The sequence below is a fragment of the Podarcis muralis genome, chromosome 2 (genome assembly GCF_964188315.1).
Source record: "Podarcis muralis chromosome 2, rPodMur119.hap1.1, whole genome shotgun sequence".
In the NCBI taxonomy this organism is placed as follows: domain Eukaryota; kingdom Metazoa; phylum Chordata; class Lepidosauria; order Squamata; family Lacertidae; genus Podarcis; species Podarcis muralis.
The window spans coordinates 86,504,450-86,647,713 of NC_135656.1; the positions used below are offsets into that span (position 1 = coordinate 86,504,450).

General features: G+C 44.1%; 5 protein-coding genes across 6 annotated transcripts; 3 read left to right on the forward strand and 2 right to left on the reverse strand.

Moving 5' to 3' along the window:
* The first annotated feature begins 1,534 nt into the window (after window positions 1-1,534).
* LOC114591761 (netrin-4-like) lies at window positions 1,535-61,380 on the forward strand. Its single transcript, XM_028719236.2, has 10 exons — window positions 1,535-2,305; window positions 12,568-13,109; window positions 22,710-22,973; window positions 42,156-42,282; window positions 43,736-43,924; window positions 50,241-50,454; window positions 50,759-50,895; window positions 51,609-51,677; window positions 53,102-53,272; window positions 58,048-61,380. Exons 1-10 carry the CDS (start codon window positions 2,218-2,220, stop codon window positions 58,182-58,184), a joined length of 1,938 nt encoding a protein of 645 aa, XP_028575069.2. The 5' UTR covers window positions 1,535-2,217; the 3' UTR covers window positions 58,185-61,380.
* A 2,409-nt stretch (window positions 61,381-63,789) lies between these two features.
* CHCHD4 (coiled-coil-helix-coiled-coil-helix domain containing 4) lies at window positions 63,790-75,207 on the reverse strand. Its single transcript, XM_028719239.2, has 3 exons — window positions 75,039-75,207; window positions 70,599-70,697; window positions 63,790-64,969 (listed from the first exon to the last, which is right to left on the reverse strand). Exons 1-3 carry the CDS (start codon window positions 75,058-75,060, stop codon window positions 64,671-64,673), a joined length of 420 nt encoding a protein of 139 aa, XP_028575072.1. The 5' UTR covers window positions 75,061-75,207; the 3' UTR covers window positions 63,790-64,670.
* Window positions 75,208-75,508: 301 nt separating this feature from the next.
* TMEM43 (transmembrane protein 43) lies at window positions 75,509-90,856 on the forward strand. Its single transcript, XM_028719237.2, has 12 exons — window positions 75,509-75,848; window positions 78,474-78,623; window positions 79,911-80,045; window positions 82,180-82,274; window positions 83,105-83,154; window positions 83,984-84,053; window positions 84,418-84,488; window positions 84,721-84,842; window positions 85,453-85,527; window positions 85,649-85,750; window positions 87,785-87,902; window positions 89,223-90,856. Exons 1-12 carry the CDS (start codon window positions 75,837-75,839, stop codon window positions 89,423-89,425), a joined length of 1,203 nt encoding a protein of 400 aa, XP_028575070.2. The 5' UTR covers window positions 75,509-75,836; the 3' UTR covers window positions 89,426-90,856.
* Window positions 90,857-92,056: 1,200 nt separating this feature from the next.
* On the reverse strand, window positions 92,057-114,704 carry XPC (XPC complex subunit, DNA damage recognition and repair factor). Of its 2 annotated transcripts, XM_028719241.2 has the most exons (16): window positions 114,320-114,704; window positions 112,398-112,602; window positions 111,067-111,200; window positions 110,667-110,781; window positions 109,478-109,562; window positions 105,703-105,860; window positions 104,444-104,561; window positions 103,510-103,599; window positions 101,227-102,180; window positions 99,976-100,136; window positions 99,308-99,389; window positions 98,257-98,391; window positions 97,451-97,620; window positions 96,139-96,232; window positions 95,224-95,313; window positions 92,057-93,647 (listed from the first exon to the last, which is right to left on the reverse strand). In XM_028719241.2, exons 1-16 carry the CDS (start codon window positions 114,438-114,440, stop codon window positions 93,423-93,425), a joined length of 2,937 nt encoding a protein of 978 aa, XP_028575074.2. In that variant the 5' UTR covers window positions 114,441-114,704; the 3' UTR covers window positions 92,057-93,422. The 2 variants fall into 2 exon arrangements, with proteins under 2 accessions (XP_028575074.2, XP_077781104.1); XM_077924978.1 differs by lacking the exon at window positions 101,227-102,180 and having other exon boundaries at window positions 114,320-114,702.
* A 3,125-nt stretch (window positions 114,705-117,829) lies between these two features.
* Window positions 117,830-121,237, forward strand: LSM3 (LSM3 homolog, U6 small nuclear RNA and mRNA degradation associated). The gene is made up of 4 exons (XM_028719242.2): window positions 117,830-117,931; window positions 118,987-119,097; window positions 120,455-120,550; window positions 120,872-121,237. Exons 1-4 carry the CDS (start codon window positions 117,911-117,913, stop codon window positions 120,950-120,952), a joined length of 309 nt encoding a protein of 102 aa, XP_028575075.1. The 5' UTR covers window positions 117,830-117,910; the 3' UTR covers window positions 120,953-121,237.
* Window positions 121,238-143,264: the final 22,027 nt, after the last annotated feature.

Here is a 143,264-nt window from a genome sequence, read left to right on the forward strand (position 1 = left end):
ACAGCAGTCACGAAATTAAAAGACGCCTGCTTCTTGGGAGGAAAGCAATGACAAGCCTAGACAGCATCTTAAAAAGCAGTGGAAGACAGGAGTGCCTGGCGTGCTCTGGTCCATGGGGTCACGAAGAGTTGGACACGACTAAACGACTAAACAACAACACCATGATGTGGGTATTTGGCAATGCCCACAACAGTTTCTTACATTTCCAAATCTGTCTCCATACGCAAAAGTGAGAACTGAAAACACGGAGGACTGAATAAAAAGTTCTAAAGGGCTGGGCTGAGTTTCAGTACCATGAAAGGGCAGCTAATGGTTATGTATTTCACTTGCAAAGACACTTGTGGGATATTCTGTCTCAGATGCATACAAACGAACAAAAAACCCCACCTTGGCTGGCCTTGGGAAGGACACGCCTTGACTTGGAGCAGGGAAGTGAGATACTGTTTTGCCTCTTGCAGCAAAATAGCTTTGCAGGAGCCTGTAAACCCCAGGGGGATGGAGAAACCCCAGCCTGCACTGCAACCAGTCCGCCAAAGCATTGCTTCGTTTCCAACCAGCTGCAAAAATTCAATCTTACTTTTCCCTGCTTAAATCCAACTTCTGCTTCTCCTCCCAGACAGGCTCTGGCAGGTTATTAACGCTGCTCGTTAATCAGCATCCATCCTTAGTGGTCGAAGCCACTAAGCAGGACAGCACATGCCCGATCACAGCAGCAATTTGTTAAACCCTCCTCCTCCTGGACCACTTTGCCTCTGTCGCGTGCCCGCCTCGGTGCTATGCGCAGACGGCGCCTGCTGCTGTTGGCCGTTATACCTGACGGGGGCGCTGCGGAGACACGAATCGACCCCGAGCCTGGCCGGTGCGAAGGGGGGAGCGACGGAGGAAGGAGCGCTTTCCCCGCCGGGCATTTGGTTTTAAAGGCCCAGGACAGGAGCAGCGTCGGAGCTGGAGGCTTGACGGGCTCTTGCGAAGTGGGGGAAAGGAGAGGCTCTGCGAGCAAACGCGGACACGTGCGTCTGGAAAGCGGCGCAAGCAGCCGAAGGAGTGCGCAAGTGAGATGCAAAACACAGACACGCACACGTATCAAAGGACAGGAAGAGGATCACATGTCAGAATAATCCCTTTTGCAGCCAGACGGGGCTAGAGGGGACCGAGGTGGCCGGCAGAGGCGATCGCCGCGGGGTTGGAGAGACGCGAGCAGCTCGGCGCAAAGAAGCCTCGCCTCCCAAAAAATTTTAGCTCATCGTCATTTTTTATTTTATTTTATAGAAGGCACTGATCCAAGGCACCTGAAAGTGAAGGAAGGGGCTATTCACCAATCCCCACAAAAGCCACCCAAGCCCTGAGCTGCCCTGAATACTACTACTACTAGTAGTAGTAGTAGTAGTAGTAGTAGTAGTAATAATAATAATAATAATAATACATTTTCTTTTAAAGCCGGTGGAATACATAGGATCGCCTCTGAGACACCGGCGATAGTCCCAAGGGGGTGGGGGAGAAGGCCGGGCTTGGGCGACCGAGGAGGGGGTGGTTGGGGGGTGAGAGGGTGGCAAAACAAAGGCGGTTGCTTTGCCCTCGATTGCACTCGCGTTAGAGGAGCGCCAAAGCGCGAGTCAGTCCGGCGCGAGGAGGAAGAGAGCCGAGTGGAAACATTCGGGCGGCCAAGGGAAGGTCCGAAGTGAAATCGAAAGTTGAGCGAACTCCGAGGGAACTTTCGCCCTCCGAGGCGCGTCGCCGCCTTGACCCTGCGAAAGGTCGACGGGCGAGGAGGAGGAGGAGGACTAGGCTTGCTCCGCTCGGCTTGCTGTGCCAGACGTGTGAACTTCACCTCGTCTCCGGGGGGGCGAAGCGGGGAGGGGGCGAAGGGGCTCTATCTCGAAGCAGCCAGCCAGCGCTCTGCCTGAATCCACTGGGAGGCGATGGGCGGCTGAGGTGGACGCGCCGGGGGAGGCGAAGCGGGCGCGGAGCTGGGAAGCACGCCTTAGATCCGAAGGGGAGAGAGAGAGAGGAAAGATACACAGAGACACGCGCGGCGGGTTCCCACCCACCCCTTCAGGGAAAGGGAAGCGCGAGGAGCCCGCAGTCATCGCTGCCCTGAAGGAAAGTGTTTTTGTTTTGTCTGCTCTGCCCCCGCCCCGAAAAGAAAGGTCATGTGGGCACCAAGCTTGTAGAAATATCATCATCATTATTATTATTACCCTCGCGCCTCCGGAGAAGATGGATTTCCTAGGCGGAGTCATGCAGCATAAAAGCATAACGCTGATCGTATTCCTGGAGTATATTATTTCTGGCCATCCTGGAGCAGGTAAGCGGAATTACGCCTAGGTTCCCAATCAATGATGGGGAAGAGCTTTAAAGCCTCTTCCGAGTGTTTATTTGTAGGAAGAGGAGAAGCCGTCCGTTTTTTCTTTAGATGTATAGCCCACTCTGTCACCGAGTCCAGAGGCTGGCAATACCTGTGTCTCATCCCCGCCTAGGTCCCGGTTGTTCCCATTTCAAAGCCAGGAAACTGAGGCACAGAGAAAGGTAATTCTCCCAGAACCATGCTGCACTGGGATTCAGACCAGGTTGAAATGGGATTACTGGGAATGGTTTTTTCAACAGTGAAATCTTATGCATGAATTTTTTGGTTCTGCTATAAGGAGAGCCACACAAGATTGAGAGTTATGATTCAATATTCAGCACGCTGTCTGCCTGCAAGTACTTGAGATGGGCTGTGACTTTGGGTGCATAATGTATGTGCATATCAGTGCTTGGAGTTTGGACTTAGCGCATAGGATAGTGTTGGGAATAAACATATCCTAATAAGAGCAACTTTCAACTCATGCCATAAAACGTGTCTCGCTCACCAATATGCACTGTTTCTCAGGAAGAGCATATCTATGTTTCTGACCCTCTCTGGTGAGGACTGAGATGCATTATTGACATAGAGCATGAACCATCCCCTCCCATCTGCATGTAGAACCACTCTAGTGTGCTCCTGTCTGTAAGCAGGAGGCTGTGCCCTTGATGGGTCTACCTCAGTGCTATCTTACACTGACTGGCAGCAGTCCTCCAGGATGTCAGACAGGAGTTCTTGCTCAACCTGACAAGGGTGTGCTAGAAACCGAACACAGGACTAATGGCATGTGCTGAGTTATGGGTGGTGTCGCTCCTCAAAGATCTAAGGAGGTATAACGATGGTCCTTCACAATTTGTGAATGCAGTCATGTCTTTGGCATTACAAGTTGTTCAGGAACATAGGAAGTTGCCTTCTACAGAGTCAGACCATAGCTAGTCCATGTTGCACAGGGATGTCTGCTTGACGCTGACCACCAGTGGCTCTCCAGCCAGGAATAACAATAACAATAATTTATTTATACCCTGCTCATCTGGCTGGGTTTCCCCAGCCACTCTGGGCAGCTCCCAACAGAATAATAATAATAATAATAATAATAATAATAATAAAGCGATAAAACATCAAACATTAAAAACTTCCCTAAAGAGGGCTGCCTTCAGATGTCTTCTAAAAGTCAGATAGTTGTTTCTTTCTTTCTCAAACCCACCTGGAGATGCAGGGGACTGAACCTGAGTTCTTCTGCATACAAAGCAAGAGCTCGGCCACTGAGCGAGAGCAGTGTTTCTCAATCTTTTCCCCCAACCATGACCCCCTTTCGACCTTGTTTCCTTCATGTGGCCTCCCCTGCTCTACTGGTAGAAAGGTAGCTATTTTGTTTGTAAATAGAGCATCTTCTATTTATATTTTTTATAATTATATAATTGCACCTGGGGGCACCCTTGGAATATCCTTGGAATATGGCCCCCAGCTGAGAAACACTGAGCTAGAGCCCCACCACCTCCACCTGCAAGGGGATATGTTTCCACTATGGTGTGTGTACCGTAATGCACTTAGCCATTCCCAAGAACACAAGGCCCTCCCCCATTTTTCATTGGCTGGTACCACTTCTGTGGGAGTGGTCAGCACTCTAGGAGCCTAAAGAGATGAGTAGACTGCTGGATAGAGCCTATTGTCATAAAGAGTAGGTGGGCATATTGGCTGGACGGTTGGCGCAGCAGTAGCGAGAGCTCAGTGGCTGTGGGGATCCTCTCCTCATACACAGAGCTGCATTGGGTGAGGCCCAATTGTGGCTTAGCTTTCAGACAGTATGGCTCTTGATCAAGGAAAACCGCATGGTGGTAGTGAGTCTGTTGTAAACATTGAGTAAGAAAGGAAAGGAACTCCAATTTGATGCTCTTTAACACCTGTAAAAGGGACGCGGGTGGCGCTGTGGGTAAAAGCCTCAGCGCCTAGGGCTTGCCGATCGAAAGGTCGGCGGTTCGAATCCCCGCGGCAGGGTGCGCTCCCGTTGCTCGGTCCCAGTGCCTGCCAACCTAGCAGTTCGAAAGCACCCCTGGGTGCAAGTAGATAAATAGGGACCGCTTACTGGCGGGAAGGTAAACGGCGTTTCCGTGTGCTGCGCTGGCTCGCCAGATGCAGCTTTGTCACACTGGCCACGTGACCCGGAAGTGTCTCCGGACAGCGCTGGCCCCTGGCCTCTTAAGTGAGATGGGCGCACAACCCCAGAGTCTGTCAAGACTGGCCCGTACGGGCAGGGGTACCTTTACCTTTACCTAACACCTGTAAAGCAAGGAGTCCATTTACTCTACCAAACAGTAGGGCAGGCTATGTTAGTTTTGACCATGATACTCAAATTGTAGAGGAAATTGTTGAGAGGCAATCAAGGGGAATTCCTGGTTCTCAAATACAGTATGCTTGTGAAAACCTAGATATCAAGGTGCATGTATAAAGTTTCAAATATATCCAAATTCCATTCAGCTGCATTTTTTCAACTCCCGATCTCTGTACAGCTTTCTATCCGCTGCACCACACCAGGCTGCCTCTTCTGTCTATATACAGCTTCATAGCCCATGCTTGCTATTTTGGTTCTGTTGAAACAACAGATAGGATGCAACCCCCCACCCCTTCTTGCCAATGATTACATTGGGTGACGGATTATACCCCTTAGCTTGGCTGTTCCTTCTTCTTTCCCATTTGTTCAACAGCTCTACGATCCGGTAAAACTGGTGTGAGTGTTTTGCTTTTTAACTCAGCGATGGCAAGCAAAGGGAAGCGTTTAGTAGTTTGGTTTTGTGTTAGTGAAAAGCATAAAATAATCTTGTGATGTACAATAGACGACAGATTATGAAACAGATGAATGCATCAGACAGTGGCTTCTCCCATTATCTATTCTCATCAGAATTGTTGTCACTTTCCATCAATCATACACGGCAACGATAAAATTACCCCGATCCACTTTGTTTTCAGCCATTTCCCCTTTATCCTGTGACCAGTGTAAAATGTGTTACCATATTAACATTTAGCAGCTATATAAAGTTAGAAACTGCCCAGTCTTCATACATTAGGAGTAGCATGCCTTGCAAGGTTTGTGTTACTCTGTCCTGGACTGTCAGATGTTATTGAAGATGTGCCACTGTGGGACTGCATTGTGTTGAGAGCTAAAACCTCTTCACTGACCCTAGTGACTCGGATGACCTCAGCCACTGAGAATCAAGCCCAGCCTTATTTGCATAGCCCCACCCTTTCGTGATCTTATGGCCAACAAATTTCAAAGGGGATTAGACAAATTCAGGGAGGATGAGGCTACCAGTGGTTACTAAACCCGATGGCTATGTCCTGCTTCCATGGTTGGAGGCAGCATGCTTCTGAATTCCAGTCGCTGGGAATTGCAGCAGGGGAAGAGTGCTGTTGTGCTCAGGTCCTGCTAGTGGGCTTCCTCTGGGCATCTTGTTGGCTCCTGTGAGAATAGGATGCTGGACTAGATGGACCATTGGCCTGATTCAGCAGGCTCTTCTTATGTTTTTATGACCAAACCCTGGCTCTCCCTGCTTGATCCCACTGGATGGAAAGCTTTTGTACAATAATGATATAGTATTGCTGAAAGACTGACAATCAGAAATTGAGGGATGAAGTTAAATCCAAATGGTTGATATCATTGGGACCATGCTACAGCAGTTGGTTACTAGACTAAGTAGCACGGCTGTTTCCACACAGTTAAATATGTTTGGCTGCAGTAATTCCTCCCTCACTTCCCTCAAACAAAGCAGAAGCAGAGGAGGTGACCAGTGGAAAGTGGGAAACCATTTCAGATCCATTTTGATATTTCTTTAAGGGTGAAAGGGAAAATCAGGCAATAGGAGAGAGGTGATTAGATCAGAGGGCTATGAACTAAGAAATAAGCTAGCATTCTGGTTATATGCCTCCTTCAGAGGTTAGATAGTAGGCTTATATTTCAGCAGTTTGTGGTGAAGCTTTAAACAACCTCACTTTCCCATTCTACATTTAAATACCCTACAGTCTCCACTGGGAAGAATAGCTCTCAAGATAAGTTTAGTTTATGCTACTTCATATCATAAGCTTTCTATTTTAAGTGATACCACAGATCCATCCATTCATTTGTTCGTTGGTTTTGTATGCTGCTTTTTCTACACACACCAAAAATGTGTGGCATCACTGTATGGCTGATTCTGACCATATTTAGCCAAATATTCAAAGGTGACCTCTTCGGACCTTCTTCTTCAGCATGCAAAGGCCTTAGACTAAAGCAGGCATGGACTGGGATACTGGGAGAGAGGGCTGAACACCTGGACAGAGCTTAGGTGTTATATCACTAGTAAAGGGACCCCTGACCATTAGGCCCAGTCATGGCCGACTCTGGGGTTGTGGCGCTCATCTTGCTTTATTGGCCGAGGGAGCCGGCGTACAGCTTCCGGGTCATGTGGCCAGCATGACTAAGCTGCTTCTGGCGAACCAGAGCAGCGCACAGAAACGCCGTTTACCTTCCCGCCGGAGCGTTACCTATTTATCTACTTGCACTATGACTTGCTTTCGAACTGCTAGGTGGGCAGGAGCTGGGACTGAACAATGGGAGCTCACCCCATCGCAGGGATTCGAACTGCCAACCTTCTGATTGGCAAGTCCTAGGCTCTGTGGTTTAACCCACAGCACCACCTGCGTCCCTCACTATAGAGTAGTAAATCCCATCTTCTGCTCTTACCTCTCTTACCAATATTAGCTAGATCAGCCTTCACAAATCTGATGCCCTCCAGATGTTGTTGGACTACAACTCTCATGACTGATGGGCGTTGAAGTCCCAAGAACATCTGGAGGACACCAGCTTGGTAAAGGCTGAGCGATTCCCCCCCCCAGAAGCTTCTTTACACAGTAGCACATAAACTATGAAATTTGTTACCACAAGATGTGTTGATGGCCACCCATTTAAATGCCTTCAAAAGGCAATTAGAATTTTTACGGGACACATGGTGCATTGCATAATTATATCAGCAAACAAGAAAGATTACCATTTCAAAGAGCCTATGCATTTCAGCAGTTATAAAGGAAAGGGAGAAAGGGAAGAGGCAGACTGCTTTAAGGAGTTAGGCTTCATGGAACAGATTAGCCTACTAAAATGTATATATAAAGAGGAAGGGACATATATAAAGAGCTTTTCCATTGCACCGTTTAGAATTAAAACTAGCAGCAGCAACTCTTTTCTCAAAGAGTTGGTTGTAGAAAGACTCCCCTGGTTTTCCATTGCTCTCAAACGGAACATGAAGCATCCTCACCATGGGTGTGGTGTGACAACAGGAGCCTATGTACCATGGGTGTAGCCAGGATTTATTTGGCGGCGGGGGGCAGGCTTTATGTTGGGGAGAGGAAGAACCAAGATATCTGCAATGCAATTGGTCAGTTAGTTAAGTATTTCTATTTGCAGTATATACTTTATCTTGGAGGGCAGCAGCACTCCTGCACCCCCCAACTACACCCATGCTATATAGCAAATGTGCTTGATCTCAGCAGTTCTTCAGAAGCAGTGGTGGCCCTGGCAGTACTCCTGGAGAACATACCATTATCAACATCCTATCCAAGAGGATGAAGGAGAAGCCGACTGATCGCGATGAGCCATAGTTTGGATCTGCCCAATTCTTTGCATATAAGATTTTTTAGGAATGGGAGCAGTAAGGTCATGGATGCCTACTTCCAGTGAACATACATACTTGGAAGAGATTCTTCTGACAGCACAGAGGAAGATTGGCAGAAAGTAGACTATGATTCACTCCACTGGTATGTTGCTAGCCAATTTCCAATGCTTCACCTAACATCTGCTGGTTACTGGGACCACCAGATGTCAAAGAGAACAACACCTACCAGACTTTTAGAAGACATCTGAAGGCAGCCCTGTTTAGGGAAGCTTTTAATGTTTGATGTATTACAGTATTTTAATGTTTTTTGGAAGCCACCCAGAGTGGCTGGGGAAGCCCAGCCAGATGGGTGGCATATAAATAAATAATAATGATAATCATCATCATCATCATCATTGCAGGGCTAGGTTGACCTTAACTATGGTAATTCAGCAATACAGTACATTTCTTCTGTGGTGTAGTGGTTAAGAGCGGTGGACTCGTAATCTGGGGAACCGGGTTCGCGTCTCCGCTCCTCCACATGCAGCTGCTGGGTGACCTTGGGCCAGTCACACTTCTCTGAAGTCTCTCAGCCCCACTCACCTCACAGAGTGTTTGTTGTGGGGGAGGAAGGGAAAGGAGAATGTTAGCCGCTTTGAGACTCCTTAAAGGGAGTGAAAGGCAGGGTATCAAATCCAAACTCTTCTTCTTCTTCTGTCCTTAAGCAAGAGTGCCTAGTCAGGATCCCTTAACACAGAATAGTTATGCCACATGTGTATGTATTTTTGTGTAAAATACACTTTACTAAATTCTAGTAAAGAATTTAAAGTGCTTTCCAGTGGCATTCCACTCTTTCAGTGGAGCAAGAAACCTGCCCAGTCTACCCTATATACTGGTTTATTTATTTTTCCATACTGCCTGTGGTTTGGTTTGGTTTTTTCTTATTTCATAACATGGCATCAATGGGTGAGAGGCGCTCAATAGCAAGGGCAGACCCACTAACTTGAAACATCGAAAAAGGATGGGTTTGCATAACTACTAGCTTGGAACATGTGGCACTTTGAGTATATCATGCAAAGGTTGCTGCAGACCCACTTTTCAACCCACATGCAGCCAGCTGAACTCGGTAAGGCTATGCGCACACACTATTGACTTAAAATGCAGCTGGGTCATTCTTTTTCTCAGTGTGGTTTGAAGCTGGTTTGGGGGCAAGCATATCAAAACACAGTATTTTCCTAGATCTGGATTGTGGCTAATGCCATGTGTATAAAGGTAAAGGTAAAGGGACCCCTGACCAATAGGTCCAGTCGTGGCCGACTCTGGGGTTGCGGCACTCATCTCGCTTTATTGGCCGAAGGAGCCGGCGTACAGCTTCCGGGTCATGTGGCCAGCATGACTAAGCCGCTTCTGGCGAACCAGAACAGTGCACGGAAATGCCGTTTACCTTCCCGCCAGAGCGGTACCTATTTATCTACTTGCACTTTGATGTGCTTTTGAACTGCTAGGTTGGCAGGAGCAGGGACCGAGCAACGGGAGCTCACCCCATTGCAGGGATTCGAACCGGCAGCCTTTTGATTGGCAAGTCCTAGGCTCTGTGGTTTAACCCACAGCGCCACCAATGCCATGTGTATACCACATCCCAAACCAGCTAATCTGCTCTCAGCCATCAGCCATCTGAAAGGTTTGCCCAGCTTTTCGATGACTATGTCACTTGCCAGATGCTCCAAACATTTGCCAGAAGCCCTCCGACAAACAGCCACCTTGCTGAGCGACTCCCCTGGGATAGCAGGGTAAATGCATAAATAGCTGAGTGGCATTGATTATTGCGCAACGCCATCTATCAAGAGCCAGGCACCATCCACCTCGGTGACATACAGCCCCCTGGGAGCGAGAGGAGGAGGGCACACTGCAGCCTTGATTGTTTAGCCTTGCATGAATTATTCAAGGAGTCCCTTTTGGCGTTCAGGGTAAGTCCCTGGTTGCCGGAATGCTCTGCCCCTTTGCCCGCCGTGCCCCACTTCTATGACCTCGCGTTTCAGAGAAATAAACCAAGTGATGGATGGGCTGCCTTATTGGCACATTAATTGCTTCCAATGCAAGACTCTTAATCAACTGCAGATTTTGATCCGGCTCTTCCCACCCACCCCCCTCTCCACTCATTTGTCACATGTGCTCTCCTACTCTGCCGTTCCTAATGACACAGCAGTTCAGACAGGAACCATTTATTGATGTTGCTGCATTAGCAGGCACAGCAGATAAGCCTCCTTGTCATCACCACTGATTAGAAAGCCAACTGTGCTCTTCCCCACTCTGCCTGCTCCATAAAATGCATTTAGAAAATTGGTGGTGGGGGGAGTGGAGGAGAGAGAGACAGGCAGTGGGATGCTTTCCGATTCCATCTCTAGGAATGAAAAGAAGCAGATTTCCATTTTAATTTTGAGCCACGGGGCGAGCGTCATCTGCATTCATCTCCTGTCATTCTTGCATTCTGAGGATTCATTGGAAACCAGGGCAAGTCTACTTTTGAAGCAGAGCCATGCAAACAGAGCAATTCCATAGTTCTTGGGTTAGACCCAAAGGTTCCCTTCTGCACGGGGGAAAGGCGTAGCTGATCACCCAAGACCTGTTTTACAGCTCATGCTGGAGCAGAAGAAGGCGGGAAGTAGATCGGGATCCATTGGTGATTTGCAGCACAGCAGCAAGGGTTTCTGACTCGCAGTGGTTGGACAATAGCAACAGCACAATGACTCCCACCACTGCAAGTTGGACTGCTGAAATGGGAAAGAAAAAAAAGCTTGGAGGAACCAGACTTGGATTTTAGTGTGCAGAACTCGGTTCAGTTCTGATACTTAGAACAAATCCCTGATCACACTGCAAGTTCAGAGCACTCATGTTCTTCAGTTCTAAGTTCTTCAGTTCCTTTTGCACCTGGCTCTGGTTGTTAGATCTCTAGTGAAACACAGAGTAGATCCCACAAGGCTGAAGTCTGCCTTCCCCTGGGCTAGAGGACCGTGCAAGAAAAGTGAACCTAAATGCAAAGAGGTGCTGCCATTTCCACAAGCAGACATTTGAGAACCACTATGGGATTCTTCCACTAGTTCAGCCGTCCCCAGCCTGTTGCTGGACTACAGCTCCCATCATCCCTGAACATGGTTCTTGCTGGCTGGGGCTGATGGGAGCTGGAGTCCCAACCATCTGGAGAGCACCAGGGTGAGAAGAGGGTGCTCCAGTGCTTGCACCATCAACCGCAGAAGACAATTAGCTGTTCTCCCTCTCCCCAATTCCAAAAACCTTAAATCCAACCCACAAATTTTAGTCGATACACTTTAGACATAAATAGTGTGTTCTGCCTTTTAAAAAAACTTTCTGTAGGTATGAAAAGAATAAAGCCATAGAACTGTGAAAGACCCTAGTTCAGCATGATATTCTGCAGCAGAAGCATCCTGTGAAATTGTGATGGAGGTAATGGAAATGAGCATGGAAATGGATTTGGAACAGGAACAGAAGATATGTAGCCTCTGGGTAGAAAAACTGGAAGTGAATTCTGATTTTGACTACCTTTAGAACAGAGCTATCAACTACTGCTTTGCTACTTCCCACTTGTATTTATTAATGGAACTCATTATTTCATGCACTTAGGGCCATTTGATGCAATATTTCTTCTGATGGCTTTATGGCACTGTCGAGGCGGGCTTGGTCATTTTCTCTCAGGGCGAGTTCAAGCATTCAGGTCTTGTTTTCAGCTGCTACATGAAGTACCACTGGGCTGCCACTGTCCTAGGACTGTTGCCCTACGTGTGGCCATGTGGGGGCCTCTCTAGTTTGCTCCTCCTGCTGGCAGCTGCTTCTAATAGCAAGTTTTTGTGTGTGTGCTGTGTGACTCATGGTACAAGCGCTCCAATTTTCTTCTTTTTCTGTCGCCCTGCCCTGTTTTCAGGAGGTCTCACAGCCACAGTAAATTATGCATGTTCTTCTCCATAGCAAAGGGTTTCAATCAATGCATGCATCATTTTTTTTAAACAATGATTTGAGACGCAGAAGGTAGATCTGTACGAAGACATTTTTAAAAATATTTATCCTGTTGTATTTTATCCTTTGTATTTGTTTTTAAATGACTGGCAAGCTTGACTTGCATTATGATCATATTGTGCACCAATTAATTTGCCAATTAATTTCTCATTTCACAACTGTTCCTTGCAAATATCTGATCTTATCAGCCAAATTGATGCTTGGTTAAGCAAAATCTCTTTTTGGCTTTTCCACACATTTGATAATACCCGATTTAGTGGGTAGGATCGGATTTTCACAAGGCACAGCTGTGGAACGGGAATATGTCTCAGACCCAGGAAAATCAATTGTTACACAATGCCATCAAATTTGGGTTAAGTGAAACTGATGGGTGGGCCATAAGTCTCTTTGAGACTTTTTTTGTTTTTGTTTTGCAGAAAGCAAGCAATAAATACAAATAATAATAATAATAATTAATGATGGTATTAACTGCTTGGTAGGGAATCCAGGGCTGGGGAGGGACTGGGTGATCCACAATGGTGCAGAATATTGATTTTATGCAGTTTTGTATCGTTTTGTTCCCTGCTGCTTGCACTGCAGATTCAGCGAAGCTACGAGCCTTCCGATGCGATGGGCACTCCTGCAATCCTGCCGTGGGGAACCTTGCGACTGGAAGAACGCCAGTCACGCTTACCACCTGCGGTCAGAACAGCACAGAACTTTACTGCTTTTACCCAGACCACCATCTTCTCCACCACGGCCCCCAAGGGTGTGGACAGCCCAGGTGCACCAAGTGTAACGCCAACCAGCCTGATAACTCTCACCTTCCTTCCGCTATGACGGACGACTTCTTCCTAAACCCCGCCTCCTGGTGGCAGTCTGCGCAAGGGGTGCACAGGGAGGAGATCCGGCTGGATTTGGAGACGGAGTTCTACCTGACCCACGTCATAGTGGTGTTCAAGTCGCCTCGCCCAGCGGCCATGGTGCTGGAGAGGTCGCAGGACTATGGGAAGACGTGGAGGCCGTACAAATATTTCTCTGCCAACTGCACGGCCACTTTTGGGCTCCCAGACGATACCACCGAGGAAGGGTCTCTCTGTACCTCTAGGTATTCTGACGTGATGCCTTGCACTAGAGGAGAGGTAGGTGACGGTGACTGAAATATGCTTCACCTTTCTGTGGTCACTGAGAGATTATGCTAAAAACAAATGTTAGAAGCTGCTGCGGAAGAGAGCAGCCCTGTTGTAGTCGTGGGCAACACGTTTCATGTAACCTTTGACAGCCCCGGATAGGGTCCTATCCATCCTATTTGCATCATCCAGCCAGTTTAGCAGAGTTTGGGTGAGCATTGCTTCAGAGAGATGGAAATGAGCATCAAAATGTTTTGGTTTTTTGTTTTGTTTTTTAAAAAGGCCTAATCATATAATTTGTTTTCCAAAGAAAGAGAGATTTTAAAAATACACACTCAGAGAAACTGTTCTATTTTCAGCTGACAGCTTTTCTGTATAAAGCAAAGTCATTTGTCATGTTGTCGGTGCACACAGAGTACTAAGAACATTGCCAGTGCCTCATTTTCAGAAGCCTGGATCTTGTACTTCTACACATGTGTGTGTGTGTGTGTGTGTGTGTGTGTGTATGCCAGTGACTATTTTATGCATGTCTGATTGACGCACGATCATGCACACACTTGTTGCTGCTGACCCGGAAATGGCTAGAAAATGGGGCAGAATGGAACTGGGCGGGGCTTATGCATGCTCCGCCAACATGCCGGGAGGTCATGGATGGAACCCCTGCGTAAAATGGTTGCCATATCTATCTATCTATCTATCTATCTATCTATCTATCTATCTATCTATCATCTATCTATCATCTATCTATCTATCTATCTATCTATCATCTATCTATCTATCTATCTATCTATCTATCTATCATCTATCTATCTATCTATCATCTATCTATCTATCTATCTATCTATCTATCATCTATCTATCTATCTATCTATCATCTATCTATCTATCTATCTATCTATCTATCTATCTATCTATCATCTAATCTATCATCTATCTGTCTATCTATCTATCATCTATCTATCTATCTATCTATCTATCTATCTATCTCTACCTACCTACCTACCTACCTACCTACCTACCTACCTCTATCATCTATCTATCATTATCTATCTATCTATCATCTATCTATCATTATCTATCTATCTATCAATCTATCTATATCTATCTATCTATCTATCTATCTATCTATCTATCTATCTATCATCTATCATCTATCTATCTATCTATCTATCTATCTATCTATCTATCTATCTATCTATCTATCTATCATCTATCTATCATCTATCTATCTATCATCTATCTATCTATCTATCATCTATCTATATCATCTATCTATCTATCTATCTATCTATCACCTCTCATCTCTCTATCTTAATGTTTTATTTTTTTTGTAAGTTTTTAAATCTATGTTTTTAGCTGTACTTATTTTATCTGTAAGCTGCGTTGAGTCCCAGCCAGGGAAAAAAGGTGGGACATAAAAAAATATAATAATAAATCTCTGCAGCAGAATCCTGTGCAAGGCAAGTGTGTGATTCATCTAGTGGTACCGACTGACAATTCTGGAATTCTCTTATAATTGCTTAGCATAGTTTATCAGGCACTTGTGGCTATGTTGACATATCCCGCTCTATGGCATCCAAGTGATTTTTGATGCCGCATGAACCATGTTCAGGTTTTCTCACTTGTGGAGCCTCTATTCAGGTGGCATCATGCCTTATGAGCACCCAATTTAGATGTCCATAGAGGGAAAGGCAAAGGACTGGAGGCCACCGCTACCAACGTAGCCTATCCCCTACAGTTTCACATCTGGCACCACTCCCTTCCGCATCCTGATCAGAGCGATAGGGGAGAAACCCGGTAATTCACCTTGCCTGAAACTGTATGGGAACTGAAATGCAGCCAGGCTTCAAAATCCGCACTTCTCTGGATTTTACGATGAAGCTCTCTAACTAAAAGAAGTGTGAAATAATTGTGCATATCAGGAGGGCGCATTCTTAAAGATGCATATATTAGTCAAAAGATGCACATATTTGTCAAAAGATGCATATATTAGTCAAAATAGCATAGAAAAATGCACTATATCAGTGGAAAATTCTTGCAAAAATGTGCAAATTAGCATTTAGGATAAATGCTCACCGAAATGCTGGTGAATTTTCATGAAGAATTTTAAATTAATTAATAAATGGCAAACTGATGCAGAAATGTGGTAAACTGGATCTGAAAAATGAGAAACTGAATTCAAACAATTGTTAGAGCTGAGAGTTCTTTGGAGATCCCCTATTTGCTCCTAGAGCTACGAGCCTAGAGTGCCCTGGGAAGTAGGATTGATCATTAAGACACTCTGGAAACTGTCTCTCTCAGCAACTCTCAGCCCCCATTAACAAACTACAGTCCCCAGGATTCTTTGGGGGAAAGCCCTGACTGTTTAAGGTGGTATGATGCTGCTTTAAATCTACAGTGCAGACAGGCCCCAAGTATGTTTAATGGGGCTTAAACATATGCCCACGTAACTGCATAGGATAATTTATTTTATCCATTCATGAAATTCATATACTGCTGATTGTAAAAACAAATCAACCTCAAAGCAGTTTCCGAAAAGATTTCAGCCTTGAAAGTAGAGTTATCTTGATGATCCAAACTGGTTGTCCAAATGAGTCGCGTGACTCTCAGCTTACCTTTCCAAGGTGTAGGATACAGCAGTGTACACAGTCTAAGTACTTGTCTTATTTTTCACCTTCTGAATGCCTTCCTAAGACATGGAGATAGTTACAGAAAGTTGCGCCGTATTGCTATTTTACAGAAAACAAGAGAGGCAAATAAATTCAGTGGTGGAGCAAGTTCTGCTGGTGAAAGAGGATGCAGGCATAGATATATGCCTACTGAACTTCAAAAGCTTGCATTTTTCATTTCTTTGTTTTGCTACCCATAGAAGTTGATCTAATAAAAAGCCTTCATCTGGCCTGCTTTAAGAAGATCTTCAGTCGCATGTGCCCCAGTTTTTAGTTTTACATTCACCTGCATTGTGCCAGATAAACAGAAGGTGTGATCAAAAGCAGACGCTTAGGTTAAAATGCTGGTGCAGATTTGTACCAAGGCTAAGGTCTCAGATCAGATAGAAATTGGAATGGATGTGTACAATTTTTCGAATTTGATTTTTGTATCGTCCTTATCCTGTGCTGGAGGGATTTGGGAAATTAGAAGCATGTTTTTAATAAAGCAGAGCAGCCGGAAATGAAAATAAGTCTGCAGGAGGAAGAGTTTGGAGCAGTGGAAGGGTGGCAACTGCAATGCTCCCCTTTGCCGTCGCAGGAACTGTAGGTCAGAAAAGTCTGATCCACCAAGAATTTATTGACTTGCTTCTCTATTTGTGTTCCTCTATTTGAGGCCAAACTACCAAAAGTCCTTTCGTTCCATGTGAGCGTCTCTTGTGACAGATGACACCAAGGGAGTGTGCTAGAATGATTACTGGAATGGACTGGGGGAAGAGGAATTGTGTATGCCTGAACAAGGCAACCCGTTGCTGTGGCAACAGGTTAGATGTGCCCTGCTTGACAGACCTGTTTAATAATAATAATAATAATAATAATAATAATAATAATAATTTATACCCCACCCATCTGGCTGGGTTTCCCCAGCCGCTCTGGGCAGCTCCCAACAGAATATTAAAAACATGATAAAACATCAAACTTCCCTAAACAGGGCTACCTTCAGATGTCTTCTAAAAGTCAGATAGCTGTTTATTTCTTTGACATCTGATGGGAGGGCGTTCCACAGGGCAGGCGCCACTACTGAGAAGGCCTTTTGCCTGGTTCCCTGTAACCTCACTTCTCGTAGTGAGGGAACTGCTAGAAGGCCCTCAGAGCTGGATCTCAGTGTCTGAGCTGAATGATAGGGGTGGAGACGCTCCTTCAAGCTTTGCTAGCCAACCTGTGTGGATTGGTACCATTCTCTCTTTTCAAACCACACCAGTGGATCAAACGTTGGATTTTTCTAATGCTTTCCTTCCATGAGACTCAAATTCAGATCTGGTTCAATCATAACTGCCTCAGGATTCACAAACATGAGCGTGAGGAAAATAAACCAGCAAAAGAACCTTTTTCTGGTTCCAAATCTGCTGTGAAGCCACTGCTAGTTGAGTGGAAGGACAAGAGCTCTCACACTTAGGGCCGGTCCTGCCATTAGGCAGTGGAGGCAACTGCCTCAGGCAGCATATGATGGGAGGTGGTGGTACCCCTCAGCTCTTCCTCTTGAGCTTCCTGACAACCCATTCACAATATTAAGTCCCTGTCTGGAAGCCCCCATTGCTGCGATTAAGAGGGCGGGGATTCCCATAATCGCAGCTGCATATATTTAAGCTGTTGTGATGATAGTCGTCATGATTTGGGAAAATGCAAGAGGTTAAGCCAGGACACACACACACACACACACCCCGCCCCCCAAAAAGATGGCAAACTCCAGGGCCACCTATTGAGTCTAACATGGTCCTGGAGTCAGCAGATCTGCTTTGGCCACCATGACAAAGAAAGCTCATCATTCATGACTCTTTAGTTATTCCAACTTCCAGCTGGAAGAGATCGGGGAAGGGATTAGTTGCTCATAGAGGCAAGTGCCCAAATGTTATGACTAGGGCTGTCTGTTCAGCATTTCGTTGAACTTGAGCTGCAGAGGAGATAAAATGCAGAGGCAGGGGAGGAGGGGAAGCAGTTAACTCCAGCAGAATAAACATGCAGATAGCACCGCCAGGTTCTGCTTCACGACAGGAAAGGGCCGTAATGCAGTGTGAGTGTGTTGGGGGAGTGCGCAGTACCAGGCAAATATGGTTTTGCAGGGGGGAAAGCAGAATGGAGAACAACTCAGAGGCAGCTACGATGGAAGAGGAATCCTCTTCTAACCTGCATTTTAATGAGCAACATCTGCAGGCTTGCATTCTCTTTTTCTTCTTCCTTCTGGTTTCCCCCCCCCCCCCCCCCAACTTGTAAGCTAGCCAGGAAAAGGCGCTGTTTTTCTAGCATTATTTCTGCACTTCCTGACATGCTGGACAGCAGATACTGAATAGATTTATCATCCTCTCGTCATTATATAAACGCCCAGTGAAGCTCTTGCTTCATTGGTCAGACCTAAACGGGAAGGGACCTGGGGAGCTGTTCCTATCAGAAATTGTTGACTTTTTTTTTTTAAAAAAGTTGCTTCTTTTTTATGTATAGAATTGACATTTATTAGGCTACTACCCCACCCTTCTTTTAGAAAGTAGGAGGATCAGAGGGGTTCGAGTGATCCTGGGTCCAGGCACTAGTTAGCATCAGGTGCTCCCAACTCCATTCAAGGCACTCAGAAGAAACACTTTTCTGAATGGTCCTCTCTGTAAGGACAATGGCTGATAAGCTTTCTTCTTTTCTCATCTGAGTTCATTCTAGGAAACTGGTTCAAATCTAACTGAGATTGGCAGGCACCGAAAGCAACTACTATCTGATGGCAGGGTGTGAGCACTGAGCTTGATGGTTCACAATCCCAAGGCCCAGACATCCATACCGCATTATCATCGCCATGACTTTGGCAAGATAAATTGGCTACTTTGTGACAAACTCAGTGTATTCATACCTAGGACTCAGCTACACTCAAGTGAGTTATATTGCTGTAACTCCATTGTAAAGATGCAACACCAGATGGCGCTCTAGAGCACAAAATTTGTCTACGCAATTTTACATAGGGGTTTTTTCTTTCTTTTGTTATAACGATCTAATTTATGACTTATTTATAGTGGTTTTCTTCCTGTGTGTAGATCCAGCCATAGAGTTCATTCACAAGTTCTGTTGGGCGCTTCTGAGGTGGGGAGAACTAATGGTGTGATCCCAACCCCTCCTCTGCATTCACTGTGTGCACCTGTTATCAACTGCTGATGGTGCTGAAAGGAGCCAATCTCTTTTGCTGTCTCTTCTGCTATCTCTTTGCTGTGTCAGAAGGAGGGGACAAGACCATCCCTCCAGTTGTCCTTCCAGCAGTAGCCTCTCCATGTCACCAGTTGACAGCAGGCGATAGAGGGGTTCGCTCTAAATTTTATTTCAGCTTATTATTAATCATCATCATCACCACAAGGTTCTGGTCTTCGATTAGTTTTATTTTGCATTGATGCAGGCTAATTGCTTTATGCAACTTTGTATTAGTTGTTTCATTGCCTAGAGATCCTGCTGATTAGGATAGGCAGGACATAAATTTAATATGGTAAATGAATAATTGTGCCTGGAATCTTCTACCTTATAGAAGGCGCAATGTGCCTTCATTGTTTTAATTTTCTTCTGACATCTTAAGGAGGATCTTAAGATCTTTTCTTGGGTATCCTGCCATAGGAGGTCATGCGTAAGAAGTGCCCTGACTCCATGACTCACTCATCCTTCTTGACTCTGGGCATGAATTCTCGATAAGAGGAGCTTTTGTTGTGGCCGCATCGTTTCACGTCAATTCCAGTCTGGGAGATCAGGCTGTAATAACAGAATTATCTGCATTGGGGAATGGAGAATCAAAACATGGACCCCACGAATGGCAGGAAATCAAAAATCTGAGACATTGTCTCTGGAATGAAGATGACCCTCTTGGCCGGAGATAAAATATCAATGAGATGAAGAACTGCCAGCTGCTACTGAATAGGGTGGCGGAAATACATCCCCTTCATGATGGTTGTCAGCTTGCATTTTCTGTTGCTCTAAGGCACTCCTAAATTCCTTGCTGCTAAAAAAAAAAAAAAGATAAAGGGGGTCAGGGCAGGCAGGGATAATAATATTCCATTTATGATGAGTTGCAGCTGAGCGACTGAAAACAATAGCATGTGAGAGGTGAGAGTGAAAGGAATTCTCGCAAAGCACAGAGCTCCAGCATCAATTGGGATTATGCAAGAAAGACAGAGTTTAGCTCTCTTTTCTGTGGGAGCATTCAAAATAATTCAGAGGACACTTCCATTCTGTAAGTTCTTGAAAGTTAGCAGCCGAGCTCTGAAATCCTAAGAAGAACTGAAATGCGGCTGGAGCTAGGATGGTGTCTTGGGGTAGTATACATCAGGTTGAAGCCAGAGATGTCCACGGTTCGACTCTCTGCTTGCCCCACTTGTTGTGGGGAAGACTCTCACTTTGTACAGCAGACAGGCAGAAAAGGGGGGAAGGTGAGGGAACCACGACAACTTGGCAAATCTAGCTGGGCTAGATCTCATAGGAGGGTCCAATCAAGCAACGCCACATAAAAAGAACAAAAGGTAGTCAATCAGAGGGAGAATTGATTATTGGGCCGGCATGGTGGGCAGGAAGCAATAGGTTAGGCGCAAATGAGATAAACTGCAGCAAAGCGAGCTGGTGAGGTTAGAGCAAGTTGTCTAAGCAGGCAGAGTTTTACTGGCCTGCCTAGAATTGTCTCCTCTTGGCCAGTTGCCAAAATGAATGTATTTGTTATGAGCAGCTAACATCTCTGCCTTCCTTTCCCAACAAATTCATTTTCACAGTGGTCTGTTGCCCCCTTCTAGTCAGCAGCATTCTACATCTTTGATAATTCAAGAGAGCTGAGGAAACTGCTCATCCCAGAGCTTCATTTCTCAAGCAGAAAGAGGCCGTGAATTAATCATAGAATTGCACTTTGATGTGGGAAGCGGAAGTTCCATATAAGGATATTCAGAACCTGTTGGGACAAGCCTATCATACAATAAGCTTTGTTGCTGATGGATTGATATCCAACAGCTCGTGGGGACCAAGAGATGGCAAAATAATATGAAATATGAAAGGCAAGGCCAGAAATACATATTTGCAAAAGAATGGAAAGTACTGGAAACCTTTGCTATCTGTCTTCTTCTTTCTATAAACTAGAGTCAAATCAACTATTTACTCAGCTTAAAACAGATCTTAGGAACACTTATAACAGGGCAGAACAATGAAGGAACAAAATTCCCAGTTTTTAAATGTTGCATTTTCTTTGTTGTTGATTTAATTTGCAAGGAACCATATAGCACAAAAATTATTGTTATTGTATTGAGGAATGCTCTAAGCAGCTGGCATCCTGTTCTAAGAATATTCCTCAAATGATAACACCTCAGTAGAGTTTCAAGGCCTTGATTGCAGCTTTCACAACTGGGAGGACTTCAGAAATATTTCTGTCTCCAAACAAGTAGCTTGGTTCCAAGAGGGCAATGCCACTGGAATGGTCCATAATAATGTGCTATATGGTTCTTTGTAAGCCTTGCTGAGATGTACACTTTTCAACTATAATGTTGTTTTGTCTACCTTATTATAAACACCTACTTTCACTGCAATGATTGACTATGCTTTTGGGTTTGGCTGTGATCTTTCCAAAGCCTTCTCTGACATTGATTTCTCAGGTGATGGCTAAGAGGAAGATGTGTGTCGATACCCAAAGACACTTCTTTCTTCTGTTAAGAGACACCAGAGACTGTAAACCACCTTGTGATCCTTGGATGTAGGGCAATCACCATCATCATAAGGCGAATATAGAAATCAGGGGTTGTGTTGGTTTCAGTGGGTGTCCTTAGGTATTTCATGCCATCAGCAAAGCACCAGACATTAAAAGCAAGCTAAACATGTAAAGAAATGCTAGTCCACATACACATCTCAGACTTTGCTTGATGGCACCTAGAACTGCAAAAAACTGTTACCTCTAGGTACAACAGTGAATAGGAAAAACAATTTTTTTGTGCATGCGCTCCTGATACCCAGCTTCAGGTGTTGATTTCAGGATCATGTGACTATTTGGGGCTCTTGGATTTTGAACTTCAGAAGAGGAAATCTCAGTTCCAGATATATTCTCTCAGTGGCTTTTGAATTCATATTGAATTTCAGTGCTTCTCTACCAACAATGGAATGGTGCTATCTGAGCTAAATAAGCTTGTCGGTTAGCCTTTGTTTCCATTAACCAAGCTCAGGCAGGCACGTGGATTGAGTAAACTTGGTCACTGGGCTTTAATTCTGTCCATCGAAAGAATGCTGGGCACCTGTGCTAAACAGAATGGGCTGTTTGCACATGGTTCCATTCCTCGGGGGAATGTGGACAGCTGGCCGGAAGGGGCCCCTGTTGTTTCTCGTGCTTCCATTGATCAAGGAATGTGTGAACACCTGCACTGGGCGACCTAGGCTGGGCACATTGCCCATTGCTCCCAGGAGCAAGGGACATCTCCAGTTTGAACCCTGGGCCACTTGCAAATTGGTGTCCTCTAAAGAGATGGGAAGACGATGGGGAAAAGAACAATGAGGTGATGTCAATGGAAGCCCTAATAGAGCTCCAGACAGAGTGTGTTGTTGCCCAAAACCCAGGATGAGAGAACTCAAAGTACTTTTTGCTGGCAGGACTCAAGACAAAGCAAAAATAAAGGTTTCTGAATCTGCAAAGTATTATCCATGAATAGTAGCTTTGAAACTAATGTAAACAGTGGTTTTTAGCGTTCTGCCTTGAGGGAACAATTGTCCCATTGACTTTTAAGCTGTCGTGAAATTCTTCTGTTCTAACAGGGAATTCTCAGCATCCTCCCTAAATCACAATTCCTAGGATCCTTTGGGGGAAGCCATGTGAGTTAAATTGCTAGAAAAACACTGTAAATGGGCCGCATAGCTAAATAAAACCTCTGTTGATCACATGTGGAGAACTCGACTTCATGTTAGATTGTTCTCTCTCTCTCTCTGCTTCCAGGTGATCTTTCGTGCCTTAACTCCTGCTAACAAGATTGAAGACCCATACGGTCCTGAAGCACAAGACCTCATGAAACTCACCAATCTGCGGCTCCTCTTATTAAAGAGACAAGAGTGTCCTTGCCAAGGCTCAGGGCTGCTGGAGAAGCCCCACAGATTCTCCCATTATGCCATCTATGACCTAATTGTCCGAGGCAGCTGCTTTTGCAATGGCCATGCGGAAGAATGCCAACTTGCCAATGGGACAGTTGTTGTGGACAACATGGTAAGTGTTCAAGTTATGCCTTCTTAATAACAACATAAAACAACCCTGCATATCTAGTGCATTAGATTTATCCTTTTGCATGGCTAATAGACCACAGGTTGTTGAATGTGGCCACAGTGTGTATCTCCAAACAATTAAAATACCTGTTTCAGGCTTCTCTGATCAGAACTTAGGCCCGGCTCAAATGTTGCTGTGGCGACAGGCCTGCTGCAGAACTTTCACACAACCAAGCGCTATGCCACTGTGGTAACATTAATTTTATTATAGCTTTTGACACTGAATTCTTTTCAGCGTTGAGCACAAATGAAGTCAAATCAGATATTAATGAAATCACAATAAAAATAATATAGCCAAGGCAGTAGGCCCTCTGGTTGTTGGTGGGGTCAGTCTAGCTAGAGTAATCTGAACAATTCATCTACTGCTGATACCTTTCTGTAGAACAGGCTTCCCTAACCGGGTATTCTCTAGATGTTTTGAACCACAACTTCCATCACTTTATCCAAATTTCCTTTAGCATGGGATAGGATGGGATTGTTTTGCACATGCAAGTTCCATAAGAGTTACCAGGTTGATATACTTTGGTACTTGTTACTTGTGCAGAAAAGGACAATCATCACAGGATGGCAACTCTGTTCTAACATAATGTCTCAATCCCACGGAATATCTGGTGAAATTAAGTTGGAGAGATGTCTGCTTCTGAAGCGGTATGCCCATGTGACTTTAAAGTTGCAGTTCTGCAATTATGAATGAAGAGCTAAACATCTAAGACATGTGCTTTCATTATTCCTGGCCATACTCAATGGATGTGAAGTGTTAAACTATTAATATTTAAACACTGATGAAATACTAACAATGCACGGGGCACTGGATATTTCAAATAATTCCCTTTTTTGAAATGAAGGAAGGAAAGAAAGACCTGGAGGGAATGTTAAATCCTCTTCTGATTAACAGCGGCTCTCAATTCCAACCTTATTTTGGCCTCTAGAGAAATGCCAGATTTGCAAGGAGTCTGGGAATTAGTCGTTTTTTGGATAAGCTGGGAACAAGTTTATAATTACATCTAAAACAAAATGACAGAATGAGGGCAAATTTGCAAAGCTCATTTGGGTTTTGTGACTTACATTTACCTACATGTTCAAAAATAAATAAATTGTAAGAACCCTTTTCTCAGTGTTTATCTTTCCCAGCAGTTTAAAATGAAGTTGATTAAAATGGGTTTGGCAGGTGATGATGAAACTAGCGAAAGGCCTATTGCTGTGTCAGGTGGGATGCTTGGAGAGAGAAGCAGCGCTACTGCTAAGGCCTTCTAAGCCAGGGGTTGAGAAGAACCTCATGCCCACCAAGCCCCTTTGGCCTATCCACGCCCACCTGCCAGTCCCCTGACACCATACAGGGAAGACTGTTTAAAAACTCAACAGAAATTAACTGGACAAAATAAATTCAAAAATAAGAAGTGACATAACAATAACTAGGAGGGAGCCAGATAGATCTTTTTGGGCAGGTACAGCCTAGGCACATCCATGGACTAATGCCAAGAGTATCCACCATGGACCTGTTCAGATGTTGTTGGACTACAACTCCCATCAACCATGACTGTTGGCTGGGGCTGATGGGAACTGCACTCCAGCAACTTCTGAAAGGCACCACATTGGCTACCCCTGGGCTAGGTCCTCCTTATAGATCTTGCAGTCCAGTCGCAGCCTCCCTCCACACACATCCTTACTCAAATGGGGAATTGTGCACACAGCACCAAAGAGTGATTTTTGCCGGTCTCTCCTATTGGGCTCTAGGACCTTTCCCTATACCTGCTGCTCACCTCCCTGCTTTTCCCAAGGTGAGTTTACTTGTCCTTGAGAGAAGAAAGGAAGGCAGAAGAGAGGGGGGGGGTTTCCCTCCTCAAGCGTTACAGCTGAACACTTGGAGAACCCCTCAGGGGTTTCCGAGCTCCCAACTTTAATGTTTCTGGGGTACAATTAATTTTGGGGGTAAACACAATTTTGCTTCCCCATCCCTCCTGCTGATAAGGTTTGCAGCCCCCAGAACCTATATGAGTAAATCTGTTAGGCCTCAGATTGCCAGAGGCCAAAGGAGAACTTCCCTAGAACCAAACATGGAACAGTGCCCAAAGAGCTTTTGTCATGCACACACAATTATTATACAGACATGACCTTCTGCCATTCCTACTATAAATACAAACCAGGTAGCAAGAAATATCAGGAGTTTAAACAAAAGGAACTAGAATGAGGCAAATAGGTGTCTTACTTTATAGAGGAAAGGCCTCTATCTTGAAGGCCTGTCAGAGGACAGTCTTATATTTGGAATTGTCTTCTGCTTGAATGGTGAAATGCATTGTATTTCTATTTCAATAACAATAATTATCATGTGCAAATTTCCTGCAAAATTTTTACTCTCTTTTTTTGTGAAGGAAATCCCCCCCCCCCCAATTTCTCTCAGCAGTGCATGAACTGGTCACTCTAGACACCAGCATACCCTCCAATATTTCTCCAATGAAAATAGTGATCTCCTATTCCATAATGGGGACGCCGGTGGCGCTGTGGGTTAAGCCACAGAGCCTAGGGCTTGCTGATCAGAAGGTCAGTGGTTCGAATCCCCATGACGGGGTGAGCTCCTGTTGCTCGGTCCCTGCTCCTGCCAACCTAGCAGTTTGAAAGCACGTCAAAGTGCAAGTAGATAAATAGGTACCGCTCCGGCGGGAAGGTAAACGGTGTTTCTGTGCGCTGCTCTGGTTTGCCAGAAGCGGCTTAGTCATGCTGGCCACATGACCCAGAAGCTGTACGCCGGATCCCTCGGCCAATAAAGCGAGATGAGCGCCGCAACCCCAGAGTCGGCCACGATTGGACCTAATGGTCAGGGGTCCCCTTCACCCCCTTTACTATTCCATAATGATGAGGATGCCCCAGTCACTCTGGGCAGCTTCCAACATGTATAAAAACAATAATGAAACATGAAACATTAAAAAAAAACCTTCCATATACAGGGCTGCCTTCAAATATCTTCTAAAGATTGTATAGTTATTTATCTCTTTGGCTCAGGGGCCACATAACTCCATGCGCTCCAATATTTATCCAATGAAAATAGGGACATCCTAAGGAACAGCGGGACATTCTGGGATCAAATCAATAACTGGGATGGCTTCTGTAAATCTGGGACTGGAAAATAGGGACACTTGGGGGGGGGGTCTGTGCCAGTCAACATTTGGTTTTTCAAAACAGACAGGGCCTTTCGTGGGAAGAAAGGGGAAAGAAGTTCTGAATTACAAGTTTGTATCAGGCCCAAAGAATTCATGCTTTAGCCATGGCTCATGGTTATCAGCTGTGCAGTGTGGGCCAGAAAAACCGAAATGCATAAGGTTCTTGCATGACAAGCATTTGAATCAGAGCTCCGGGTATGTGTGGAGGAAGGGAAATGGAAAGAAAATTACACACTGCAATGAAGAGAAGGATGGTAGGGAAGTAATGATAACTAAAGCCCCTCACCCTGAGATATTTAGAAAGTTCTCCAGATTCAGGTTCCAAAATCAGAATCCAGCCCATTTAACCAGAAGCGAGCAACACCAATTAACAGCTGAACTCTGCCAGTTTCCTTGTTTGGCTCTCTAAAGAAATCTAAAAGCCAAAGTAGTTTAAAATACTTCTATCTTGGTGAGACATGACATTACACAGTCCAGGATTCCTTTCACAATCTAGCTTCATATACCTTTAGGTTTTTGTAATCTTGCCTTGCTTTCTTCTGAGGTGGAAATTCCTTGCTTCCGGAAGAAAGTAAGAATAAGAACAGTACAGGAGAAAGAGTACTTTTTGGAGAGAAACCTAGAGGACCTACAGAAAGGTACGGTGGATCCGGCAAAAGAAGGGCAAGGATTAACACCAGAAGGAGGAGGGCTAACAGACATTGCAAATCTATCATTTGGACTACCACAACTGCCAACTGAAGAGGAAGAAAAACTTGGAGCAGTCGGAGGATCAAACATCTAACAAACAAAATGTCTCTGCAACTTCTAAGCTGGAATTGCAACGGTTTGAACCATCCCAGAAAAAAACGACAGGTTTTCCACATTTTGAAAAGGGAACAACTGGATCTGATATGTCTACAGGAAACTCACATAACTAGAGCACACAGGAAATTGTTGGTGAACAAAAGACTGGGACAAGAATTTATATCTTCTGATAAAGTAAAAAAGAGAGGAGTAGTGATTTATGCAAAGGAAAAATTGGACCCAAAGTTAAAATTTAAGGATGAAGAAGGAAGATACCTGGCAATTGAAGTACAGATCCAGGGGGAAAAATATTTGATAATTGGAGTATATGCACCAAATGATGGGAAGGCAGAATTTTTTAAGAAGTTGCATGAGACCTTACTAGATTATCTCGACTGCAAAATAATAATGATGGGGGACATGAATGGAGTGGTTTCTACAAACATGGACAAGGCACAAAGACAGACAATATCTAAAGAAGGAAGATTACCAAAGACTTTCTTCGAGATGACGGAAAATATGGACTTGATTGATATTTGGAGAACAAAGAATCCTCTCGAGAGAGAGGGAACTTTTTTCTCGGAATCTAAAATGACATGGACGAGAATCGACCAAATCTGGGTATCTAGTGTGATGGCTACAAAGATTAAAAAAGTAGAAATCTGCCCAAAAACCTGCTCCGACCATAATGCTGTAAAGATGGAAATGAAAATGACAACAACTGGATCCTTTAGATGGAGAATGAATGACTCCCTATTTAGAGATGAACAATTTTGTATAAAGGCCCTAAAGACATTGAAAGATTACTTCGAGATAAATTTGAGAACAGATGTGGAAAAAAGAACAATTTGGGACGCAAGTAAAGCCGTGATGAGAGGCTTCCTGATACAACAGAATTCAATCAAGAGGAAAAAGCAAAATGAAAGGAAAGAAAGAATTTTAGAAAAAATGAAGGAAGGAGAAAAGAAACTGAGGTCAAAACCAAAGTCTCAAGAAATTTTGAGAGAAATAAAATATTATCAGACGCAATATATGGAACTGACAAATCAAGAGATAGAATGGAAAATTAAACAAATGAGACAAAGGACTTTTGAGTCTGCAGACAAGTGTGGGAAGCTCCTTGCATGGCAATTGAAAAAGAGACAAAAATTGAACACAGTTACTTGTTTGGAGATAGAGGGAAAGAATGTTCATAAGCCAAATGAGATAAGTAACTGTTTCCAAAGTTTTTTTAGGAAATTATACACACAAGGGCCAGTAAATGAACAAGAAATAGAAGAATTTCTTAAAAATTATGGACTACCGAAAATTCCAGAACAGGGCAAGTTGATTTTGAATGAGAAAATAACAGAACAGGAAATAGAGGAGGCCATACAAAAGGCACAACTGGGAAAGTCTCCAGGACCAGACGGACTGACGGCTAGATATTATAAAGCTTTGAGAGAAGGTTTAGTGCAACCACTAAAAGAAGTTTGCAATGAAATATTGGAGGGGAAAAAGGCACCTGAAACGTGGAAAGAGGCTTTTATCTCACTTATACCAAAGACCGAGACTGAAAAGAACCAGGTTAAGAACTACCGCCCGATATCATTATTAAATGTGGATTACAAAATTTTTGCAGACATTTTAGCAAAAAGACTGAAGAAAGTATTGACAGGTGAGATTCATAAGGATCAATCTGGCTTTCTCCCGGGTAGACACATGTCTGACAATGTGAGGAACATAATAGACATTGTGGAACTGTTGGAAATGAACATTAACAGAAAAGCGGTTTTGATTTTTGTGGACGCGGAGAAAGCCTTTGACAATATTTGTTGGAGTTTTATGAAAAAGAATCTCCAAGGGATGGGGGTAGGCCAAGGTTTTGAAAATGGTATAGGTGCAATTTACTCTGAGCAGAAGGCAAAGCTAATTGTGAACAATGTGGTAACGGAAGAGATAGCCATAGAGAAAGGAACACGACAGGGATGTCCTATTTCCCCCCTACTTTTCATACTAGTTCTGGAGGTTTTGTTAAATATGATTAGAAAGGACCAGTTGGTTAAAGGAATTCAGGTCGGAGTGAAAGAGTATAAATTAAGGGCATTTGCAGATGACCTAGTTTTGACTTTGCAACAGCCAATCACTAGTACAAAAAGAGTTTTAGAACTGATCGAGATATTTGGTCAAGTTGCAGGATTTAAGCTGAACAAACAAAAAACTAAAGTATTGGAAAAAAACCTAACAAATGAAGAAAAAGAGACATTCCAGAATGAAACAGGTTTGGAGATAGCAAAAAAAGTGAAGTACCTGGGGGTGAATTTGACATCGAAAAATGTGAATCTTTTTAAAGATAATTATGATAAATGTTGGACAGAAGTTAAGAAAGATTTAGACATATGGTCAAGGCTGAAACTTTCCTTGTTAGGCAGAATTGCTGTTATCAAAATGAATGTATTGCCTAGAATGTTATTTCTGTTTCAGACATTACAAATAATAGACAAGATGGACTGTTTCAAGAGGTGGCAGAAAGACATATCGAAATTTGTTTGGCAGGGCAAAAAGCCAAGAATAAAATTTAAGACATTAACAGATGCGAAAGATAGAGGGGGTTTTGCCCTGCCGGACTTAAGACTCTACTATGAATCAGCAGCGTTTTGCTGGTTGAAAGATTGGCTGCTCCTCGAGAATACAGACATTTTGGACCTTGAAGGATTTGACAACAGATTTGGTTGGCATGCATATATATGGTATGACAAGGTAAAATTGCATAAAGGTTTTAAGAACCATATGGTAAGGAAAGCTCTGTATAATGTTTGGATTAAGTATAAAGACCTGTTTGAAAGTAAAACCCCCAGGTGGTTGTCACCAATGGAAGCAAAAGAGGTGAAAAAATTGAATATGGGTTCTAATTGGCCTAAATATTGTGAAATTATAGAACAAGATGGTGAAAATGTAAAATTGCAGAGTTTTGAGAAACTGAAATTTAAGGTGAGAGATTGGTTACATTATCGACAGATAAATGAAGTATTTAAACAGGACAGAAAGAAAGGCTTCCAGGTGGAGAAGTCAAAATTAGAAACAGAACTGTTAGAACCCAATACTAAAAATTTGTCAAGAATGTACAACTTGCTGTTGAAATGGAATACTCAAGATGAAATGGTGAAATCTAATATGATTAAATGGGCACAGGACATTGGGCATGACATTGAATTTGCAGACTGGGAGCAGTTATGGACCACTGGTGTTAAATTTACGGCATGCAATGCCTTAAAAGAAAACATTATGAAAATGATCTACAGGTGGTACATGACTCCTGCTAAGTTAGCAAAGATCTATCATTTGCCCAATAACAAGTGTTGGAAGTGCAGTGAAACGGAGGGAACCTTCTATCACCTTTGGTGGACCTGCCCGAAGATTAAGGCTTTCTGGGAAATGATCTATAATGAAATAAAAAAAGTTCTGAAGAGAACGTTTGTTAAAAAACCAGAGGCCTTTCTCTTGGGTATGGTGGGCCAAATGGTGCCAAAGAAGGATAGGACATTTTTTATGTACGCCACCACAGCAGCAAGAATTCTTTTAGCAAAGTATTGGAAGACGCAAGATTTACCCACGTTGGAAGAATGGCAGACGAAGGTGATCGACTATATGGGACTGGCAGAGATGACTGGCAGAATTCGAGACCGGGGGAAAGAGGCGGTGGATGAAGATTGGAACAAATTTAAAGTTTATCTTAAAAACTGTTCTAATTTGGAAAACTAGGGGCTCAGAGTTATAAGAGATAAAGAACTACAGTTGTATTAATAACTAACTGAAGTTAAATACATGAAATATATTTAAGTTATGATCAGAGGGTTGCTGAAAAATCTTGAAACAAGAATGCAGAAAAGGGGTGGTATGGGGAAGTCATGTTTTTGTTTGTTTATGTCTATGTTTTTGTTTTGTTTATTCTTTATTTATGGAAAACTAATAAAAATTTATTATAAAAAAAAAAAAAGGAAATTCCTTGCTTCCATTTCATTGTTTTAGAAGTCAGGAGGACAAATAACAACTGTATGAGTTCCACAATATTTTAAGAAAAATCCTGAACCACCACAGCTCTGGCATACATCTAGGATTCACCCCCAGTATCCTAGCAACAAAGGATGTTATTAAACTCCACCCACAGGAAATATGGGTCCACTTAAGGAATGAGTCGATAAGAGGAAAGCAAACAGCTAAATATGCAAGTGTTGAAGCCTCACAAGATGAATAACACATTAAATTAACGCAGCTGGTTGAAGAATAAACACACTGCCCAAGAGAAAACACATTATGGCCCACGCTCTTGGCACAGTGATTGTAAACCTTAGCTGGATTTCTCTTTTATATTTTCCTCTAAATATTGTGCCACTAAATGACTTCATCCAGCATGGAATTGAATTGTTTTGTTTAACCAAAATTCATAAATTCCCCATTTCTCAGAATTTAATAGGAAGAATGCATCCAGATACATTAACACTATTTTTTTTAGAATGTTTGTTTTCTTGAATGTGGAAAAATACCTCCCATTTTTGTTGCTGGTTCATCTTTGCCTTTACTCTGAAGTTTCACTTGCAGATGTTGTGATTTGATCAGATTGGCTGTGATGGCCTGCTTGATTTTGTCATCAGTATTGCATACAGTGCATATGACGTGATTTCTGCATCCTTGGGACTGGATCCAATGGGTTTAAGTTTCAGGGTGATAGAATTCCAGTAGGCAGTAGGAGAAGCATCTTGGCAGTAAGAACAGTTTGACAATGGAACCGAAGGTCTTGAAGTAGAAGGTGGTCAGGCATCGGTTGGAGATGCTCCAGCTCTGGGTTTCCTTTATTGAGCTGGCCCGTACCATCTCTATGATGTCACAGGACACACGCAAATAGAATCACATAAGTGGCCACAGCCAATAGCATTAAATAGCAGTAGATTAAGCTGTGGATTGTTTCTTCATCCAATAGAGGGTTGTTGTTTTTTTAAGAGGTTCATAAATTGTTGCAAGTCAGGGTAATTATTCATACCACAGGAGCTTTCCAATAGGTAACTTGTGGCATTTGTGCAGCACTACATTGCAGTTTTGAGTGCAAGGAAGGTGTGGTGTCCTCACTATAGGACTATTTAAGAGGAATTGAGATGTTTGGACCTACTACAAAAAAAAGAGTAACAACTTTGCATTCATTGTGCAAAGACACCATAGTTTGGATATTTAATATATCCAAGGTTGGCTCTGAAGGAAGTGGTCCTTCCCCTGTCTAATCAGGCACCTAGGGGTACTTGTGGAGAGACGGGTATCAACAGTGCTGAGGAGTACCTTTTGTCAACTTTATCTGTTACATGGGTTTTGCATCTTACTGGAGTAGGAGGAGTTTACTAAGCTGATGCATTCTTTTATAACTTTTAGGATTGACTCGGTCCCAGCTCCTGCCAACCTAGCAGTTCGTAAGCACGTCAAAGTGCAAGTAGATAAATAGGTACCGCTCTGGTGGGAAGGTAAACAACATTTCTGTGCGCTGCTCTGGTTCGCCAGAAGTGGCTTAGTCATGCTGGCCACATGACCCAGAAGCTGTCTGCGGACAAACACCAGCTCCCTCAGCCTAAGGAGTGAGATGAGCGCCACAACCCCAGAGTCGTCCGCGACTGGACCTAACGGTCAGGGGTCCCTTTACCTTTACTGTGATACACTTAAGTAGAGCTGCCCTTGAAGGTGCCATCGAAGCACAACACTGCTGTCTGCCACTTCTTAGACTTCCACATTTGCAGTGTTTCCAAAGCACTTTCCCCAAATATAATTTTATTTTATTTATTGTTATTTATTTATTTATTTATTTATTAAACATATTTGTTGTTGTCACCCGAAGGTCTTCAAGCGACTTATAGCAAACAAAACCAATATATAATATAGGGGGAACCATATAATGCATTAATATTTCATATAACATAACATTTATAGGGGGAAAGAACATGCCAACCTTATTAATAATATCAAACAACATTAACAATACTCAAATAATAAACAAAGCTATACTCTGGCCCACTAATTGGCAAATAAACAAAACCCTCAACCTTGCCTCCCTAGTCCAAAAATCATTCACATCAAACCATTAATCCCCCCCCCCCTTAACATCCTCACTCCATCCATAAGTCTGGTGTCAAGGCCAGCTGTTACAAATCAGTGGTGGGTGGGTCCAGTGTCCTCCAGGAATGGTCCAGCATCTCTTTTCTCCCTTCATGGGGGAGCAATAGCAAAGCAAAGCAGGAAGATGGTAACAGAGGTTTTAACTGCTCCTGACATTGCTGGTGTAATGCATTTTTGTATGTTATCTTCATGAATTTGGGCATCGTTATATACTCTTTACCCTAGCATATGCACACACACATGCGCGCACACACACACCACTATTCATTTGGAAAACAACATTGTGAAATTCGGAGATCTGCAAATTTTGAAGAATGGCTGTATTTTGATTTGTGTATTGCTTCAGAAAGGGGAACTTGTGTAGGTTCACCTTTATACGCAAACTTAATCAAATGTCTCCCCCATCCCTGCTCACTGTGGAACATGAATGGGAGAGTGCTATTGCTATCACATTCTGCTATGGGCTTTGTTCTTATATGCCATCCACCTCATATAGAATTGTTGGTTGGGGTAGCTGAGCAAAAACCTGGGTTGTGTAAGGTAAAGCTAGTTTTTCTCTATCTCGGCCTTCATCTTGGTGACTTGGCTGTCGCTTTCCCTTGCACACATTATCTTCCTCTCTGAGAAGTTTTGTTCTGTTCCCTCTCATAATCCCACAACCAACTGAATTTGTACACTATCTGATCTAAGCTTTGCCAGTCTGTGTGACCTCCAAATACCACAGGAGCTACTGTGTGTTGTAGCTTGCAATTCACCAAACATGTTTTTATTGGGAGGGAAGTTCGACTGTATATGCCAATTAGCTGACTAACCCAAGAAATAAAGAGACATTCAGCTTGTGGAATGATTCAGACTAGTTTCTGCTGGGGTAAAAAGACTCTGTGTTGTTATATCTGAAAAGCTGCCCACATAAACCTTTGTCCATGAAGAGGAAACTTATTTGTTGCATGAAAATACATGTAACACTGGGTTTTGTTGTTGTTAGGAAAAACATATTCAGAAGAAGATTTTTTTTTAAGTGGAAATGTAGCAGTTGGTAATACAAATTTTAAACCCTTCCTCTGGTGGTTGTTTTCCCACTCCGGATCACCACCTTCCTCAGACTGCTTTTCTTCCCATGGGAATCCAGATTAATTATAAATGTGCATTTGATTTCTATCTGGAACAGGTGGAAAGCAGCTGGAAAAGTGTTTGTTAGAAAAACCTGCTACCTACATATTAGCCTGGTAAAAGAAGGACAGTAATGGCTCCTCATAATGTTCCTAAGAAACAGGTTTATGCCTTATTATAATGTGTGAACAAGCCCTGAACAAGGACCAAGTCCTTATAATTGTAATGAAAATGATAGGCACCAGAGTCACAGTAGTGTGGCTGAGTAAAAAAAGTATGAGTTCTTCTTCGGCAATTACTTGTATTTATTTTTTTTAAGATATTTATTAAGATTTTCAAAATATTACAAAATGAAAAAAGAAAAAAGAAAAATACAAAATAAAAATAGCTAAAAACAATTCCATCTGTCCATTACTTATCTTTCATTTGCTTGTTTCCCGGACCTCTTCACACCTCCCTTTTTTGTATTCCAGTTCAATTTGTTAGTTCAGCAAATCCTTTCCCTCTTTGTTTGCCCTAGTCTTTAATCTTAAAGTATTATAACAATAAGTTTTTACCTGTTAATAATCCATTTTTTCATATTCCTTTATAGCATTATAGCTAAAAACCACTTAACTTCTTATCCAACATCATTCTAACATTCATTAATTTTACAGTATTCCTGTAAATAGACTTTAAACTTTTTCCAATCTTCTTCCACCGACTCTTCTCCCTGGTCTCGGATTCTGCCGGTCATTTCCGCCAGTTCCATGTAGTCCATCACCTTCATCTGCCATTCTTCCAGAGTGGGTAGATCTTGTGTCTTCCAATACTTTGCGATAAGTATTCTTGCTGCTGTTGTGGCATACATAAAGAGAGTTCTATCCTTCTTTGGCACCAGGAGAAAGGCCTCTGGTTTCTTCAAGAAGGTATATTTAAATACCTTTTTCATTTCATTATATATCATCTCCCAGAAAGCCTTAATCCTTGGGCACGTCCACCAAAGGTGAAAAAATGTACCTTCAGTTTCTTTACATTTCCAACATTTATTATCGGGCAAATGATAGATTTTTGCAAGCTTGACTGGTGTCATGTACCACCTGTATATCATTTTCATAATATTCTCTCTTAAGGCATTACATGCCGTAAACTTCATACCTGTGGTCCATAACTGTTCCCAGTCAGCCATCATAATGTTATGTCCAACATCCTGTGCCCATTTAATCATAGCAGATTTCACCGTTTCATCCTGAGGACAGTAATGGCCCCTCATGATGTTCCTAAGAAACAGGTGTAGGTTTATGCCTTATTATAATGTGTGAATAAGCCCTGAACAAGGACCAAGTCCTTATAATTGTAATGAAAATGATAGGCACCAGAGTCACAGTAGTGTGGCTGAGTAAAAAAAGTATGAGTTCTTCTTTGGCAATTACTTGTAGCTGAGTGAGATTGTCTTTCATGAACATGGTCTTAACAGTGAGTCTGTAAGTGACTGTGGAGGCCAATTCTGGATCCACACATCCTTCCACAGTGGGGACATAGGTTTCCGGGCAGGAGTTGATCATGGTGAGGGTTTACCAAATGTGCCTTCTTCTTAGCTCGTTTCTCCTTTTCTGCCTGAGTTTGTGCTTCTTCAAAGTCCATGACACCTTTGGTAAAAGCTGTTCTCCAGTTGGAATACTCACAGGCCAGTTGTTGTTGTTGTTGTTTAGTCGTTTAGTCGTGTCCGACTCTTCGTGACCCCATGGACTAGGGCACGCCAGGCACTCCTGTCTTCCACTGCCTCTCGCAGTTTGGTCAGACTCATGTTTGTAGCTTCGAGAACACTGTCCAACCATCTCATCCTCTGTTGTCCCCTTCTCCTTGTGCCCTCAATCTTTCCCAACATCAGGGTCTTTTCCAGGGAGTCTTCTCTTCTCATGAGGTGGCCAAAGTATTGGAGCCTCAGCTTCACGATCTGTCCTTCCAGTGAGCACTCAGGGCTGATTTCCTTAAGAATGGATACGTTTGATCTTCTTGTAGTCCATGGGACTCTCAAGAGTCTCCTCCAGCACCATAATTCAAAAGAATCAATTCTTCGGCGATCAGCCATCTTTATAGTCCAGCTCTCACTTCCATACATCACTACTGGGAAAACCATGGCTTTAACTATACGGACCTTTGTTGGCAAGGTGATGTCTCACAGGCCAGTATTTAGTCCAAACAGAAAAGAAAGCAAATGACCAACTCTTATTCAAAAAACAAAATAAAACCAGGGCATAGGAGAAGTGAGAAACCATATTGTGGCCATTTGGCTGCAAAGGCAACCAGATACCAAGCAGAATGTCCACTCCAAAAGAGCTCTCAAAGCCTGGAAAGCTATATAGAAGTTTCAACTAATAAGAAGGCCAAGGCAAAAACTAGATCTGAAGTAGCACATGGACACAGGATGCCCAGTAATGTTTGTATGCATCCAAAGATATATATATATAGGCACAAGTCTTTGATAGATAATATAGAAAATGAGCCCACAGACTTAAATTTGTGCTTTTTAACATAGTGGGTTCTGTGAAACTAAACTTCCTTCTTTTGTCCTGTCACCATTCCATACATTGGAGTCAGAGCCCAGATTCACTTATTTTCTTTCCTAATATTAACTTTTAGCCAAACCCTCTTATTGCCACCCTTAGCTCCTTCAGGAACAAAAGTGAGATATAAATTGATTGATTAAATAAATAAATAAATATTCAAAGGAATGTCTATGGGACATTTAAAAGGGGACTGGTTTGATTGCTTAACCGCTTGGCTACTGGTGGGTTTTGGTTATTTTAATCATTTAATTGCGACCTTGTGGCTACTTTCATCTCCTGTGGAAAATCAGCACTAATCCTGCTGGTAGAGAGACATCTGATTGGAAACACTTGTAAAGGCTAATAAACTGGTTTAATTGGCCCTGTGTCTTTGTTAAAGGATTTTTTTTTTTGCTATTAAACACATTTTTTGAAAAAAGAAAGAAGCAATCAATTTAGTTTGGAACAGTCAAAAAACATTGGAAACAAGAATTGTTCTAGAATCTTCTGGAATGACAAAATGTCAAAAACTTGGTGGGTTATACCTACATTCCCCCCATTATACTCTTCAACTCATGTGTTGTATCAGAGGTCTTTGTTACCTGTTGCTTTTCTCTGCAGGTGAATATGACTGTGTAGGTCAGTCACAGGAACAGAACGAGCAGTCCCAACCCTGCTTACACACATACACAACACATTTATTGAATATCTGCGCAGGGCTTCAGATAATGCCTAATTCTTGAATATGTAAACAGGCCCAAAGTTTCCCTTTCATTCATCCATGTTAGAAGACAGGAGCTCAGGTAGCAATTCTATCCTGTCCTACTGAATATGCTTTTTCACCTGGAAGAAGTTGCTGCCGAACTCCCGGGCAGGTGAGAAACTGTACTGGTTTGCATGAAACCCAATATGAATTCTTGCCCGTTCCTTGGGGCCTGCAAGTGACTTGCTGATGATGATATGCAAATCTCTCTGTGTCCAAAATTGCTTTGGCAGCAGTACAAAGTGAACGTGTCGCCAAATGACAAACATATTCAGTGAATCGGCATCAGATGCCCAGTTCTGGAAAGGTTCCAGTACCCAAACTTCAGTCAATGGGACCTACCCCCGCCCCCATTGACGAATGACAGCCAAGAAATAGCACCAATGGTAGCAACAACAGTAGGAATCACCAGCAGGATAAAAGAGGCTAAGTGGAGAAACACAAGAGGAAGGAAGGAGAAGATGAAACCAAATGGAAACACAAGTCTGCGTCACAATAGCCTGCGTCACCAATGTTCCAGCCAATGTTCTCCTTCCCACCCCCACCATGAAACTGTAGTTTCCATTCCTTTACCATCATGATTATGATGGCTGGGAACAAAAGGAATTCTTGATTGAGGTCCAGAAATCAAAACGTTGTGACAAGAGCAGATCACAGGCAGCACATTAATCCTCTTCTTGCTCAATTCCATTTGCTGCCAGTTAGCTTCTGGGGATTATTCAAGATGCTGGTTATTATATACCAGCAAAATGCCTATCATTATGGTCAGTGTGTGTGGAAGGAAGGAAGGCCATGCATATTTCAGGGACGTCATGGGTGGAGAGCACTGGGTCTCTGCTTGCCTTGACTTCAGCAGAGGCCATATATATAGATGGTCTGACACCATCTGCATAGCCCTTGCATCTGCTAAGCCAAATCCTGGTTCTGTTTCTTGAGTGCTCTAAGCCAATCCCCAAAAGTCAGAGGGAATCTGATAGTGAGTGGGGCCACTCACTGAAATGGGCCAGGCTAGAGTATACACATGTACATACATGCTAAAGCATACCCAGGGATGACCTGTCCTTTTTTGCCACCTGAAGCAAAATAGGAAGGTGCTGTACCCATCCCCCCAACCATGCCTGTTGAACCAGTGCCTCACTTGCTAGGGTCACATGGTTGCAGCGGTGGCTTCCAGTAGGATATCGTAAGATCTTGCTGAACTCTTTTGAGAGCTCTGTAAAATCTCACAGTATAGAAGTCTTGCTCAGAAAATAGGCTAAACCCATGTAGCTTGTGGGCTGGGCCTACTGCTGTTATCCTGCCTCCCCATATCCCAGCACTCAAACATAAAAAGACCAAGTGTTCCCTCTTGTCCTGCTGTGGTAAACTTCAGTAACATAGCTGTCAACTTTTCCCTTTTCTTGCGAGGAATCCTATTCGGAATAAGGGAATTTCCCTTTTAAAAAGTGTAACGTTGACAGCTATGTTCAGTGATCCTTGGATGAAGTGAGGTATAGAAATTCAATAAATAATAATATTTATAATGCTGTTAAGTATATATTATGTAGGAATGTTAGTCCTATCAATGCTGCCAAATTGCTTCCCAATTTTATATCACCTTCAAGCAAGCAAGCAAATATCGCTTTTGTTTTTTTAAGCCACCAGTTCTTCATCCAATCAAAAAGATACGGGAATATTTCTCTTTCAAAGTGTCTGTCATGCCAGACATGCAGAGGAATGAAGTCTACATGGTTCTCAAGGCTGTTTGTTGTTGTTGTTTTAAGTGATGCATCTGGCTTAAAATGTTTTACTTCTGAATTAACCAGAAAGTCCCTAGCATTCAACAGGATTGAGTCATAATTTTTTTCCTTGGCACGGAATTGTGGTTTTCTTGTTCCTGTTTTATCCCATCCAACTTTTTTTTCCAGTCCTGCACTTGGTATTAGGGATGGGGGAGAAATTTGATTAAGTTCACAGTTGACAACAAACTTATTTGATTTGCACTTTCTGAAGCAATACGCAAATCGAAACGCATCCATCCTTTGAGACTCATAACTGCTCTGAATTTTGAAGTTCTCCAGCCAAATGATGTGTACAAAAATGCATATGCTTGGGTTGTTGCTGGCGTCTGTCTTGAGAGACAATGGAGTGTGCCTTAAGGTGTGAAGTCAAGTCTCTGTGTTACCAGCACCAAAGTGACCTCCTTAGGGAGCAAGACTATGCAGTGTGTATGGAGGTCCTGGGCTGCCCAGACAACAAGACCCCCATCTCAGCCTTGCTGATGTGGTCCAAAAGAAAGCAGAGCTTGGCTGCAGGAGTTGCCGGAAGGAGGCCTATAAGGCACAAGTAGATAGTCACGAAAACAACACATGAAAATGCATTATATCAGGAAACTTAATTTTCTGTGTAGTAGGCATAATTGTTTACAAACATGTATTATCCACCCCAAAATGCTAAACTTTTTGAGAGGGGTGGATTTGATTTGGAAATGTAGAGAACCAAACTTAAGATTGGAAAAGTGAGAAACTGTGAGAAACCAAAATCGACCCATTGACTCATCTTCTTGATATACCGTCGTACCTTGGATCACAAACGCCTTGGCTCCCAAATGATCTAAACCCAAAAGGGAGTGTTCCAGTTTTCAAGCAACTTTTCGGAAGCTGGACATCCAACGGGGCTTCTGATTGGCTGCAGGAGCTTCCTGCAGCCAATCAGAAGACGTGCTTTGGTTTTCGAACATTTTGGAAGTTGAATGGACTTCTGGAATGGATTCCATTTGACTTCCAAGGTATGACTGCATAACTTATTTGGTTTAAAAGAGGTCTTCACACACTGAAATACTAAGGTGACAGTTATTCAGTTGTTCTTTCTTTCTTTCTTTCTTTCTTTCTTTCTTTCTTTCTTTCTTTCTCCCTTCTCAAATTAAAAGCAGGTTCGGGGTTTTGAACACAGGCATTCTTCTACGAATCCCTAGAGGCTTCCTGTACAATGTACTCTGTCCCTTCCATCCTCCCCTGAGGCTGACTGCAGCCAAGTGCAGAGAGGGAGAGAAATGCATACCCCGAAGTCTCTGCTCAGTCTTCCGTGAGGAGGCAGCAAACTGCTCTGGGCACAGAAAATCTGCCAGCTGGCTCTAGAGGAGCAGTGGCATCAGCCATGTAGCCTGTGTCCTCATATCTGATCTGAAGGGATTAGGAAAGAGGGAGAGAAGGGGGGAGGATTGCTGTAGGGAGCAAGCTGGTGAAGGGTAGCAGAGAGGAGCGTAGAGGAGATGTATCTATAAATTTAATTTTTTAAGAATACGTCTCACCAGTTTCTCACCTGCAACAACATGTATAGGCCTTGCAGCAGATGAAACGCAATTGCCCCCCCCTTTAAACACCATAGAGAACTGCCAGTGGCATTAGTAGCAAGATTAAAGGGATTTAGATTAGATTCATGCCTCAGTCAGAACTGAAATCTCAGGCTCCACTTTTGTATATAATATGCAGTGAGGCAGAAGCATGGCTGCACGGCTGCAACATTTGGTACCCCAACCCCATGTGCAAGAGAGGGCATTGGAAGGAATTTAGGGGTGCATGGGGGTGTTTGATGACTGGGAAATTGAACTCAGTGGGGCCCATTCAGTTCAATTTTCATTCATCTCACAACCAATACAGAGGGGGGTGACTGGGAGACCTCTTCCATATTTTAAAAAAATCACATTTGAAAACAAAAGAGAGAAAGACATTTGAAAATGTGAGGGGAAAGGAAAATAAAGTGAACTAAACCACAGAGCCTAGGGCTTGCCAATCAGAAGGTCGGTGGTTCAAATCCCGGCGACGGGGTGAGCTCCTGTTGCTCGGTCCCTGCTCCTGCGCACCTAGCAGTTCGAAAGCACGTCAAAATGCAAGTAGATAAGTAGGTACCACTCCGGTGGGAAGGTAAACGGCATTTCCGTGTGCTGCTCTGGTTCACCAGAAGCGGCTTAGTCATGCTGGCCACATGACCCGGAAGCTGTATGCCAGTAAAGCAAGATGAGCGCCGCAACCCCAGAGTCGTCCACAACTGGACCTAACGGTCAGGGGTCCCTTTACCTTTTAGGCTTTCTGCAATGAAAACAAATGGCACTTGAAGCAATTTCTCTCCCTTTGCAACGCCCACTAAATAATTATTTTGGGCTGTCAGTGCCTGTGTGTCCTGCTAAAACCCAAGTAGGCTTGGTCTCAAAGAGGTGGCCAGGTGAGAGCAAGTGACACACTTCTGCATTAAAGCATTAGGTGCAGATTCACATTTTTGCAGATTTTTCAGACCCTCGAGGTTTCATTTCTTCTCAGAAGGAAGAATAGGTGCACATTTCTTTCAGCATGTCACCTGTAAGCCTGTAGCTAGGCCTTCTCCAGTAGGAGCAGATCAGGCTGTTTCAAGATATTGCCACTGCCATCCATCTTGGAACTGCTGGAAGACGCTGTGGCCAATGGGGCCTGGAGCTTTGGGCTTGGGAAAGGGGCAGGAGTCGCCGTCGTCCCTCTGCCCCTTCCAAATTTTGGACGTCCAAGTGGAGAGGGTTCCAATGAGCAGCCCTTTGGGATGCAATGAATGCGTGTTCTTCCACCAAAAAGACCTCTTAGCTAGTGCATTTTAGCGCTTTATCGTTTTCTGAATGTGTGTGTTGTTGTTGCTTTCTTTGACAGGTCCATGGGAAGTGCATGTGCAGACATAACACTGCAGGACAGCATTGTGAGAGGTGCGCGCCATTGTACAATGACCAGCCATGGGAGCCAGGCGATGGAAAAACGGGGACACCAAATGAATGCAGAAGTATGTGGGTATGGCGAAGAGAGGGTAGAGATGAAGGGTTGCAATGTAATCCATCTTTCCACCCAGCAGCAAAGCCCGATAACAGCCAATTCATGGAGTTGGGATTTACGATGCTCTAGCGACAGATGGGGAACGGGATTGCCAAGCAACTGCCTGAAACTCCTTTCAGTCTCTCTCTATATGTGTGTGTGCATGTGTGAGCAAATGTGGTTGGCCTATGTGATATATTGTAAAATAGGGTACAAAGAGATTTGTTTTCAAAGAGATTTTGCCCTAGCATTGCCTACTAGAGTTTTGGCCTACGATGAGAGTAGGGGGAAATATATAGATTTTAAAAAGTCCATCTGTTTCTCAGCAGGTACCATTGTAGATTTATTTATCTATTATTATTTATTGGATTTATATACCGCCCTATACCCGCAGGTCTCAGGTCGGTTCACATAATTTAGAGGCTTTCTAGTTTTATTTCATTTCGTCAAAAGAGTAGTACTTCATTTCAAGGTGCTTTTAAAAATGGTAAAGGTCCTACCATCGTTCCTCGGAAAATAATATATTCAGAATGGGTATGTTAGTTGAAATAGTGATTGAAAAGAATACATTGGATAAAGCAAAACTCCAGTTACAGTGAGGTTTTTAAAATCAGAGTTAAAGAGGCTCAACTCTAGAGGTTTAAGGTTTCCATAATCAAAATTCTAACCTCTAGGGATCCTTTCGCCTTAAAACTATGGCGCAGTTAGTGGCCTAGATGGAGATGTGTCTATCATTGCCCAATTTTACTTTTATTGGCCTAATGTACAAGTCACTCTTCCAAAAAAAAAAAAGATTCTGGTTTAAACTAGTTGAGGTGGAGTGGGGTGGGGTATTTGAGGGACGAGGACTGAACATCACAGATACTTCAGGCTAGATGCAGCCCCAGAGACAATATTTACATCCTATCAGAATGGGGTGGGGTGGGTGAAGCTCTTCTCATGTTTTACATCTTATATACTAATAAAAGGCAACAAACTTTATGTGGAATCAGTTTTGCAAATATGATTACAATAAGTGCTTGGTTATCAGCACAAAAGAGGTAGGTTTATCACTTAAATTACTCAGTCTCTGCCCTACCCCTGCAAATCCTGCCTTTTCTTAACTCATACTGATTGAGGGAAATGTAAAAGGAATAATTTATTTGTTTGTTTCATAGAACTCGTATAGTGCTTAGTTGTAAAATAACAGCAACAATAACCCTCAAAGCGGCTGACCAGAAAGCACCACTCACGTCACTGGATTTTCTTTACACATCTTCCCAGCGTTTCCTTGCTCTTAACTAAAATGTTAGGACTAAATAAATCCATGCGAGGGGAAACCCCACATTTAAGTTCTATTCACTTGTACAGTACTACAGTGTGAGTAAGAATCATGTTGCTCCTTCTTCTTTTCCCTCTCCCCCTCACCCCTGGGCTCTGGACAGAGTGTCGCTGTCACAGTCATGCTGAGAGCTGCCATTTTGATCTGAGCGTCTGGTTGGCATCAGGAAAGCAGAGTGGAGGTGTCTGTGACAACTGCAAGCACAACACAGAGGGCTACCGGTGTCAAAGGTGCAAGCCTGGTTTTTACAGAGACAAAGGGAAACCCATGTCTTCGCCGGAGATTTGCAAACGTAAGTGAGGATGGGTGGGTCTGCTAATTTGGATTTCACTTTTTCTTTCCATCATAAATTTATTTCTTCACATTTCTGCAGCAGGCTGCAGTGCTGTTGCTTTTAAAGTCATGAAAGTTCATTGGCATTATAATGTGAATTTCTACGATGATGACGATGATAATTTATTCCCCGCCCATGTGACTGGGTTGCCCCAGCCACTATGGGTGGCTTCCAACATAGTATAAAAACACAACTAGCCATTATATATTAAAAACTTCCCAATACAAGGCTGCCTTCAGATGTCTTCGAAAGGTTGTGAAGTTCTTTATCTCCTTGACATCTGATGGGAGGGTGTTCCACAGGGTGGGCGCCACTACCAAGAAGGCCCTCTGCCTGGTTCCCTGTGCCTTCACTTCTCACAATGATGGAACTGCCAGAAGGCCCTTGGAGCTGAACCTCAGCGTCCAATGTGAACAATGGGGTGGAGATGCTCCTTCAGGTATACAGGGCCCGAAGTACACATTTTTGTATGCACTTTGTGTGACTATTACACACCTTTCTGCAAACAATTTCCCCTAAGGTGATGTATTTTTGTATGTTATTTCCCAAACACATGCATTTTATGTACCCTTTTCCCAAACATATGCATTTTAATACACATTATTTTGTTGGAAAACTGAATTGCAAAATTCAGAGAAGAGCAAATTTGGAATGATAACTGCATTTCTGCTTGCATATTCATTTGAGAAATGTGAATTAGATATTAAAAAGAAAACTGGACTGAATTTCTTCCCCATTGTTAAATGTAAGTCATCAGCACACTTGTTTTAGTCATATTTATATATAATAAAGTAACTGATTGATTCAAAACTACCAGTGAATTTGACGGGGGTGGGGAGGGGAGTTTCAACATGTACAAACTGGTAGAGCCTATCTCAAAGCGCCATCGCTGTATGCTTGCCCTTCTCCAGGGTCAAGCTCTGGTATAAAAAAAGGTTCTACCCATTTGTAGGAGAAACCAGCAGTACATGCTGATCAGGGATGCCATCGTGACATGTGAAATGTTCCCCCAGTCACTGGAACAGCTTTGCACTCTAATACATTTCCTTTCAAAAGATATAAGTGGAAGCAAACGAACTGATGAATGCTTTGGGATTCATGCAGCACCTGAAAAAAGAAGAAAATTCTGAATTTCAGTGCAGGGCAAGACAGGCTGCTGGGCCACTGTTTGATTCGCTAGAAAGCACATCTGTCATTTGAAGTACAATGTCAGTCTACTCTTTTAGTATTCCTGTATCTGTCTCCACCCTACTGCCTTGCTTCTGGTCTTCTGCTGCTACTTTGGTAGACCTGATCCAGGTTTCCTTTGAACTCTTATGCTTCTTGCGCTGTAATTTCCGCAGGGCCCCGGTACTGCTTGAATGGCCCTGTTCACAACACTTCCTCTGTTTCTGCTCTTTTGTGTTTGCCTCTTCTGAAATGCTAGTGCTGGCTCAGCCTCCGTCCCCCTCCCTGCCCTGTTCACCAACTTTTAACCTTTCGTGAAAGCACAAGGAACGAGGAGCTGCCGAGCTAACCTATTGGTGTACCTGACCATATTGCATGACACCCAGTGACTTCTCCTGTAGCTCCTTTCTCTTAACTCTTGAGAAATCTTAGGGAAAGTAAGCTTTGTAAAGCCACCCTACCACAAGATTAGATTTCAAACCTCATAGCAGTTGAAAGATTTGTGCCCGAGTACCAAAGTGGGGTAAATGTTTAAGTTAAAGAACAGAAGGGGAGCAAAACCATTATTTCCTAAGGAATCAACTACAAAGCAGCCAACCTGAATGAAACTGAAGCTCAGTTTTCCAAATGGCTTTTGATCTAATATGGCTGCCTTAGCTCTAAGACAAGTCTTCTCGCAAATAATTTTCTTCAGCATTCACTTCTGGGAATACTGATGTTTCAATGCTTTCCAGATATCCTCTGAATATTTTCTGAATATTCAGGGAAAATCAAAAACAGTATTTGATATCCAGTGGGATTTGATTTCAGTATTTGATCATTAACATTATGTGATAGTCAGCAAGTCTAGTAAAATTATTTGGTAATATTTGATTTGATAGCTGGTATGCATTGATGGTTTGTTCTTTATAGTATTTGGTGGCTGACAGACAAGTGTTTTTTTTAAAAAAACGTAATTTTATTAATCTAGATTTCCAAGATAGCCTATAAAAGAGAACCATAAAACAAATATAAAACAGATCAAAAACATCAGAAACAAAAGCAGTTATCGAGCCACATTTTAGACATTATTTTTTTAAAAAAAAGATTGCTCAAGATTTTAACTGACATGCAAGTCTTTGACATGTGCATTAGTATTTAGTACAGCCATACCTTGGTTTTCAAACAGCTTAGTTCTCAAATGTTTTGGCTCCCGAACACTGTAAACCCGGAAGTGAGTATTCCGGTTTGCGAACTATTTTTGGAAGCCAAACATCCGACATTCTGTACTTTGATTTCCGAACGTTTTGGAAGTCGAACTGATTTCCAGAATGGATTCCATTCGACTTCCATAGTACAACTGTATTTGATTACTTCCAATATGTCACAGTTTGCCACCTGCCAAAATCAAAACAGACAAGATGCGAACAAGTCTGAAGTACCTGACTTGTGAAGTAAAATTTGAGATGCGATTTTTGAATTCTTACTTGAAATTTCACATAGTAGTAGTAGTAGTAGTAGTAGTAGTAGTAATAATAATAATAATAACTTATCATTTATACCTCGCCCATCTGGCTGAGTTTCCCCAGCAACGCTGGGCAGCAGGTTGAGTTTGGCAATATTTGAAAAATATGTCAGATTCAAATTATTCCTTTCAGTTTTCCAACAAGTTCTGCTCCCTGTTCGCGCATTCTGTGGGAAAAGTCTCTTCTGTCACATATCAAGCATGCAGAGCCTACGTATAGCGAGTTTGTACAAACAAAGGTTCTTTCACAAGTTGTGCTGAACGTGTATGTGGGGGGAGAGCTCCTGGTTGCCATCCTGTGCCCCCTTTCTATGTGTGTTGACTGTGTACAATTCTACTCAGTTGCAGCCAATGGAGCTGCACAGGTGAGGTGGCAGTGCCACATAGTGAGAGGTGGAGGGGCAAGGCATCAGAAGTTTGGCACAGTGTGGGCACAGCACAGACACAGTGGCAGGAACATTGGGTTGTCTCCCCCATAATGCCCGCACTGTGCCAAGCTCATTTTGCCCTGCCCTTCCACCTCTCAGTAAGAGGCTTTGCCACACCATGTTTAGAGACAGGAGAGCAACACAGCCTTACCAGCTACTCCTGGTCCTACTAACTGGGCATTAATCTGCCTTCATCCTACCTCACAATTCCGATTTGTACCACACCCTGTCCTGCTGACCTTCAGCAAAAGACCAGAGGGTTTGCGATGTACCAGTAACTCATACCCTCAGCTTATTTTGGCTGAGAAATGCCATGTTAAATATCCACCAGCTTACAAAATAAAAATAATTTTAAAAATGCTGCGGATACCAAAGAGGAAAATAACAAATTTGTCACAGCAGATTGCACAGATGTTTGTGGGATGAGCAATGGAGTTCTCAGCCCCGTTGTGAGAAAGGAAGAAATGCTTTGGGGAAGGGAGAGAGGGAAAGGAAACTGCCATTGTCTCTCCCGTGGGCACTGGGTTGGAGAAGGAAAGGCTGAGGGGGAAAGCTGAATGAAATACCCCATTAATCCCTTCGTGAAAAGCTTGCTTTAAGGGTGTTCTTCCATCCAGAGCAAAGTCCCTCTGTTAAGCTGGAAAAGGCCCTCAGGCTCCTGAGAAGAAAAGCGAAGAGGACTTTCTGCTCAGAAGGAATCTCTCAGCATTAGTCACAATAATCGAACACATTCTCTCTTAATCACCAGTAAGAGGAAAAATGTGTTGTATAACAGTCTGAATGCTCTGGTGCTAGCCAAATCCTCCTCCACAGAGTTCTCATTGGTAGGGATGCACAGACATTCCTGCAAAATGAATTGAAAGGAAATAAACCAGCCCAAACAGCAAACACATAAACATGCCTTCCCCTTCCTGTCACCTCTGTTCATCCCTGAACTTTCTTCAACTCTTTTGGTATTTTGCTGGGTGGAAGGACAGACATGCACATTAGGGCAGATGGGGCATTGCCGGCTTACCTTACTTGCAGCCAGTCAGCAAGTGGCTGGGCACACAGCTTTGGTTTCTGTAAGGTCTACAACTGACGACACAGGAATGCATGATCAGATTTCCTGACTTTTTTTGTTTTAGCAGTGAAACAGGGCTCCAATTTTTATTAGAGCAGGCATAGGCAAACTTGGCCCTCCAGATGTTTTGGGACTATAATTCACACCATCCCTGACCACTGGTCCTGTTAGCTAGGGATCATGGGAGTTGTAGTCCCAAAATATCTGGAGGACCGAGTTTGCCTATGTCTGTATTAGAGCAACACTAGTGAGGGACAGGGGGCTTAATTTAGAGCCGGCCCTACTGTTAGACAAAGTGAAGCAGCCACTGAAGAGTGGTAAATGCGGAGGGGTGTCGTGCCTGGCCGGCCTGCTGCCCTCTGGTGTGGTGGAGGACTCTGCCCCACTGTCAATGTTGAAGTAAGAACCAGCTGCAAGTTAGGCTGGCTTTTGTACATGGAATGGGAGTGACCACATCTTGCCTTTTATCTCAGTCAGCAAAATGTCTTGGGCTGGCCCTGGCTTAACCCTCTCCCACATTCCATTTCCCATTCTAAATCATGCCCACCAAGCTGCTACTAGTCCTCATGGCAGGAGGGGCTAAACATAGGACTGATTCAGGAGCATGTGTTATTTCCTGTGGAAGGCGGACACTTCATTGGGGGAAACAGCATGGGGAAATGGAGCAAAAGGTCCTCTCCCCTTGAAAACCACACATGGGGGGGGGGGAGAGAAATATCTGGAGATCCAATCACAGATCTCCCATTCCATGTGAATTATGGCCTTCAAGTTGCAATTCTGCTAACCAGGGATTTGCTTAATTTCCACTAACACCTTCAATAGGATTGAAGCCACTTAAGTGCATTCAGGGTACCAGCCAAGGCATGTCACTTTCTGGTTCACTGTGTTTTTTTTATATATTCTGTTGGAAGCCACCCAAAGTGGCTGGGGCAGCCTAGTCACATGGGCGGGATATAAGTAGTAAATCATCATCGTCTGAAAATGCATCATTTGAAAATTGATTGTGTAGAAACAAGAAATACAGAAAGAAGAAGGACACCCACACCCAATCTGACTGGCTTGACACAAATAATCCTGAAGTGCCATTCCACATATGGCTAAGTGTACTAGGTAGATGAAAGCCATTTTCTTTTGTTGTAGCATAGATAGGAAAACTGGAGCAAACAGCATTAAACTTGTCAGAAGTGTGTTCATCCCTCTACCCTTGGAGTCCATGTGTCAAACATTTCATTAATGCCAAAGTCCAAATTTGGGCGAACCATTCCATCAACAAGTCTCCAGTGTTTGGCGATAATTAATTTAGCCGCCACAATTAGGTATATACAGGCAGTGACTGTTGTACACGTGTCCGATTGATGCTTGAGCATGCGCACGCTCATGTCCACGGACCCAGAAGTGGCTGGAAAAGGGGGTGTAATGGGGAAGGGGCATAATGGGGCTAGCTTATGCATGGTCCACCGATGCAGGCGGTGGCCAGGAATGCAACCTGGAGCTAGGTTTTTACTTAACACTGTTACAGATCGAGAATCAAAAAGAAAAAGAAGAGCAAGTTTAAGGTCAGATGAAAGTTTCTGATTAGTTATGCATTCCGTTTCTTGGAACCCTTTCTGCCAAAACAAAGTAGCTTTGGGATAGGACTACCACATATGCAAGAAGAAACCAGGGCTAAACATAGGACTGATTCAGGAGCATGTGTTATTTGCACCCTCTCCAGACTCTAACATCCTACAAAGTTGTGATGGATATAAATACCAGTCCTGAGTAAGCTTAATCGTATTTTCTTTTACCTTGGCTGAAACTGACTTGAGGGGGTCCAGATTGCTTGCCAGCCTTAAATATGGGTCCACCAACATCGCCCCTCACAACATGTTTTTTCATTTCATAATTAAAACCTGGTAGGGTTTGAGAAAGAACTTTGCAAAGCTTAAGAATAAGGCCTGGGTCTAATGTCTCTTGGTTATAAATCGGTGATTCAAAAGAAGTTAAAGGGCAAGCAGTCTATTCCGAGAATGTTGTGTTTATGCATCTGACATAAAGCCCTTGCAGAGATTCTGTCCCTGCAGGTGACTGTCGGCTAATCTTCTCCATTCCACACTGCGCTTTCCCATTCAGCTTGCTCCTGCCACCTCATGGGCTCAGTGAACACGACTTTCAACCAGAGCTGGAAATGCCACCCAAAGACAGGATTCTGCTTCTGCAAACCAGGCGTTGCAGGCCCCAAATGCGACCGGTGCCTCTTGGGCTATTGGGGATTTGGAGAGAATGGCTGCCAGCCTTGTGACTGTGCCAGAGATTGTGACAAGCACACTGGAGAATGCCTCAACAAGTAAGCAAACTCCTTATCACAAACTGATAATGTGCAGAATCCCTAGGCTGGTTCAGTCCTTGCTCAGGATTAGGATATTATTGCCTAACTGAAGGATACAGAAAATATCATTGCATCTTTCTGCACAGAAATCACTAACGATTGGTTCTTAGAAATGTTCCTTGCTTGACTTTGCTTATCAAAACTCTGGAGCTAGCATTACCTCTCTGTCACTGAGTAGTAAGTGAATGAAGCAGAGGCTACCTTATCACATCCCGGGATCTAAGTGCCATTTCCATTTGTTCTGTTGTCCTCTTCTTCCCAGTTACGACAACCAGGCTTTTTTCAATATTCCCATTGGTGGAAGAATCCCTGACCTTATTCAAACACCAGCCAATGAAACTGAAGATGAGTGGCAGTGGAATGACCACGAACAAGGGTTTTCTGCACTAAGACATCCAGGTATGGATTTATATCGTTGCACGAAATGGACAGATGCCAGTTATTACTTTTACAATTGAGTGGAGCGTTTTAGATTTACAGAGTATTTGTCATAAGTTATTGTAGCGACTGAAGGGTACTTGAGTCTGATCTCTGACTTTCTTTTTATTTAGCATATATATTAATTGTGTGATAATTTCCATGCAGAGTGTTTTGCTTCCTACTTAGAAAGCTTGGCTAGATAGGGTGGTGTTTCACTTTTGCCATTTAAGCATCATATTTGCAAATAAATGATTTCTCTTTAAAACCTATTTTAATAAGACATACTCACCTTCTTGGGCAAGGTTCTTGGACCAAATCTAGGCATTCTTGGAGGAAATTGATTTTCTGGATCAATTTCAATCGGGGTTTAGGCCTGGTTTTGGCACAGAAACTGCTTTGGTGGCCTTATGCGATGGGCCTCTGTCATGGCCTTTTAAACTCTGTGTGTAGTATGTATTTTTGTCCTTTTATATTCTAAACGGCCCTGTGATCCTTACTTAAAGGGTGGTATAGAAATTTAATAAATAGATAATAAAATAATAAACAATAGCAACAAAACATTCCGATATTTGAAAGCGTATGTGCATGTGTACATGAAAATAACTTGATTTCTCTCTTTGCCAAACTCACCCAACCCCACTTTCTTAATGTGACCCTCCTCCTTCAACACTGGCCTGCGATTCCCTGGCTAGAAAAGTGTGTCTGCAAAGAAAGGATACTAGGAAGCGTCACCAATTTCTGCCAGATGAAATATGCTTACGGTAAGTGAGTAAAATACCTTCTCCCATTGTAATAAAGGTAAAGGTACCCCTGCCCGTACAGGCCAGTCTTGACAGACTCTAGGGTTGCGCGCCCATCTCACTTAAGAGGCCGGGGGCCAGCGCTGTCCGGAGACACTTTCCGGGTCACGTGGCCAGCGTGACATCGCTGCTCTGGCGAGCCAGAGCCGCACACGGAAACGCCGTTTACCTTCCCGCTTGTAAGCGGTCCCTATTTATCTACTTGCACCCGGGGGTGCTTTCGAACTGCTAGGTTGGCAGGCGCTGGGACCGAACAACGGGAGCGCACCCCGCCGCAGGGATTCGAACCGCCGACCTTTCGATCGGCAAGCCCTAGGCGCTGAGGCTTTTACCCACAGCGCCACCTGCGTCCCCCCATTGTAATAGTTGGAACCAATTGAAGCCCCAGAACATCTTTCCTGCTGCTCTTCATCTTTCAAAACTCCAAAGTCTGTAGCAGAGAAGCCTAACGTCTGCACAAAGTAAACTCGGATACTTAATGCTCCCATAAAAATAACAATTATAGATGATGCTCATCTTACACTTATTTTACTTACACAATTGCATAAATAAATGGAGAGCGGCAGAATGCCAACTTGAATAAAATATTGGAGGAGGCCAGGTAGGCCCTGCTCTGCATAATGGATCACAACACACACACACACACACACACACACACACACACACACACACACGAATGGCACTGCCCATCATTTTTCAGGGGGCAGCCCCCTCAAATATTTTTTGGGGGGCAAAGGGACCTCAGCCCCTAGGAGTTGGCTCTTATCAAAAGCGGAGTAAACTCACTTTCTATTTATTTTCCTCCCACCCAGCCAGAGCTGCGTTCACAGGCTTACCTGGCTTTGTGAAGATGGTGTAGGAGTTCTGGGATACTGCCAGACCCTCTGTGCCTCCTTCCCAGAGCTGGAAAGGAGGTGGGAGAGCTGTAGGACCCTGCCGCAGCCCTTCTACGCCCTTCCAAGAGCTGGGCAAGCAGCACTCGGCCTTGCTGGGTGGAGGTGGTTCTGGACGTTCCTGGCTTCAGGCATCATTGTTTTCATGCTTGGGACCCCGGAATGAAGCCCTCGCATAAGATGTGTGTTGCCTGTATGAGATTGAATTTCTACAACTCTGTCTAGATATTATGTTATGGGTTGGCATTTGTGTTTTATGTTGTGATCATTTGATACAGGGCTGTATACAGCTATAATTAGCAAGATATGTAGTTTCTCCCTAAGACAAACTATCCAAATTCTATGACAGCTCTCCGAAGGCAGTCTGCTAATGCGTTTGTGTATTAATTAAGATGTGCTATAGCCACATCTTCAGGTTCTGCCAACCAACACAGCAAAATAAATTGCCCAGTGTGTAAAATTAATTGTGTTTCCTTTTGTGCTCTTTGGCAGTAATAAAAGCAAAGATCCTCTCCGCTCATGACAAAGGAACCCATGCAGAAGTCATTGTGAAGGTCAAGAAGGTTCTGAAATCAGGAAGAGTGAAAATCACGAGGAGTAACAGAAGCATCTATCCTGAGTCTTGGACCAACAGAGGGTGCACATGCCCAATTCTTAACCCTGGTAAATACTCTGTATTTATCCCTGGCATGTCCATGTAGGACAGGAATTTTCTCCAGCCTGAAACCCTGGAGAGCTGCTGCTAGTCAGTGTTGGCAGTTATGAGTTAGATGGAGCAACTCTTTTCCTCAGAAAATGGGCATGGCAGTGCCAACCCACCTTCAGTGCTTCATGCCCCAAAAGCACTTTAGTGATCTTGTGTGGGTTGCCCTGTCACCACAGAGTTCCCACCTGTTCCACATTAGGTCAGTGTGAGATAATGGTAAAAAGAAGGGACCATATCCAGACGATGTATTATTTGCTTCAGGTGGTTGGTTCTGTGACATAATCACCGCTGAAGACCTGCAATTTGCATTGAAGGTAAAGCTCCCATTGGAATAAGTGGGAGGTTTTCCCCTCTATGCAAATAGCCAGTGTGGGGACTGCAGAGGGGGCAAAGAGTTAAAACTCTCCTATGCCACATGCCAGGGCTCTGCTGTAGATCAGGCGTGGTCCCAAGCCTGTAATTTACTTTTGAGAAGCCAGTCACAGAATTATTAAATACTGTACATGATGGGCGCTTCATTTGTTTTGGCCCTTAGTGCCAGAGTCTCTTGCATTATTCCTTCCAGTTTCATCGCTATGCTTTGTAACTTGATGCACACTGCCACATAGGTCCTGTTGTCCTTTAAACGAGAGTCTGGGAACATGCTTTGGATTGTTTCTTCCATTGAAAGTCCAAGTAATTAGAGAAGGAACTAGTTTACTTCTGGGCTTCATCAGATTAGGATGAGCAAATACGTACTTCTGAAGGTCGCAGCAGTCTTGCCCTCATCCCTTGATAAATTATATTGTGCTTTTTTATTGTGACTAAATTAAACACACATCCACATTGACTGAAAGGAAGTGTTTTGTCTAAAATGTAGGGTTTATAACCTAATCACTCACCATGATTAACATGAGAAGACTTTCCCATCAAATGCCTAGAATACCACCACTGTTTCGATTTCCCATTTTCTTTCTGCCCCATAAACTGAGGCTGGAGACAAACAATAGCTTTCTTGAAAGAACTGACAGCAATTTGAAAGAGGGTTTGCTGCTTAGGGTGTATAAATGTACCCTGTTTTCATTTATGGGAAGGAGGAGGTTCAGGGTTTTGTACCATTTAAAAACCTGTGGACCAGTTAGATCTGAGTTGACCTGGGACAAAAGGAATGAAGGGAAGATTCCTTAAAATGGTTGATGGGTTTCAAGCCTAACAGTAAAGTGGTCAACTTTCATATCCTGCCAATTTATTTATTTTTTTAATTAGATTTATATACCACCCTTCATCTAAGGACCACAGAATGGTTTATAAAAGCTCTTCCTTTATACACCTATGGGGTAGACAGTGATCATATTCCTCTCCCTCCCATTGAAATCTTCACTTAGGAGAAATTCAAATTGAAATGATGATGCAGAAATGTAGAGAATAAACTCAAGGTTGGAAAAACAAGAAAGTGAGAGAAACTGAAATTGACCTATTTCTCCACCCCTACTTCCAGACAACCAGTTTATTGAGCTTTCATCCTGATCCGTTTGCACAAATTCTGCAGGTCAGATGTCACCTGCTATTCAATGAACCTCCCTTCTGATTTGTTTTCAGGGAAGTGAGATGATGCTGTGTCCAGCAAATGTTACCCCACGCTTTATAATGCATTTTTGTAACACTTTCCTTATTGCAAAAAACCCCAAGTTTTAGAAGAAGTGAGTCTGCTGCAGAAGATCCCCAAATCAAATTTAATTGTGCAACCTGAATTTGTCAATATGTGCTGAAACCCCACCTGAAAATAATGACAGTCTGGAAGTGCCGAGTCAGGGGTGCCAACTTGAATGAAATATTGCGGGGGCCCAGGGAAGCCCTGCCCTGTGTCACATGACACAGGGCACGCACACCATTTGGATGGCAATGCCCATCAACTTTGTGGAGGTCTGGCCCCCTCAAATATTTTATTGTGGTGGCCAAAGTCCCCGTGGCCCCTAGGAGTTAGCTCCTATGCAGCTAGTGATGCAATAATAATAATAATAATAATAATAATAATAATAATAATAATAATAATAATAATTTATTTGTACTCGACCCATCTGGCTGGGTTTCCCCAGCCACTCTGGCTGGCTTCCAACAAAATATTAAAATACAATAATTAATCAAATATTAAAAGCTTCCCTAAACAGGGCTCCCTTCAGATGTCTTCTAAAAGTCCGATAGTTGTTTATTTCTTTGACATCTGATGGGAGGGCGTTCCACAGGGCAGGTGCTACTACTGAGAAGGCCCTTTGTGAGGGAAAGGCTTTAACGAAACAGTAGGGGAAAGACGAGGTGGAGGAAGGGAGTGGGGATGCTGACACAAAGTCAGCTGCGATTTAAAGCAACAGTAGAAAAAAGGCGGAAAACCCCGGAGCACTCTGACTGGCTCCTCAGATCTGTGTAAACTAATAAAAATATAGTTTGACTTTTCTCACTTGTTTAGCTACTTGTCCATCTAACAACTATATGGATCTGTCATGATGATATCCAAACATAACTATTGCACCTGTGAAATAAAGATCCATTTATTTATTTAACAAACTTCAATGACTTCGGAGGGTGGTAGGTCACTGCCAGTTTTTGATACTGGATTGTAGATCACAGCCTACTCAAAGTTGGACATGCCTGGACTAGATGACCCTCAGAGCCCCTTCAAATTATGCAATTCTGATTCTATGAGTGGAGTAGAGTTTTTGAAACAGCATCTGTTGGAGGTCCTCTAGTTCTTTATTTTGTGTGAGGAGCAGGGGACTGTCACGACCCCCATCCAGCTGTAGAATTCTATGACTGAGCAGGGAATTGAGCGCAAGCCCCAATCCAGCACTATCCTCAATGCCACACTTTAAAGCCCTAAACGGCCTCGGTCCTGTATACCTGAAGGAGCGTCTCCAGCCCCATCGTTCAGCCCGGACACTGAGATCCAGCGCTCAGGGCCTTCTGGCGGTTCCCTCGCTGCGAGAAGTGAGGTTACAGGAAACCAGGCAGAGGGCCTTCTCGGTAGTGGCGTCCGCCCTGTGGAATGCCCTCTCAGCAGATGTCAAGGAAATAAGCAGCTATCCTATTTTTAAAAGACATCTGAAGGCAACCCTGTTTAGGGAAGTTTTTAATATTTAATGCTGTATTGTTTTTAACACTCGATTGGGAGCCGCCAGACTGGCTGGGGAAACTCAGCCAGATGGGCGGGGTATAAATATATTATTATTGTTGTTGTTGTTGGCATGTGGGCTAGTTTAATGCAAATGCATACAAGCAGCAGAACAGAAAATAATTTGCAAGTCCAGTTTTGACTATATTTGCATTCCCTTTCTTCCTGAATGTCCACAGAGTGTCCCTTCCTGTCCCTTTTTGTTTTGTTTTGAGCAAGGGGAAGGGCGTCTTTGGGAAAAGACAAGGAAATAATCCACACTCGCCCCTGCTAGTCCCGTCTGGCACTGCATTCATCAGGAGTTTCTGCTGTGCGCAGCAGTCTGGCTCCCTGCCCAACCATCTCTGTGCCATTGTACGGCATGTTCTTCCCTAGCTGGTGACAGGAAGTCCATATCTAATCTCATGGCATTAGAGTATAATCATAAAAACTTCATTTATGGTGTGGTGCAGTGCAATTGCAGTGTGGGTTTATTTTTAAGTAAAAATAACAACAACAACAACAACAACAACTGCCTTTGTCACCAACAGAGATATAGCACCTTGAAAAAGAAACTGCCACCTTTCCCCTGCTCCCTAAATGTAAAGTCTGATTGGGAAGCCATCAGTTGGCATTGTTTTAACTGGGCAATATATTACTAGAGAAGGCAATCCTTTGGTCCATTTAGCTCAATACTGTTGACACAGCTTGGCAGTGGCTCTCCAGGGTTTCTGGCAGGGGACATTAAATGTAAGAAACACAAACAGTATAATTGCATTTTAGCTTGAAATTTAGCTAATTTCAGTGACTGCTCACGAAGCTGTGTTAATGATGCACGAGCACCCTTACATTGGTAAGTGAATTAAGGCCTGTGGTGGGATTATGCCCCGTTAATCTCAAGTCAATCTACCATGTAAATGCAGTGTAAAAATGTCACGTAAGTTTTCCTCATATTATTTTTGGAACCTGTAAAGACTTGGGAGCCGTGGCGTCATTTTCCTTAATATAATTAAGACTCTTTCTTATAACTAGTTACCTGTAATAAAGTGCATTTCATGAAATGTTTTGGCCATTATGTTTATTAAGTTTTGCAGGTGTTGACAGGCTCGTCTATGATGAGGGTAAATAAGACTGGTTCCCCAATTCATTTGAAGAGGTCTCTGCTGTTGTGGGTTATAGCTAGTAGAAGAAATGGGGGAGAATGGGTTATTACTGCTTTTCAGGGCCAAATGAGGGTCACATACCCCATACTAAGTGATTATGGCACTAGCCAGCCCAGTCATCATGTCCAGGCTGTGTTGGTGGGGCATCTGTTATTACTGTCAAAGATCCCTCTGCCTAGCTGACAATCAGGCAAATCTATTGCTTGCAGTAAGGACGCACTGACCACCCTTTTGCCTTTATTGTGAGATTACTGAGCAGCCTACAAGGAGAAATGATCTCTGAGCTAGCATCATTTCTCAAAGCAGGGATATGATCCTGTGTGCTTAGTACTCTTCGCAGCAGGGAGGGGTCATTTTGGTTGGTTTTTTAAATTAATGTGAAATCCGCTGGTGGATTTAGAATTTACTCTTTTTCTAACACCTTGCTGTTCTTCTTCCAAACCAGGTGTAGACTATCTGATAGCAGGACAGGAAGACACACGGACTAACAAACTTCTCGTGAACATGAACAGCCTGGCGAAGCCCTGGAAAGCTCACTGGGGGAAACTAGTCGCAGACATGCTTCGAACTGGATGCAAATAATACCTTCTTTCAAAGCAAAAGCCACAGACTTTGCATATGTTAGTAATGTTGCAGTGAAAGGCCTAAGTAGTTCTCTTGATGTCTATCAGAACATTCCTAAGGGGAATTTAAAAACAGAATCTCTCCCTCCCCACCCCCGTCATATTTTGTGTTTTAGGGAGGCATCTTGTGCCTTGAGTTCTTTCTTCCAAGAATCAAAGGACAACGACAAAGGACAGTGACAAACAATCCCAGCCCACACAGACTTGGAAACCTCAACCCTTAACTTTGTTTGCCTAGGAATCACAGCTTATAGCTTGCCCACATCGTTTATCCAGAGCTAAACCCCGCCCCCCCCAGCCAGTGTCAAGATTACAAAATGCATCCCACATTGATGCTTTCAAGTCCCATCCTGATACTACTAACGCATAAACTTACAGCTGCTTCACTAAAGCATTTGTTTCAGGGTGGGTGGGTGGCTTTTTTGAAGCAGCCATAAAGGATGAGCAAACAACTTTGTCGAGCTTTGGAGCGACAACATGCTCAACGGTTGGCCTGTCACATGACTCCCGCTTTATTCGGCAATCTTTTCAGCTCACTAAGCAAGCTACAGTTAGAATAACATACGCAGCCTTTGGGGGTCCTTAAAGAGTGTGTACGTGCGCCCTCAGCATTTGCACCGGGATGGAAAGATTCTGTAGATTTATGTTGTCTGTGTCCGAACTTTGCCACCAGAGAAGCAAACAGGCAGAGCCTGTGAGATGGTAGAAGAGGCTGAACGCCTTCCCAGGACTTAGCCCCTTGGGGGATTCTGGGAAGTGTGTGCACTGCGTACAGGGAGGGGGGCATGGCTGGGGTCTGATCCTGCAGGCAGGAGTCTCAATGGACTTCACCTCCGTTCTTTCACAGAGCTTCTGGGGGAAGTGGTAGGTGGGGAGAGTTGGATTAGCGATTACAAAGACTGATGAGTGGAGAGTTGGATTAATATCATTTGCCTTCTCTAGGGCTGTTCTCTCAATACGTGCACCAAATCAACAATAGTTCTGGCTTTAACTTTGAGCCCACCTGCTCTCATCAAAGGTCTTCTCCCAGCTTGCCCTCCCCCCGGCATCCATTGCACCACGCAAATTTCAGGAGGATTTCTGCTAAGAAGGGCTTGTGCAGCACCGATGATTCCTTTGTGAGGGAAGAATGCAGCACCGGCCCACAGTTTCTGCATGCAAGTAGTGAAAGAAATCCTGGAAGTTGATTTGGTTTGGCGTTGGTAGATTCACCAAACCACCGCAGAAGAGGTTGCAGGGCCGCTAGTGAGACATACATTCAAGGAAACATCGGCTACCTCTGGGAACAGCCATGTGGTTATTCTGATCTGCTCTTTCCAAGATAATATTTGAGTCTCAAGTGCTGTCCTGCTAATATTTCATGTAAAAACTGTTGGGGTTATAGCTGCCAGCAACCACTTGCCTGCAGCAATTACGTTCCGTTTAAGAGCAGGGCTTCTCAAAGAGCTCTCTTCTCTAATATGAAACAAAGATGGTCAACTAGTGTTGCTGGTATTCTCTATTTTCTGTTGGTTGGTTGAAAGAGAATGGCACCATGAAAATGCTTAAGTGTTGGCCTTTCAGAAACACAACAGCTTGTCTTATTGATCTTGCCTTGTTTTACTGATTTAGCTGTGATTCCTGCAGTGCAGAGGATTGGACTACAACTCTACAATTCTGATTCTACAATTCCTGAAGAGCTGAAGCACTTGTGGGCAGGCACACAGCACTCATGTAACTGCATCTTGCATCACCTGCAAGGCTGGCAAGTAGCGGCTAGTCAAGGCACACAGAAATCTGCAAAGATACAAAGGCTACCTTTGCTTGCTACACTGAATCATGGTTTAGCATATGTGTGTGTCTCACAGGCTCATACTCTTTCCCCTCCTCTTCCGGCATAGCTGGCAGATTGAAAGCTTCTGCTTCTGACTAACCACAGTTTACTGTGCCATCTGTGGCTCATCATGACTATGTTAAGTTTAAACAAGCCCGCTGCAGTTAACTATGGTTTGAAGTTGCCTTGTTTGAAACTAACAAGAGCTCATGCCAGTCCAAATGAAAAAGCAAACCATGGGCTAAGCAAAAGCTTTCAAACTACTCCTGGCCCATGAGATGAGAGGGGACATAGGCTTATCTCGCTGCAGCCCTGTCCTGCTTGCTCATGTCACTCTAAACCATGTGTAAAGTGCAGCTTTCACCAGACCTGCCACCCCTCGAATCAGGTAGCCAGATACAGCTAACAGGACATGTTTGTCCATTGGAAGAGGCTCAAGATGCTTACAAAAATACACACACACACACACACAACAATCCAGACTTGCTGCAGTTACTTTCTTCTGCAGCTTGAGAGCTCCTCATCACCCCCACGGCTGACATCTTACCGAAGGACACACTAGTTGTGCTTTCCCCTCTGTATCTACTTTTTAGTTTGCAAATCACTGCGTGCACATTTATTCCTTTTAAAAAACAAGAAGTTTTTAACATCTTGCAAAACCGCTCAGGCCCATCAGTTCTCTATACAGCTAGCTTCTATTGCAATATGCCAAACCTTTTTGCGTGAGGTCAGTCTTGCAGAGAAATTGCTAGGTCCATACACAAAAAGTGAGTGTACCTCCATGAGCTTGAAATGGTGTTGTCTACAGAAGCCACACCTGGAACATGAAACTTGGGTCACACAGGGCAGTCTATTGAAAAGATATTACAAGGCAAGGAGACTTGCATTCCTTAGCATTTACAAAGATGTAATATTGACCAGACTGGCTTAACTGAAGGCTTCCATTTGAAGTCAGGCATCCATTAGGGACACATTTTCATCAATTGTAATCGGAGAATAGAAGATGCGTTGCTCAGATATTACTTGTCCTAAAGATTGTGAAGTTTGTTTTGAATGCCACTCGGCTGCAAGAGAAATGGAAATCTAACTTCACTTAAACACGTGGAAAGGTTATCTGTAGGTTATGGGAAACACTGTCCGATGTGAAAAAATGCTCGTACTTAACCACAGGCCAAGGCCTTCTACATACAATTGTTCTTTTATTTAGACTCCGGTATGCATTTCAGGTACTCTATGAGTAGAAGCCATTACTTCTAGTTGCTCACAGTTTTCATTAAAAGTGCTAAAGTCAAACTGGATACAGTATTGTAAACTACATTTATATTATATTGTCTAAATGTAACACTGACTCCTTCATATTTTGTTATGACAAGAAGCATTCAGTGATGTAAAGAGGCTAGCTAAATATTGCTATAGCTCATCCATATAAAAAATGGATTAACGTAGATCTGCTTTTGTACCTGCAGTTTTGTGGGTACCAAAAAAAAGGTGCATGGGCAAATAATACTTAGGCTCAAAATCCCTTGACTTACATGGAGTGGCAAAAATGAGTTTATTAACTGGACAGGAGAAATGATGGCAGAAGGATTGGGGGAAGAAAAAGTTATGTTCTTAGAGCAGCCTTTCTTACTTTTGGGTTCCCAGGTGTTTTTGAACTATAACTCCCATCATCCCTAGCTAGCAGGTCCAGTAGTCAGGGATGATGGGAGTTGTAGTCAAACAACATCTGGGGACCCATAGTTGAGAAAGGCTGTTCTGGAACTCGGATAACCAATGGGGGCCCCCTCCATGTGCTCTTGGACTACAACTCCCATCCTTGGCCACTGGCTATGCCGCTTGGGGCTGTTGGGAGCTGGAGTCCAACAACAGCTGGAGGGCGCCACCTTGGTGATCCCTGTTTTAAGAGGCAAGAACCAGAGAGGAATGAGGGATTCTTAATGGAATGCCCTAAACTGGGCAATTTCACAACAGGCCCATGCACCACATTTTTGGACTTCTATTCGCTTTATAAAAGCAAACTTGCAATATGCATATTGTTTCACGTGCTTGTGAACTAGAATTATGCCAATTTCTGTTCTCACATCACAGAACGGGAAACAGAAAGCACGGAGACCGGACATGTTTGCAACTGCTCTGTTGGTTACACATGCCCCACCCAAATAAATACTGGTGTTTACTAAATGCTGAAAATGAAGTTCTGAAAGGTAAATACTGTACCTTAAAAATAAGCCATTACTGAAGAATCCTCTTCCTTCTCACTCCTCCCTGCTCACACTAGACAGGTTCTAAAATGGGGGCCAATATCTTCATATGTAAATCTGTGGCTGCCTTGAGGCCTTACAGGAGCAACAAGAGAGCCATTTCCCACGGTGGCCCTTAGGTCCTATGGCAGGCATAGGCAAACTCGGACCTCCAGAAGTTTTGGGACTACAATTCCCATCATCCTTGACCACTGGATCAAGCTAGGGATCATGGGAGCTGTAGTCCCAAAACAACTGGAGGGCCAAGTTTGCCTATGCCTGTCCTACGGTGTTCAAAGGCTGGCAGGACTGTTGTGGGATGGCCACACAAAGAAGCTTCTCCCAGTCTCTTGCGAAAGGCACATTAACACCCAGATTCTGTAAACACTGTTATAAATCATTTTCAAAATGTGAAAGAAAGAAAAAAGGCATGAGAAAGGAGATGAGAAAATACAAAGGCTGGCAATTTGTTTGCCTTAATACCCAGCCAGCTGAGTTTCCTTTTCAGAAATGACAGGTCCAGGTAAACCCCACTCTTAACAAGTGCCCCATATTTTATCTGATCACTCGAGGCTCCATCTCTTTGGGCCAGCGGCTTAGGCGCCAAGCTTTTATCACTTCTGCACTTTTGGCACCTGTTTCGTTGCCTACTCTGTATGCAGACTGAGAGGCCTTTTCATGCTCTTTCTCTCTTTAAAAAAAGAGTAGAATGCGCTTTCGAAATGCCTGCTATCCATCCCAGGAGTGAACTGCTGACAGAGAGCTGGTACTTCCACTCCACTTCGTTAAATGAAAAGTGAATGATAGAAATCAGGCGGCACTTAAGAAAAGAGGCAGCAAGGAGAGCCACTTGCAACACATTTAACAGTCTGGTGTCTGCGCAGAGGATAATATGCTGCTAAAGTGACAATTGGTAACACTTGGAAGCTCATTAACACCACTGTAAACATACACCAACTTGGCCGGCTTTGAAAGAGGTTTAGACAAATCCATGGAAGACAAGGTTATCGTCTGGCTACTAGGCAGCTTAGCCATGTTCTACCTCCACTGGCAAGAGGCATTATGTCTCTGAATGCCAGTTGCTGGAAATCGCCAATGCAGAGAGTGCTGTTGTGCTCCTGTCCAGCTTTCAGGTCTCCCATAGGCGTCTGGTTGGCCTCTGTGACGACAGGATGCTGGACTTGATGGGCCCTTGGCCTGATCCAGAAGGTTCATCAAGTGTTTGCATATTATGTTCTTACTGTACCAGCAAGCACCAAGCTACAGCAATTGTGTGAAAATCTTTTGGAGATTTTAATTCGGCTTGATTTCAGCACACACTGTACTTGCTTGCTAAAGATATGCTTGGAGCGTAACCTCGCCTACTAGACACAAAAATCCATAAATCTAAGTAACACAGTGTAGTTCTGCTAGTGTGCATCTTCCAGGATACAGTAGCTTGGCTACAACAGCAACAGGAAAAGAATTGAGTAATCAATCGCCAGCATTAATGAAAGACACGAAGGCTTCAATGCAAGTTAGAAAGGTTTTGCCTTTAATGTACACTCTAGTCACAATTATCTAGTCAGAGGATGTTACACCAGGTAACATTGCAATTTCCTTGTCAAGGGCATCTATTTTAGCAACCTGTCTGGAGAAGTGACAGGCTTGAACAGAGAGGAATCCCACAAAAGCACGGTTGATCAGGAACATTGAGAAACAGTAGTGAGCATTCTCCCCTATCGACTCAGTGAAATCAAGACCTGATCAACACTTTTGGGGAAAAAAAATTAATGCAAAAATCATTTCCCCTCCCTTTACACACACAATAATTTTCCATTACCAGAAATCAGTAGCGTATGCAAATTTCACATGCTATTAAAGCATATAAACTGTACAAATGAAAACTTCAATCATTCTCAACAGTTTCTGAATCAATTTTAAGAGTTTTATGCCTCCCACCCCACCCCAAAGAAGCACTGGGAATATCTGAGACAATCACTGAAAATCAACCCTGACCGGACATCCTTGCTGACGGATTTCCTCCAGATTGTGTGCTGGCTCCACCTCTCTACTAGTCTTGTTCAAGTCAACCTGCAAACTTAACATGACTGGAGAAGGAAATAACTATTAAACCAGCGGCAGTGCCTGAGAATGGGTTGTCCCCCTGCTATGCACTGACCTCTTTGCAGCATTATTGAGACCATGAGGCCAAGGTGTCTTACTTCCTTGCAGCAAGTAATTTCACAGGACACAGTGCACTGAAGAGAGGTGAAGGGTGCTCCTTGAAGGATCGGGAGAAGGGGCAGAGAGGGAGGGAAGGGAAGGGAAGGGAAGGGAGAGAAGATGCTTTGCATAAGTTATAGTGTGTCTTTGAAGTTGGAAAGGAGACCAAAGCCTCCGTGGAGCTTCATTAGCTGGATCCCTTCTCTTCCTCTTTGGTGACAGAAGCAGCAGCAGCTTCTAGAGTTTTGCCCTGCTTTTCTTCATCTTCTTCATCGTCATCATCTTCTTGGGGGTACAGCTCTGGGTACTTCTGCATGCACTCCTGCATTGCACGAAACTGGTCCACACAATCGGATCCCTTTATTTCTTCCTTGCTATAATGGAAACAGGAAAAGGCGGACTTGAATTGTTCCCCACAAGGACCACTCGCCATTCCGCCAAGGCAAGGGCAATTCCAGTTGATATCTCCATTAGGCAATATCAAACCTAGGAAGGAAAAAAAGAAATCAGTAAGCTAATGGCAGATAATGGAGATGTGACTGAACTTGTGTGCTGTAGATTCAATATGATGAACAAGGGTAACTATTTCACACTGAGCCCACACAGTCAGTTTCAATTCCCCAAAACCAATACAATCGTCTGCTTACAATCAACCCTATCGTTGACAAGATGCCACTTCTACTACTGCTATTGACACTAGCAGCACACATAAAAGATGCTGATGATAATCACAAAAAACCCTTCATTGCTTTCATGTTTTTGCTCCAAAATGAGTAGCCAAGTCTGGGAAGGAAAACATGAAGCAGGTGAGGGGCGATTTTTGTGCGGAACAGCAGAATTGTCTTTTTGCTTTATGAAGGAGAAAACACAAGATTCCAAATCTGCAAATCTGAGCAGCCTCCATAAGCAAGTGATCACACGGTGGTCACAAAATTCTCCAGATGCAACTCACCAAGCCCTGCTGCTATGCATCCAATAGGAGCACTAATGGGGCTGAACACTGATGCAAAATTATAGGACTTATTAGTCTGAACCCTTGGAACGAGAGTGATTTTTCAGCCCCTGCAGTCCTACTTCCACTTAGCTAGGTCTTACATCTAAGTAGAGATGCATAAAAACTATGAAAACAGATAATCCAAGTATCTTGGAAACTGTGTTAAAACATTTATTAATGTTAAAAACCACTCCTAAAATTTTAAATCTTCCAATTCCACTCTACACGTTGGGCAGGATAACAGAGTCCAAAGGGCAAGTGTGCAACCTAAATCACATTCAAGCTATTGTAAACCATTCCCACATTAACTAGTTCACTTGGTTGTGCAAATCTGCTTCCTGAGCAGTCATGGATACAGAGTTCAGACATAATGCCAAATCCCCACTTGCAGTGTGGCTTCCATTTTCAATTAAACATGATTTATTATTCTTTCCAGACCCAGAACTGTGGTTAACCTTAACTATGGTTTAGGGAAACAGGCCAAAATATAATTTATTCTGGGTTCAGACATAATGAGTAACCACAGTCCATTGAAAAAGAAGAAGTGAAAGCTTCTCATTTCCTTGTAGATCCACTGGAGGAGGGAAGAGAGGAAGCTCATGACTCTGAATTTAGGAATACTCTCTGACCACAGCTGAATGAACCCAGCATCTCTCTGTATTTTCAGAATACAAAAAGCCTTGCAAATAGTCACTGATTGCTTTGTGGCACATGTGGCCTTCAAGATACTCCCATACTCCCTAGCTCCCATATTCCTTAGCTCTCATAATCCTTAGCTCGTGGCTACGCTGACTAGAGCTGATGGGAGTCCAGAGTCCCACAAAATCTGAAGTGCTACAGGTCGATTCTTTTCCTTCTTTCAGGCTGTAGATATACCCCAAATGAAAACAGGCAGATGTAGGCGGGCTAATAATGAATTGTTACTTGCACTTTGACGTGCTTTTGAACTGCTAGGTTGGCAGGAGCAGGGACCGAGCAATGGGAGCTCACCCCGTTGCGGGGATTTGAACGGGGATTTGCAAAGTGCAAGGGGATGCGGGTGGCGCTGTGGGTAAAACCTCAGCGCCTAGGACTTGCCGATCGCATGGTCGGCGGTTCGAATCCCCGTGGCGGGGTGCGCTCCCATCGTTCGGTCCCAGCGCCTGCCAACCTAGCAGTTCGAAAGCACCTCCGGGTGCAAGTAGATAAATAGGGACCGCTTACCAGCAGGAAGGTAAACGGCGTTCCGTGTGCTGCGCTGGCTCGCCAGATGCAGCTTGTCACGCTGGCCACGTGACCCGGAAGTGTCTGCGGACAGCGCTGGCTCCCGGCCTATAGAGTGAGATGAGCGCACAACCCTAGAGTCTGGCAAGACTGGCCCGTACGGGCAGGGGTACCTTTACCTTTACCTAACTTTTGCACCTGCGTTCCATAGGGACGCGGGTGGCGCTGTGGGTTAAACCACAGAGCCTAGGACTTGCCGATCAGAAGGTCGGTGGTTCAAATCCCCGCAATGGGGTGAGCTCCCATTGCTCGGTCCCTGCTCCTGCCAACCTAGCAGTTCAAAAGCACATCAAAGTGCAAGTAGATAAAAAGGTACTGCTCCAGTGGGAAGGTAAACGGCATTTCCGTGCGCTGCTCTGGTTCACCAGAAGCGGCTTAGTTATGCTGGCCACATGACCCGGAAGCTGTACGCCGGCTCCTTCGGCCAATAAAGCGAGATGAGCGCCGCAACCCCAGAGTCGGTCACGACTGGACCTAATGGTCAGGGGTCCCTTTACCTTTACTAACTTTTGCTACGGAATGAATTTTGTGCAGGAAGGGTTTATTAGGTGGGAGTTTTCTAAAGAGCACGCAGGAACCCAAGTTCTGCAAATTATACAAGCCACGCTGAATGCAGATGAGAGAAGATGACAGGAAGACCCCATGTTGGCATCAGGTAGCACAGAAGAACTGGAGCTTGCAACTGTTGTACTGTAGCCTCTTGGCTAGGAAGAAGATTCAGTGGAACACTTTTTATGTTCACGGAACTAGGAAAAAATCTGCCAAGTAAACAGCCCTTCACAAATGCCAAGGAAAGTGTTCAATGACCTAGGGCCACTTCTCTTCTATGATGGCTGTGTCAATACCTCTTTTATGCCTCTTGAACTAGAACTCAAAACTGATGCATTATATGACCACTGGCTGAAGGTTCTTGATAAGACTTTCTGCCGTCTATGATTAAAGACAACTTCCCTTCTTCCAGCACGGGGAGGACAGTCAAATACAAAACACCTAAAGTGTACATGAAGCATTGTTTCCTTTGCTTGGCACTCATGCTGAAACATTCTCAAAAGAGAACTAAAAGCATTAACAATTGTTTCTTGAAGAAACAGAAGCAGTTGGGAGCTGCTTGTAAATTTTTTGAGACAGAATAAGCTGCAACCCTAACTATATACTGTACTCAGAAGTCCAATTGAATTCAACTGCATTTACTCCCAGGTAAGTGCTGTTAGGATTGCAGCCATAATCAGATTAGTCAGTAAAACCCGACAAATTCTGCTATAACCACCCCAATTATGTTTTAGAAGCTATTGCAATGGAAAGCTGGAAGGCTATACTGTACTGTCAAATCCCAGCATGACAATACAAAGAGCCAGAGATTATTCTCAGAAAATAATTCCCTATGCTACTTTGGGTGTGGGTGGCATCTTTTACACTGGAACACACAACACCACAATATTTCTCACTAAATTAAAATGAAACCAAAATGCTAAAGTTTGAAAATAGTTTTAAATGTCATTCAAATGTCAAATTAAAAATATAAACACTGTTGCACTAAGGCCTTGTGGTACATTATGGTAATTTTTTCATCTATATAACAACAACAAAAACCTGGTAGAAACAAGTACAATCTACTAGGAGTTTATTCTGTGCAAATCCCACTGAAACAAATGGGAGACCCCTGTTAGCTGGCTCTTAACAAACTGAAGGGTCAATTTAACTCATTTGTTTTGTGCTGCTATAAATCCACTTGGCTTCACATTTGGAAGTGGGTTTGCTTTTAAACAAGATCGCATTGATTTCCCCCTCAACAAAACTGCTTTTCACCAAGATAAAAAAGAAGGGCGGGGAGGAAAATCTTCATCATTCATCTTTTTGTATTCCTGGCCAGTAGGAAATCCAACTCTAAACCTTTAGAAGCTGCCGCAGGAGTCTCAGAATGGGAGGTGCCAACAGCCTGCAAAGCCATTTCCCCCCAGCCTGTAGACACTCTGCTGGTTCTTGGCCAGCAATACATCCTGCCTGAAATGATGAAGGCTGAAGGAGAGGGTGAGAGACACTCAAATTCTGCTGCTGCACGTCTTTCTGCAATAAGATGCAGATGGCGGCTGAAGCCTAGGAGTTTAGGAGCACGGAAAGGGACATCTATTTCTTTTTATCTGAAGATTACAAGGTTAACAACCTTAATCACAGCAAGATTTCAAATTGCCGGTACTTATTGGAGGACACCCCCCCAAAAGAAAACCATGCAAGTTTTTTTTTAAAAAAAAAGCATGCATTAGAGTAAGGTCTATGAACAGCTGCTTCTAATTCAGTAACTGAAGTTATGTTTCATTAACCTTTTATTGCATTTCATTCACAATTCCCACAGGTCCTGTTTTCATGTACACACTTATCCTTGTTTTATATATTCCTGATATACACTGCTTGTTTATGTTCAGTGGACTGCTTATTTAGCAGGCAACACTGAAGAACGTATCACTTCGGCCAACAGTTTTTAGTACTCTCTCCTTTGGAATGAATAAGCTTACAGTGGTGCCTCACAAGACGAAATTAATCCGTTCCGCGAGTCTCTTCATCTTGCGGTTTTTTCGTCTTGCGAAGCACGGCTATTAGCGGCTATTAACGGCTTAGTGGCTTTAAGAAAAAGGAAACAAACTCGCAAGAACTCGCAAGACGTTTCGTCTTGCGAAGCAAGCCCATAGGGAAATTCGTCTTGCGGAACGACTCAAAAAACGGAAAACCCTTTCGTCTAGCGAGTTTTTCGTCTTGCGAGGCATTCGTCTTGCGGGGCACCACTGTATGTCCAGACTACTGTGGGGAAAAGGTAAAAAACACCCACTCCAGGCTGACCAAAACCTTTGTCTTAGACCAAGAGTACAGTACCACGAAGAGGAGTCAGACTGGGGGCTCTGCCATTGCTGTGGCACAGATGCCAAGTGAAATAAGTTAGGAGAAATTTCCACATTGATTTAGCATTGCTTTTTATTGATGTAGGCCAAATGTGCTAAAAGTCGAGGGTCCATATGAGACCCCATGGGCTTAGACCCCTTGAGGCTCCCAAAGGTGTCCTAAATACAAGTAACAGAAACTTCTCTATGGTGGAAGTACTGCTGTTAGTAAAGCATTGAGGCTATTCTACCAGTGGCTACTCCGCACCACGCTTTTCTTGCTCTCACCCCAAACTCTCTCTAAATTAGCAGCTTATTATATATAAAATTAGTATAGGAGATGCCTGAAAATGCTGACCAGCCCCATGAAAAATAATCCCAGATATGTGTGGGTTTGCTGAAGTTATTCAGTAATATAACTTTGACACCTTTACTTTATACACTGGTTTTAGCTGTTGGGGAGGGGGCAAGTTAAAGTATTTTTATTACTTGTTTTACATTGTTTGTTTTGCTGAAGCCCCAAGATAGCTAAAACGGGGCATAAGCTTAGAAAATACATTATACACATTTTTTAGTTTAGCACAGCTGTTTTTACTATGGAGAAGTGAGAAAAATGTCAGGCCACACAGTGAACGCACATTTTAAAACAAATCCACACCACAAAAGTTTATATTGAGAGACAGGGTTCAGATAGGATCATATACAGGTGACGGCCAACACAGTACAGTGCAAGCATAGCTGTCTCTGTGGGTGACTGCTGCCCCCTAGAGATTCCTGACTACATTTTTTATAATAAAGAAAACCCAATTTCAAACACATGGAAACATGGAAGAGCACACATTAAATACCCTGGATTATTACAAGGTACTGAGCAAATCTCTCTGCTAACAGGAACCAGCAATTTGTGTTGAAAGACTTATTACGATGTTATTTCAATACCAGTATACAGCCCTATTGAACATTATGCTTTCCCCTCTCTACTACTGACCATGGTCTTCATAAGGATCATTGGGGTCATCTGCTACCAGTTCAGCATTGCTTGGTGTCTCGTGGTCCTCTTTGGTCACAAATATAATTTTGTCCTTTCCTGAAAATTAAAAAAAGAGAGAGAGACAAAGAGCATTAGGCCCAGATAGAACAGTCTGTCCAGAACAGTTGTCCAACAGAAGCCTTTGAACAATTCCATATAAAGATGCATTCCTAGTAGAAGCTCATGATTCTCTTCCAATTGGCACTGGAGAGGCTTCAATCAAAGTTGTGTGCATGAGTCTGGCCATTACATTTGGTTAAAGCGAACTGGAGGATGTTCAGAAATTAAGGATAAACATTGGGCTGGCTCCAGAGAGGCCTTTGGCTCTTCTGCTTCATCCCATTGTATTTCCCCAACTTTTGATGAAGACTCACACATAAAATTTGAGAGAAGGCTTTGTTAATTCTAAAAGACCGATTACTGTCCACAAACACTTTTTAAAAAATGGTACGAAGGGGTCAGAGATCAATTAATCTCATTAGTCAACAAAGACGGGGCAAATAGTAATGAGCTTATGATGGCAGCAGGGTAGTTTAACTTCCATTGTGAATCAATTTGCTTTGATTTTATAGTGTGGCGTTGGAGCAAGCCAAATATGGTCACATGAAACAGCTATCCTGGGATGACCCTGCAATGGAGATTTTCCCCGGACACATCCCCACTGTCAGCCCCCAGAACACTGAAATCATGCATCAGCACTTCCAATGAAAGGCTTCCCTGAAGTGCTGCCTAACCCAAAGTAACTCACACAGGCCAGAGGCAAGTGAAGCATTACATCATCTTGTAACAACACTCACCCCAGTCATTTCATAGAATTGATTAGCTTCATTCAGATCTATTTTTTTTAAAGAAAGGCAATTTTTCAGAGAGATTACTGCAAAGTTTCTCTCCTTGTCAATTACAGACTTAAGGTGGATTTCAAAAATTTATCTACCTGATATTTTGCTTTTGTTCTTAATCCAAAATACTAATACAGTCGTACCTTGGAAGTCGAATGGAATCTACAGTGGTACCTTGGGTTACAATACACTTCAGGTTACATACGTTTCAGGTTACAGACTCTCCTAACCCAGAAATAGTACCTCGGGTTGCTTCAGGATGAGAACAGAAATCACGCGGCGGCAGTGCAGCAGCAGCGGGAGGCCCCATTAGCTAAAGTGGTGCTTCAGGTTAAGAACAGTTTCAGGTTAAGAATGAACCTCCGGAACAAATTAAGTACGTAACCAGAGGTACCACTGTATTCCGGAAGTCTGTTTGACTTACAAAACGTTCGAAAATCCAAACACGGCTTCTGATTGGCTGCAGCCAATTGGAAGTTGCAGAAGCCCTGTTGGACATTCGGCTTCCAAAAGAACGTTTGAAAACCGGAACACTCACTTCCAGGTTTCGATTGTTCGGGAGCCAAAACATTCAAGAACTAGGCTGTTCGAAAACCAAGGTACGACGGTAGTGTGAACTCATTCTCCAAATGTGAGTTCTCATATAACTAAAGCACACTATCTATACATAATGGAAATGAAATACAGGCGTGGCCGTTTTAGGTGTGTCCGATATGTGCATGAACACACACACATGCATCAGGCTGAATCTGGAAGTGAGCCAAAAACGTAACAAAAAGGAACAGGGTGAGGGCACGCCTGGGTGTTTGCACGCTTTTTCAATGAGCGCTCCAATTATATGCGATTTCACACAAGCACACAATGACCCAGAACGCAGCCCCCATGCAAATGGGGAGTTGCCTGAACTACCAAGTGCCATGACAGCATCTGACAATGATGTGGAACGGACTCCCTCAGGAAGCTGTGGACTTTCCTTCATTGGAGGTTTTTAAGCAGAGGTTGGATGGCCATCTGTCATGGATGCTTTAGCTGAGATTCCTGCCTTGCAGAGGGTTAGTGTAATAGATGACTCCTGGGGTCCTTTTCAAACCTACAATTCTATAATTCTATGTACAGTGGTACCTCGGAATGCAAACGGGATCCGTTCTGGAGCCCCGTTCGCATCCTGAACAGAACTTAAGACGTGATAGCGCGTCTGCGCGTGTCGCATTTCGCCGCTTCCGTGCATGACGTCATTTTGACCATCCGCACATGCGCGAGTGGCGAAACCGAGAAGTAACATGCTCCGTTACTTCTGGGTCAGCGCGGAGCGCAACCTGAACGTGCTCAACCTGAAGTGTATTTATCCCGAGGTATGACTGTACTACTATGTGTCTCAAATACACAGCCAGTGTTCGAAACTCCCATTGTTCTAGGCGCATTTTGCAACAGGGAATTTCATTAGTGATAGCACTTTTTGAGCTCTGGGCAGAGTATTGCACCTAAGATTTGATTAAAACTGCAGAGTGGAAGGAAAAGAGGACCTTTTTCTGCCTCCCCACTTCCAGCTACTCTCTGAAAACTGGAGAGGAGACCCTCATAAGAATATTAGGGGAAGGACTAGACCATGTGAAAACTGAACATAATATTTTAGCTGCAGCTCCTTTTCAGCTTTGCATTCTTGTTATAAAAAAGAGCACCTAGACATTCCCTTGTTGTGCCCACAACCTAGGTTTAAGGTGCCATTTAGCTCCTAGCTTTCATACCTCAGTTTCTAACTTTCCTTCAGCCACCAACTCACAGCAGTAGTCTCACAGCATTAGACAAAGCAGACCCCCACAAACATAATTAGAAGTATTGATTTAAGACTTTAAGTGACTTTAGCTTAATCGTAAATCACAACTCATTGCTTTCGCTTAAAAATTAGTACCACTTTATTACTACCATAGTTACCTAACTATTTACCTAACTCCTTATTAGACTCAACTATTAAATTGCAGATGCTGCGGTTTACAGTTCTGAAAGTTATGTAATGATAAATATGACAACATATTTATCATTGCATAACTGGACAGCAACTGCTAGACAGTGTCATAACTTCATTCACTCTATTCTGTGGGGGAAGGAAGGGAAAACTGAGAAAGAGAGTGGGGGGAAAGACTGAGCAAGCCTCATTTTGTTAACTGTCAGTAAAAGGAACAGCATCCTACCATGAATATCAAAAACTATATACTACTACAGTACAGTGGTACCTCAGGTTAAGTAATTAATTTGTTCCAGAGGTCCGTACTTAACCTGAAACTGTTCTTAACCTGAAGCACCACTTTAGCTAATGGGGCCTCCTGCTGCTGCCGCGCCTCTGGAGCACAATTTCTCATCCTGAAGCACAGTTCTTAACCTGAAGCACTATTTCTGGGTTAGCAGAGTCTGTAACCTGAAGCGTATGTAACCTGAAGAGTATGTAACCCGAGGTACCACTGTTTATAAAATAGCTGTGGCCTAACACCAAAGTTCCTTGCTCACAAATAAATATAAGCTTGTGTTCAAATGTTGTGTTTGTCTACTAATAATCTACATAATAATAATAATAATAATAATAATAATAATAATAATAATAAAGGTCACAGGTTCCCCATCCCTGCAGGACAGAGATGCTGCCAAGTCGAAGCAGACAGTGCTGGGCTTTGGTGAACTAACAATAAAGGCAGCAACGTTACATTCAAAACAACAGAGTTCAGTCCCTGGGATGTTTCGTGACCAGCAAACTTTGCAAATACCCAAAAGCCCTTGGAAAAGAAGGTGTCCTGACAAACCACGTTTCCAACACCTGACTCAGTTGCAGATACATTTAATAGGTATATCTGAAGGAGTGTCTCCACCCCCATCGTTCAGCCTGGACCCTGAGGTCTACCTCTGAGGATCTTCTGGCAGTTCCCTCACTGCGAGAAGCCAAGTTGCAGAGAACCAGGCAGAGGGCCTTCTTGGTAGTGGCGCCCGCCCTGTGGAACACCCTCCCATCAGGTGTCAAGGAAATAAAAGTACTATCTGACTTTTAGAAGACACCTGGAGGCAGCCCTGTTTAGGGAAGTATTTAAATGTCTGAAGTTTTACTATGTTTTTATATGTGCTGCAAGCCAAGCAGAGTGGTTGGGGAAACCCAGCCAGTTGGGCAGTGTATAAATAAAATATAATAATTATTATTCATTAAAATTATTATTATTATTATTATTATTATTATTATTATTATTATTATTATTACTACCACCACCAGACGAGATGAGCCCTCTTAAAAAACCTGCCCACCCGCACTCTCCGTGGCTAAAATGTGGAAGAGCAAGGTTCAAATCCCTCCTCAGCCACATGGCTTCCCACCCCGTGACCTTGGGGACGGTCACTCTCTCTCAGTCCAGCTCGCAGGGCTGCTTCGAGGGTAAAGAAAACCGAGAAGGGGAAGAAGAGGGCGGCCAAAGCGTGCTCCTTCCCAAGCGCCTCGGGAGAAGGAGCCGGGGACGAGACCCCCATAAGGAAACGCGGGGCGGGGAGCAATGCTTGCTCGCTCTCTCTCTCTCGCCCCCAGTACCTTCTTGCCTGCAGTAGGACATGGCTGGGGAGAGCTCGCGAGCAGCGCGTTGCTCCTTCCGCGGCGCCGGATGGCCCAACGAGCGACCCGTCCGTCCGTCGGCCCCGCCAGCACCGCCACCGTGAGCCGGCGGCACAGCGGACCGCGCGCTTTCCCCCTCGCGGCGACTTCTCACCCGCGCCGGAAGGACCCCGAGGAGGATGAGGAGACCAGGAGTCCGCCTGAGCGCTGGGTTTTTTCTGAGGCGCGCAAGGGGAGCCGGGCAGGGGCGGAGCCTTCCCTCCCGCGTTCTCTCTAGCGGGGCCTCAAAGGCATAACTAACGGGAGGAGAAGAGCTCGGCGTGGTCGGCTTATCCCTGAAGTACTACATGTCCCAGCGTGCTGTGCGCGTAAATCCTCCTTTTCTCCACAAAACATGCTTCGTCGGCCTGTGTGATAAATGACCACCGCCCCCTTTTTATTATTACTTAACGCTTGGAAGTTCAATGATAGTCCCAGCGGGGGAGGGGGAGAGAATAAATAAATACGCGTGGCCGCCCCTGTCCCGTTAAACGACTACATTTCCCAGCATGCTCCACGGCCGCTCTCTGTTCCCTGACATGCCCGCGAAGGCTCGTTGGAGGGAGTGCGCACGCGCGACAGCCTCGAGCGTCCTGCTCGGCAGCGGAGAGGCGGGGCACCTCGTGGGAGTGACTGCTTAACCCCTGCCTGGGTGGGGATTCCTGAGGATTTGCATTCCGTTCTTTCCTTCCAGTGTTAAGGATCTTACGGCGGAGTTTAGAGACTCGCAAACTCAAGATGTCTCGAAATGTAAGTGTGTGTCTCCCTTTCCTTAAAGGTGGCCCTAGGAATCATGGAATTGTTCGGTTGGAAGGGACCCCGAGGCTCCTGTAGCCCAACCTCTCTTTGCAAGGCAGGGATCTCAACTAGATCTCTACGCTCGCGGGTTTAGAGACGGGCTGAGACACACCAAAAACTTGCGGGCATCCCGGGGCTGCGATCCTACGCACTCTGGCTTGGGAGGCAGCAAGCTTCATTGAACGCAGCGAGACTTACTTCCGAGTAAATGTGCACAGGATCGGGTGGCGTGAGATCAGCTGGCTTGTCAGCGCGGGAACGAACAGCGGTGGATTTTTTTTCTGATGCGGAGAAGTTAAATAGATGCTGCTTGCAGGACTTAAAATGGAGAATTAAATAGATACTGCTTGGAGAGGAACCGCTTTCTCCTCCGTGGTTTATATTACTATTGCTACGGAAATACCGATTCCTCTGAGTCTGAGACGTTAGGTGTTGTTAACTAGCATATTCCTTAAGATGCTGTGTGACTTATTCTGCATCCTCTTTGCTGCCAACATCTAGCGCAGCTATTCCCTTGGAAAAGGGCGTCTGCTTATGAATTGTTTCAGGGTGTTGTCACTCACCAAGTTTGAAAACGGACCTTTTTTGGGTTCCAGTGCGTACAAGTACACACATACAGTTTACCTTGGCTGCAACACATGCTCAGATTAAAGGGGACTCGCTTCTACTTTCCACCCCACAGTAACAACGTTTTTAAGTAAATAGACACAAAAGGCAGGAGAGAAGCCACACTAACAGCATTCTATCATTTACCAGGGCAAATTTGACAGGGCTTACTTCTGCTTGCATATGCCTGTGCAGTTAAAACAACACCATTGGGTTTAAAATGATTAAAGCAGGCATAGGCAAACTTGGCCCTCCAGATGTTTTGGGACTACAACTCCCATCATCCCTAGCTAACAGGACCAGTTGCCAGTGGTCAGGGATGATGGGAATTGTAGTCTCAAAACATATGGAGGGCCAAGTTTCCCTATGCCTGGATTAAAGGGTGCTAGGCTGCAGTCAACAAGTATTTAATTAAACAACAACAACCTCAACAACCACCAAGATCTCCCATCAGGAATTAATCAAGGAAGACTGGCAAAACTGTTGAATCTTACTAAAAGGATACATAGCCAAGCTAGCTGGCACCCACAGATTAATCCTGCAGGCTAAACCTCATGTGAAATGCACAGTGCAGTTCCATGAATGTTTATGCAAAAGTAAGTCCCACTGTGTTCAGTGAGACTTGCTCCCAGGTAGCTGTGAATAGGTTTGCCACCTTAGTAGCGTCTCTTCTGAAAGTATTGGCTGGAGGGAACTATACTAGTCTGCTTGCCAGAAGCACCAGATGGAGCAGCACAGTGACAGAAGGAGGTAGAGGGAGGTCAGTATACTTTGAGTAGGTAGGTAAGTTTCATCGCCTGGGCAAAACTATAAAGCTGAACAAATGAGCTGGTAGACGAAGGCTGCAGTCTTCTACATGCTTACTTGGGAGTAAGCCCCATTGAACACTTATGAACTTAGTTCTCTAAAGAATTTCTGTTTTGTTTCTACCAGCTGTGCTTTGATATCAGTTCTTCAGAAGCAATGATTGAGCATGGTCTTGTTTTAACTTCTGCCCTGTGGTTAAAACAAGCAGAAGTTAGCTGGAGTAGCATGTGCACACACAGCTTCTTTGCATGTCATCCTGGGAGGCAAGTGTGTGTCTGCTTGGCTCAGAAAGCCAGTTGCTATGGGCACCTGTAGAAAATATTTTGAGTAGACACACCCTAAAATGTGTTTCAGTGTGGGCAATTGATAATCCTCCTGTGTCTCTTCATAGTGTTATTTTTAAACAGCGTTATTTAGTCCTGTGCCTTAGCACATGTTGAGAAGTAGAGTCTGTGAACGATGTTGAATGTTTAGACTGAGCATTCCATGCTTCTTTATTCCCCCTTAACCTTTAAAAAATCCAAACCAAAGTATTTCCCCACCACCAGAACCATGAAGGGAAGGATTGCTTGAAGTGTTCCTTCATGCATACAGGCCCAAGTGTTGAATGCTACCTGCATTCAGTGGTGGTGGTTGCATATGCACTGTTGCAGAATTCTGATCCTTTTTCCAGTTGAAAAAGAGCTGAAAGTGACCACTCTGTTTATGGACTGGAATAGCACTGCAATGTCAGTAGTCTTAGAACTGCAGCCTTGGCTATTTCCTTTTCGAAATGTGCACAGGTAGTTGTAAGTGAGCATTAATAATGTATTCAGTAGGGTGGGGTGGAAACTGAATTGCTGTCTTGCAAGGTAGGTTCTTAGCTTATACTTATCACTTTTTTGCCAAATAAAAACCGGTATCTACCACCATTGCTGTAGCAGACTATTCCCCCCCCCCCCCCTGGGAAAATACCATCCTTGCTATTTTTAGTACCTATTTTCGTGGCACTAATGGACTATATGAAAATACAATCTCTATTGCTTGTAAACTGTCTGTGTAGAGAACACATTGTCAAGAGGCTGATGCCAACCTGCTGATTTCTCTTTTGGGTGTTGAGCATGCCATGGTAGGAACTCTGCCCAGAACTAATTTCTTTTGATTTTGTTTTTTCTTTTATAACAGTTTTCTGACACCGGTAGCAAGAAAGAACATGTTAAAATTACAAGTGAGCGCAAGCCTGGATTTCTGGAGCGCCTCAGTGAAACTTCTGGAGGGATGCTCATAGGACTTGCCGCATTTGCCCTCTCTTTTTACGTTCTTTTTACCAATGAGGTAAGTCAAGGCAGGGAGGATGGAATTATTTTTTCAAGTAGCTCAGGGGTATAAAATATTAAGGCCCTTTGGGGATTCCCCAGTAAGACTCATAGACTGGCTGGCAATGGTTCTCTAGGGCTTCAGGCAGGAATCTCTCCCAGCCCTGCCTTGAGATGCTGAGGATTGAACCTGGGACCTTTAGGTGGAAAAACAGATGCTGTGCCACCGAGCTATGGCTCTCTTCCTGGGCTCCTTTCTAAGCCCACTCAGTAAAGTTACCTTTTAAAGATCGAGCTCAAGCTTCCTCTGAAGAATTTACAGCCCTAACTTAATTATTTTGCATATGTGCGGCTGTGATAAGTGCTAATGTATTTGCCTCCAGAACTTCACAATGCAATTTTGGCATTAATTTTGCATCTCAGAAATAGCGACAACAAAAATCTTTACATGCCATTATCTGGAATGTCACCCGCAGACCTTTTCAAAATGTCTTAACTGCTTTTACTGGCAGAATTACGAGGGAGTAGGTGGTTCTGCAGGGACGCAGGTGGCACTGTGGGTTAAACCACAGAGCCTAGGACTTGCCGATCAGAAGGTCGGCGGTTCGAATCCCCGCAACGGGGTGAGCTCCCATTGTTCGGTCCCAGCTCCTGCCCACCTAGCAGTTCGAAAGCATGTCAAAGTGCAAGTAGATAAATAGGTACCGCTCCGGCGGGAAGGTAAACGGCATTACCGTGCACTGCTCTGGTTCGCCAGAAGCGGCTTAGTCATGCTGGCCACATGACCCAGAAGCTGTATGCTGGCTCCCTCGGCCAATAAAGCGAGATGAGCGCCGCAACCCCAGAGTCGGTCACGACTGGACCTAATGGGTCCCTAGGTGGTTCTGCATTGCTCTGCAACTGTGGTACTTCCTCTGTATCTCAGGCCTGAAGTCATCCCATAATTCATCCAGATTCTCCCCAGAACACAGCCCTGCTCACCCTGACACACTTCCTCACAGTTTCCATTCAAGTGCTCTTGCTTGCCAGAAATGTGTCCTTAAACCAGAGTGCTTGCCTCAATGGTGGGTGGAGAGATTGGGGAACGCTGGCATGTGGCTTTTGCCTGGCTGTCATATAGCCCAGGGCACAAAGGTGTAAGATTCACCCATTGCTCTGCCCACCGCTGGGATGCAACCCCTGGAAGCTCCCCCACCTCTGCTTGCAAGGATTTTCTGTAGGTCAATTTTAGCACAACGTTCCACTGTCTTGTCGCCTCAAAGTGTGCTCTCCCACTCCCACCCCTCTCGCATTTTGTTGTCTGTAGGGGCGAGCTTTGAAGACGGCCTCCTCTTTAGAAGAAGGGCTTTCTCTGGTGGTCCCTCTTGACGACATCCAGAACGTATTACAAGAGAATGAGAGGAAACTCGTGCACCTGTCGGGTCCCCTTAGAACTTCAAAGGTAAATAAAGTGGCCTTACCAGAAGAATTTGTAGATTGTCCCCCACCTCCACATTGCAGTGTGTGTGTGTTGTTTTTTTTAAGTGCTGCTTCAGTTATCCCATACATTTGGATGCCTTGCCTGAAAAAGCTTGTGCTTGTTTATTTCACCCTATTGTATGTGTGTGTGTGTGTGGGGGGGGGGTTATGTACGCATGAGAATCTGCAACTTCAAATGCGATCAAAGGTGTAAGAGTGAGCATCTGGAATGCACAATGCTGCAAAAGTTATGGCTCATGCCATTTTGTGTTTTCTGGAAACACTGCTCCCTAATGCTTTATGTAGGGGGCAAAGTACAGAGGTTAATTTCTCAGTGCTACGGCACACAAGTCTAGATGCCTGGAAATCTTGCCCTCTAGCTCAGAACCTTTCTTACTGGGTAACTGCCTATAGTGAGAGAAAGGTCATAGAATCATAGAGTTGGAATAGACCACAAGGGCCATCGAGTCCAACCCCCTGCCAAGCAGGAAACACCATCAGAGCACTCCTGACATATGGTTGTCAAGCCTCTGCTTAAAGACCTCCAAAGAAGGAGACTCCACCACACTCCTTGGCAGCAAATTCCACTGTCGAACAGCTCTTACTGTCAGGAAGTTCTTCCTAATGTTTAGGTGGAATCTTCTTTCTTGTAGTTTGGATCCATTGCTCCGTGTCCGCTTCTCTGGAGCAGCAGAAAACAACCTTTCTCCCTCCTCTATGTGACATCCTTTTATATATTTGAACATGGCTATCATATCACCCCTTAACCTCCTCTTCTCCAGGCTAAACATGCCCAGCTCCCTTAGCCGTTCCTCATAAGGCATCGTTTCCAGGCCTTTGACCATTTTGGTTGCCCTCCTCTGGACACGTTCCAGTTTGTCAGTGTCCTTCTTGAACTGTGGTGCCCAGAACTGGACACAGTACTCCAGGTGAGGTCTGACCAGAGCAGAATACAGTGGCACTATTACTTCCCTTGATCTAGATGCTATACTCCTATTGATGCAGCCCAGAATTGCATTGGCTTTTTTAGTTGCCGCGTCACACTGTTGGCTCATGTCAAGTTTGTGGTCAACCAAGACTCCTAGATCCTTTTCACATGTACTGCTCTCAAGCCAGGTGTCCCCCATCTTGTATTTGTGCCTCTCATTTTTTTTGCCCAAGTGCAATACTTTAGATTTCACCCTATTAAAGTTCATCTTGTTTGTTTTGGCCCAGTTCTCTAATCTGTCAAGGTCGTTTTGAAGTGTGATCCTGTCCTCTGGGGTGTTAGCCACCCCTCCCAGGTCCTCTGAATATGTTTGAAAGCACTCCTACATTGATGTGTTTCAGGGATCAGCTACCAGCGGCCTTAAAAGCAAGTTCCTTTTATTAAGCCATAGTAAGAAAAGCCCTCTGCTAAGGACTTTGTAAGACTGTGCATTACAATGTAATGATGCCATAGTATCTTTAAGTAAGGCTTAAGTGTGGGCCCCTTTGGTACCCCAAACCCTGCTGTCTAATGTATGTTAAAATAAAACTCTGTGGTAGCATCATGAGTTGTGACATTTTACGCAGCAGAATATGCCAGGCAGTCAGGCCACTTCGCTAGGATTCTGCATTTCACAGGTTAGTAAATGGGCTTATGAGTCGGCTTGCACTTTTGTGTTGGCTTGTCTAAGAATGATCATGTTGTCCTTCGAAATCCAGGCAAAAGTTGTTTTTTTCCTGGTGTACTTCCTGTATTTCCCATGCTTGTTAGCAGTTCTTCTCTGGAAAGGCATTCACCTTATCTGACAACCCTATCTAGAACTGAGTCTGACTTGCCCTGATAGGGCTTACATAGGACCCCTGGCCAATCAGAAAAGCCAGCTGGGGTTTGGGAATACCTGTAGCCAGCAGAAAACTTTGGGCAGAGTTTGTCAGACCTTTTCAGCAGGCTACTAAAGAAGATTCCTGACTCGGAGGGACCTTAGCTCTAATTTGCAAACGCCCAACACCTAACAAGTTTGTAGACATGCCATTGCGCCCCAGATTTAAGTAGTGCCTTTTGCTTCTCTGTCTCTTCACCCGCCCAAAGTCTTGGGAAACCTTTGTAGACTACAGATCTCCTGATTGGAACTTTGTTTTGCGTTTGATAGCCTTTATATGATCCCAGCTATGGACTTTCTATCCGGGCTGTCAAGCTGAAGCGTAATGTGGAGATGTATCAGTGGGTAGAATATGAAGATTCCAAGTAAGATGAACTTATTAATGCTTTCTCTGCCATGGCACATATGTGTGGGAGTGGAGCGGGTGTTTGGGCATAGGGACTTGTACTCTATAATCCAGAACACAGCTTTATGTTCACCTGTAGCTTTTCCCCGTAGCTTTCTCTTTTAATTATTTTCTGTACGCTACCCTTGAGGTCTACAACAATTAATTGGTCAAGTCTTTTCTTTTGGAATGCAGTATATACTTTCCCCCCATGGTGACTGATTATTCAAATCTATAAAGAGCAAATGAACACAGAACTATGAGTCACTTGTTTATAGCTGGCTTCTGTTGCGGAAAGTATGAGACACTGAGCTATAGGGAAAATATTACCACTGGTTCTCATGCTTCCAACCCTTCTCCCTACCTTGCCTTGGTTGAGTTTTGTGCCAAAGTAGACAATAGTCAGTTGGCATGGATGCTGGCATCTTGCCTACTGCTCCAGATTCCTTTGTCACACCAAACCTGGACCCATTTTACTGAATATTCTACTCTTCCCTTCCTTGCAGTAGCCTTGCTATTGCTTCCCTCTCGTTCCTGCTGCTAGCAGGGCACATCTCTGTGCTAGCTTAGCTCAGAGGTGAGCAGTTGACAGGAGTTAACATCTTGGCTAGCCCTGATCTAAACAGAGCTTTCCATTATCCCACAGAAGCAGCACTGTTGGACCAATGGTCTCTTGGACCTGATTAATTAAAATATTACACTGGCATTTGCTTATATTTTTTTCTGTGGTTCATATGCAATAAAGCTGTGTGAAATATAGACTTCTTGCAGACTGCACTTAACTTCTCTGTCTCCCCCCACCCCCCGTAGGGAATATGAAGAGAATGGAGAAGTGAAAAAAGAAACCAGATATTCATATAGTAAGTTGACAAGCACACAAATTTCTCCCATTAGGACTGGTAACTGTGCCTTCAGACAGCTGCTTGACAGGCATACGTTCAACAGGGACAGCTCTCGCTATCACTTTCCTCAGCTCTGAGGTGGGGGAAGGTGTGCTGTGTTGTTGCATAAAGTGATTGCCAGACCTGCCCCTCTTGAATTTCTTTCTGTCGTGCAGCAGCTGTCAAACAATAGCAGGAGAATGGCAGCAACCTTACCTTTCACTTTTGTAGCATTATTTATGTGCTGCAGCTGTATTTTGTGTGTCCTTCAAGGAGCTCAGAATGGAATAATTATCCAGTTGGGTTGCCTACAGAGATGTGGCAGACAAAAGATGGCTGAAGCCTAATATACCTTTTTTTTGTATACCTGCATGAGTGATTTGCATGTTATGCTAAAACTACCTGGGCTTCAGTACTCAAAAATGCAATGAACGAGTCTGCTTTTCAGGAAATCTTAAAAGTTGTGGCTTGAAAATTCCCATTAATTCCATTGCCTTCTCGAAAATGGATGAGACTTGGGCCCCATCCTCCATATTCTTCCACACTGCATATTCTGTTGGCTTGCTTTAGCATCACTTCTTCACCTGACACGACCTTGTTCTGTTCAGATCCCTCACCCACCCTGTACACCTCTCAATTACATTGTTCACTTCATGGCTTATAGTCCAATCCCATTTGTTACGCACTTTTTTAGTATTCAGGTACCCCTTGCTGGTTGCACTCTGTATGCAAATCAAAGTTGGGGGGGCATTCTAAACTAACTTCTCCTTGGGGTCTTTTTCTATATACTTTCTTGTTTCCCTTTTAGATACTGAATGGAAATCGGAAGTTGTGAACAGCAGAAATTTTGATCGGGAAATTGGTCATAAAAATCCTAGGTAAGCCCCGTATTTCACCATCTCAAATAACCTTGCCCATTATGAAATGGGTTGAAATGAATGATGGCTCATTCACTTACCGTGCAATCCTAACCACGTCTACTCAGAAAGAAGTCCTAATGAATTCAGCGGTGCTTCCTCCCAGTAAATGGGGTTAAGATTATATCTTAAACCCTGAACTAGATACTGTTAGGTATTCTGCAGTCAGAAAAGGATGGCATTGTAAATCACTTAGCAAATACATTTGAGTAGGTTTCCTGACACGGCATGCTTGTTTTGCTATATAGAAATCTTTGCTAACCCTTTCTGTGCCTTTGTGTCTATTGAGTTGGAAGAAACTTTGCAATTACTTTTTTCCACACAGTGCCATGGCTGTTGAAACTTTCACTGCAGTTGCTCCTGATGTCCAAGTGGGCAGATTCTTTCTTTCCAAAGGTAAGAACTTTTAGCTTTGGTGTAGTTAGACTATGCTTTAAGATCATTCCACATTGAGTAAATTATGGAAAAACTGATAAAAGGACATTTTGACTTTAGCAGTCTGTTTCCAGTTCCAACTGGGTTTTGTTGAATCTCTGCGGAGCGGAAATCACACAAGACATATCCAGAATGTCTGTTTGGGTTATTGTAGTTAAATATCACAGAACAGAGCAACTCCTTTGTTTCCTAGGCCTTGTTGAGAAGATTGATAACTTCAAACAGATGAGCTTGGCAAAACTGGAAGATCCCCATGCTGATGTGATCCGCTCAGGGGATTACTTTTTTCACAGTGAGAATCCTCGACGTCCCGAAGTAAGAAACCAATTTACGATTAACAGTTCAAAAACTGACTCAAAACTCTGTTGCCTTCCCATCACCACTAATAACTGCAGTTATATTGTGTATACTGTTTGTCTTGTCATATACTCTTGCTCCTTTAAGGCTACAATCCTATACAGCAGGGGTGGGGAGCCTTTTTGGCTGCATTGGCCAGATGTTTATCAGAATCTGCCTAATGGGCCAAATTTGACTACCCACCTGTCAATCACCTGATGTCACAAATGACATCAGGAATTTAGTGCTTTGACGTTCCAAAATTGGGGCTTCAAAGCACTAGCAGGTAACTACAAACCCATTTGCAGTGAAACAGCAGCTGAAGTGGAGAGAGAACAATACTCAGATCAAGTAAGATCACCCAGCCTTCACAGAGGCGGAGGTGGGGATCCTGCTTAGTGCTGGGTTCAGGTATATGAGAGAGCTTCTTGCAGGAAAGTTCTGCACTACTGCAAAATCAGGAATGTCACTTGGGAAACTTACTTAAAGGATGGGAATAGTGTGAACTCAGATAATGTAGATTTCCAAAATCTCCACTGGGAAGCTTCTGTTACCAAGCCTTTACCTTGTTTGTTTCTCCCACTTTCAGGTAGGAGATCTTCGTGTTTCTTTCTTCTATGCAGGTTTGAGTGGAGACTCATCCCACCTGGGTCCAGCAGATACGGTAAGTCTTCCAGCTCTCTCCTACTCCTCCCTGTGTGAAGAAATAACACTTCTGTGTAATGAAACTGTTAACATGCGAGGCTCTTTTTAAGACACTCATTTTCAACTCTGGAATTTTTCAGGTGACAGTAATTGCTCGTCAACAAGGGGACCAGTTGGCTTCATACCGAACCAAGGCTGGGGATATCTTGCAGATCCTCTATCCCGATGAGCTCTCTGCTGAGGTGAGAGTTATAGATACAGGAGAACACGAGAAAGAATGGTCTTCTCCTTGTATGTATAAATCAGATATGCAGCAGAATCCAATTTACTTTCTGCTTCTTTTCTTTTGGGACTTTGTGTCTTTGAGGAAGGGCTGTAGCTCAGTGATAAGAGTATCAAAATCAAATATCTTTAATACGGTCAATGACCAGCAAGAGTGATAGAGTATGTGATTTGCATGTGAAGGGTCTGTAGCCCAATCCGTAACAATATCAAGTAGGGATGAGAAAGACCATGGGTAGGCAAACGAAGGCCCAGGGGCCGGATCCGGCCCAATCGCCTTCTCAATCTGACCCGTGGATGGTCCGGGAATCAGCGTGTTTTTACATGAGTAGAATGTGTGCTTTTATTTAAAATGCATCTCTGGGTTATTTGTGGGGCATAGGAATTCGTTCGTTTATCTCCCAAAATATAGTCCGGCCCCCCACAAGGTCTGAAAAAGTTTGCTGACCCCTGAGAAAGACTCTTGTCTAAAACCCTGAAGAGCCACTACCAGGCGGACAAATGCTGAGCTACATCTGCTGCAGAGAAGTGGGGGCCAGCCAGATCCTGACCTCCCTCAACCACTGCGGGTCATTTGCACCCCGCCCACCTGCCAATAAGCTGACATCACTATGACTTCAGCTGAGTGTGCTTTCCTTTGCCCGTTTGTTTGATTTCAGACTATGCAGGCAAAGGCACAGGCTGGGAGCGGCATCTTTACTTGCCCCACTTAAATGTCATGCAAAGGGAACCATTGGAGCAGCAGGACAGAAGGGCCAATGACTGTATCCTCACCCGCAATTTTTGACCCATTTAAGGCATTGTTCCCAGGCGAAGATGTGTCAATCTTTGTAGTAGATGGAGTAAGAAATCAGAGAAATTTGGTTGGCAGTGAGGGTAGGGTGTCATAGGAGTAGGTATGTAGCAGGAGCGTTTCTGCATATCATTGGTCTATGGCTGTTCCTTGGTCTCTTGGCCAGCCAGGAATTCTTTCTCTCATAGGATATATGGGAGGAACATTGCATTTTAGTAAATGAAATCATGGGAGGTGTTGGAAAAACAGTAGAATAGTTAATTCAAACGCAGAGAAAAGTTTCCAGACTTCTTAAATTTGCAGAGTTATATCTCAGAAAAAGAAGTTGTTTATGATGATGAGGTGGTACACTATCCAGAAAGGATTTTTAAAAATGCACACACCATTATAAAAAAGTCTATTTTTTTTGTACTAAATGGTGCTACATGGTGTTATATCTTTATCTTCTGTTCCAGCAAGATGTTTTAGCCACCTCACTCCACTCCTCTTCCCCACACCCCCAGGTTGTTTCACACATTTCCCCCCAATATCCTACTTTCACGAAGTCCTTAAGACAGGCAGGAAATCACTGCCCACCCTCATCTGTTAAAAACATAGAAGCAGTGTGTGTGTGTGTGTGTGTGTGTGTGTGTGTGTGTCTGGCTGGATCTGCCCTCCAAAATGTGCCGACCTTCCAGACATTTGGGACTCTGATCTCCTTCAGTTGGACTGGTGGTATTTGAAGTCCAAATCTTCTGGAGGGCACTGCGGTGGGGAAGGCCAGGCTAGATGGAGCTGGGTGGGTGTGTCCACTACATACTTGATCAGCATGATTCCAATCAAGGATTATCTCACACTCTGACCCAAAAGAGCAGTGATGTAATCTAGCAATGTAGATCAATTTAATGGAATGTTATTTCATTATGTGTTACAAAGGGCAGGGGAGTCAGTATTGCTGCTACTGCTTCTTTTTTTAAGTAATAAAAGTCAGTTGTTTGCTTCCATCTATGTTGAATATTGTAAATAGTGTGTGTATAGATTTATATCAGCTGCATTTGGACATCATGTTCATGCATGTAACACTAAAGCACGGTTTCGTGTTGCATCCAAACATAGCCATTGTCTTACGCATAAAAATTTCAGAACGGTGGCGTGTAGAAGTAGCAGAGTTGGAGCTTATAGGAAAGCTTGGTATACTCACTGAACACTGAACACATTTTAGGAGGTGTTCCAGAAAGAACATGGAAGTAACAACATGAAGACCTGGGGCCTCCGTGCAGCTGGATGGATGTCTATGTTTGTAGGCATCAGCCTTATGACCAGGATTTTTTACACCCTGGGTAAGTTTTGCTGGTAGCAACCTGACTTGATTGATAAATCAAGCATTTAATCAAATTATTATTATTATTATTATTATTATTATTATTATTATTATTATTATATCAATATATTGGATCCAAGCAACTTCTGTACTATAATAGCAAGTCTGTCATTATAATAGTGCTATTTTTCTAGAAAAAGAGGTGCCGGAACTCACCATGAATGTCTCCCTTGTTCTCTTATAATGGCAATGGCGCTCACCTGAGAGGTGCCAGAGTTGAATTCCGGTGAGTTCTGGCTGGGGAAAAAAGCCCTGAGTGTAGTGATCCTGCTCCTGGGCTTGAACATTAACGGATGAATTGTAACTCAGTTCTCCCCTTCCTGTGCTTTGTGTTCTCTCTCTCATGCTGATGATCCAGGACCCAGGATTAGGGAGGCACTTTCACAGGACACTCTAGTTTAGAATACGGTTTGCTAAGAGGGGGAAGGAAGGTACTTGCTTGTTTTTGAGCAGAGCTACAGTAAGGGTGTGAAACTCAACAGAAGTGAATGAGAACCATGTTCCACACAACAGAAAATATGTCGAGTCCTACCTCTTCTGCATAATCTCTTTTGAGACTCTGGGTTCTCCAAGGCTTTGCTTTCCCCCTTTGTGAAGTGGGTGGTTGACTTAGGCTGCAATTGTAACCCCACTTGCCTGGGAGTAAGACCCGTTCAATTCAACAGGGCTGACTTCTGAGTGGACAGTTAGGGATGGCAGCCTTATTATTATTTTTCTTACATTAATATCCTACCTGCCTTCCATCATGGAGCTGCTTATTTGTGGTCCCCCACCAGGGAGCTCACCAGGTCAAGACCTCTTCAGCTCCGGCAAAGAGGTGGCCTCATGTTCCTTCAGATGATACCAAAGGACTATACAGAGGATGCTACCACCTGTCAAATCAGATTTCCAAACTTACTGGAAACTATTTTGTTTATTACATTTGTATCCCACCTCTGTTTCCTCTAAGGAGCTCTGGGTGGTATATATGGTATGCTTTCAGTTTACAAGTGACAAGCCCAAGCTTATTCCGTGGCCAAGTGGAGACCTGAGCTTTGATCTCCCCCGTCCAACTTCTGCACTGTTAACTTTCTGTCCTCTGTGGCTTTTCAGTGCTCAGAGGATTAGGGCAAAGTTTGTTTTTTACTGACTTAGTGGTGGGTAATTTGGGGAGGAAGAAGATTTATGAGAATGCTGGATGAGGTTTAAAGCACGGTTTAGCAGCAACGTGTCATCATGCTGAACTTTCACCAGTGTGTCACTGCTTCATGACTTGTTTAATTCTTCTTTCCCGCTACAGTGGACTGGTTTCCAGTAGTCCGGGACCTGGTTAACCTTGGCCTGAAAGCGTTTGCCTTTTGCTTGGCCACTTCTCTGTCCCTGCTGACCATTTCGGTGGGCTGGCTCTTTTACCGGCCTCTCTGGGCAGGACTGATTGCCCTGTTGGCGGCGGTTCCCATTGTGATTGCGAGGTCCCGGGTTCCACCCAAGAAGCAGCAGTGATGCCGTGGAGAAGGGGCCTCAAGGTGCACACCTGAATCTCTGGAGACGCCCAGAACTTCTCAAGCAATTGCCACTGTGTATGTGTGGGTTTTGTTTTCTGTTTTCCAAAACGAAAACTCCTTGACGTTGCAATCCAGACAGTACGACACCAAAGGGTTCCATGATGGACCTAGATGCAGAACATGTGTACAGTTTTTATTACGTAACTAAGTGAAAAAGTGCAACTTGTCTTTTTTAAGTTGATGGATACAAAGTGGTAGAAATGGAATAGAATTTTTGTGTGCCAGATATTAAGCACAATCAAGCGAAGCTGCCTTTGCAGCTTGATTAAAACAGTCTGGCAAACTCATAAGGAAAGGATAAGTGGTTTGTTGTATTGATGAAGACCACATCAGGTTTTTGAAACTCTGTAAATCATTAGGGGTTTTTGTGTGCCTTTTCCTTGCTTATCTCTGTTAAAGTTATATACTTTGATGCTAGGAGCTTGCATATGATGTAAGGGGTGAAATGGCCATGTTAAAGTGTTTTTGGACTGTTCTTCCCCCATGCCCCCGTTGCATCCCAATTTTAAGTGTGCCTAGAGCTTTATCTTGCTCCCACTCACTTTTTCTGTAGTCTGGTAGATGCTAAGTGAACTGAGTAGGGATTTGCACCATATGAAGAACTCGCTTTATTTGCAAAAAATAAAATAAAAATTAATAGTTTAATTAGGAAACTATGACTTAAAACCAAAGCTGTATCAACAGCCTCAGGATACCACCTTTCTTTCATTTAAGCAGAGGAATGTATTATTTTTACTGATAGTAATCATTGCAACATAATATTTCTACATGTAAACCTCTGCAAGTACTGTTACTGTTTTGTGTCCCATGCCTCTTATACACCTGCAGCTATCCTTTGTAGTTGGAAAAAAAGGAGTAAACTCCATACATTTTACCCAAAATGTCTGAAGAGTTAATCCCATTGTTGTTAAGATTCCTCATAGTGACTCCTGGAGGGGAGAGTCACATTCTGGGAAAGCAGATGATAATTATTTTAATATTGTCTGGTCTTTTCCTATTCTTGGAGCTTGGATACTGCTGTGCAAGGAGTCTCTGGTCATTGCTTGAATAGGCAGATGATCTCAACCCAGTCCTGGCAAAATGGAACTGACTATATCTGCTATTTAAGAGGCTTGAGGTGGTATTGCTTAAGGTGTTGTTATTATGTCAACTGTGTGCTAGATAATTGCACAGAGGAAAATATTAAGCCGGGGTTTTTTTGTAAGCCGAGGAGTAAATTCCAGACAGCAACACTTGAAATGCTTGGGTGGCTGTTTTTTTAAAAAAAAGATACGTGGCAATGCTGGCTTTTTATGTTTTGGTGTTTTTTTTTTTAAATTTGGGTGGCAGTGCCAGACTTTTGTATTCCATGAATAAAAGATCAATGAGTGCTGGTGTGTGGTTTTCTTTTTAAACCAGGATTTGGTTTTAAGGACGCCCATTCAACAAGAGAGGAGAATTGCATGCCTGCAATTAAAACATCTTCAAGCACCTTGTGGGACAAGCAGGAAACTGATTTGTTCAGCATGTCTGGCTACCATGGACAGCCACAAAACTGGCTCAGTTGATGTGTCACTTTTCTGAAATCTTCAATCTCCCAGGACATTCTATACAAGATCTCAAAGTAGCTGTTTTACTACAAAGGAATTTCAGAAATAGACTAGAAAGAGAAGCTGCTGAATTGCAACTCATTACCAAACTTAAAACCATGGAGAGACCTGGTCTGAACAAAGACATTGGATTCTTATCTCATTATACATGACAAAGCCATTTTTCACCACCTCACCCCTTGCTTTTTCCTGTAAGACCTATTGCAGTCGTTAAGAGTCGTCAACAGGCTCATCTCAGCTATCCGCCAATCACCCATTCCCACCACCCTTCTGAGTAATACCCCTCCCCACCTTCTCACTATATAGAAGGATCTGGCAACTTCTGTTTCAGTGTATCTGAAGAAGTGTGCATGCACACGAAAGCTCATACCAAGAACTAACTTAGTTGGTCTTTAAGGTGCTACTGGAAGGAATTTTTTTTTTTTTGACTATGGCAGACCAACATGGCTACCTATCTGTAACTGAAAAATTGAGTCTCCCGTGAATTAATAATCACAGTGCAACTCTTTCATAATCTAGGCAAATGAAATTTATTTATCCTTTAATGAATCTGCTAATGTATGTAGTGCATTTTTCCATTGGAAGTTCACACAAAGGATGCATCTTTTCAAATGGTTCCTACTCTTCCCTTGGCAACAACTGGAACTTACATAATGTACCCAATCTTGTCAATATTTATCCTTCCCTTCTGCCTTGAATTCTATATTTAGATCATGTTGCCAATATGGTTCAAGTAGTCAATATGGTTTCCTCCAGCTGTTGCTGGACTTAAGGTTCCATCAGGCCCTGCCAGCATAGTCAACTCTCAAGGATGTTGGGCGTTTTATTCCCAAAAACATCTAGAGAGCCATCACTTAGCAGCTTCTGGGGTACAGAAATCCAGCCTACAGTGCAATGCAGAGAAATGTGAAGCAGGTGTTTGTAGCATGCGGCACCCACCAATGGCCATCTCTGGAAAGAAAGAAGACTCTTGCATAAAATAATATTAAAGCTTTTATTTTAAACTAAGGATTCAGTACAAAAATATTTTTCCTGGTTATTTTTAAAGTGCTAAATACTAGTTAAAGGGAGTTTTTTAAAAAAAAATGCAAAAAAATTCAGGTCAGTAAAAATGTGTAATTTTTAAAGCTGTGTCAAGTGGTATCATTAACATTTATTTTGTAGCAAAAAGTGTGTATAAGTGAAAGCACTCTATAGAAGAGGCAAACAAGTCATTGTACAGTGATCATTAAGTAACGGCAGAATGCAAGCATACATTCTTATATGTCAGTTCTGTTTAGAATGTGCTCACTCAGACCATTTCAGACTGGAGCCATCGTAACTTTAGTTCAGTGCTCAAAACAGACATGGCTTATAATGAGGCTTATTTATGAGGATGCAGAAGGAAGAGAGACAAAAACTAAATGATTCTTGAGAAGTCCCCCTACCCAAAGCTCCTATAGTACTTTTTTAACTAGCAAAAAGGTTCCCATTTGTGTCTCTTGCACAAGCTCTCTAGAAATAAGTGGGGAAATGTGCAAGAGCACAAGCAATGTTTTTTTCTGACACTCTCCACTTGCTTCTGTTGTTTGTCCTGGCAAATTTCACGGGGGACTGTGCCCAAAATGTGGATGGCCTGCACCTTTTCCTGAAGCCAAAAAAATTTAAACTCTTTACAAGCAAAGGACATCACCACCTTTAAGCCATTGATGACATACTTGGGACCTTTATAGCTACCATGTAAATCGTCTTTCAGACAAACAGAAGGGATGAGGACAGTGAAAGAGACACTGCTAACCGCGGGGAAACCAAGGAATTGCAAAAATGTTCAAGGGGAAACAGCATTCGCAAAGCGTCTGATTGATAGCACCTAAGATAAGAGGTGGGGAACGTGTTGGGCTACAACTCCAGCCAGCAAGGCCAGGGGCCAAGGATGATGGGATTTGTAGTCCCAGCTACTTCTGGAGGGTCACAGAATCCCCCACAACTGGTCTAAACCAGCCTGTTCCCCGTAACTCCACAAATACAAAGGAGCAAGGCTCGCTCCTCTGAAGAGAGGGTAATAAAAACATATCTAATTCTAAGCTCTTTTAGCCAACTTGGCACAATCCACATTTGCAACCGCAAATGGAGTAAAATGTGTATTCTACGGCCAAGACTTATAAAGGTTCCTATGAACTCCCTGATTTATTCTCACCAGAAGTATTTTCACACACAAACAATTGCTCTCTGAACATATTGAGTCAAAACCCAAATCTCCATCTTGCAGCAAATAAAAAAATATATTATTTCCTAAACCTGAAGCTATTTACAAGTTGGTCTCTTTATGAAGACTCTTCTTTTCTTTGCCACAGTGGCTGCTTCCAGTTACAGCTTCTCAAATGGGAACAAGTATTTTGCTTCTCCTTTCTTTTCCCTCTTGCTCTTTCTGGTCCTTTTCCCTCCATCCCTCTCTTGTTCCAGTTGCCGATTTTGGGGCCAAGAAATGTCCACATCCCCAGCTGGTGTCTCTGAGCTTGGTTCTCCGCCTCCTTCATCCTCATCAGAGGAGAACCCGCCTCCCGGAGTCACCATTGCTCCTGCTGCCTCATTCTGGAAGAGAAGCAATTGTTACTAGTAAAAGAATATACGTACTGCCATTCATTTGAGAAGGAACACCAAGATGGTTCACAAACAAGTAAAAGCCAACAAATGGTGGGATGTTAACTGCTGCTATGAAGAGGACCTCCTTTGCAATGGAGGTTGCAGCAAGACGACCAGCAGTGCAAAGGAGTTTCAGCTGCCTGTGCAAAAACATCTAGACCAAATTCCAATGTTTAGATGATGATCTTGGACAATTGCATTGACAAGAAAGTGGAATCACTGAAGTACAAGGCAATACTTTTCAGGATTTTGCCGCTGGCAAAAAACCCTGGAGGTGAAAAGAATGTGCTCTCTTATCCTGTTCACCCATATGAACCTGCTTCCTTCTGTGGAAGGCTATGCCCTTTTCCACAACAACTAAGCCAAAGGAGCCACTGTGCATTTCAGCAATATTAGAGCAATTAAGCACACCCCTAACCCACTATACATTCTGAAGTTATTAAAACAGTAAAATCTGTGTATTGGTTGCCAGCTAAGCATGGCTGATTTAAAAACCCCAAAGCCTTAACTGTGATGATTTCACAATTCCTACCACTCATTATGGCAATTTATTCTTACCTGTAACATCCCAGAAGGTGGGTGCATGTGTGAAGAAAGGGGTGGGGGGAGCTCAGTTCATATCTCCCCATTTCTGAAGTTAAGGAAGATTGATTTCCCTTCCCGCCAGCTGTTGTAGAATTAACTTACTGTTACCTGCTTCCTTCTTAAAACTTTACACAGTTCGTGGCTATTTTGGTCAAGTGGCCTTCAGCATCTTCATCTAAGCCACTGCTGAGCCCCGTCATCCAAATGGCCTGAAACAAACTGCAATCCTACTCAGCTCCTAAATAAATGTGTGCAGGACTGCGGGTGGTGCTGTGGTCTAAACCACTGAGCCTCTTGGGTCTGCCAATCTGAAGGTCAGCGGTTCGAATCCCCACAACGGAGTGAGCTCCCATTGCTCTGTCCCAGCTCCTGCCAACCTAGCAGTTTGAAAGCACACCAGTGTAAGTAGATAAATAGGTACCGCTGTGGTGGGAAGGTAAACGGCGTTTCCGTGCGCTCTGGCTTGGGTCATGGTGTCCCTGCTGGTCATAAGACCCAGAAAGCTGTCTGTGGACAAACGCCAGTTCCCTCGGTCTGAAAAGTGAGATGAATGCCGCACCCTATAGTCGCCTTTGACTGGACATAACTGTCCAGGGGTCCTTTACCTTTTTTTACCTACAGGACTGCATACACACCTCAGTCTATGTATGTATACCTTGAATGTAAACTCCCCAAAGTTACTGTTAGGCTAAATAATGTCAGCAGGAACACCGTTATAGCAGTAAAAATACAGACTAAAGGCCTTTTATTCAGTGGCGTAGCGTGGGGGGTGCAGGGGGGGCCGGCCGCACCGGGCGCAACATCTGGGGTTAGGGCAAATCCACAGGTTAGGGGGCGCAAATCCACGGGTTAGGGGGCGCAAATCCACGGGTTAGGGGGCGCAAATTACTTGCCTTGCCCCGGGTGCTGACAACCCACGCTACGCCACTGCTTTTATTACCTTAGTAGAGTAGCGTCTCTTCAGTCTCTCTTTGATCAGAAGCCCTTTTGTCAGCAATTTCCAGTTCCCCAGGACTCTCTTCTCCCGCTTCTGTTTTTTAAAATTCACTCAATCAGAAATCAAAGGATGGACACACACACCAATCCAATTATAGCTGGCCTTACATTCTACAAAAGAATGGCGTGTAATTGACAGAACTCCATCTGCTCACAGGGAAGAAAGAGGATATCAAAGGCATTTATACAATCTGTGATATTCGCTGGTTATATTTATCAGTCGCCTCTAGGCAACGTACAATGCAATGTAAAAAAACAACAATTAAAATACAAGCAGAATAAAAGCAACTCAAAATAATGCAGCTGATCAGCAAGAACAAGAAAAATAAGCATCGACACCAATGCAATCATATGAAAATGAGAACATCAAATGTAAACTAAGACTAAGTATCAGATTAAGCAGACGCTCAAATGCAAGTGAGCATTTCATAGTCACTGGCCACGCTCAGTCCCCTTTTAGTTGTTTTTGGGGTTCCTACCCTTAGGGTTTTTTTTTTAAAGAAATGCTGCAAATTTTGGGATTCCTGCAAGCCCACTGATAACCCACCTCTTGTGCATGGAAGAATTAGTCTTGGTAACATAAGCCCTGGCAGGCACACCTGCTTATCAGAAATTGAAGGAATGATTGCAGAAGCCGAGTGCTCTCTAACAATGACACTAATGGAGAAGTTCAATAGGAACTCCATTTCTGCAATAGATCCTTAAACATTTGTCGTTTCCGGCTATCACCTATCGAGATAGGAGGTGCTATAAGACACTGTGGAAACTATCAGCAACTCTCTATTTAATTAGATCTGTAACACTACCAATTTCTGGCAGTGTCAGTTCCTGCTGCTCCAACTCTCAGAGTGATTCTCACCTCCTTTTCCTTCTTCTCTCTCTCGGCTTCTTCGTTCTCCCACGCTGCAACAAGCACTTCTTTGTACTCTTCGCAGATCACATAACCTTCGGTGCTGGCAGAAGAAAAAGATGACGAGAACTTGTCATTTGTGCACTGAGCTGGGGAAGTTTTAAATGACCCTAGGAAGACAAATAGCCAATTGGATGCTGTTTTGAGTGTTGATGTGCTCCATTATATCAGCACTTTCAAAGTGACAGGGGGAAATGGTTAGAAAATACCTGGGATCCCGTGAGGGGATGAAAGGTGAGATGCAAGAATGATAAGAAATAGGAACAGAGGAAGGTGCCGTGTGCTGAGTCAGACCATTAGCTCAGTAATAGGCAGCAGCTCTCCAGGGTCTCATACAGCTCTACCTGGAGATGCCAGAAACTGATCCTGAGACCTCCTGCATGCAAATCAAAAACTCCACCACCGAGGTAAAGGGAAAGGACCCATGACAGTTAAGTCCAGTGGCGGATGACTCTGGGGTTGTGGCGCTCATCTCACTTTACTGGCCGAGGGAGCCAGCATTTGTCCACAGACAGTTTTTCCAGGTCATGTGGCCAGCATGACTAAGCTGCTTCTGGCGAACCAGAGCAGCACACGGAAACGCTGTTTACCTTCCCACCGGAGTGGTACCTATTTATCTACTTGCACTTTGACGTGCTTTGGAACTGCTAGGTTGGCAGGACCACCACCGAGCTATGGAACTTCAAATAAATAAACTTCACTAGTTTCCTCTATGGAAAACTATTTAATCATTTAGCTCAGTGGCTCCCAAGCAGGGAAGCACTGGAGGTGTCCTACCAGACTTTGAAAAGCTGGTCATCACTGGATCAAGTTCATCAGTTTTGTTGAACAAAACAGATTAAACTGGATTTTGAATAAATGTGCTATTGCCTTCCTTAGCGGGTTGTGGAAACTGCTATTCTGAATAAAGCTTTTCATAGGGCAGGGGAGCCAGGGGGTGAGGTTATGGAGCCAAGGGGACAGTGGCCCAAAAAAAGTTTAGGAACCACTGATTTAACCTAAGCCAGTTCCTATTGTCTGCATGGCAAAGACGCACACACAAAGGAAGGTAGCACAAAGAGAAACAGGTGCTCAGCTCCACTTCTGCTAAGGGCATCGCAAGGTGACAGCTACATCTCAGCCAACGCTACGATTACTGCAGGTAAGCCATGTAGGATGAACAGATCCAGGGCATATTCTCCGCTGGCAAACCAGATGTCAAGAACAAGTGATGAAGGCCACCCCAAGCCCAATTAAAGTGAATGGTAGAAGTGGGACGTACACTGGGTGCGAGTAGCCACCATGAAAATCAAATCCAGTAACAGCTGGGACACAGTCAATATCCAATTTGCGCGCCACTCTATGGAGGTTGGGAAGCTTTAGCTGCACACAGCCTATGGGCAACATGCTGGGTTGGAAGAGATACACATTCCCAAATTCATTCCGGGGAACCTGAAAACAAAACAGGAACAAAGAAAGGGGGGGGGGGGAGAGAGAGGAAAAAAAATTCACAATTATGCTAATACTTTTATGCAGAAATTGGTTCTTGCTAAAGTGCCAAGCACAGGACTGGTACCAATTAAAATGAGAAACAGTAGATACATCACAAGGGTGAGTATGTTTTACAAGAACGTGAGCCGAAACGCAAAACTTTCAGTTAAATTATACAACCCAGGAGAGAAAGATTTAGCTTTACCAAAGTACCCACTCAATTTACCTTTATTCTTCATTTTCATTAATGTGAAATTCATTTCATTTTGTACAACTTTCCCCCCGCCCCAAACCAGAAGCCCAGAACAGTGCGCAATATAGAGAAAGCCATCATCACAAAGTATTTCACAGCACCATTAAAAATCTAAAAACACAAAAACTTCAAAAACTGCAATCTAATATCTACAATGGTGAGGTTCCCAGGAACTTAATTCCCAAAGATCTGGATGACTAAATAAGATCAGCAATGAGGGGGGAATCAAATTTTCCCAGGTAGGAAGCTCCAGGGTCTCAGGCCACCTCTGAAAAGGCCTCATCTTGTGCAATCACCACCCGAACCACTCCAAGGGTGATCGTGTGATCTCTCCTCCAGCTTACCCTTCCATCCACGGCAACAGGGGGCTGGTATTCCTCCGTCTGCCAGAGGCCAAACAGCGGCAAGTCCTTTTTGTCTCTGTTTGCCGGTTCTGCCATTCGTGCTTTTCTTGCTTGGTTGGAGTAGCCTATAACCATCTGTGCAAACACAACACGAGTCCAGTATTCTCATCCGTTCCCACTTCTTGCCTGTAAAGTTCACAGTGTCAACCTAATCATCCCCCCTCAAACTGAGGTTTGTGTATGCCCCTGAAGCTCACTCATCTCACTAGAAGGGAGAAGCACCCGCTGTCACTTCTGATGTCACACAGAAGCATGAAAAGAAGATACACAAGCCGCTCGCGAATGCTCTCTCACTGTTTCCTTGCAGCAACATCCCAGGCCACCACCAAACTGCAAGGCTGCAGAATGGCTGCACTCTATTGATTCATAGCAATGGCAATCCAGAATTCATCTCTCCAGGGTCTCCCAAATACAAGTCTTTCCCAACCTGGTTACTTTGGGTTGTTTGCAACTAGCTTTTACTCAGTGTTAGACCCATTAAAATTAATGACCATAACCAATGCAGGTCCATTCATTTCAATGGATCTACTCTGAGTAAAAAAAGAAATCCCCTATCCTTAGCTTTAATTGGATACAAATGAGATGGGGCTAATAATTACAATGGTTATACGGTAACTCCAGGATTGGAGACAGTATGGCTCTGAAAACAAGTTCCTGGGGAACCAAAGTAAGAGAGAGCCATTGATTCCCAGGTCTTGTATGTAGGCTTCCCATGGGCTGGCCACTGTGACTGGTTAATAGGGCAGGGATGGGGAATCTTAGGTTTAGACTACAACTTCCATCATCCCTGGCCACAGGCCATGCTAATTGGGGCTAACTGGAATTGTAGTCCAACCATCTTTGGAGGGCGGCAGTTTCTCCATCCTATGGTTTGATCCAGCAGGCCTGTTCTATTCTTCAGCTCATAAGGGCTTGTGCATGCATCTCTCATTCTGCTACTGAGCTATAGGTGCCCAACTGCAGCCTCAGAGTGGATCTGCTGTCATCTTACCTTATAAGGCACCTCACCAATCCTGACCACTCGAGCTTGCTTCAGCCAGGTGTCTTTGGAGTGCAGCGTATGGATACAGTCTCTGAAAAAGTCCAAATGAACTGTACCCTCAAATATTCTCAATGTGAGCACACACATACATCTTTCTTTTTAAGTATATTGGGCGTTTCTCTGCCAATACAACCCATATTCTGCAACCACTAAAACTGAGTACATTTGCACAGATCAAACAGTTTTGCATGATTTGATTTCTGTGAGTCATGGGAGGGAAAACAAGCTATGTGGGTTACAAAAAGCCCCAACTTCCAACCAACAGATTCCCCCACCCCTGGAGTTCATCAGGAATTGCCTATACACGTGCAACTACATCAAGTCACAAGGGTGAGAAAATGTGCTTTTTCCTTAAAAAAGAAAGAAAATAAACCAGGGACGCTCAGGAACCTGAATTCAGAACTCAGAAACAAATCTTGGCCAGCAGCTGCCAAGCCAGTCAACTTCTGCTAGGTCTAATCCTAACCCTTGTCTGTCTGTGGACCCTGGTTTGTTTTGTTTTTTAAAAAGAAAGGTGAACAAAAGTACTGGCAATGTGAAATCTGATATCTGACCAGAGCAATGTAGCCACATGAAGTCATATTTCACGCCATACACACCTGGCAGATGACTCTCACCTGGAATACACAGCCTCCCCACGGCAATACCCTAGTATAGCAGCTGTCTCCGGGTAGATGGCTTCGTATTTAAGGAGATGCCTCTTCAAGGCATAAAGCGGGTGGTTCTTGTATTCGCCAATGGCTGTCGGCAGGGGCTGGTCTTGAAGTTTAACTAGAAACTGGGAGACATGACATAAGTGGTTGACTTCAGAGTTTACGCTGCACAAGCAGATTCTTCAATTATTTGGAGGACAAACATAAAGACAGTATCAGGGCCAGCTTTCACAGGATTACTTGATCCAGGGGTCATAAGGGACTCATCCCTGCTCTAACAACACTGACGAAACTTCTGTATCAACCAAACCACGTCCTCCAGATGGAATACTTTTATTAATAGAGTCCGTTCATACACTCAGCTGGGAGTCATCGACTGATGAATGAATACGCAAAAGACCCACTAGGGATAAGCAGAAGATCCATGAGATAGTTGTCACAGTGGCCACCAACTTGTACAGGTTTTAAAAAACAAATTCATGGAGGACAAGCTGACTCAATGACTACTAGGCATGACAGCTGTGTACACCTCCTGTATCAGAGGCAGTATCAGTTACTGGGGAACATGAGCTAGAAAGGGCTGTGGCACCTATAGGCTTTCCAAAGGCACCATCGGTTCATCACTGGGTGAACAGAATGCTGTTATCCATATTGGACGTGAAACTGTTCTTATACACTTTTGGTCTTACACACTTTTGGCTTTTGGTCTGACCCAGCTGTGCTCTGCTGATATCCTTTGTTTGTGAGAGCCAGCTCTCAGGCGCTCTTCAAGCAAGCAGAGAATTCCAGAAGCCCTGCTGCAAGCACAAGAGGAAGGGGCTTTGTTAGAAGAATCTCACCCTAAACAACTGTCTGCTCATTAAGACAGCTGAAATCATCACATACCCTGCCATGGCTCTGGATTGCTATGACCATCCTAGGCCTAAAATCCTGTCCGCACCCTCACATTGCTGAATTAAGTTGGTACTAGCTTGATAACCCTGCCACACCTGCATCCTCCGTTTCCTTCTCCCTCCTCCCCAAAGCCAAGCTTGTGCCATTTAATGAAACCCAAAGGCACTTGACTCATAGACTCATCTTCCTATGTATTTCTACACCCACCATGTTTACACAGACCAGGTATCAGAAGTAGCAAGAGAGGGTGGAGGACCTCTTAGTCAACCAGGACATAGTTTTGTTCATGGAGGAGGAAACCCGCCAGCTCCCTTCCGTTACCTCCCTTTCTTCCTTTTTCTCTCGCTCCACAAAAGGGCTTCTGTACGGTTCCAAGGTGTCCTCCCACCACTCGGCATCCACGCGACACTTCCTCGTAGACGTCATCCACGCCGGGTCGTATCTTTGTGTCACGTCCTTGACGCACCCATCGTTATCAATGCCGATGATGTAGCACACGGGCTTGGTGGCATGTCTGAAGCACAGCAGAGGCTGCCCAACGGTGCCATGGACGCAGTCCACGCTGACCCACTTGTCCTCCCGTTCGAGAAAAACCTCCAGCCACTGGTCAGTGCCTCTCTGTTTACCTGGTCCCACATCGCCTCCTTCATCCTCATCGCTAGAAATTATTTTGTTCCTTTTCTTTGAGGGGTTTGAAGAGCCTGGGGTAGCCGCTTTCCCCAGTGAACTCTCAACCATCTGAGAGTTCTTGGGTACATTCAGAACTGCAGGCCCAGACTTCCGCCTATTGTTAAGAGCTGCTTTTGCTTTCGGAGTCCCTAGTGATGACCTCTGTTTCCTCTTGGGAGTTTCGAAGTCCTCATCAGAGATGCTACTTTCATCCTCGTCTTCCTCTGAAGTATGGAATTCAGAATCCCTGCCTTCGTCGCTTCCACTCTCCTCTTTATATGACACTTTTGAGGCCACTTTTCGTAGGCGGTCGTTTTTGGTCCTCCCCATCCCTCCCCTTTCCCTCAGGTTGCTCACACCAGGTTCCTTTTCTTCCTCAGCACTCCTGAGTGCAGTAGGTTTATTTACTGTCCTTTTGGCTCCTGTTGGGGATGATTTCCTGTCAGCTTCCTGGCTCCCTGACAGGACCTTCTCTTGGCCTGCCTCTAGCTTGACCTTACCAGGCCCTGCACATTTTTTCGAGGCACGTTTAGGCTTTTTGGCAGAGCCACCTGATTCCTCGGAAACTGCACTGAGAGAGCGCTTCTTGGAGGAGCTGGCCTTTCCCTAGGGGGGGAAATGAAAGAAGAGGACGATGGGCCATCAAAAGACAAGGCAGGTGAGCTGTAGATTTTGCCATGTACCTTACTGGAGACAGTTCTGAGCAAATATATGTGTGTACAGAGGCACCTCCTCTGTTCAACAAGCCTCTTACTTATTCACTATGCTCATTTCCTACCTTTCCTGCAATGAACTCAAGGTAGCATGCCTGGGCCTTCTCCCACCTTTTATCCACAGAACAACCGTCTGAGGTAGGTTAAGCTGAGGGCTGGTCAAGCTTCATGGCTGCGTGGGGATTCGAACCCAAGTCTCCCAAATCCTAGTCAGACACTCTAACCACTACACCACACTGGGTCTCTTGTGGGCAAGCTCGTAACATCATGATCTCTATTCTGTTTGAGGAGCATACACAGAGCAAACACATAAAACTAGACCTGCATTTCCAGAATGTGTTTTTGTACTACAGTGGTACCTTGCTGCTCAAACTTAATCCGTTCCGGAAGTCCTTTCCAAAACCAAAGCATTCCAAAACCAAAGCGCGCTTTCCCATAGAAAGTAATGCAAAATGGATTAATCCATTCCAGACTTTTAAAAACAACCCCTAAAACAGCAATTTAACATGAATTTTACTATCAAACGAGACCATTGATTCATAAAATGAAAGCAATAAACAATGTACTGCAGTCCCAGAATCAATCAATCAATCAGTAGCTGAACGGGGTTCCACATAGTCACAAAAACAAAACAAAAAGAGTCGCAAAAACAAAAACGCAAAATAAATAGCAAAAACAGACAGACCTCAGCGTAACACTCAAAATGGAAATGTGGCACTCAAAACAGAGCATGTTTGGCTTCCGAAAAAAAGTTCGCAAACCGGAACACTTACTTCTGGGTTTGCAGTGTTTGGGTTCCAAGTTGTTTGAGTGCCAAGGCGTTTGAGAACCAAGGTACCACTGTACTTCCAACATGCTGTGAGGGAGATAAACAAGTGATCTTAAAAGTGAACACTGATGTTTGCACCTCTTGTCCATTAAACAGCTACGCTAATTAGCATAGGAAAAAGTCATATTGTGCAAGTATTTCAGCTCTCTGGAATGCTTGGGTTAACCCAGGCTTCCTCAACCTCGGCCCTCCAGCTGTTTTTGGCCTACAACTCCCATGATAACCTAGCTAGCCGGACCAGTGGTCAGGGATGATGGGAACTGTAGTCTCAAATCATCTGGAGGGCCGAGGTTGAGGAAGCCTGGGTTAACCCATTTATTTGAGAACTGCTGCTTTACAGAGTCATCCTATGCATGTTTGTCTCACTGAGAGCCCTCCTGGAGACACACCAACCTTTCCCGCCGACACTTTCAGAGGAATGGGCTGCAGAGACAACACAAGGCGGCAAAGTAGCTGCAACGCTCGCAGAATGAGTAAAAATATCTATTTGAAAAAATGAAAAATATTATTGTTTGTTAGTTTGGATTTGGAGTTATGGGGATGGAGGTTTTCCCTCTCACCCACCCACCCTCCACCCCACTTTGTTTTTAACCAGAGGATTTTAACCCACAGGACTTTGTAACAAATTTCTAGTCTAAAAGTGAGCCAGAACAGCCTTGCCCCACAGCAGATTGGCATACTGGAGACTTTGACCGCCTCTCCATGTACTGTGAGGGTTGCTGTAGCCCCCTATGCCCATTGGGGTCAACGTAGCTTCTCTACCAATGTAGCTTCTCTACCTGAGTGGTAAGCTAACTAGGAAAGCAGAGGGCTCTCCACGTATGCCAATGAATGACGGAGGAAGTAACAGGTTGCGCATTTCTTGTTTTTACTCGAGTGGGCAAAATTTAACAATGCCTATATAAATTACAACACTGAAAAAAATGCAGCAAATCATCCTGTAATATCAAAGCATCGTGAAATTTACATAATTGGTTAGCGTTGAAACGTAAAAATCCACAGATCTGCACAGCTAACCAGATCTATCACATGCCTGGGTGAATAGATAAGAGTGTATCTTGAGGGTGATGGGAGCTCGTCAAACATGGAGGTACCCATTCCACTAAGGGGAGGGACTCCCCTCTACTTTGTGGAGGTGGGGGATATATGCATTCACAAATTCCTCTCCCAACGCTACCTGGAGACTGAACTTTGGAGCATCTGCATGCAAGAAAGCTACTACAAAGCTGCATCCCTTTTCCAAGGGGCCACTGATTGGCTTCACGCTTCCCCCAGCACAGTTACTAGAAGAGCAGTCTGACATGCCCCAAAACGCCTTGTCACTTACGTGAACCAATTCCTCCTCATCTCGTGCAGCATACACAGCAAAACGCCTCTCTAGGGTGGACTGCCAACTTTCTTCGCTATCAGAGAGCTCCCCATTGACAGTGAATGTCGCAACAAACCTTGAAGAAAGAAACAATATATTTTTTCTACTTGCCTGGCTAATAACGCCTTAATAGCTCACCCCCACAAACAACCTTCAAGTCTCTGAAGGGGTGTCACACCCAGAAAGTGAAGCAGAAGGCAGGATCAGGACCAACAGATGGACATCGCAGGGACTCCCTGGTCCTGAACGGGGTAATTGTGCCCCTGAAGGACCAGGTGCACAGCCTGGGAGTCATTTTGGACTCACAGCTGTCCATGGAGGAGCAGGTCAATTCTGTGTCCAGGGCAGCTGTCTACCAGCTCTATCTGGTACGCTGGCTGAGACCCTATCTGCCAGCAGACTGTCTCGCCAGAGTGGTGCATGCTCTGGTTATCTCCCGCTTGGCCTACTGCAATGCACTCTCCGTGGGGCTACCTTTGAAGGTGACCCGGAAACTACAACTAATCCAGAATGCAGCAGCTAGACTGGTGACTGGGAGGGGCCGCCAGGACCACATCACACCAGTCTTGAAAGACCTACATTGGCTCCCAGTATGTTTCCGAGCACAATTCAAAGTGGTGGTGCTGACCTTTAAAGCCCTAAAAGGGCTTGGCCCAGTATACCGGAAGGAGCGTTTCCACCCCCATTGTTCAGCCCGGACACTGAGGTCCAGTGCCGAGGGCCTTCTGGCGGTTCCCTCCCTGCAAGAAATGAGGTTACAGGGAACCAGGCAGAGGAGCTTCTCGGTAGTGGCACCAGTCCAGTGGAATGACTTCCCATCAGATGTCAAGGAAATAGAAGACATCTGAAGGCAGCCCTGTTTAGGGAAATTTTTAATGTTCAATGTTTTATTGCGTTTTTAATCTTCTGTTGGGAGCCGCCCAGAGTGCCTGGGGAAACCCAGCCAGATGGGTGGAGTATAAATACATTATTATTATTATTATTATTATTATTATTATTATTATTAATGGTAAGAGGCTTGGGTGGTGGTGACTTGGGTGATTTATGCAGAGGCGGACAACCATGTGTAAGGACTACTGTAACTGCAGCCGAATGAGCACAAGCAGTTGGGCTGGATGTCCTTCAGGGACCTTTCCCCACTCTATATCACATGTAAAAGTGCAACGCCATCAAAACAAAACAAAACAAACCTGGATTAAGAGAGAGAAGCCCCTTACCACTTCACAAGATTTGACAGGAACAGGCGGTCTACGCGGCCTGCAGGCACTTTAGTAAAATGAGCGGGGATGATAGAGAGGCCGATCGCCTGGAGGTCTGGCTGAGAGCAGATCCTGTTTCTATGGAAGCCATTGGCTAGCAGGCACAGTAGGTGGACCTGTTGGGAGAAGGAAGCAGCTCCCAGGAGAGAGAAGTGGCAACGGATAGTCATGCTACATAAGGCTCCCTGGTTTTGTTTCCATGCCTCAAAAGACAGGCCCAGCACTGACCTAATACGTCCAAGTCTGCCGCTAGGGAGCCAGGAAAGGTTATCGGCAGCATCCTGCGTGAGGAAGTGCCTCTCTGTGAGCAACTCTGAACGTGGGGGGACAGGCTGTTTCCTCCGAGATCTGCTGCGGCCAAGAAATTCAGGAGCGGCCTGCCAGTTTGGAACATTTGAAGAGTGGAAGTGGAGAGAGAGACTTATAAAGAATGCAGACCCTCCATCCCAACCCAAATGTCTCTGGCACCTTCTGCCGGGAGACGGAAGCTTCCAGAAGCATCAGCTGCCTAGGTGAGGAAGCCTTGCCCAGTGAGGGCAACATCCTAGTCATCTCTTTTACTGTATTTTGAATATAATGTCAGCTGGCCTAGAGAACGTCAGTTACTAGTGGGGCTTACATATTTAAAATAAGTTGTTTTTGTTTGTTAAGCTCCCATTTGAGCATTGCCAGGGTTAACTTCACTTTTCGAGGGAAGAAAACGGGCTGTGGGACTTTTCTGTGACCAGTTGTCCTTTTCAGATCCGGAACACACCTTTAATCCAAACATCCATCCAGGGACCCATTTCTTCATCTTTTCCACCTGTTTGTCTGGTGGTAGTGCTGCTGTTTCAATCCACTTGCAACCTGGTAATGAGTCCTGAGGCACCAGTTAGACTAATGCCCCAGACATGGAACAACCTCATGGTTGAGGCCAGAAGAAGTTCTTCCGTCTCTGCCTTTTATAAGATTTACAAACCCCATCTGCCTCATCTGGTGTCTGCTTGATAAATTTATCAGCAGCCTGTGGTTTCTTTTCTTTTTTATGTGACTGCACCTGGTATAGGTTTTTTTTTAACTGTTCAGCTTATGGTTCAAATGCGCTCATTTGCATTTCGGTTGTGGTTTTTAAATATGTATCTGTTGTTTCCATGCTACTTTGGGTGAAGGAAAATCTGCACAGAACCGTTTTTAAACAAACATAAATAGGCAAGTTTAAGCCCAGTCAGACGACAGCTGTACCAAGATTTCAACCATTGTATGTAGAGGGGAAATTGGTTCTTTGAGCAACATTAGCTGTATTCATATTTTTTTTTTTTTTAAATAAATTTTTATTAGTTTTCCATAAACACAAAAAAGACAAAACCAGAAAACACAAACAACATAAAATCGACTTCCCCGTACCACCCCTTTTCTGCATCCTTATTTCAAGATTTTTCAGCAACTTTTTCAACACAATCATATTCTAAGTGTCATAAATTTAACCACCTTAGATAATTAACCAACTGCACTTCCTTGTCTCTGTATTAGCCTAATAATTTTCAACCAAATTGCAACAGATTAATATTACCTCTTTTATATTAACTCTTATCCTAAGTTGGACTCAAGTTCCCTTCCATCGATTTCTCAATTTTTATGAAATATAAACATATTTACTGAACCCAAAAAAGAAAGAACATAAAAAAAAAAAAGAAAACCATTTCAAAAGCAAATTAAAGATTTCTGTTTTTCCCCCTCCCATCCCCGGTTTCCATCCCTTCCAAATATATGTCCAAAATAACAGTCCTTAGCCTGGATTTCTCACATCCGAGGCCTTCCAGTCTCTCTCCGTTCCTCTCCGCCGAATTTGTTGGTAGTCCTTCCTGTTGGTTTTTGGATCTCCAAGGAGTTCTGTCCCATTCAATCCAGATTTTATTTCCTCAGAAGCGCTTAAAGAAGACTGCTGCAAAAGTTCCTTACATCCTTCATATTCATGGTCAAAGTGGAAGCCCCAGTCATATTTTTCCTTTCTTTTAAGCTCTTGGGGTCCAAGTGTTCCAGGGGCTTCCTCCTTCATCTTTTGCTTCTTTTGCAGATTTGTAATCCATATGGTCCACAAGTCTTTTTGTTTGTAATCCATTTGTATAGGCTTCTGGTTGGTACTTTCCATCTGTTCTCTCTCCTTTGCTTGTTTTGTCTCCTTCAGTTCTTGCGATATCTCTTCCAGTTCAGCTGCAGGTTTTTTCTCACACAATACCTCATTACATTCAGCAGAGCTACTTATTCCAGAAGTCAAGGTCATGAGTTGTTTATTCATTGCAAGACTCTGCTCTTGTAGGATTCCCAGAAGATAGAATGTTCTTTCTATCTCAGCTAGTAACTTTCCATCCGCAGCCATTGTAATGTCTCAAAGTTCCCCCTAGGGGGAATTGGTTACTTAGTAGTCCAACAGTCTTTTACTTCACTACTTGTTTCTTTGTTTCCAACCACTTAATCTCAATTGTAATCCAGAGAGGTCTTAAATTGCTATTTTTTTTCCCCTTTAAGTTACCCGTTTGACAGCTTTTGACAGCTGTCAAACTCCCTTTCTTTTCAACAGGCTCGAAGACAGGGTGCTCCCGGGCCCGGGAGGGGGGGTTTACATGCAACAAAGGAAAAACTTCTGAAAGTCCACTCTTACACTCCAGCTCAAAACTCCAGCTCAAAACTTCTTTTACCAAATCGTGGAAGTTAATGTTAATATTTTTAACTCACCCCAAAAGGGTAGGCACTCCAACTTAGTTCTACTTTTCCGTTGCTTTAGATGTCATGCAGTCCGGGGGAGGCAGACTTCCTTAATTTATGCCTTTCCCGTTTTCAGCCAAATTTTCAAAGTCAATTTAGAAGTTCCGTTTAAATTTCTCGATCTTACTCACGAGTATTATGGTCGAATTTCAGATTCAGGAAGGAATCGGCGCTCTCCGTTTATGGCGATGCGGCTTCACTCCGCGGGCTGGGTTACGACTCTCAGCACCGCGCTCACTCCCGATGTCACTCCGGAGCCTTTAAAAAGGCTCTTTCGCGGTACCGGGGGGCGCAAAGGTGCCCACCGAGTCTCCTTGCTCACAGGCTTCTGCGCCTGTGATTTTAGGGGTCCCCCGCTCGCCGTAGCGGGTCAGACCCAAACCCGCGGAGCAGTCCTGCCTCGGAGCTCGAGGCAAGGACCGCCATTAAGCGCTGGCGCCGACCGGAAGTCCATTAGCTGTATTCATATGTCGTAGTAAACCATAGTTAATAGTGTACGGTGATTGCGGAGATCACTCTGACTTTGCTTCTCTACAGTAACAAACCCTGATCCCGGTTTAGTGTTATATCCGAACTGGGGTCTTGGTTTGACTTTGCATCGAGGGTTGTTTGGAGTAAAACTATCCACGATTCCTGGTTCAGATGTAACATTAAGCCAGGGGCTGCCATTTGTTGCTTCTGAAGAAGTTGCAAAGCAGAAGCCATCTGTATGTTCATGGTAAACCATGAGCTATGGTTTATCGTGATGCACAAGCCTATTTGCTGTGTTCTAAACCAACTACGTCCCTGCTTCCCTAGAATGACTTGGGGTGTCAATATTGCTCTTGTCCTTGTAACAACACGCTGAATTACTATTTGGAAATACTAACGTGCCAGGATTCCCAATAAACTCTTCTGCCAAGTGCCAGAACAAGGTGACAGAATGGAAGGAGAACTCTTGAGCCCTGCAGTGTCTGCCTTCTTCCAACACAATACTATTCAGGCGTATTACCTTGTGTGTGTCTTCATGAACTCCCTTGTTGAAGCGCTTCATCATTCTCCGCAGATACGTCTCAAACTCAACCTGCCTTTTCTCTCTGCAAGATGACCAAAACAAACCAAAGGGTGAGTGCCATGCAGTGATGTTCTCAAGGCCTAACTTTCCAGCTTCTGAGCAGGAACCTGAAGCCAGAAAACAAAACAGCACATTCATATGCTACTGTGTGCATGAGGCTACATACACTATAGCTCTGTTGAGGGATTATACCTGAACAGGAAATTTCCCCTCATGGATGAGAAATGGGGCCCTGCCTGCTAGCCCTGTCGCTCCTACCTTCTCTGTTTCTGACCTTCTGCTGAGTGGGGAAGGTTCAAAGGGGGATTTTACTTGCATTTGCCTGAGTGCGAGTAGAACTCTCCATGCAATTGGGGACCCTGATAAAGGGAAGGCCAGGGAACGGAGTGGGCAGGGGCTGTCAGGTGAAGCTTCACGTCTCCCGCATGCTATGCTATTTCCTGCTCAGGCATAACTGGGTTTGTGTGTGCTACTGGTTGTCTGCATTTATTTCCTGTATTTATATTCTGCCTTTCTAACCAATTTAGGCTGCCAAACCAATATAACAGAACAGCCTATTACATTTTTAATTCTTGTTTTCTTGTAAGCACTGTAAAAAGAAGTGGATACAGCTGCCCAACACACACACACAAACCACAAACGAAATGCCAACCAAGAGCTACCAAAAGCTTAAGCAAGCAGAAATGTTTTTTACTTCATATCCAAAAGGCACCTGATGAAGATAGCTTAGGGGCTGGAACAATTTCTGCTTGCACAACATAACATCTCCTGCAACCCCTATCCCCCAAAATCTGCTCTGGACTTTCCCCCAACCCATCAGAATAGATCTGAGGATGAAGTCAGGGGCAGCAAGAGGAGAAGAGGGAGTGGAAGCTGTGTTGCATGTGCTGAAGTCATTCGGCTCCCACAATGACTTTGCTGAATTCACCCCTAAAGTCCCGGTGCCACAGTGGAAAAGGCCCTGCCACCCACCCAAGTTCCGGAGATGGAAATGTCTTAAGCAAGGCCCTCAGTAGAAGAAGGTCTTCAACCAGGCAGCCTTTTTTCATTCCAGTGGTGCAAGAACTCCAAAGGGCGAATCAGCCACAAAGGCCTGCTAATACCAAACTCACAGGCCTCAACTTACCTTCTCTCTCTTTTCTTCGCCTGCTCGGGTGTCTCAATTTCTATCTCAACTGTTTTGTTGGGCAACGCCGGGGCAGGAAGTTCTTTGAGTATCTCTATCTCAGGTTGATGAAGTTCTGGAAGCAAACATCCCCGTCTAATTAGTGTGTCTCCAATAATGTCCAGTAAGATGACGAGCAGTTAAATTCTAACTCAGGGCTGCTTCTGAAACTTCTCAGCACTGGAGCTTAAGCAACATGCAGGGTAGGGAAGTCTGGGAGGATACTTTGACAGGGGAGCAAAATTCAGCTTTGATAAAACTTGGGTGACTTTGGCATGACAATAATGTGTCCAAATAATGATAAACCAAAATAACCAAGGGAACCAAGATTGACACAGCATTTTTTTAAAAAATGTATTACCTTCCACATCTTCCCACTCATCCTCACTTTCATCATCTTCATCACCATCTTCTTCTTCATCTCTCTTTCTCTTTGTGACGGGAGATTCTTTTTTTGCGTTTGTTTCCTTCTTTATAGGAGTGTTCTGCAGACCACTAGGATGTAGGGAAAGAAACAACCACAGAGTTGAAGGGGACCTCAAAGGTTATTCATCCGAGCCCTTCCAGTGAAGAAAACCCACTGTCAGACAGCTTGTACCTCCAGGAATTTCTTCCGAATGTGAGCTAGTTTAAGGAAAAACATCCTGCACAGTTAAGCGAGCACCTGAAACCGACTTTCTAGAGAATGTGGCCCCAGAAAACTGTATTTCTCTTCCTCTCTCACACACATGCTCCAGGTTCGTGTAGATTCACTCAAATTTAATGGGGAAAACAAGGCAAGATTCCTCACCCCCACCCCAGTACATGACAGAAGTTTAAGCCTTGACTCTTTACAAGGCCTCTTTCACAGCAGAAGTGGTTAACCCTTGATGAGCAGTATCAGGAGGACCACACAACTCCCATCAACTCTTGGCACCAGCCTTACTTTGTTGGGAGCTGGAGTCCAAAGGAGGCCACACAGGTGAGCCAACCTCACCTTGCAGGAAGATCCCTGCACCTGTTCACCTTCCCACTGAAATTTACACAGCGGATTCAACGATACAAAACCGTCCACAGTAATATAGCATCCCAAAGCTCTATGTGTCTTCGTCAATATGAACAATACAGTCATACCTTGGTTGTTGAAAGCTTTGGTAATCTGATGTTTTAGCTCTCGAACGCCCCAAATCTAGAAGCGACTGTTCCGGTTTGCAAACGTTCTTTGGAACTTAAACGCCCGACGGGGCTTCCGTGGCTTCCAATTGGCTGCAGGAACTTCCTGCAGCCAATCAGAAGCCACGCTTGGGTTTCTGAACATTTTGGAATTCGAATGGATTTCCGGAACGGATTCGGTTCGACTTCCAAGGTAGGAAAGAGAACAGATGCATCTACTCTTTAGCATCTCATCCACAAGTCGGTTAAGGTGGAATGCCAGGACTGAGAGAGGATTAATTCACATTGCGGTGGTTTGGATGTAAGTCTAGTAGTTTAATTTTACATATAAATAAATACGTGCACACCCAAACAAAGACCAAACATTTTACCCACGCATCAGCATCAGGTTTTCTATGGATTCAGAGGACAAGGCTAAGAGGAAGCCCCAAAAAAGAAATCAATCGTATCATTACCCTAAGGATGACATGAATGGATGTTCAGATTCAGGAAATAAATAAATAAATAAGCTCTCAATGAAAACCCTAAGCATTAAGTTACCTGCATTTTACCCTTTTTTTACAGGACCCTTTACTTTCTACCACTTTATTCTTTTCGTCCTTCACTTTGGGCTTTGGTCCTTTCTGATTCAAATTTCTGCAGGGTGGCTGAAAGATATCCCTCTCCTGTTCCTTTTCCTTCTTTTTTCCAGAAGCCGTTTTGGGCAACCTTTTCTTCTGACTGGGTTTTTGCTCTTCAAAATCATCTGTATGGAAAGAAAATGTGACGACAGTCAAAAACTGTTAGGGTGGGGGATGGGAATGCAAGCTTAATCCGAATTAAACACCCAAACTGGTTCCAATAGTCTTTTCCATAAACCTTTATAATTTCTTCCTCCCATTAGATCTGGAATCAACACTACTATGATGCACCATGAACCCAAAGTTTAAACCTGTTGTTATTATTTTGCTGCTGCTATTTCTACTTTGTTATACAACAACATGGGACAGCTGAATATTCCTGCGTTGCAGGGGGTTGGACTAAATGATCCTTGGGGTCCCTTCTAACTCTGCAATTATATGAAAAAGACAGGAGGGGAGATATCCAGAGCTGCCTATCCATTTGCAGAATGATTTTTAATCTAGCAGAGGAGTCCACTAAACCAAGGGGAGTGGTGATTTTCAGCTGTAGGTCTCTGTGCCGCTTCCCACACTATGTGGGGGGTTCTCCAAACATCTGGAACAGACGGGGGTGTCACAGGGGGCTACAGTATAAATGAGGAATTGCCTCCCCTTCCCTTATGTTAACAGATACCTCCTTGGGTTAAAAGCCGTTCTGCAAATGGATAGGCAGTGCTGGATATCACCAAGCTTTATTTACAGAAGCAGAATCTTAAGACTGTGGCAAAACACTTCACTGAATTATTTTACTTTATATAAAAGTTTCTATCCCACCTTTCTAATGCTCATGCACTACTTGGTTAGGTAAAGGTAAAGGGACCCCTGACAGTTAGGTCCAGTCAGGGATGACTCTGGGGTTGCGGCGCTCATCTCGCTTTACTGGCCGAGGGAGCCAGCGTGCAGCTTCTGGGTCATGTGGCCAGCATGACTAAGCCGCTTCTGGTGAACCAGAGCAGTGCACGGAAACGCCGTTTACCTTCCTGCCGGAGCGGTACCTATTTATCTACTTGCACTTTGACGTGCTTTCGAACTGCTAGGTTGGCAAGAGCAGGGACCAAGCAACGGGAGCTCATGGGGATTCAAACCGCCGACCTTCTGATCGGCAAGCAGGCTTAGCAAATTTAAAATCGCAACGTTATGCCAAATAATGCAATGCAATATGCAAAATACACCCGCCCCTCCACCTTGATCATGCATCAGGAACTTTTGCTGTTCCTAAGGAGAATGTTCATGTTTAGGTAACAAGGGAAACGTCGTGTGTGTGTGTGTGTGTGTGTGTGTGTGTGTGTGTGTGTTTAAAGGAGACAACTAGGAGGAAACCTCTTTTGGTAACCACGTGACATAGTTGTATAAGGTAGTATCAGGAACATGAGAAGTTTGATTCACAAGCAGGCTGCTGAACTGTGGCCATTCACAATGGAATTCCAGCCAGAGCATGTGCAAAACTGTTAATTTTTACATAACCCAGGAGTGGGCGTGGTGCAAAGGGAGAGCGAGGCCAATGAACCGTAGGTAGCTTCAGGAAAGCTCAGTCGGTGCATGAGACTCTTAATCTCATGGTCGTGGGTTCGAAACCCACCTTGGGCAAAGGATTCCTGCCCGGCAGGGGGTTGCACTAGAACTAGACTCACGTGGTCCCTTCCAACTATGTTCTAAAGCTGCAATCCAAACTCCTGGGAGTAAGCCCCGTCGACTTCAATGGGACTTACTTCTGAGTAGCCACGGTTAGGCTTGAGCTGCAAAGGCTGTCAAGGAGCAGGCTGTCGGTTAAGGTTATTCTGCATCCCTCCGCCCCCCACTCACCCTCTTGCTGCTCCTGCTGCGTTTTAGGACCGGAGGAGGAGGCGGAGGAGGCTGCAACTTCTCCCTTGAGCTTCTTGCCCACCCGCGGCAGCTGCACGACCCCCTTGCGCTTCTTGGCCATCCTGATCCACCGCAAATCGGCCTGGAGGAGCAGCGGGAGAAGCGCGCGCGAGAAGCCACCGGCAGGCGCGGATGGAGACACAAAGGAGAAAAGCCAAAACAGCCGGGAGGGCCGGAGGGAGGGGGGGGGGAGACGATCTGCGGAAGAAGGCGGCTTAAAAACAACACGGGGAGCAGGGTTGTTGCATCTGTTGTTCTCCCTTTCTCTCGCAAGTGGCCCCACGCCTTGTTGGGCTGGCAGCTTGCGTTGCTCCTCCTTCCTGACGTCCCTTCCGTGCCGGGTCTGAGCGGCGTGCAGCTTGCAGCCTTTCGGGAAAAAATGAAGATGCCGTTCAGGATTCAACAGCTTGGCCCTCCTCACAAGCGACAGGGCAACTGATAAGCATTGCAGTATACGGATTTTGGCAATGGGACTCTCGGGCGCTTTGAGATCACAGGGCAGCCCGCCACCTCTCAGAAATAGGAACATGGTTTGAAACTGGTGCCGCTTTATGGAGAAGTCCGTCCCCTGCACACACGCACCCAGTATAAAACCTGATACAATTTTAGTGGCCTTTTCCCAAATCAGGCCCAAAGTGCTCACGCTCCAAATCCATAGTAAGGTAAATGGCCAAAATCAACCTCCTTTTATGTGTGTTCTATTTTGTATTTTATGGGAACTTCTCCCAACTTGCAGTGCAATGCTATACATCAGGGAGTCTTGTGTCACCAAGGAGTCCAGCAGCACAATCCTAACCATGTCTACTCAGAAGTAAGCCCTACTGAATTCAATAGGACTTACTCTCCTTAGAAGGGTTTGGGACTGCATATGTATTATGCCTGGCAGAAGGCTCTTGTTTTTTTCTGCAACACAGATACTCCTCTGGAAAGTCTATACATTTTATACAGAAGTACCATAGGTCCCGGGACGCAGGTGGCGCTGTGGGTTAAACCACAGAGCCTAGGACTTGCTGATCAGAAGGTTGACAGTTCAGATCCCCGCGACAGGGTGAGCTCCCATCCGGTCCCTGCTCCTGCCAACCTAGCAGTTCGAAAGCATGGCAAAGTGCAAGTAGATAAATAGGTACCGCTCTGGCGGGAAGGTAAACGGCGTTTCCGTGTGCTGCTCTGGTTCGCCAGAAGTGGCTTAGTCATGCTGGCCACATGACCCAGAAGCTGTAAGCCAGCTCCCTCGGCCAATAAAGTGAGATGAGCGCCGCAACCCTAGAGTTGGTCACGACTAGACCTAATGGTCAGGGGTCCCTTTACCCTTTACCTTTACCATAAGTCCCACTGAGTTTGACAAGGTTTACTGCCAAGTGAGTGGTTTTAGGATTGCAGTGTTATGAATTTCAGGCTTGGGAGAAGAAATTTGGCATCAGCTTACTCCCTTTATTTTAGTTTGTGAAATACAACACAATCCTATACATGTCTACTCAGAAAGTGGGGGGGGGGGGGATTGTAGCCACCCAATCCTAAATTCACTTTCTAGGGAGCAAGCTGCACTGAGTTCCATTGGACTTATTTCTGAGTAAAGAAGCTGGAGATTGAATTGTAAGGTGAGCTTACAAAGATGAAGCTAATTCTGTCATGGCAACATCACTAGTTTTGTTTCCTCCAGTGCTTACAAGCTTTCAAGCCACACAGAGTGGTAGGCAACATGCAGACATGTGATGAGTGGCAGAGCAACTGTTTTGGATGTAGAAGATCTCAGGTAGGACTGGAAAAAACTGCTGGACAGCCATTGCTGGTGAATGTTGACAATGCCAAGCTAGATAATGGTCTCACTTGGTGCAATATAAGGCAGTTTCCTACATTCCTGTGACATGCTTGTGTTCTTCCTGGAAGATGGCATCTGTCATAAATCTGTTCAGGGCCTACAACACACTTTTATATTCATCACTAGACTGCAAGGATGACTAGTTTATGTGAATGGGCTGTCATATTTATAACACCCAGTGCTTCTTTTCAGGGGGTGCTCAAGGGTATGCAGTACCAGCACCTCTTTTTTGTTGTTAAAAAGTATGTAACAACTTCACAGTGAATACCAGCACCTATTTTTCTATGGGGGGGGGGGGAGCACTGATAACACCACATCACCTTGCTTCAAACTCAGAGCTGTTCACTGAAGCCAGATCACACATTCAGTTTATTCAAGCAAAACCAAAGAAGCAAAGCACCAAGACAGCTATACACACAGGACGCTGCCTGTACTACTGAGTCAGATTGCCAGTCCAGCTAGCTCTGACTGGCAGCCAGAGCTCTCCAGGGTTTCTCAGCTATAGAACCTAACAGCAGCCCTCCTGGATCAGGCCAGTGGCCAACCACGGTGGAAAACTCCCAAGTAGGACCTGAGCACAACATTCTGTTACTACCTTTTATATATGTTTGTGGGTAGGGGAGGGTTTTTGTTTGGTTTGTTCTTGTTCTCGTTAGGCATTTTGTGTTTTTATGTTTTTTTGTGCTGTGAACCACAGATCTTTGGATAATGGGTATACAAATTTAATAAATAACAACAACAATAACATGAAGCGCACTTTCCCCTCCCATGGTTCCCAGAAACTGGTATTTGGAAGCATTCCTGCCTCCAACTGCGGTGGCCTGCGTAGCCCTATCCTCTTCCGTGGATTTGTCTAACATGCTCTCCCTGGCACCTTTTGCATGCAAAGCTGTGCCCTGAGCTGCAGCTTTTCCTTTCGCCTTGAGTGTTTGAGAGAGATGATACACCCATTCTGCTTGCTGCTGCTGCTGCTGATCAGCGATGGCTCCCTCGCACCTGAGCGAACCTGACTAAATCAGCTCCATGTGAAGGCGAAGCAAATAACCACCGCGTCGCAATCAGGAAGCACGCGCTCCAGATGCGGCCAATCGCAGGGTTTCTCCGAGCTTTGCGGCAGAAGTGTGCACGCGCAGCTGTCGTCATCTGAGGGGGTGGGGAACATAAGGCTCTGGTAGAGATAGGAAAATAATAGAATGCATGAGATTATTAACGTCTTGGTAGTAGCTTTTATATATATAAAAGATGGCAGGCAAATACAGGCGTGTGTATGTATGTGTGCGTGCGTGTGTGTGTGTGTGTATATATATATATATATACACACACACACACACACATATATATATATACACACACACACACACACACACACACACACACACACACCTCTATTTGCCTGCCATCTTTTATATAATATATACACACCTCTATTTGCCTGCCATCTTTTGAATAGAGGGTGGGGGCTCGCTCGCCGTCCGACCACAGCTAAGCTAAAATCCTTACACTGCATTGTTCGCGCTTGTTTCTGAGGCAGGCATGGCGGGGGAGCAAATAAATAAATAAAATGGTGCTGAGTTGACCCGGAATCTGAAGTGCCGCATGTATGTCTACAGTAAGTCTATACTTGTCGCTTGTGCGTGAGCGCGCGCCTGCGTCAATTGCTGCGGGCGGGGCATAAAATCTCGCGAGAAGAGGCTGGAGTTGGCTTTGAAAAAATGGCGGACGAGGTGGACCAGGTGGGTGATGCTGCTGCCGGGGGAGGGTGGCCTTTGAGGGGTCGGCGGGACCCCGTGAGGTGTCGCCGTTGTGCTCTGAGGTGGTGGGTCTCTGGCCTGGCTTAGCCTGCCGAGGTGGGTCGCTAGTTGGACGCAGGTTTCTGCTCCCAGTAGCGAGGGCGACGTCCGGACTGTGCGTTTCATCTTCTCTTTTTTTGTTATTTCGCTTATTTCTGAGAGCGTAATAACGGTAAAGTTGACCTTTGCCCTCCTGTCCCTCCTGGGAAACCCAGGAGGGGGCGGGGTATAAATTATTACTATTACTACTATTATTATTATTATTTCTCTCTACTGCTGTGCCCGCCCCCTTACCACATAGTTGAACAAAAGTGAGAAACAACAAGAAGTCCCCAAAATATTACTTGTTTTTGTGGTTCTCTCCTGGTAGCTACAAAGTTGTGGTCTAAAGGGTCTCTGCTTTATTCTTCCTTCATTTCCCCTTCATGCTGTTTTCATTGGCACTGTCATGCATAGTTAAACTTTGCTGCTATCTTTGGATTATGTTTTTTTTTAAATGAAAAACACACCCACAAAACAAAACTTTATTATCAGATGTCAAGACACCAAGTGAGGACATTATGCACATTATTCTTGCTACCTAGTCCCAGAAAAGTGACTACGAACAATCTGTTATTGATTCCTTGTTATTGGAACAGTTTAAACTGGTGAGCCCGGGATATTAGAAAGGGTATCATAACTAGTTGACTGTTTCCTGATATCTCACAGATAGCCTTAAATTCTCCTAACTCTGCAGCAACTACTGTATAGCCTGAATAGCCTAGGAGGGATTTGCAATTCATTTGTCAGTCATTTTGAGGAGGTGCAAACAGGTAGCTTTTAATTCTCTCTGCTCTTATACTTGAGTTTAGACATTTCAGTAAGGTTGAATAATTGAAAAATAAACAATACGGAGCAAATATCTAATACTAATCTCAGTGGAGTTTTTCCTTGGAATAAATTGTATTCAACGTTTTATCAACTGTATTAAAAAAAACACAAACACTTTTCTCTTATAGCAACAAACCACAAATACTGTAGAAGAGCCCTTGGATCTCATCAGACTCAGTCTTGATGAACGAATTTATGTAAAAATGAGAAATGACCGAGAACTTCGAGGCAGATTACATGTAAGTAAAGCTATATAGAAATGAGGGGTGCTTGTTAACAGAACCATGAAAATGTGTTTTGGGAGATGTTAAGTTAGATACCTCAAAAACAAGTTAAAGTTCTCATAGAGTGAAAGCAGCCTTGGCTTTTGAAATACTTCTTGGGCAGCAACAGGAAACCCTGAGTTCTCCAGATATTGCTGCACTCTCAATTTTAACATGCACGTGCATGAAAGAAATCTGATTTTGATCTTGGCCAAAGAACAAACATTTCAGTTGCTGTGGTCTCAAATAACTCTTGGCTCCAAAATGTGTATTTGAAGCTAGGACACTAATGATGCATTTTCCAGCAGTTCTCTGTGAAGAGCAAGCATGACTGCCAGTGTTAGATTTTATGAGTGTTGTTGGGAATCTAGTTGATAATGGTATTCATTGAGCAAATTGTTGTGATTTACATCTAGTATATTTAGTTTAATGGTATTTTGTGCTGTCTTTTTCTCTACTCATTTTTGCCAACTTTTCTTGAGAATCTTTGGTATAGCAATCAAGTATTGTTTTATTAGTGACGCGGGTGGCACTGTAGATAAAACCTCAGCGCCTAGGGCTTGCCGATCGCATGGTCGGCGGTTTGAATCCCCGTTGTGGGGTGAGCTCCCGTCTTTCGGTCCCAGCTCCTGCCCACCTAGCAGTTTGAAAGCACCCTTAAGTGCAAGTAGATAAATAGGTACCGCTTTATAGCGGGAAGGAAAACGGCGTTTCCGTGTGCTGCGCTGGTGCTGGCTCGCCAGAGCAGCTTCGTCACGCTGGCCACGTGACTCGGAAGTGTCTCCGGACAGTGCTGGCCCCCGGCCTCTTAAGTGAGATGGGCGCACAACCCTAGAGTCGGACACGACTGGCCCATACAGGCAGGGGTACCTTTACCTTTACCTATTGTTTTATTACATACTTTATAGCCTACTTTTCTTGCTTCTTGCTTTCCCTTGTCTGTGGTCAGTGTTTATTTGAAGAGGCTACTGACTTAAATGGTATATTTATGAAACAATGTATAAGTAAATATAAGAATGGAGCAGTGCTGTTACAGTTGTATGAATAAATTCTTATAGTTTGGAAAGGATCTCATGATGAAGATGTTTGATCAAGCAATTCCATATTTGTTCAAATTGAAGCATATAGAAACAAATGCCTGTATCCAACAAAGTTACACTCAGAGTAAATGCATTGAAATTAATGGATTAAAATTAGTAACGTTCATTAATTTCTGAGTAGGTTTAACATTAGATATAATCCAAAATACTTGTAGCAGAAGTTACAGTGTTTAAGAAATATACTGCCACTAGCACAATAATTAAACTTATCTAAACTACTATCATTTCCACAGGCTTATGACCAGCACTTAAATATGATTTTGGGTGATGTTGAGGAGACTGTGACAACGATAGAAATTGATGAAGAAACCTATGAAGAGATTTATAAAGTAAGAACTTGTTAATACTTAAAGCTCCAAATGCTCTTTCAGATGTGCAGTGTTGTCTAGATGAATTTAAATATTTTTTGCTTACGAGATCAGTATACCAACTTGACTTATAACATTAAGTAAATTTTAACCAGAGTAAAATCTAAAGCATTTAGTAACCATAGTGATTACTTCATTGTAAAAGTAGGACACTTAAATATAGATTTATTTCCCCAAAATGTGATTCTTGTACCATATGAATTTATAATAATTATGGTAATCTTTGCAACTATTTTTACATTCTCACTGGATGTAGCCTGTACTGCTTTTTTTCATCCACAGTCTACCAAAAGGAATATTCCGATGCTGTTTGTCCGAGGAGATGGAGTTGTACTTGTAGCTCCTCCACTGAGGGTTGGCTGAAACCATGAAAAAAATGGTCATCGTTTAGAAAATGTTGGACCTCTGGACACTGTCTTCTGATACCCTTAAACATTAAGATTCTGCCCTTAATTCTGAAAGACCATCCAAACCTGATTGTTGTGAAGGCGTAAGATCATTTGGCATATAAGTTGATATAAGGGTTTTTTTCTGAAATAACTTAAGTGCAGGTGTCGTTATGTTTCAAATCAGTGGATATAACAATTTTAGTTGCGCTTGTGGCCGCTGATCTTTTTTAAGGAATAAATCTGTTTGGGTTTTTTTGTATGTATGTGTTTATAAGCACTTTTCCCATTTAACATGTGTCTCATTATTGCTGCATTATTTGCTTGGTTACCATTGACAGTATCTGGTACAAATGAGACAGGATTGCACTAAGTATTTTCTGTTTACACCATGCTATTCCAATGACTTGAGTCGCCTACATGCATGAAGTGTGTATGCTTCAATAATGGTAACCTTTTGAGGAAGAGTTCTAAGTTGCTGATTATAAACCTATGCAAATCTTAGTGGGGAAGTGGACCCCAGAGTCAAAGAAACTGTCATTGTCTCATCACCCACAGTTACATTAGCACTGTGTCCACATTTGGTCATTCATCTGTATACGAGTCCCTGTTTCCACATGTGCTTTGTGCACCTTCATCCACACATTAACACTTTCAATTTTATACTTCCAGAATCTTTCTCAATGTATCCCATCCACACTACTGGGGTGTGCTTGATGGGATATTTGTGCTAAGACTTCCTCCTTCACCATAAGTGCTGGAATCCTGAAGTCTGTTATGAGTTTGCACACAGGTATTTGTTTAGCTGTGTGTGTTCCTTTGTTTTATTTCTTTTTTAAATACAAGTTTTCTAATATACCAGACTTTCACAAAAAGGGTGGGTGGGTGGAGTGTGTTGCTCAAAACCAGGGGGCCTAAAGTCCGGTGTGGGTATGTGTGTAGGTATCAGTTGATTTCTCTGAATGCACCTTTTAAAAAGTTTTCTAATACCATATTTGCACAAAAAGATGATGGCCTCACTTCAGGCAAATATTTGGAGTTGCTAGCATGAAATGCTGCCACTTCTTTCTTCCCCTTTTCATTTCCTATCTTCTATAGTTGCAAAGGAGTTTTAATTTTTCATACAGCTGGTCTCATGCAAGAGCAGTTCTGTGCAAAAGAACTATTTATAAAATCCCAATGCTGTGAATGTGCCTTCAGCAACAGCTGGTGGAAAAGGGCAGGCGCCATCCTTTCCCTTGGGGTGAAGGAAGTGGGTGGTATGGGAAAAGATGACACTAGAGAAATGTCACCACACATGTAAAACCCACACTCAGTGCATCCACAGTCAGAAAACATGTAATTTTATTTTGAATTATTAAAACAAATTTAGTGTGTATGTGTGTGTGCGTGTTTGCAGGCTGCCAAGAGGGTGTTATGTGACTAAAAAAGGTAAAGGTAAAGGACCCCTGACAGTTAAGTCCAGCCACAGATGTCTCTGGGGTTGTGGCGCTCATCTTGCTTTACAAGCTGAGGGAGCCGGCATTTGTCCGCAGACAGTTTTGCTGGGTCATGTGGCCAGCATGATTAAGCCACTTCTGGCGCAACAGAACACCAAAACCAGAGCAGTACACGGAAACACCGTTTACCTTCCTGCCGGAGTGGTACCTATTTATCTACTTGCACTTTTTGGCGTGCTTTTGAACTGCTAGGTTGGCAGGAGCTGGGACCGAGGAACGGGAGCTCACCCTGTGGATTCGAACCACTGACCTTCTGATTGGCAAGCCCAAGAGGCTTCATGGTTTGGACCACAGCTCCACCTGCATTCCACCCACTCCAGTGCGGAAGAGCCCTAGCTTGGTGAAAGTATGGGAAAGCAGTTGAAACAAAGCAAGTATGTTAGAAGCTTTCATATATGTAATGAAATGGCTTGACTTGATACAGCAGTTGCTAATTGGCGCTATGATCGCTTAACTTTTTAATATTGGCTTGTTAAGTGTATCCTTTTTGGCATCTGGCAATATGTGCTTTCGTTTCCCACAAATTCTAGCACCATGAAAAGTCACTTTCATTCTTTGCCTATGACATTGTATGGCTTCTGCCTTTGCAGCTCAGCTTGAACCTTCACTGAACACTAGATGGTGCTGCCTGCATTAAGATCTCACTTAATCAGTAATGTGACTTCCTTGATAGTTATCGGTAATGCAACACAATGTACTATGAGACCCAAGTATTTTCATCAAATTAAGTCATTTTGTTTCTAATGAAAGGTTCATAATGTGCAGTCCTAAGAGGGTAGCTGCAACATGCTGAATAGTAATGCTTAAAGAACCAAATGTTTCTCAATACCAGTGGCTTTGTTAAGAAAAAAATACTGGTTAAGTACCATTATACTTTATCAGCTTTATTAAATGTTACGTTGCCTGGGATAGTATTACTCTTCATGTCCCCAGTTGCATACTGATTCCTTGGGGGAAGTGGGGGTAGGAGGAAGAAGAAACTAAAAGGCATGTGGGGGATCCGTTTCCCAATGAATTTCATCGCTCTCAAATATTTGGAGGTTTTTGTTAATGCTGCATAACTACAAGGATTGGCCTTCCAATTCATCACAGTGCTTGTACAGTAAGGCAGCACCAGCAGTCCAGTACTTTGAGTGGGGTTGAAATGGATCTTCAGGGTACATCCTTTGTTCTGTGGCTGATGAAATGAAAAGGGTAACATTGCCTTAGTTATCAGCCTTGGAAATAAGTGCTACTTGGAGTAACACCCCCCCCTAAAAAAAAGACCTGTTGGACCCAAATTACTTGAAATGTCTATCCAAAAGATCATGACTTCACTCTGACATTCTCAAATTGAACTCAGTTTCATAATATAGCTCTACCTTTTCATGAGGGGTTACTAACTTGATTTTTGTCCAGGGCTGCATACTTCTAGGGCAGTGATGGAACACCTGTGGTCCACCAAGGGCTCAAACGTAAGATTTGGCAGTGTATATTGTGTAACCACAAAGGTGCAATTGCATCTAATCTGCAGAGATGCTTGAAGTAACTAATCTGATTGAGTAACATGACAGATTTGTATTAAACAACTTCTGAAGGATGTGTGTTGAACATGTAAGGTGCAGCCGGACACAATTTTCATGCATATGGAAAAGAGGAGGTTCTCGAGTCTAAATTACCACACTGGAGCTGCTTCACTTGCACACAGGAATCGACAAGGCATGGAAGCTCTTAACGGTGGTTTGGGCCCTCTATTAAGTGAATATACTGCAACAGCAAATTTTCTCAACAGCTGTGCTACCAAAGAGCCAGCTTAGCTCAAAACTCTGGAAAACTTCCAAACAGCTGTTTCATATAATAAAAGATGTACACTTCATCTACTATGTCAGCTATTCTTAGTGAAGATAATATGGCCAAATTTCATGTGTGGAAAAACCCAGTTAGTTGCCGCTTTGATTCAGAGTAGTCCCACTAGAGTCAGTGTGGTGAAATATTTAGTATGTTGGATTTGTACTTGGGGGGGGGGGGGGAGAACTTGAGTTTTGATTCCCGTTTGGCTCATTCAGTCATCTTGGATTAGACCAACAGAGTGACTAACCCGCCCCATTGAGAGACTGTGATGCCGTCAAATAATCGTGAGTAATAAGTTGGCATTAACACACAAATGGCTGGTGATCCAGGCCATGAATGTTAGGGGCAGGGGCCATTGTTTAGTGGTAGATGGTCTCTGACATCTCTATAAGCACCCAAGAGCAAGCTGGGGAAGGCTGTTCCTGAGCCCATTGGAGCAATGGCTTCTCAAAAAGGTGAATACTATCCACCCTTCTTCTTTACTATTTAGGCTTCTCATGAAAGTATCTTAGTTTTCCCGAGAAAACCAAAACCTGGAAACTATAGTAAACAGCAAACTAATTTTTGCATGCTTTTTTGAGAGTAAAATTCAAGAGCTTGATATTTAAAAAACACGCACAAATGCAGCTGTACATCCATGCTTCAATTTGCATAATAAATCATTATTGCATTAACACACTAATATCTGCATGTGCATCCTAATTTCCTCCAAAGCCCTGATGTAGCAAGTGCTACTCTGAGCATAGATCCCCACTTAGATTAGATGGAGGCCGTCTTTGGATATTCCAAAGTGTTGGTTAGAGAGACCCTTGGGATGGCATGTTTTCAAAAATCAATTAACCCTCAGAAACCTCATTTAGATAACGAAGCAGATGCTATTAATCCCATGGTTATGCCTATGTACTCTGGCATTAGATGAATTAGATATGCAGGTGAAAGCCAAAAGAATACTGCAGCAGTTTGCTCATGGGCAAATCTAATCTTGTTCTGATTTTCTGTTTGTCTCAGCCTTGACCTGCGCTCTTCTATAAGGGATGCTTTGAGTTTTGTGGGTACCGTAGCTTGCTTCCAGCAGTGCTTGGTTTTGGCTACTGTGTGGACAACCAGCAAAATGATCATTTAGAACATTTTGTAATGGATTATATAATTATATAAATCCTTCACATAGAGCATCTCAGTAATCCTTCCAACAAGCTTGTAAGGTATTTTTTATCCCTGTACTTACAATAGATGGGCTGAAGCATTGGCAGAGATGCCTAGTTTGTCTAGGGCAGAGTGGGACTTGCACTGGGCCCTTCCCAGATGACATTCTTAGCCAATATTCTGTGGCACCAACACTAAGAGCCGACATGTACTTGAAGGCCGGGATGCAAAACCGATAGCCTACGCAGTGGCGGACCTTGAGGTCTCAAATTTTAGCAGCACTCAAATTCAGTGTCCCCTGCCTCTCGCCTTCCATCCTACATCATAGTTGTAGAGGCCCCTTCAGCGCCATCTCAGCTTGGCATCCAGTGCAACCGGACCAGTCATGCTCCCTTAAATCGGTCTCTGACCTAAGGGGTACATGTGGCTGTTGGGCTAATTTCAAGTAGGTGGTGAGGATGGGGAAGGGGGGAGGTATCGTGGACCCCAAAAATCATCAAAGAAAATGCAGACAGAAAAAAACCTCTGCTTTAGATTATTCAGTTCCCTGTGGTTCATCTTTTGTTTCTGATAATATAAAGGTTAGAGACTTAAAAATATGAGGATCCTGGTTATGCCTGTTTTTGTTACTAAGCAGAGGCCCCCAAATTATTATCTGCAAATCACTGATGGTTTGTACAGCTAATAGTTTAGTATTGGGTGCTATTTTCAACCAGATTGTCTCCTCACAAGAATACCTCCCCACCACTGCAGCTTTCCTCCTGAAACCTGGCAGGATTCAGACCCGAAGGAAGGGTGCCATTGCCTGCAAATTTCAGCCAATTCTATCAAAATTAAAGATTTAGCTGTCTCCTTAAAAACAAAAAAGATTTACCATGCATAGTACAAAAGTTTCTGAACCTATTTGTCTGCGGTTTGGCAGGCCTTAACCACTACAGAAGGGATAATATGCCTGCAAATTTCATCCACCTGAAAAGGAAACAAGGTGATAGCTGTTTTTAACGTTCCCAGTAGGTTGTAAATTTCCCATGGATTGTGAAGAAGACTTGGGCAGCCCCTGAGCTGAACAGGGCTGGGCAGCCCATAAAGCGCTTCAGACTGAGGTGGGCTGTTTTCCTATTTGCTTTGAACTGAATTTTGTGGTTGGCGCACACCCGTGGCCTGCAGTGCTTCCTGCTGGTAATGCTTCACTGCGGTGCAGCACTGTGTTCACCAGATGGCAATGTTGCACAAAGCTTGCAAGCAGCAGGCCGCTCTCCTAGCGTGAAACGCAGCCTGCCTGTTCTACACTTCAGCGGAGCCGGAGGAGTTGAAATGCATGACGAGGCTCAGGCGAGGTCTTGTGGGCTGCAACTGCTGTCTAATCTTCAAGCATAGCTTTGGAATTGGCTTTGGATCATGTGGGGTGTGAGTGAAAGCTCTGATGCGCGGAACGCAAAGGGGCTCGTGTTCTCAACCGCATTGTGAAATCCTCTGTGGCAACTTGTGGCGCACTTTAGTGGAGCGGCACTGGGTAATGCCCACGCATAAACACTGCAGAAAGCTGCTGCTAGGAGCCTTGAGGACAGAAATCTGTGATCAGCCCATCCAACCTGGTCTGAAGGGAAAACGGCTGGTAGGAGAGGAAGATGTAAACATATATGTGAACCCACGCTTAGCTTCAATAGCAGAGAGCCCCAATTAAGCTTAATTCAACTGTCTGAAGAGTGGGGTGGGGTGTTCTTGTGACAAGTGTGTTGAGCAATGGCAAAAGAGTGCTCAGCACTGAGACAGGCAGGCTGCTCCTTAGCATGGCTGTCAGTGTGCCAGAACCTTGGTCAATAGTGGTTACAACGCATACCGTACATTGAATGTGTATTAGAGATATTTAATCCACATTAGAATCCCCAAAGAATCCTGGGAACTGTAGTTTGTGAAAGGCGCAAGGCTTGTGGCTCAGTGAGGGGTAAACTACAGTTTCCAGGATTCTTTGCAGAAAGCCATGCACATGGTGTGGATCCCGTACGTTTGCCCCATGACATTATGGACATGGAATTGGAATCATATGGGCAAGGGGGAACGGGCTCCTTTCGAATGCCTAGAAAACAAAAGGGGCAGTGTAACGCCTGTTCCTTCAACAGACTGCGGAGAAGATAAGTTTGAGTGTGGAAGCTGGGAAATGGCTGGGGAAGGAAGATAAGGCAGAGTAGGCATTAAGTGGAGAAGGCAGAAAGAATGAAAACTGAGAAGCAGATATACTTCAGAAAGTGGAGGAAGACCGAAGACCAGCAATAGAAATTGTTAGGAGGAACACTATCAAGGAGCACAGGGGCCCTACTACACCTGGGATTAATTTTGTGTTTATACAAGCATGCTTTTTAACCAGGTTGGTTTTAGTTTGGAGGAAAAGCTTTTCCTGTGTGTGTGTGTGTGTGTGAGAGAGAGAGAGAGAGAGAGAGAGAGAGATCGATCTGGTGCATGCTCCTGATTCTCAGTGGCGTAGCGTGGGTTGTCAGCACCCGGGGCAAGGCAAGTAATTTGCGCCCCCTAACCCGTGGATTTGCGCCCCCTAACCCTAACCCCCAGATGTTGCGCCCGGTGCGGCCGGCCCCCCCTGCACCCCCACGCTACGCCACTGCTGATTCTGCTTTCTATAGAAAATAGGTGCTTCCTTGCTGCTCCCTGCCCAAAATGCTGTTTACTGTGAGCAGCATTTTCAAGGGCAAATAGCAGCCAGGCAGGGGCAATTCTCAGCAGCAAACCTGTGGCAGTGGGTGGGTTTCCAAGCTTCTCAAGCACTTTTTCTTTAACATTAAATACAACCAGGCTCAGGAACCTTTCTTAAACACAAGAATTATATTGTGTCTGGTTGGCTGTGGGAGAGCCTGTCTGTTTACCCATAACTGAGGACCATAGAAAGCCAGAGCTGTGCACCTAGAAGTCCTGGAAACACAGTGCCAAATCTACAAAACTAGCCACAAGGGCAACCAGTCTACCATACCACCAAGCTCCCACTCTCCTGCAGGCGGGCCAGAGACACCTGTAAAGTTGCAAATAGAGTCCGGATGGAAGGAGGGGCCTTCTTACAGGTGGACTGGGCAGAGATAGCCATGTCATATAGCAAGGTAAGGTAGTGTATTTTGAATGTTGTTATTATTGAGTGGAACCTCTTTCCCTGCCACAGTAACTCATTTGTCTTTCTTCCTCTCCCATCCGCCTGGGTTCCATGCATTACACAGACTCAGAAATGTGTGTGGGAGGCAATCCAGAGAGAGGGAAGAGTCACAAAGCATAGATTTCACAGAATCGTACAGTTGGAAGGGAACCCTAGGGATCATTTAGTTCAACCCCCTGCAATGCAGGAATATGCACCTGTCCCTTACAGGGACTGAACCTGCAACCTTGGCGATATCAGCACCATGCTCTAACCCAGTGTTTCCCAACCTTGGGCCTCCAGCTGTTTTTGGACTACAACTCCCATCATCCCTAGCTAGCAAGACCAGTGGTCAGGGATGATGGGAATTGTAGTTCAAAAACAGCTGGAGGCCCAAGGTTGGGAAACACTGCACCAACTGAGTGCACCAGTCGAGTGCTACACTTTTAACATTTTGGGGAGAGGAGGGAGGTGCTGGTACTGTGTACCCTTGAGTATCCTCAGAAAAAAGCACTTACTGCAGCAGTGTCCACATTGCCACCACCCTAACCTGCCACCCAGGATCTATGTCCTCTTTTGCTCTCTCCCCCCCCCCCCCCCATCTGAGCCTGCAGAAACATCCAAAGCCTCCTGCTTTTTCAGGGCAGTTATTTTCCAAGGCTTCCCCGGGTCAGGTTTCATCTGGCTCAAGCTCTCTTTCTCCCACAGTTTCCCCCCTTTGTGGCTTTCTTGGCTCTGGGTGGTTCTTCTCTAGAACAACTGACAAATCACTCTGGCAGTGACATCATCACCTCAATGGATTCTGTGTTGTTTTCTTTCTTTTTTTAAGAATGTAGTTTTCTTTACAAATAAGAGGCTTTGCTAATTAATGGGATTTGGAAGACTGGATTAAGGACAAGAAGTTCTTGGTGCATTCATGCTGCCAGGCCCCATATACGTGGGTAGACTTTTATGGGCAATTGTGTGTGCGCGTATTGATGCCTTTCTTCTTTTCAAGATTTCTATCCGTTTTAGCCCTCTTTACTTTCTCGTTTTAGAACCTCGCATTGCGCACAAACTCCAGGGGAGAGTCATGGCCACACAACCTCGCGTCGTGACTAAACCTCCCGTACATTTGTTAATAGATCTAAACGCATGCCAGTTTTAAGTTGCATCTAAGCAGAGCAAGGAGTACAGCCTCTTAAAGTGAAAAAGACGCAGTTCCTTTCTTGCTTTTTAAAATAACCACGCTGTTACTTCCTTTGGGGTTTGCCTTTTCCGCTCGTCATATGCATCAGCGTATCAGGATATGTTTTCTGAGCAGCACTCTGCTAAAAACCAAAGCGCAAATGGAAAGAATCGCTGTGGTCTTTTCAAGCGCTGCGGTGGCCACCTGATGAAGCCTCCTCACCACAACATCTGTCTCCTTCCAGATGTGTCAGACGGAAACCCTCCTTGCAGCTCATTAGGGACATGAGGGACAGTAGAGGATTAGACTCTCAGGGCTGTGGGTTCAAGGCCCCCCCCCCCCGATTCCTGCACTGCAGTGGCTTGGGCCACATGACCCTCATGGTCCTTTCCAACTCTACAGTTCTGTGATTTCTCCCCACATTTCTCCAGGGGGGGGGGTCTTCCACCTTGCACTCCATCACAGAGAAGACTGGCGGCAGTAATGTTTTTGAATACCCAATGCTGGAAACCACAGGCTCCTGCTTTCCAGTTTCCCACAGGAATTCTGCAGTGCTGCTGTCCTAGGATGGCCCCACTGTAAAGGTAAAGGGACCCCTGACCGTTAGGTCCAGTCGTGGATGACTCTGGGGTTGTGGCGTTCATCTCGCTTTATTGGCCGAGGGAGCCGGCGTACAGTTTCCGGGTCGTGGCCAGAATGACTAAGCCGCTTCTGGCGAACCAGAGCAGCGCACGGAAACACTGTTTACCTTCCCGCCGGAGCGGTACCTATTTATCTACTTGCACTTTGAGGTGCTTTCAGACTGCTAGGTTGGCAGGAGCAGGGACCGAGCAACGGGAGCTCACCCCGTTGCAGGGATTCAAACTACCGACCTTCTGATCGGCAAGCCCAAAGGCCCCACTGTACATGTGCTTTCCCCCCTAATACAACCTAACAGGACACAACCTAACACAACACCCCTCATGTGACGTTACACTTCTGTATGAGTAAATTTATTTATTACCGAGTCAAGTTTTGAAAGCAAGCCTGGGTACTAAAAGGTTGTGTATTAGTGGGGGGCAATGCAAAGGAGAGAGCGGTCCTCAGAAATGCTTGGAAACTGGAAATATTGTTATGTCATAGACTGTTGATCATCCCAAAGGGAAACACATTTCTTAGCCAGCCTGCTGTACAGAGCTTTGCTCCCCCCCCCCATATGTGATTTCATAGTTGTTGCATCCCCTCCGCAGTCAATGGAGAAAATCCCTGACCCCTTGAAGTTTGGGAGGCAGGAGAAATTCCGGCCCCATCCCTAATTATTGCCACTCTTGATCTACATGGCCAGATAAGCACAATTGTTGAATGTTATGGTAAAATGATCTTTGTCTCAAAAAAAGCGCAACTCCTTCCTTCTGCCAAATCCTGAAGGCACAATATCTTTGTTCCGAAGTTCAGCCTTGATTGCCAATCTCTAGCTACTCAGAAAAGAATGTTCTACTTAATTCCCCTCTAAAAGTTGCTCTTCGGAGCGAGCCTGAACTTTGAGTGCACCTGTGAAGGCGCCATTCGCCTGTGTTGCTGCTGGAAACTGTACAGACCGAGTCAAGGGGGGCGGCAGAAACCAGAGTGGGAAATTAAAAGGCTTCATTTCAGAGAGAGAAGGAGAGTTAGCCCGTGCCTTTGTCTCCGCATGAAAAGAGGCACTTGTAGGGCTATTGCTGGTGCCTTGTTTCCTGCGAGTTCAACTTCCAAAATAAGGCTTGAATTCTATGAGCAGGGATTCCAGAGTCTGCAAGTGGAACCTATTAGAGAAAGGGCCTGTGCTTTGCTCTCATGGATTCTGCCCTTTGAGTTGCAGCTTTTCATTGACTTCCCAAAGAATTTGGAATCTTTTGTGGAGAGATGAAGGAAGCGTTTGACCACTGCTGTTGGAAAGATAATCGTGGAAGACACTCAAGCCCCATAAATATGATCAGGCAGCACCATTGGTGTTTCTGCTTCCATTGCCCATATATAGCTTTCTGGAACATTAGGGCAGTTGTAACTCCACTCTAGTTATAATCACATCATAGAGAGAATGTTGCTGTGGACTAGTTCCTTGATCATTGTTTAAGCCCATTTATTTCATGTATTGTTATGGTGTTGTAGGTCACTTTGGGCAGAACCCAGGAGGTAGAATGGTGAATACAATAAAAATAAAAACAGTTTGTCATATCACAGCCTATATAGGTTTCAAAAACAAGTGAACATCATGGGGGGTGGGCTTGAATATTAATTCCACCTTCCGTTGAGGAGCTACATTCCGAACCATGTACAGTGGTACCTTGGGTTACAGACGCTTCAGGTTACAGACTCCGCTAACCCAGAAATAGTACCTTGGGTTAAGAACTTTGCTTCAGGATGAGAACAGAAATTGCGTGGCGGCGGCACAGCGGCAGTGGTAGGCCCCATTAGCTAAAGTGGTACATCAGGTTAAGAACGGTTTCATGTTAAGAACGGACCTCCAGAACGAATTAAGTTCTTAAGCAGAGGTACCACTGTAGCATGAAACAGATCACGACTGCATTTCCCCCTCTGATTCTTTTTCTGTGTAACTTGGAAGAAGATGAATACTGTAGCTTGTTATTATTTAATAGGTTACAGTTTTAGAGCATTTACCTGCCGGTTTCAACTTGCTGAGATTAAAGTTATTGACATCTTTGGTCTCTAGGGTTGGGGTTTTCTGTGGCCTTGTTGATCTGCAAAGTTCTGAGTCCTGAGTAACGATTACACTGTTATCTCAAAAGCACCGTGCTAATCCATCACAACCTTTTCACATGCCCGGTTGTAACTGCTGGCAAGGCCTGGAAGGCACCAAGGCCTAAATGAAGGTAATAAAAGTTTTACATTTCCAAGAAAGAACTCTGTTTTCCTTCAGTTACAGCTTAGCTCTCTTCTCCCCTCCCTTTCAAAGCATATGCATCACTCCCCATACTTCATTCCTGTTATCTTTAATTATCGCCTTTCCAACCTGTCTTATCTCTTCTTCTCCCCTGCACCTTCCATCTCAATTCATGTGCACTCACAGCTTACCTGCCGCAGTCCACTTAAAGCATCCTGTGAGTTAGACTGCAATCCGAGCCTCACTTACCTGCGAGCAGGCCTGATTTAATTCCATAGGACTTAGTGCTCAGTGGGCATGGTTAGAATTGCACTGTAAATCTGAGAAACTTGGGCTGAGGCAAATGTGATATTGGCTCCATTTGAGCGACAGCTCAAAGACTGTAGCCCACCTTGAGGGCATGTGCTTGTTCATCTTTCTAGCTGTTTTTTCAACGAGGCTGGTGTGGGGTGCAATATAAACTTCAATATACCTGCTTACCTTCTTGTTCTTGCATAAATCCTCCACTCCTCTCTTAACTGGGGTGAAGGGCAAAGGTCAGCACCAGTCTCAAGCACACTTAATACTAACCAGGGTTCCTCATTCAACCAGGATTTGAAACGGCATTTTAACACTGAGTTCACGTCCAAATTAGACAGGAATGCTGGACTGCATTAACTGCTCTTAAGGTCAGTGCCTTATGTGAGAGGTGAAAGAGGTCACATTCCAGAAGCAAGTTCTAGGTATTTTGGCAGCAGTTGAGAGGGTGGTTTATATCTGCGCTGCCCCTTTGTATCTTTTTGCTGCCACACAGGCCAGTACAGCTATCCTTCCAGAGTTTGTCCAATATTTACACTAGGGAGAATAACGTGGGTGTGTTTTTTTCATAATAAGCTGGTAACTTCAGTTCAGAGTAAATGAATGACCCATGCCAAGCAGGATTAGTTAATAGCTGAGTGAACTACAGACCCAAGTCTTGTGAATGCCAAAAGAGTGTTGTAGTCATTTAGCCCTGTTGGCTGAAGTTCAGTTCGTCAATAAACAAAGTCCAGCGCCACTCATTTTATCTCACTGTAGATTAGACTTCTCTTTGACATTGCTCCAAAATACAGAGATTTGCCTTCTTTGGAATCTGGTATGTCAGCGATAAAAAATATTGATGGGTATCCAAATATTATGGTGATGTTGGTCATTCAAAATGCACCTAAACAACAAGAACTTAAAGGAGCCTGCGGTTCGACACACAGCTGCATCATATATAGATGCCTTTACCAAAATCAGTTCTGAAATTGCCACATGGCCCGGCAATGTTATGCAGTGTGTCACTGTTATTTTGTCGAGTTGCACAAGGAAAGGACAGCTCACGCAACTGGTCTTTCCCTTCCCTACTTCCCCCTTGCAGCCCCATATAATTCCTTCCCCCAAAGCCTCTCCGCAGGGTGGGAGACTATCTGATGGGGCTGGCCCACCCAGGAGGCAAGGTGAGCCAACTGCCTCAGGTGGCAGGTTCCACAGGAGCAGCAGCTCTGGCCTCTAAGAAATACATCACCCATTGCTGCTGCCATTGTCACAGTAGCAGTGCTCCTCAGAGGCCAGACCTGCCTCCTCCTAGGCAGCCCCCCACCATTGTCATTTCCACAGAGATCCCTTGGCAAATAGAAGGCACTTCTGGGGCAAATTGTGGGGGCTGCCTTCAGGGTCTCCTGAGCTCTGCACCTACCCAATGTGATTCAGAGTACCTCCCATGACCTTTGATCCCCACTTCAGCCTGCAGGGAAGGATGCTGTGCCCCCCCCCCCATTTATGATGTTGATCATCTTCCCTGACTTGGGGGATGGCGCCATTTTGTGGTTCACTTCAGGTGCCAAAAAGGCTTGGTCCAGCCCTGCTTTCTGAACGTTATTGGCTGCATCTTATCAAGCTGCTAAAGGGTGGAGATTGCCCAAAATCAAGTGGGAGAATCTTGCACTTGGATACAGCCCATAGTGTGCTTTTTTCTGTTTGGTTTTTACCTGACAATTTTGCTGTGCTGGTGCAGTGCCATGATTTTATCCACTGTTTTGCTTTTTGTTTTTGTTTTTCTGTCTGTCTTTTTTTCTGTTGGTGGTTGTACTTTTCAAGTTGCTGTTTTAAAAATACTGTTTTAATTATTTCAATTTTGTTATTCCCGTGAACCGCTTTGAGAACCTCGCTGCTTGAAAACATGGCATGCTCTGAAGAAAGAAACACGCTGCTTTTCAAGGAAGTCAATTCATGCCATTCACCTGTTAATCATCAAGTGTACAGAATCATCAAGCACAGAAAAACTGCACGATGTCCTTGGATAAGAAGATAGGAAGCTGTCTCTTTCTTCAGCCCAGATTATTTGTCCGTCTATCGCAGTGTTGTCTCCTCTGACTCATGGTGGATCACTAGCTGCTCCCACAAAGGCCTTCCCCATCACCCACTGCTATTTCTCTGTTTAACTGGCGATGCCAGGATTTGACCCAGGAGCTTCTACAGTGCAACACAAGTGCTCCCTCACTGAGCTACGCTCCATAGGAATCAAGCCCAAGGGTTAGATGCATTATCTATGTACTATTAGCATATATGTCACAATTTGTTCTCCAGATTATGGGAAGGTGCCAGAAGCAATGAAACCTGTCCCTGGCTCCTACTTGGCCCCACTTCAGTCCTCCAGGCACTGCCTGTCTCTATAGAGACAAGCGCTAAGAAACTGATAATGTGACTTTTCTATGCACGCATAAGGGAAAATGGCTGGAACTGAGCTTAAGTTCATTTAACTGGAGATATTGGGGGTTGAACGTGGGACTTCTGCATGTCAAGCATGTGCTCTATCTCTGAGTTTTTTTCCTTCTAGCATCCCATAGTATGCAGCATTATACTGACCAAATCATTATGCAGTAATTCAAAGCAGTGACATACTGTATTCGCTGGGTCTGCATCTGTATAGTTTCTGTCCTAGGATGGTATCAGCTCATCCTTCAGGGATAAAACAAATAGCCAACCCATTATTGGAAATAGCTACTTAAATGATGCATTAACAGCAGCATTCTTCCCATCCTTAAATCCTAAAACAGGCAAGGAGAGGGAAGCATCTTCAACCTCTTAACAGTCCCACAGACTGGAATTAGTAGCTGTTAGATCAAATTGCTCAGATTTTCTGGCTAAGAGGCTCAATTCCCACACCACAGTATCCCAGATGTTTCTTTTCAGCAGTACATTTCTCTCCTGCCACAAGCTCAGAAGCTCCCAATTTAGACACTTCAGGCTTGTTCCTGCTCTCTCTCTCTTTGTCAGTTTACATATGATTAAAACCTGTGGGATTTTTTTTAGCATCTCTCTCCCACACCTTTTCCAATCGTAAAAGAATTCAGCCTCTGTATGAGTCCTGTAAAACCATGGTTACAACCAACTTCTTTCAGAAGCGTGAGTCATCGCTGCTCACCATCACACCGACATTTCTCAATCCCATCCCACATCGCCGCTTTTAGACACTGGAGTGACTCCACCAACATTGTTCTGCTGTCAGGTTCTGCTGGATCTGTGACACCTTCAGGTTTAGGGGGGACTTCACCTGAAACGCCCTCAGTGGACTCACCTCCTCTTCCTCTTACCACCTGACTGGGCTCTTCTCCTCATAACTGTCATAACTGCCGATTTTCTTGCCCTGTTTCTGTAAGCAGGGGCGGATCTGCTATGAAGCGAATCCCAGGGGGACCCCAGAAGCGACTTTAGTCCATACTGCTTTTTTTAAAAAAGGGGGGAAATAGATCCAATTTGAGTTGCATGACTCAAATAGATCATTTTTTTTGTTATTTATATTTCAACAATCCCAAAGCTTGAGGGTCAACAGCACAGATGTTGTAAAGATTGTTGTAAACAACTCCACTGAAGAAGATAACAGTGGTGACCCAGACCTTGTTGCTGGTTGCAAAGGGGGGTCCATAACAGTTCAAGCTGCTTCTTTTTTATGTAGTTTATTTTTGGGTTTTTGAGTTTCCAAACAATCACAAAGGAAACAAACAAGATATAATCAATAAATCTCCTTTGACTTCCCTCCTTCCCTTTCATGGGTCCTTATGTCATCCTTTTCTCCTGCATCTCATCTGTTACTCCAGTTCCATCAAATAATAATAATAATAATAATAATAATAATAATAATAATAATAATAATAATTTCTTATGCCCCGCTCATCTGGCTTTGTTTTCCCAACCACTCTTTAATTAAAATCTTTAATTAAACCATAGTCCAACTTTTAGCTACAAGTGTCACATCAATCTTCCTAATAATTTTACTTGTTTACAATAATTTTTGAATAAATTATATATTTTCCCCATTCCTTATTAAAATTTTGGTCTTCCTGGTTTCTTTCAGTCAGTTTTGCCATTTCTGCAGAGTCAATCAGTTTAGTCTGCCATTCTTCCCTGGTAGCGACTGTACTTTCTTCTCAGCCATAACAGTTGAAGTTTCAGGGCCCTCAAAATGTAGGTCCACCACTGCCTTTAAGCCCAATCCACATCACTGCCCAGGAGGGGAGAGGACATGGCTAGTGGAGAACGCTGCTCCATATTCTTCCACCTGTGACTGCTTGCATGCCGGAAGAGGGCAGGTGAGCAGACAGAGACAAGGAGGAGGAGCCAAGAGGTTTAGGAGAGCTGGCACTGGGCCACTGCTGGCGTGTGGGCCTTGGCGTTGCCCAGTGATGCCACCCCCCAAGGCCAGCCAGGTTCTGGATCTCAAGTGGTGTAGCCGGAGTCAATGAGTCGATGAGAAATTGCAGGGGAATGTTACCAACATGGTTTAGGGACTGGTGCTCAAGCATCTGAACAAGACATGAAAAGAGGGGTTTTAAAACATTGTATGATTTTTTTTAAAAAAAGGAAATTAAGAATGAAAAATTTTAGGTCTGTTCTGATTTGGAAACATTCTATATTTTTTAAACAACAACAACAACAACAACATGTATTTAAGGCAGAAAGATAGCCAAAATGCAAAATGCTGCCTCTAAGTTGAGAGTTTATGCAGCTGTTCAGTTGTGTGGTATTTACTCCAGGATTAAATTTAAGCTTTACCCAAGGGGAATTGCCATCTGTCCACATGTTATACTAGAGGTATCCTACGGTTACTCCTTCAAACCTTTTTCTTCACTTAATCATTTCTAGTTGCTGGCTGGGAGCCTTAGAGTCAAAATGTGCTTATTTGTTTGGAACAATTCTAACCCTTCTTTCAGTATAACATTTATGTGGCTCCATGCAAACATTAGATCAAGCATCCGGCTGCTTTTTGTGTGTGTCCACACATAGCATGTGTACGTGGTGAAGGGACAATTCCAGGCATGCCATTTTGTTAATGATCTTTTCTTAATAAATAACTTATTTATTTATAAAGCAGTTCTTTCTTCTAACTTTGTTTTTTAAGGTAAAGAAAAAGTATTTAAAAGATCAGCCACACACATACACACAGAGTGTTAAAATGCCATTGTATCATGCAGCAGCAGAGGGAGAGGTGAGAAGCAGGACTTTTCCATTGGCTCTGCTGAAAAACAGTTCCATCATGTTTTTCTTCCAGTAGGCATTGTGGCGCTGTGGTCTAAACCACTGAGCCTCTTCAGCTTGCTGATCAGAATGTCAGCAGTTTGAATCCATGTGTTGGGGTGAGCTCCCATTGCTCTGTCCCAGCTCCTGCCAACCTAGCAGTTCGAAAGCACACCAGTGCAAGTAGATAAATAGGTACCACTGCAGCGGGAAGGTAAACGGCCCTTCCGTGTGCTCTGGCACTCATCACAGTGTCCTGTTGTGCCAGAAGTGGTTTAGTCATGCTGGCCACATGACCTGGAAAGCTGTCTGTGGACAAACGCCGGCTCCCTTGGCCTGAAAGCAAGATGAGCGCCACAACTCCATAGTTGCCTTTGACTGGACTTAACTGTCCAGGGGTCTTTTACCTTTTTACCTATCTGCCTAGAGCAAAGAAAGAGGCATTGGGAAGCAAGAGTTCTCCAAAGAGGCTAGAAATTTTAGCTCTTCCTGTCCTTGAACTGTTGCCATTCCAGCAGGAATAATAAGAAAAAGAAAGTCAGAACTTTGAATGATAAGAACTAATGTCCCGAGTTGGCTTTCTTCCCCCAATTCCTTTTGTGCCATATCTTCTAGATCGTAAGCCTGAGGGAAAGGGCTGGTTTTTTGTTTTTTAAAAACTGATTTGTGTGAGCCACTCTGGGAGGCTCTTAGATGACTATAAATCTGATTCGGATGAATAAATAGATTGGCACCAATCAGAAAGGCAGCATGTGATTTTTAATCCATTTTTAAACAAAACACTTTCAGTTAAGCAAATATTCAATGTGGGGTTTTTTTAAAAAAAAGGTGAAAAGGTATTCTAGTGCAAAATACAAGATCATTTTGTCTGTTTTTGTACAAAGCAAACACACTGATAAAATGGCACTGATGGGAAAGGTAATAGGGAACGCGCCCCAGTGCTGATGCATTGCAATAAGTTCACCCACCTGTACATCTCTACGCACTTCCAAACCACACCTCCTTAAAAAGATGGAGGTGGCAATTTATATCTGGGAACATTGTGCATTCCCCCACTCCCCACCCCCCAGTCAGATTTTATGGGGTCTGAAAAGAGGCAAAAGAACTATGGGCAAAATGCAAGAGAATAATGGCATGTGGTTGGCCTGGTAAAAAGGAAGTTGTTATGTCCTGAAGTTCTCACCCTGGGCCAGCAGGGGGATACTGTAGATAGTTTTCACTCAGGTCCACATATGCAAATAAGGGATTGAAAGTGACATTCAGTGATTGGATAGTTACAGAAACTGGTTACTGTTGCGTTGTAGTGGAGCTCTATATAAGCAGGCTGGCTGAACCCTTCAGTTCAGTTCTGTTCTGGCCTGTGAATAAACAAGAGCTGTTTGAAGAATCGCTGTGTCGTCTGATATGTTCACCCACAGCTTAACAGAAGTGAACAAGAATGGCTATTCCAGAGTGAACACTTGGCTTCCTAGCTGTGCAGGCTGTTTCTGAACACAGAGTTCTATAACGTGAACATTGACTATGCCCCACATATATTGGGTAAAGGATGGGGCATACATGGCCCAAATAAAATAAACATGCAGCTCAAGTCTCCAGTTTCTGAATGCTCAGCACGAAGTGACTTGAGAGACTCCCTTTCTAATGCTCTGCTGCTTCTCCCATTAACTTTCATTCCCAGAGGATGTTTGTGGAACAGATGAAGATTTCATTAGCTAATATGTGCATCTGCATAATTTCATCTTGAAGGTTTCCTCTTTCTAAGTATGTGATCAGTGCCAATTCCTTAGTGGTCACCATTATCATATCTCTGATGCGAATGAAGATGATCAAGTAGTCACAAGCACATCTAGATCAGGGACAAGGAACTTGTGACTCCCAGAAGTTGTTGGACTACAACTCCTGGCAGCCTCAGCTACCCTGGCCCAATGGTCATGGATGATGGGAGTTGTAGTCTAACCACATATGACGGGAGAGTAACAGGTTTCCCATCCCTGATCTAAAAGATCTTAATGGTGATTTGGCAATTCTTAAGAGCTACCCAAAGCCTGGCTTGATGGATCAAATCCGGAACAATGACGTGTTCAGAAACAAGGAAGCAGGGTAACTTAAAAGTTCAGTTACTGATGATTTTTATATTTATATTTACATCATTAGTATTATTTTTTCACAAATGTTTGCTTTCAAAAGGCTGTATTTCTAATCATGCATTTTCATCCGTGATGCAAAACTGCATACATAAATTTGCACCCGGCACCCTGCATAGGGAGGTGGGAGCACCTGCCAGAGTGGGGCCTAGTGTGGAAGTGGCTGGGAGAGAGATAATCACCCCTCCTCTGCTCTTTCATTTAAAACTGCAGCCTTCCAAGGGTGCTTTAAAATAAACCAAAAACCTGCCAGGGCTTCATTATATTACATTTTAGCATCTGTCTTGCCCTGTATCCTAAAGCTGCGTAAAACAGGCCCCACAGCTCCTGACACCACGATATCACCACGATATCTTCATGCTGGCCTTGAGCTTCCTCCTTATTTTTCATGGGCCAGTGAGATCAAGCAGCCCTGCTCTACTCCACAGGCCTCAGGCTCGCAAGCCAGGCAATTTCCCTCAGTGCGACCTTGAAGGAGTTATTGAATCCACAGGAATACTCTATACGGATTTTGACTGTAAGGAGGAAACGGCAATTATCAGTGGCATGGAATTAAAGTGTTATTGATTTACCTATTGCCTCCCATTCATTGAAAACCCACCCTCAGCACAGCAGGGTCTTGCTTGGCTCAGCACTTATGCTTGGCTCAGCCCTTTTCTCTATTCAATCGGCGTCCACCACACAATCTTGTTCATGCCAGCCTCGTCGGCCGCCTTTATTCGTGCTTCTCCCAGCAGATCCGAGCGGCGGGGCGAGCATCCGAACCGGCCGTCATATCAAGCCCTTCCTTTAAGAAAGAAATTAACCGCGTGCAGCGCAAATGTTTCTGTGTCGACTCAAAGCGAGGATCTGACAAACAGGTGGACTGTTTGAAATGCCATTCATTTTTTTTAAAAAAGCCAAGTTGCCAGTTTTTAATTTGGTTAGGTGTTGCACGGGCGTTCTGCATGTGAGCTAATTTGCAGCTCTCTCTCACCTGTCAGGAAAAATGTCAGGATTTGAGTGTTCAGCGTTTGCAGGCTTCAGCTTTTGATGACAATGGGGATCTAGGAGGAGATATCAGTGAGGCAGAGAGGAGAGGGAATAATTAGAAAAAGCACGTGTCTGGCATTGGCCATGAAAGTCACACGTCAAGCATCCATCCTCGCTTCCCATAAAGTTTTGTACAACGTACCTCATCCTGAAGTCATTTACACAGTGCATTTACCCACTCCACATCACTGGCTGCTGTCAGTGGACAAACATGTGACAGAATGAGGCCAGGGAATGGAGGAAGATGAAACACAGAAATATTCTCTGTGAAACAGACCAAAGGCTTATCTCCAGATTCCCATGGTGGCCACAAGCAGGATATTGGGTAGCCCATAAGCAGAAAATTAACGCAATAGACCTCCCACTGCAACAGGGATTCAGAGGCATCTGGGAAGTCTGTCAATTTCAGTTTCTCTCACTTTCTCATTTTTCTAACGTTAAATTTAGTTTTTCATAGTTCTGCATCTCTCTGCTAATTTTTATTTAAACATCCCCCTGAAAATTCATTTGCATGTAGCATTTTAGTGCAAATGTTTTCTGGTATACACATTTTTGTACACCATTTTGCCTAATATACACATTCTTGCAGTACTTTTTTTTAATAATATAATGCATTTTTGTATATTCACTAATGCTTACATGTTTATGACCACATTATCTTAGTAAATACATTTATGTACACATTACTGGGTTGGAGAACTGCAAAATTCAGAGATGTGCGAATTTTGAAGGGTGCCTACACTTTGGTTTGCATATTGTCTTGAAAAGCACTGGTTTTGTGGGCTCATCTTCAAACATATCATGAATCAAATTCCTCCTCCACCTCTAGTGGTGGTATAAAGACTACTAGAATTGCACTAGGTGTTACAGAGTGGGAGAGGGGGACTTGACACCAGCCTACCTTTTTCATCAACAGCCTGTGTTTCTTGTAACATTTAGCTCCACTGGAGATCATGGACTGGGGGAAAAGCAAGATATCAAGCCTGGAAATGTAGGTTTAGGACCCATTCATATGAAATCTTGTGAATGAATGAGAGCAATGAAGAGGGTGGTGAAGGGAAGAATTAGGTGCACTATCTTATCCTCGGCCTCATTTTTAGGTTGGCACTTTGCAACTCACATCTTTCAGACTCAGCTGCCCACCTGCAAAGTGGGATTAAGAATGTCCAACTCATGAAATTGGTTTGAAGTTAAATTATATTAAGATTAAGAATATAAGAGCCCTGCTGGCTCAGACCAGAGGCCCATCTAGTCTAGCACCCTGTTCTCACCGTGGCCAACCTAATACCCATGGGAAGTCCACCTGCAGGATCTGAGAACAACAGCACTCTGCTCACCTGTGTTTCCTAGCAACTGGTATTGAGAGGAATACTGCCTCTGACAGTGGAGGCTGTACATACCATGCTGGTTTGTAGCCATTGGTAGCTATCTTCTCCATGAAATTGCCTTATCCTCCTTTTTATGCACTACATCTTGTGGGAGCAAATTCTATAGTTCAGCTGTATGCTGTTGCATCCAGAAAGACCTCTTTTTATCTGTCCTGAAATTCCCAATATTCAGTACAATAGTTATTGTACTATTATTCTGTTTAGAGTATTGTTACAACAGCCCAGCGCCTGTCCCTCTCTCTGCCAAGCCATGGCAAGAGTGCATGTTATTTCAGGTGCCCACAAAGGGTCTCTGCCCCTTTTGAGAATAGCAGACATGGTGGATGATGTTGTGCTTTAAGAAACAGGGTTTATTTGCCTATTTACACCTGCCATCTGCATGGAGGGGGTCCAGATCTTACAGCATGGTCCACAGCAATGCAGTCAGTCCTTCCTTCACCCTCGCCAAGATGGATCTCCCATTTCTTCTTCCCAGAAGCCCCTTGCCCTCTCCCAGAGCAGTTTACCCTGGCAGACTTCCAAATTTCCAGTCTCTGGTCACACCTGAGACAAGGAGGTTTTGATGACCCTCGATG

Excerpts from the sequence above, each read along its gene's own strand:
- XPC (XM_028719241.2), bottom strand. The coding sequence starts at position 114,440 with ATGGCCAAGAAGCGCAAGGGGGTCGTGCAGCTGCCGCGGGTGGGCAAG. Across the intron at positions 99,390-99,975 it reads GGGGAGGCTGTGTATTCCAG|AGACTGTATCCATACGCTGC; the intron begins GTGAGAGTCATC and ends GGACTTTTTCAG. Across the intron at positions 97,621-98,256 it reads CTGTTGCCGTGGATGGAAGG|GTTCCCCGGAATGAATTTGG; the intron begins GTAAGCTGGAGG and ends TTTTGTTTTCAG.
- LSM3 (XM_028719242.2), top strand. The coding sequence starts at position 117,911 with ATGGCGGACGAGGTGGACCAG. Across the intron at positions 117,932-118,986 it reads TGGCGGACGAGGTGGACCAG|CAACAAACCACAAATACTGT; the intron begins GTGGGTGATGCT and ends TTTCTCTTATAG. Across the intron at positions 119,098-120,454 it reads AACTTCGAGGCAGATTACAT|GCTTATGACCAGCACTTAAA; the intron begins GTAAGTAAAGCT and ends TCATTTCCACAG.
- LOC114591761 (XM_028719236.2), top strand. The coding sequence starts at position 2,218 with ATGGATTTCCTAGGCGGAGTCATGCAGCATAAAAGCATAACGCTGATC. Across the intron at positions 50,455-50,758 it reads ACTGGAGAATGCCTCAACAA|TTACGACAACCAGGCTTTTT; the intron begins GTAAGCAAACTC and ends TCTTCTTCCCAG. Across the intron at positions 50,896-51,608 it reads TTCTGCACTAAGACATCCAG|AAAAGTGTGTCTGCAAAGAA; the intron begins GTATGGATTTAT and ends TTCCCTGGCTAG.
- CHCHD4 (XM_028719239.2), bottom strand. The coding sequence starts at position 75,060 with ATGTCCTACTGCAGGCAAGAAG. Across the intron at positions 70,698-75,038 it reads GTCCTACTGCAGGCAAGAAG|GAAAGGACAAAATTATATTT; the intron begins GTACTGGGGGCG and ends TTTAATTTTCAG. Across the intron at positions 64,970-70,598 it reads TGATCCTTATGAAGACCATG|GTTTGATATTGCCTAATGGA; the intron begins GTCAGTAGTAGA and ends TTTCCTTCCTAG.
- TMEM43 (XM_028719237.2), top strand. Across the intron at positions 80,046-82,179 it reads GTCCCCTTAGAACTTCAAAG|CCTTTATATGATCCCAGCTA; the intron begins GTAAATAAAGTG and ends TGCGTTTGATAG. Across the intron at positions 85,751-87,784 it reads CCGATGAGCTCTCTGCTGAG|GAGGTGTTCCAGAAAGAACA; the intron begins GTGAGAGTTATA and ends AACACATTTTAG.